At 44.8% G+C, this 144,179-nt stretch overlaps 1 protein-coding gene across 1 annotated transcript; it reads right to left on the reverse strand.

Moving 5' to 3' along the window:
* Positions 1-7,472: 7,472 nt before the first annotated feature.
* MTMR3 (myotubularin related protein 3) lies at positions 7,473-78,059 on the reverse strand (the record flags this gene model as incomplete). Its single annotated transcript, XM_080717790.1, has 25 exons — positions 7,473-7,644; positions 9,764-9,790; positions 10,703-10,791; positions 11,230-11,340; positions 12,377-13,754; positions 15,251-15,396; positions 16,489-16,659; positions 19,570-19,755; positions 20,673-20,868; positions 24,105-24,216; positions 25,386-25,517; positions 26,267-26,475; positions 32,413-32,526; positions 35,567-35,663; positions 44,360-44,526; positions 48,730-48,812; positions 53,137-53,169; positions 57,341-57,457; positions 58,279-58,368; positions 67,777-67,858; positions 68,588-68,803; positions 68,926-69,071; positions 70,678-70,734; positions 73,665-73,807; positions 78,053-78,059. The coding sequence occupies 25 exons, from the start codon at positions 78,057-78,059 to the stop codon at positions 7,473-7,475; spliced, it is 4,281 nt and encodes a 1,426-aa protein (XP_080573916.1).
* Between the last annotated feature and the right edge of the window lie 66,120 nt (positions 78,060-144,179).

The following is a 144,179-nucleotide window of genomic DNA, read 5'->3' on the forward strand; positions in this document are numbered from 1 at the left end:
GTGGGAGCGAGGCATTCCTGAAATGCCCACCTGCAGCTGTGTGTGGCGGCACATACCTGTAATCCTAGTACTTAGGAGGCGGAGACAGGAGGATCACAGGTTTGAAGCCAGCCTTGGCAACTCAGTAAGGCACTCTGTAACTTAGTAAGACTCTGTTTCCAAATAATAATTTAAAAAAGGGGGCTAGGGATATAGCCAAGAGGTAAAATTCCCCTAGGTTCAATCCCTAGTACCAAACAAACATAAAAAAATACTTTCTTTGCACCAGATACTCTGTTACACATGAGGCAGAGCTCCCGGGCAGCGCAGCCGTGACAGCTCCTGCAATTTGCAGCTCAGTCCAGTTCTAAACAGTGGTTCTCTCTCTTTGTGGTGCTGGAGCTTGAACCAGTATTTGCCAGGGATGGGTGCTTTACTACTGAACTACACGTCTCACGCCTAGCCCTTTTTAGTTTTTATTTCCAAAAAGGGTATTGCTAAATTAGAGCATACTGGCCCCAAACCTGTGATCCTCCTGTCTCAACCACCCTAGGATAATACGTGTGGACCACTGTGGCCGGCCACAAACTAGTAATTTTCAAGCCTTTGTGGAACTACTTTGGGGGTTCTCTGCATACATTCATTTCAAACACTGTGTTAAATATTTAAACGATCTGTGATATACACACACAAATGTTCAAACACAGCTCAGCGTGGTGGTGCACGCCTGTTAATCCCTGTACCTGGGAGGCTGAGACAGGAGGATCACAGGTTCAAGTACAGTCTGAGCATTTTTTTGCAAGACACTGTTACAAACAAACAAACAAACAAACAAACAAAGTAAAACAGAGCTGGAAATGTAACTCAGAGGTAGAATGCCCCTGGGTTCAATCCCCGGTACCAAAAAAAAAAAGTTTAACTGCACACATACACACATTAGCCGAGACTGCCAAGACCCCAGAGTAAGGGCTCCGTTGCTGTGCGTCCTCAACAGGGGCCACTGACCGGAAGAGCGCTGTCCCGGGGTTGTGATCGGGAAGCCTGGTGGTAACTTAATGTTGGAGTCTGGCCCCAGTACTCAGTTTTTGGGTATTTCTTACTTCAAATACAATGTATAAGGCAAGTGGCAATTTTTTTTTCCCCAGTACTGGGGATGGAACTCAGGGGCATTCAACCTCTGAGCTACACCCCCTGCCCTATTTTTTTTATTCTTTATTTTGAAACAGGGTCTCACTGAGTTGCAGAGGTCCTCGCTAAGTAGCTGAGGCTGTCTGTGAACCACGATTCTCTGGCCTCAGCCTCCCAAATGCTGGGATGACAAGCGTGCGCCACCACGCCCAGCTTAGAAGTGACAAGTACTCTATTAAATTTTTTCAAATTTCAACTTTGGTTTTGTCAGTAGTCAGAGAATGCAGCCAAGCTGTGACATTTACTATTGACAACCACTTATCTATAGGAAATCGGGATTTTTCCTTTTATTCTGTACCAAAAGAAAATTCAGGAGTAAGTCAGATGCTAAGACATTTCATGATTAGTCCATTTGCATTAATCAAGGAGCCCTTTCCTGCTCCACTGATTTAAAGATGTTATGACTTGAATTTAGATGATTTATGCTAAATAGCATCATTTGTTTTTATGTATTTGGAAGAATAAGAAGAAACAAAAACATTGAAAAATATTGGCACAACCTTTTAATTTTAATTTGGCAATGTTAGGATGGAGAATAGGGCTCATAATTTAAGCTTTTGCTTGTTCTTTCTTTCTTTCTTTCTCTTTTTTTAAGTACTGGGAATGAAACCCAAGGGCATTTTTAAACAGGGTCTCACTGGGCTGCAAAGGGCCTCACTAGGTGGCTGGGCTGTCCTCCCACCAGGGCCAGGGTCTCAAGTTGTTGAGGCTGGTAACAATTACTAGGCCACCTCTCTGAGATGTCCGGCTTGGCTAATTCAGAGAACCAAGGCGAAGTAGCTGTTTACCTAAGGCTGTCTTCTGGAAGTATGGAAACATGAAGGGGGAGCCAGAAGTTTTTATTCAAATTTTGCTATTACAGCTGGGTGTGGTGGCATACACCTGTAATTCTAGTACTTGCTAAGACAGGAGGATCGCAGGTTGAAAGCCAGCCTCAGCAACTGAGACTGGCTGTGAGACCCTGTCTCTAAATAAAAAGTGCTGGAAGTATAGCTCAGAGGTAAAATAACCCTGGATTCAATCAAAAGAAGCAAAGCCTGGCGAGGTGGTGCACACTTGTAATCCCAGCATTCGGGAGACAAGAGGATCATGGTTCGAGGACAGCCACAGCTACCTAGTGAGGCCCTTTGCAACTCAGTGAGACCCCGACTCAAAATAAATCAAATAAAATAAAGTATAAAAAATAGGGCTGGGCCGGGCATGGTGGTGCACGCTTGTAATCCCCGCGCTTGGGAGGCGGAGACAGGAGGATCACGTAGGTTCGAGGCCAGCCGCGCTGGCTTATGAGACCCTGTTTCCAAATAAAAATATAAAATAGGTCTGGGAGTGTAGCCCAGAGGTAGAAGGGTTTCAAGGAACCCCAGTCCTACCAAAAAAAAAAAAAAAAAATAGGGTTGGGGCTGTTGCTCAGAGGTAGAATGCCCCTGGGCTCAATGCTCAGTACCACAAAATCAAAATCAAAAGGTAACTGCTTTTCCCTCATTGGGCAATCTGGATAACACTCTGCTCCTCCTGAGTCTTTTTTTCTCAATGAACAAGGAGACTGGATTAAGTGAATAAATGAGTTTCCGTCTTTTAAAAGCCAAAGCTTTTCTTTTTATCAGATTTTTATGAAATTTAATAGAGCTCTGAATGGGACTGGGGCTCCCTCCCCACAAGGAGCACAGAAGCAGGTGCCCAAAGGCCGCTCTGCTGCCGCAGGAAGACGATGCTTGTCTCCTCGCAGAGCCTCCTAGCCCAAGGGGCTGGGCTAACCCTGCACCCGAGCCTCATGGCACTGCTGAGCCACAGAGGGCCGCTCAAACCAGGGGCTCAAGCAGCTGTTCGTGGGTGACGATGACATATTTATTCAATGGAATAATTTATTCCATTTATTTCCATTTATAATTTATTTTTTATATATATTCCATTTATAATTTATTTCCATTTATTCATGGAAATGGCTACGGGAGGGCTGCTGCTGTTACAATACTCTGTCAGCAGCAGCACACCAGGACATTTCTCAACAGCATCCGAGCCTCATGGGTTACATTCTCCCTTTTTTGTGATACTGGGGGTGGAACCCAGAGGCTTTCTACCTCCGGGCTATACTCCCAGACCCATTTTTTTTAAATATATTTTTTTGGAAACAGGGTCTCACTAAGTTGCTGAGTGCCTCACTAAGTAGCTGAGGCTGGCTTCAAACCTGCGCGACCCTCCTGTCTCAGCCTCCCAAGCGCGGGGATTACAAGCGTGTGCCACCACGCCCGGCACATTCTCATTTCTTAAAAAAAATCTTAGAAACCAGTTAAAGGCCAATTTTAAATACCAATGTAAAACAAACGTCACTGGGAATACAACTCAAATGTAAATCCTATGATCAATGTAAGAAAAATTGACTAAGAATTCAGATATAATAGAAAAGGTTGCAAATGGTAAATAAAATACAAGAGCCGCATTGAAAAACTCTACTTCCTGGTCCAGAGGATGCCTGGCCCTGGAGGCCGAGGGCGTGCACAGGAACACAGGTGCGACCTTCCCCAGCCCGGGGAGCAGGGCTTCGTGCGGCCGTGCGCTAGGGCAGTGGGAATCGTGTTTAAGTGTCAAGGCTCAGAAGGGTCACCTCCTACTCCAACAGGAAGCCCTTGAGAGATCTTGCCTGCTAACCACAACAGTAACCACAACACAACTGCTAACCACAACTTACAGTAACCTCCTGGGAAATGCAACTAGAAATTAAACAGCTGGGCCTCCAAAAGTGTTTCCAACTCTTTTTCTCCAGCCCCGGGCCCATTTTAATTTCTGCTGTTAGCTCTTCTCAGCTACTGTGATCTGTAAGGTCCAGCTACAGCCCTGAGGATGGATCACTTAACAGGCCCCAGCTAAATGAAATCCTGCCATGGTACCTTTGAATCAGCCCTCATCCTTAAAAGATCAAGAGAGGTCTGGGCTGGAGTTAACAGCCGCGGGCACAGGAACGCTGGGCTTCACGGGCAGCCAATGGTATTAGCGATCTCAAGGACCAGAGTTTATCCCCTTACTCAATTCCCATTTTGGTACTGATAGCTAGAGAGTAAACAGATTCTATGGTGCCATTTTTAAATTTCATTCCCCTTTAGACCTCCACAGTACTTTCTTTTAGGATAGTCTTTGCTAACCTGGAAAGTTAATAGACCACTTGTAAAAAAAATAAATAAATAAATAACTAGAGAAAGGCAAGCTCTGTACATCCTTCACAGAGAAATCCCAGTGGGTTAAGGCAGCCGTATCTTTTTTTGGACTGGGTTTAAGAAGGTCAGAGTATACAAGAAAAAGGGTATTGCTAAAGTGCCTGGGTAGGGAAGTCTGGAGAAGAGGCCATGCTGGCAGCTCGAGCTCACTGTTCCGCCCTGTTGCTTTAGGTCCAACTCCTCAGATGTTCCCAGAGCAGGGGCTTCACCACCTTGTTTAAAAGGCAGGTTTCCAGCAGGGTACCAAGTAATTTTTTTTTTTTCTGGACTGGGAGCCTCTGCTCTCCGTAGTGGCGGGAGAAAGCTGGCCTTGCCTAGAGAGAACTGCTTCTCTCCAAGCAGAGCCGCCTTCCCGAGGGCCATTCCCACCTTCAGGCCACACTGCGCAGGCGCCATCCTGCCTGTCTACCTTGGCAGTCCTCTGCGCCCCCAGGGCTTGCTGAGCTGCGCAAGTGTTTGACCTCAGTGAGGATGAAGCCATCGGACCTCAGGAGCCACAGTGCTGTGCACACACAAGTCACCATGCACTTGGGTTAAATGCAGACTCGGTGAACCAACAGAGTTGTTTTTTACCTCCTTTAGGGAAGGCACACCCGGAAAGGCCCCCGGAGGGGCCCTGGGCAGGCCGCTCTTCAAAGCCCAGCCAACTCACCAGACACTGGGCTAGGGACCCAGAGCTGGGTGCCTCTCAACGAGCTTCCCAAGGGGGGAGCCGCAGAACACAGCTGGCCCACAGACCCATGGGATAGGCAGCACCTCTTAGGTCCAGAAGGCTGGTGCCATGGCTTGCTCAGCCAGGGCGGGAGTGAAGAGCTAAGGGGTGGAGCCTCCGTGTGGAGGGAAGAGCCCTCTAGTTGGCACATAACCCAACCACATCAGATTCTGTTTCTGACACCTGTGTCCACTCATCCGAGAATGACGGGCCGCAGCCTGCCTGACCCCCTCCCACTGCTTGCAGGAGCCGATCCTCCCTGGGGGCCCTGGGGCTGCCCTGGAATCAGAGCTGCGGCAGAGAGGAGCCAGAGGCAGCTGCGGCGACTCAGCGGCTGAGTGCTCCGGTGCCCTTCTTCAGCTGGGGAGACCTCAGGGGCAGTCACCACGGAGTGGTTTCCAGGGCTTGGGCACCTGGTGAGGCTCCTTCCCAAGGTCGAGAGCCAGAAGGAAATCTGTTATTGTCCTTGGCCAAGGTCAGCTTTCCAGCAGCACCCCGACCCCTTCTGTGTAAGCGGGAAGTGGGCCAGGAGGGGATAAGCCACAGGGCAAAGAATCAGTGTGTTACAGCAAAGGCCAGCACATGAAACACTCAACTTTATTCACTTTATTTATATATTTAACAATTCTAAAGTATTTACTTTTGCTTTGACAAAAAAATGAAAAATATAGGAGCACTGGCTGACTCCTCTTTAGGAGAAAAGGTTATATGTACAGCTACAGAGAGTTATGGTTCCTCCTTTACATACAAAGAAAATATTAATAAAAAAGTGCTTCATTGATCAAAAAAGGGCTAAGAGCTGCAAGCATTTATTCACACTGTACATCAGACCCAAGAAACCCGTATCATAACCTCTTGGCACCTGTCACTAGTTACTGCACAATCTTCAGTTATGGCCCCCACCTGCGTGGCAGAGCACGCCCAGTGCGGAGAAAACGACACCCTGTTTCACGGGACTCGGCTGAGCGCCAGCTGCGGGAGGCAGAGCCCACTTGACACTGGGGGCTTTGCGTGGACGGCGGTGCCGGGGAGGCTTCAGGCCCACGTAGCCACGCTCCGGCACGATGGAGCCGCCTTCCTAGGCCGCAGCAGCTTGTCCTTTGCCAGGAACTAGTTATGGGGAGGGACTGCCGGGCAGGCCCAGGACTGCAGTGGCCCTCGCCTCGCCCTTCACCATCTGCCCTGGCACGCCGGCAGCGTTCAGCAGAGCCACGCATGGCCCTCCCCAAGAGGGGAGGCAGGCACGAAACACGGATGCCGGCGTTACAAAGCACAGGCCCAAACTCCTCTCCACCCTCCCCACTCCCACCTCCACCACACACACTCTCGACTGAAGGCTTTTTGGACAACATCAGAGCTGAGGAGGGGAGCCCGGCCTCCTCCGGCCAGGCCACTGCTGGCCAGTAGCCAGACCTGTGTCCACTTGGGCCCCGGGAGCGGGGCGGGGGACTGCGGGGCCCTCCTGCTGCCCCAGACGGGAGGATGAGGAGGGCTGATTGTGTGGGACCTTTGTAGCTCTAAAGGCCGATTCTACCCCGTAGGAGGCAGATCCATGATTCGTTTGAATTGGGAATGGGGAATTTTGGGAACCCTGAGTCTGGATTTCCTTGTGCTAGCCGAGGAAGAGAGACTGTTTGGGAGACCAGGTTGCGGAAGGGGCTCCCAGGTGTGGGCCACAGCCACAGATACGGGGCCCAGAGAGACAGCCCCCGAAGGCATAAATAAGGAGCCTCAGACAAGCTGGGTCAAGTTAAAAACAGAACCCTGCAGGGCACCTGCTGACCACCCAAGCCCAGCCCCTCTAACTTGCCTCAAAGGAGCATGTAACGTCCTGCCCCAAACGGAGCCCCGGAGGTCTCCACTCACTGTGAGCCTCTCACTCCAAGTGCCGGTCCCTCTGTCTGCGAGCTGGGATGGCCCGGCACCTCTCGGAGGGAAAGGGCATTTGGGGCAGTGCTCCTAGGGAAGGTGTTTCCCAGCAGCTTTGATGCGGCGGCGGCATGAGGAATGATCACAAGTGCTAGGGCTGCCATTCCTGGCTCTGAACAGCCTCCTGCCACCAGGAGGCATCAAGCCATCCGTCCCACAGCGCCCCCGACAGTGGGCAGCTCGGCAGTTACAAGGGGCCTGGCAACCTCTGGTCTTCTATTAAAATTAAGAAAAAAAATTAAGACAACCAGGGGACTTTTTTCTTTTTTGAAGGCAGAGGGAGGGGGAAGGGGAAAAATCAACCTATAATCCAGTGGTACATCCCAATTTCTGTCACTCTGTACAGGTGGCTCCACGCTCCCATTCCAAAGTGCACGGGCTCTCGGTCTGCCCAGGCGATGTGGGCCTGTCAGAGGAAACGCAGCTGGGCCTCTGCCCACCCGGGTCACCGAGCTTCAGTTTGAAGTGGCAGCAATGGTTTTATCCAGTTCAAGGTCAATGCTGGAGCTTGCGGGATGCAGGCTGCTGTAGCAAGACTTGCACACTCGACTAGGTTCAAAGAGCTGCTGGCTGGGAACTGGAACCTTCTGGTTACAACAGCTGGAGCAGAATACGTTCCCACAGTTCCTTGGGGTAAGAAATAAGACGGTGTTAGTTTAGGTCAGCAGTATAGTCTGTGGAAACCAATTTCGGAAGAAAGATTTCGTTAAGCACGCAATTTGGGTGTGCCGGAGACTCCCTTGCGATCACGTTCTTTCCCTAGCACAGGACGGGCTGGGCACGGAGGACATCCCTACCTCACTCAATCATATGCCGTGCTTGCTTTAGGGCCAAGGACACTCGGCTGCCTTACCCCTATGGCTCAAGGTTATCGGGTATAGAGGAAGATGCTGTCAGAGAGAGGAGAGAGGGAGAGGAGAAGGGGAGGAAAAGGCGTAGAGAGGGGCAGAGAGAGGGAAAGAGAGGGAGAGAGACAGAGATATCAGTAAGGACTAAGGGGTCCAGGGCAGAAGCAGCTCCTAGCTCAATGGGTAAGTTCCTGACCCAGGAACTTATCCGGTGGCTACACCTACCTGGACAATGGCCAGAGCCAAATGGACCTGCCTCTGGGCCCTCAGAGGACAGAAATGACTCCCCAGTGCAGCCGGGGATGGGGAGCCTTGCCTGAGGGCAGACTGCTGCCATCCAGGACTGCTGCTGGCAGCATGCAAGCCAGGAGTCGCGCGGCCCACATGCATGCTCAGCAAGTGAGAGCAGGGTGGGAAGATGAGCACGGGCGAGCACGTGCGCACACCACCCCTCATCACACAGCTGTCAGTCGGTTAGGTCTGCACACCCTGCCCATGCATCTGCAGGGGAGCTCTGCTCTCACACAGGCCCTCTCCACCTCCAGCAGCCCTGCCGCACGCGCCTGTACAGCGCGCAGGTCAGCACATCTAGACCAGTGCCCGCCATGGCTAGCAGGAAAGGGAACCGGCAGAGCGTGAGTTTCCGCCCGCCTTACAACCTACTTTTGCTGAGCTCTTAAGTACAAACTGGTCCTAATAAGCCCAGTACAGGAAACTCCAAAGCGCCTGACAGCCCACCGAAGACTAGAGCAAGGCAGCTCCAGGGAAAGCCTCCGCTCAGCAGGGCCGCTCCGACCTCTGCACACGGCCTCCGCAGGCCGACCCACGCTCCACTCAGGCCAGCAGCCGAGGAGGGAAGATTGAAGGCCGCAGGGAGCACAGAGCACTAGAGGAGTAGCGGGCACAGGGCAGCGGAGGGCAGAGAACTAGAAGGAGCACACAAAACTTCACACTCCAGAGTATAGCAAGCACATCGTCATTCTTGCTTCTAAAAACCAGGATCCAGCAAGAACCTGTGAGCACGCAGGAAAGTGTCTGCTTGCCTCCATTTCCTTAATAAACCTGTTGGAGTGCGGTTCCAAAGCCTGACGTGAATTTGACCAGTTAGGCTTTTCTACCCGACTCCTTTCTGAGGCCCTTGAAGCCCCAAGTGGAGTCTTCCTGCTAAAACAATTCTCTGGAAAGATGCTGTCTGTTCAGTGTCTCCCCGCCCCCTCTCTCTCTGCAGTACTGGGGATGGAACCCAGGGGCGTTCTACCTCTGAGCTCCACTCCAGCCCTGTTTTTTAAAATTTTTTATTGGTGCATTATATTCACACATCATATTGGGGTAAAAAACTTGTGTGTACAGACATGTACACATCACTGACTTAACCCCTAACCCCCAGCCCTATTTTTTATTCTTTATCTTGAACCAGGGTCTCTCTGAGTTGTAGAGGGCCTAAGTAGCTGAGGCTGGCTGTGAACCATGATCCTCCTGTCTCAGTCTCCCAAATGCTGGGATTACAAGCGTGCGCCACCACGCCCGGCCAGTTTCTCTCTTTTAAAAAACAAAACAAGAAGGCACCACGATGCAGTCTAGTACATTAACGAATGACTGACTCAAAAAAGGAAACAGCTCTGAAAACCCAAGCAACTCCTGCACAAGACCGGCCCCACAGAAGCACTGCTTCTTGCACCAGGGGACGCTGGCTGACCTGCGCGGTCAGGAGAGCAATGCCGTGGCCAGGCGTGCCTCGATGGTCTCCTCCGTCAGTTGCTGTGGATCCCCCAAGCCCACATGCCTGTCTATGCTCCCAGCCCCAGGGTCGCCCCCAGAATGCAGGGGGGAGATGGCAGCATTAGTGTGGAGAAGTTACTGTAATGTGCAGACATCACAGACACATCGCAAATGCTCACCACGTTTGATCAACGCGGTCAGTGTCCCTGCAAGGAGGGGAGAAAGAGCTCAGAGGAGAAGCCAACAAAGACATCTGGACTTGAAGTGCACAGTGGGGAGAGGCAGTCCTAGGGCCATCATTAGCACACAGAGAGGTGGTTCCTCCTTCAGTGCAGGCTCACTCACACGGCGAGCCGTAGCATGATGCTGATAAGCGGCCGGCTCCAGGACAGTGAACACTGGCCACTGGGCGCGAGCACCCCGAGGACCTCACCACCCCAACCCGGAAGGGGAAAGAAGTCAGGGGCCATAGGACTGAAGACTATTCTCAGCTGTCTGCTATTCCCCCCAGTATGGCTGCTCACTAATTGCATAAGAGAAAGTATGGGGTCAGGAAAGGAATAGGAAAACGAGGTTCCCTGCCCATAGCCAGAAAACGTACGTGTGTGTGTGTGTGTGTGTGTGTGTGTGTGTAATACTGGGGGTAGAACCTCTGGGCTATACTCCCAGACCCATTTTATACTTCATTTGGAAACAGGGTCTCACTAAGTTGCTGAGAGCCTCACTAAGCAGCTGAGGCTGCTTTGAACCTGTGCGATCCTCCTCTCTCAGCCTCCCAAGCTCTGGGATTACAAGCGTGTGCCACCATGCCCATAGTCGTGTTGAATTTTACACTGGAAATAAGAAAAATTGGTTTGAGTGGTGGCCGTCACCCTACGATTCTGGGAAACAAAACAAAAAGGCTATAATTTGCACACTTCAACATTTAATAGTGATCACTCCAAACTGGAACAAGGGCACCAACACAGTCTTGTAAACACCAGGTTCAGAGGCACAGAAGACTCCAAGGTCTGTCCTGACAGAACACTGCTGGCCAGAGACCCGCCGCCCTCCCTGCACGCTCCGTGGGCCGAAGCTTGGCTCCATGCCCAGCCCACCAGCCCCGCTCCCAGTGGCACCTGCAGTGGTGCTTCCTGCTGGCGAGCCAGAAGGCACTGTCACACGCGTAGCAGTGGGCAGCGAGGTGGTCAGGGAGCCAACGGGTCATCTGCAAGACAGACGAGGCCAGGTTAGTGTCAGAGAGGGGCTGCCCAGCCGGAGCCCAAGAGCCACCTGGGGGCAGCACGAGTCTCGAGGACACATCGGCTGCAGCGGCACCTGGCCAGCAGGCCAGGGGCCAACAGTACAAGAAAGGCGTCCACGTCGTTGCCCTGGAGGGGACTCCAATCTCCCCTGAGGCACAGTGGCAGGCAGCAGCAGCCTAGGTTGCTCTGAGCGCTGGCAAGGCTCCAGCTCACAGAGGGCCAGCTCGCCGAGTCCCCCTGGCTCTGAGGTGACGGGCCTAACGTGGACAGGAGCGGAGATGCCAGAGGCTCAAGACTGCTGTGAGGCTCCTCCTTGGCCAAGGACAGGGGCAGGGGTGGGGTGGAGAAGCACCAAGAGACAGCTGCATGGAGGGTGCTCGGAGCAGGGGCTGAGCCTGTACCTCCGAGTCCTGTTTATCCACCTGCTCCCAGCTGGCTTCAGAGAGAACCTCTGTGCTGCAGTGAGACAAACAGTTCTGTTCCAGATTGCTTTCCGAGCCAGGGATTGAAGTCTGTTGGCAAACAAACACAGCTGAACAAGATGGCCTAATCTCCTCCCAAAGAAGAAAGGGCTTGGTGAAGAGGGAGCCCAGGGGACAGGGTGGGCCGCGGGCTAGAGCTGCAGATCTGCCGGTGCAGCAGCCTCTGAGCCCCGGGTCAAACAGGCAGAGTCAGGACGGGCTCGGCTAGGAGAGACACAGGCTGCAGGCAGAGATCCTGGAGCAGAAAGACGGCTTCTGCGTTCCAGGAAGCAGGCGAGGGAGAGGCGAGACCTCCCTCCCCGTGTCAGCTGCTCTGGTGGGCCTGTCCATCCAGCCCTGCCCTTTAGTTAAAACAGTGCTTTGGGTGTGCCCTCCTTTCTATGAAGGACTCTTTGGAACAATGAGAAACCATTATTAGTAGGAAGAAAAGGCCAGAAAGTTACTTGGATTGAAAGTCACTGGATGTGCCCACCTTTAAAGTACATGGACTGCTTCAGAGCCTGGCTTGTTACCTGACAGATTCACCCACAAAAAAGAGCCCCTCCTGGGAAACCTCACCTCTGGTACCCCCACTTCCAGTAACCAAGCCTTATCAGTACTAATTCCTCAACAGTGCTAGAAACCAATCCACCCTCTCCATTTCTGCTGCCGACATCTTACACCTTCGAAGCCACAGCCCGTGCCTTGGAAGGCGAACGGCTCATTAGTTACCAAGGTAGGAAAGCATTGCAGTTTGGCAGGAATACTTGGCGTCACCCTATCAATGCCAATCTGTCAAGAGCTCACGCCCCTCTGAAGGCAGGATCCTCCCTGGAGGGCTGGAGACCCTGTAGTGCGCCAACGCTCTCCCGTTCGCTAACTGCTTAAAAGGACACGGACAGTAAGCACAACGGAAAAGAGGCCGTCTCATTTATGTGACCAAGCCCGATCTCCAGCCCTCTCAGCAGACTTGGGCCCTTTCTAGTGTCCGGCTAGAAGTCCTCACTGGTCGCCGTGTACGGGTGCAAGGACCCAGCCTCGGGACGCCCTGTCTCCTGTGGAGCCGGAGGAACCACGACCCACTCACCACTTCTTCTCCGAAGTCCCCGTTGAGGCGCAGCGGGCTGGCCAGGTACTGACTCTCCAGGCGGCTCTTCAGCTCCTGGACTTGTTTCTTCAAGGTCTCCACTTCCTGCTGGTGGCCTGACTCGATCTGACGCAGGCGCTGCTGGATTGTATCCGTGTACACGGGCATGCCATCATCATCCAGGTGGCTGCGGGAAGGCTGGTCCGGGCTGCTGGTGGCAGACAGCCTTCCCGAGTGGCTGTGCAGCAAGCTTCTCGAGTGTAAGTGGACAGAGCTGCAGCTGATGGCAGACAGCTGGTGGCTCAGGGAGTCCTTGCATCCGCCAGCCTCCCCATTGGCGCAGTGCCCGTTGGGCATGGAGTACTTCTGGAAGGCACCAAGCCCAGGAGGCTGCAACGAGGCCTTGTTCTTAGTCTCGGGGACACCGTTGCACACAAGCCCCTCTTTACATTCGGCTGAAGGCAAGGCACAAGGGGCCTGCACGGGGCTGAGAGTGCTGCCAGGGGAAGTCCTGTGCACCAGGGCCCCACCTTGGGGCCTCTCAACCAGGCTCCTCTCAGAAGGCCTGGGTGCCAGTGCTGGGGGAAGCACATCCTTCCCACCGAGCCTGCTGCTGATGCCCAGGCAAGGCTGGCGATGGACCTGGGGCCCACTTTCCGAGTTCACTTTATCTTCCATCACCATGTCCATGGAACTGTCCATGTTTGGTCCTCTGTTCTCAAATGGGACTTGGGAAGGTAGCAGGGAACTAGACAGTGAGGTACCATAAGCAACTTTTACATCTCCTGGGATGGGAGAAGCTGCACCATCTGCAATCTCCCCTATGGGAGGCTGCTCCACAGGGAGCTCCCGGGAGTCCTCACCCCCGGGGGGCACCTGGAGTGAACTGGGGAGATCGCTGGGCCCACCCGGCTGTCCAGAAATACCCCGTGAAAAGAGAGAGAGGCTGCTGTCTGGATGGCTGCGAGCGGCATCACAGGGCTCTGGCTCTTGGTACAGTACAATGGCCGAGGCCTCGGCTGTGGTCCTCCTACTCTCCTCTTTGACATTGGGTCCTTCCACTGTGCCCCTGTGGGCAGCCTCCTCAGCCCCACCCTCCTCTTTGGTGGCCTCTTGCAAGATGTTCTCCATCTGCCCCTCGGCCACTCCAGCTGCCACAGACAGCTCGGCGCCTGCCGGCAGCCGGCTGACGCGGCCCAGGACCTCGGAGGCGGCAGGCGGCTCCTCTCCGGGGCCTGCTAGGTTGCTCAGCTCCAGCGAACGGCGGCGCTCCTGCCACTTCTCGTTCAGGCTGGGATCGCTGCTGCGCCGGCTGGCCAGAGGCGCCATGTTGTCACAGGCTGTGGTCAGATTGTCAAATGATCTGGTCTTTGGTAGGCTAAAAGAAAGGAGTTTGGAGAAAATGAAAATCCTGGAGGCTCATAAGAGGGGATGGGGAGACAAGAAGTTTTATTTTGGTGGTACTGAGGTTCCTAGAAACCCTTCTACCTCCGGGCTACACTCCCAGACCTATTTTTATATATTTTTATTTGGAAACAGGGTCTCTTAAGCCAGCGCGGCTGGCTTCAAACCTGCGTGATCCTCCTGTCTCCGCCTCCCAAGCGTGGGGATTACAAGCGTGCGTCACCACGCCTGGCTTAAGACAATGAAGTTTTAACAAGCCGCATTCTACAACTGGCTCACTATAGCTACCTGGGCGCCTGGCATCGCTGAGGTGAGGCTCAGCTGCTGCTGCACTGTGAGTCCTCCTCCTGGCTGCACCAACCCTCCCATGTCTCAACTGTGCATACAAGCTAACACAAAAATACTTTTTTTGTTGTTGCTGCAGTACTGGGGATGGAACCCAGGAGCATTCTATCTTCGAGCTACACCCCAAGCCCTATTTTTTATTCTTTATTTTGAAACAGGGTTTCACTGAGTTGGGAAGGGCCTAAGTAGCCGAGGCTGTCCTTGAACCACGATCTTCCTGTCTCAGCCTCCCGAATGCTGGGATTATAAGCGTGTGCCACCACACCCAGCTAGGAAAATGCTACTTTAGAAAGATGTTCTTTGAGCCAGTATTGGTGGCACATGCCTGTAATAGGAGTACTTAAGAGGCTGAGACAGGAGAATAGCAGGTTTTGAGGATAGCCCCAGCAAGTAGTGAGACTCTCATCAACTGAGTTTCCAAACCCCGTTTCCAAATAAAAACAAGAGGGCTGGGGTGTGGCTTGGAGGTAGAATGCTCCTGGGCTCAATCCCTGGTATCTCAAAAACAAAACAAAAACCTAAAGCCAGGCATGAAAGCGCACATGCCTGTAAACCCAACATTTGGGGAGGCTGAGACAGGAGGATTGTGGTTCACGGACAGCCTCAGCTACTTAGTGAGGCCCTTACCAACTCAGTGAGACCCTGTTTCAAAAATAAAAAGACTAAAAAATAGGGCTGGGGTGTAGCCTGGAGGTACAATACCCCTAAATTTCATCCCCAGTACCGCAAAAAAAAAAAAAAAGATCTAAATTAATTTATTACCTATCATTCTGAACTTAATAAAGATAATTCATGAGTGGCAAAGACAAAATTCCTATCATCTCAGAATATTTACCCGAGAAGACCAATCAGGGAAGGAGGCAAGAGCAGAAAGCAGCAGGTAGAAGCCAGGGGGCCGGAAAGAAAGAGCCCGGAGGGTGTGCGCCCTCACAGAGAACAGCTCCACGCCTGCCTGCGGGACAACAACGCGGCACCAGGGCCGGCTCACTACTGGAAAGCACCTATTACCGCTCAGGAATGTTTAGAGACGAGAGATGCCGTGGAGCCAGACAACGCCATGGTCCTGACCACCTGGACACGACCCCGGACGGGAACACACACACAGGGCTTGTGGCCTGGGCTCACCGGCTCAGGAGAGGGTCTTCAGGGCTTGTGCCTGGGGCTGGGTATGGCGCGCAGCTGTCGTCCACGGGCGTAGACGGGGACGGGCAGGGCAGGTACGCCGCACTCCACAGCATCAGGTTGCGCACGTGGCACACAGGGTACAGTACCTGAGGACAGGCGGAGGGCACGGGTTGAGGACTGTCTTGGTAAGTGTTTAGGAGTGACTGTAAAGGTGAAAAGCAAGCACCTGGCCGGCACACCGACAGGGCTGGGACCAGAGGCGCAGGGTGCAGCTCTCACTACTGGGAAGGCAACAACGACCAGACGTTCTGTCTGGCAACATCTTCACCTACGCGCCTCTCATGGGGATGAAAATCTAAAGGATCTTTTAAAGATCCATTTCTCATTAATTATTTCTCAGGTCACCTTCAGTGAATGACTGCTTTCATTAGCTTGGTTTGCTGCTTTTACTGCCTAAGAAAGTGAGTCATTCTGCGAGACAGTGATTGTCTGTTCCCTTGGCATAAAAACCTGGCTTCAGCAGGAACTGTCAAATCTGTTGTATAGGATCATTTAAATTAATCGTGTGAACAGGAGGGAATTTTCTTCCTATATTGTCACTTCCCAGCAGGCATAGTGAAGGAGGGAGAGCAGTTAGCTTAAATCTTTTCTTTGATTACTTAATGTAACGAGAAGCATATTAGAGCCCAACAAAGCAATAAAGCCTCTGCCTGGCCTGCTTTTCACTTCTTAGAGGCTTAAGATGCCTCTGACAAAGGAACTTTACCACACACGGACACACAGACGTACGTGCCTCCTGTTCTCTGCTCAGCAGAAGGCGCGCCTCTGGGAAAGTCTTACGGGGCCTGTCAGCTCTCCATGTGAGTAGAGAGAATCGCAGACACCTACCCCTGCCAGGCCCGGTTCTGTGCTTAGTATCACTTGGTACACGGGGAGGGCGCTGGGGCCCAGGGGCTATTCCTTCAGAAGCATCTAGGAAGCAACTTAAGTGCCTCTTCCACCAGTGAGACAGAACATGCTAGGAATATATTAAGCTCTGGAGGAAGTGCCAGAAAAGATGCGTGTTCGGGGTAGAAAGGTGCCTGAGTAGCAGCAGAGCAGAGCACCACCAGGAAGCGGCCATCTCAGACGGTGGAGAAAATGGGAGCAGCCCCCAGAGCGGAGGTGACTTCACAAGAGGCGCCCCAGAGCCCCACCCCGGTGCCTCCAGAGTGCACACGGAGGCTGAGGGTACATACAGCTTCCGACTGAGAGCAGTACAGGAGATTTCTGAAAGCCTTGTTGCCTGCCCGCAGCAGCGACCACACAGAGCACGTGCGCTCCTGAGTGTGCTTCTCCCCTCTCTCCTTGGCGTCGTTGCACAGGAACGTCCCAAAGAGGCAGGAGTAGGTGTGCTGCACCAGTTTCACCTGTGGAGTCCAAGGAGGCAGAGTCACACGGCCGGTGTGCATGCTCAAAGGGGACAGGCCGGCAGAGCCAGCCTGCCCTGACACCCCTCAGAGCACCTGTGTTCCCTCTGCTGGAGGGGGGCCCAGCTGACCATGCGGCAGCATCGTGGATCCCAGGGCCTGATCCAAACACCAGCACTCCTGAGCGAGCCCAGATCAGCGCATGCCCATTCCTCTTGGCTTGAGTCGACAGCCACCCTCACAAGCAACAGGGCATTGAGTATATATATATATAAATACATATATGAATGGGCACAGGAACAGGTTAGAGGACAATTCATGCCTCAGCTGAAGGGACACTTATAAAACTTGGAGGGGGGAAGAAGGAAAATCTCTAAAACACGCAATGTACTTAAACATATCGAAGTCAACCACTAAGCCGAGCAAGGGAAGGAGGACGGGGAGGGAATGGGGTGGGAATTGTGTAGGGGTTAAATCGGTGATGTGTGCATGTATGTACACACAAGTTTTTTACCCCAATATGATGTATGAATATAATGCTCCAATAAAAAATTTAAAAAAGAATAAAAAATAGGGCTGGGGTATAGCTCAGAGGTAGAACGCACCTGGGCTCGATCTCATACATATATATATGGAACCTTACAGATTGCACGGGGAATATGAGAGAGAGAAGACAGCCAAGGATGACTACGTTGTACCTAAATGAATGGGAAGACGGAACTGCCATACAGTGAGATGCAAGAGTCCCAGAAGATTAGGCTTTGGATGGGAAGATGCAGAAATCAAGAATTAAGCTTTACGCGTATTAAGTTTGAAATGTCATTAAGACTTACTCAAATGGAGATACTGAGTATTCACAGTTAAAGGAGGGCGGGCGGGGGTGAGTGGAGAGGTCTGCGCCCCCGAGACGCACACATATTAGACTCTCACTGTAGGGACAGTAGTCAAAGCCAGTAGCTTAGCTGAGACCTTGAAAGCAGGGGTAAGATAGAGAAGCAGCCTGGAAGCTCTGCCTTGGGGCTCCCCAACATTCAGAACTGAGGCGCCCAAGAGGAATCAGCAAAGGAGACAGAAAGAACCAAACAGGGAGGAAAGAGGAAAACTAAGAACGATGTATGTGAGAAGTCAACCATGAGAGCGTTTCAAGAAAGGAGCTACCCTGTGCTGCTGGTAGTGATGGGTTAAAGACACAAAGACCGAGCACCGATCGCTGGGTTAGCCACGTGCAGATCACTGGCTGCCGCAACAAGAGCAGTTCTGGCAAAGCCATACGACACAAGCCTGGCGAAGGTGGGTTTGAAAGAGAATGAGAAGAATTCAAGAGAGCCAGAGAAATGGGCTGGTAGCTAGAGCAGAATGCAAGCCCGTAAGACTGGAGACAAGTGCACCGCGTCTGTGTGCTGGCGGCTGTGAGGGCGTGGGGGATGGCGGACAGGGGAAGGAGGGGCCTGGAGCTTGGGAGAGGGCTTGGCAGATGGACTGGAGGGAACATGGGATGTTCTGATTGCTTCTATTTCCAGCTACTATTTAGGATTTTTTCTTTTTTGGGGGGAGGCAGTACTGGGGATTGAACCCAGGGGCATTCTACCTCCAAGCTACACCCCCAGCCCTATTTTTTATTCTTTATTTTGAAACGGTCTCACTAACCTGCAGAGGGCCTAAGTATCTGAGGCTGGCAGAGAACCTGTGGTCTTCCTGTCTCAGCCTCTCAAGTAAGCACTGGGATTACAAGGGTGAGCCACCACGTCTGGCTATTTAGGGTTTCTATTATTCCTTTTTTTTTTTTTTTTTTTTTGGTGGTACTGGAGATGGAACCCTTCTATCTCCAGGCTATACTCCAAGACCTATTGTGTGTGTATGTGTGTATACATACATACATACATATATATATATATATTTTTTTTTAAATTTGGAAACAGAGTCTCTTAAGCCAGCAAGGCTGGCTTCGAACCTGTGCCATCCTCCTGTCTCCGCCTCCCAAGCTTGGGGGACTACAGGCGTGCCACCACGGCCACCATTCTATCATTCCTTTTAAAAGCAAGGTTTAAAACAACTCAAGGTTGCGGGACATGGTAGCACAGGCTTGTAATCCCCGTGCTTGGGAGGCAGAGACAGAAGGAACGAGCTGGCTTAAGAGACCCTGTTTGCAAAAATAAAAAAGTATAAAATAGGTCTGGGAGTGTAGCCTGGAGGTAGAAGGGCTTCCAGGAACCCCAGTACCGCAAAAAAAAACAAAACAAAAAACAAACAAACAAACAAAAAAAAACCCACAAAACAACAACTCAAGGTCTGCAAGGCAAACCTGGTACACCTGGATTCACCAAGTAAAGAAATGCCTATTTACTACTGTTCTTTTTTTTTTTTTGGTGGTACTGGGGTTCCTGTAAACCCTTCTACCTCCAGGCTACACTCCCAGACGCCTATTTTTTATATTTTTATTTGGAAACAGGGTCTCTTAAGCCAGCGAGGCTGGCTTTGAACCTGTGCGATCCTCCTGTCTTGCCTCCCAAGTGCGGGGATGACAAGCGTGCCCACCGCGCCCAGCGTCCATTTACTACTGTTCTTAAATAAAAACAGAAGAAAACAATGGTCCTTCTGTTTAAATTCTAGCTGGGCACGGTGGCCCATGCCTATAATCCTGGTGCCTGGGAGGCTGAGACAGGAGGATCACAGGTTTGAGGCCAGCCTCAGCAAATTAACAAGACCTTGTTTTGGAATAAAAAGGCCTGGGGATATAGTTTGGTGGTAGAATGTCTCTGGGTCCCACCCCCAGTATCCCTACTCCCAAAGTTAAATAAATTCTAAAAAGGCTACATAGATTCATGTGGAAATTGGCCCACTAATGCTTGTACTGACATCACCTCAAATTTAGAGGGTTCCCCAAAGGTAGAATCAAAAGCCCAAACTCACAAGGAATGCTTCGTTGAACTCAAAAGAGCAAGGAAATTGCCTCTGAAGCTGATGAACGCAGTCGAGCCACTGCAGAAACACCGGGCAGCGCTCGTTTAGGTCATCCGAGTTCTCCCCATGCCCGCACCGGTCAGCAAACTTATGGCCAAAGTCCAGCCACTCCATCTCCACAAGGACCTGGAAACCCTGCAGGGAAGAGACCGTTGGCGCTGGACTATCCGACAGTGACCCTGACACTGGTGCCACAAACAACAACCTTCAGTGGCCCCACTAGCCCAAGCTGAGAAGCAAAGGCTCCGCTGGGTGGGACAACTCTACCCATAACCCAAAGGGCACCGCAGCGGCCCAAGTCCTTCCTCAGCCTGCTTTTATTTTTGGCCACTTAAGGACATAAAATCATACATAAAGGCCATTCCTTTCCCCCCTAGATTTCTTTATTTTGGAATTTTTGCCTTTGGTACTATATTGACAGTCATGTTTGTAAACTCTTGTCTAATCCCAGATTTTACAAATGTTCATATATATATTTTAGAGCATGTCATGATTTGTTTTGTGTGTGTGGTACTGGGGATGGAACCCAGGGGCCTTGTACCTCCGGGCTACACTCCCAGACCTATTTTATATTTTATTTGGAAACAGGGTCTCTTAAGCCAGCTGAGGCTGGCTTTGAACCTGCGCGATCCTTCTGTCTCCACCTCCCAAGCGCGGGGATGACAAGCGTGCGCCACCACGCACGGCATGATTTTTTTTAACCCAAGAGATGATCATTTCAGAGTCGGCTTCAACAGAATATTCCATTGTAATACTTAGACCTATTATTGAAAACACAGCCAAATCTTTTTACAAAAGCCCTACTTTCCTAGGGTAGCCAAACTTTCCCAAGTGGAAAGGCTGCAAAGAAAAGGGTTGGTATTTTCAGTATTTTGTTACCTACAACCTGCTCCATTGTCAGAGGTACAAAAACCGCGCCTCTTAAATGTAGCTCAAGTATAGGAGAAATAATAAAAAAGAAAAGTTCACAGCCTTTACACCTAACCACCACCCCAAACTCAAGACAGAACCCTTGGAGGCTCCCGCTCTTACCACCCCGGGGAGCTGCTCACCTCTATGGTTCGGTAGTAAGGGTCCAGCAAGAGCTTAGCCAAGGCCACAATCTGGGGGGTGCGGTCCCAGCCGTCCGAGCAGTGTACCAGCACAGGACGCTGGTCACGGTCCACAGTATGCACCACCAGAAGGGCCGACTTCAGAAGCACGGACAGGTGATGGAGCCATTTTGTGCTTTCAAGAGCTGAAAGCCAACTGTAAATACAGGAGGGGATGAAGAGGTTTTCATGACTTACTGCGTTATATCCAATGCTTGTCAAGTTAAAAAGCAATTCCAAGCCAGCGTGGTGGTGCACGCTTGTAATCCCAGCACTTGGGAGGCTGACACAGGAGGATCGTGCAGGTTTGAAGCCAGCCTCAGCTACTGAGTGAGGCTCTCAGCAATCTCGTAAGACCATTTCCAAATAAAATAGAAAATAGGTCTGGAAATGTAGCCTGGAGGTAGAAAGCCCCTGGGTTCCATCCCCAGTATCAAGGGGGGGGGGATTCCAAGAGTTTCTCTTGAAATGTATGACTACAAAAACAGACAAAATCTCTTTACAGAACAGCATGTCCAAGGGCGAGCCCTGGGCCCTAATGAGCAATAGAGGAGAGCGCTAGAAACAGGCTGTAATGAACAGGGACACATTCCGCTGTAGCATCTTGATGGATCACAACTTTGCTCAAGTCCTCAAAAAAGCAAAGAACTCTATAAACATGTCTCTAATGTAAGCTGGATGCCTCACACAAGAAGAGTATAAACATCACCTGTTACGTACACCCTAACACCTGCCACTGTTCACGTCCTGAGTGTTTACTGAGTAAAACTGATGGGCCCAACAGGACGCCTTAGGCTCGTGCAGATGAGTTCAGTACACCAATGGCCACATGGTACTGCTGAGCTTAACCCGCCCTGGATTCAACAGCGATCTAGAAGACTCGTTTTCAAGAGGCCTTTAGGAATATCAAATAGCACAAACTATCCCTAGGGAGTAATCGTGCTGCACGCTGTTTTTTTCAACCATGTCAACGTTTGACTTCTTGTGCTTCTCTCTGGTCAATTCCCAAAAGTAAGTTTTGATTTTTTCCAAATGTGGTTAGATTTGTGGTCAAGACCAAAAGTGCACCCTTTAAACACTGAGTCAGAGGAAGGAATGAATACTTCGGTCAGGGTGGGGGCTCTGTCATGAAGGCTTTGCTAAGACTAGGCCTGTGGGACAAGGCTACGAAGGTCTACTGAACCTTGGGGAATTAATGTAAGTTTTTGGAAGAGTACAAGGAAGAAGTTCCCAGCCAGGGAAGCATAAATCCCGGTTTCATAATCTGGTCTGCCAACCAAAGTGAGTCCCCAAAGCCGGTCCCTGTCATGGCCGTCTCCCCAGCTCAGTGCCCCGGATGCAGGAAGTCCTATAGTTTAATGAGATGTAAGTCTGTCATCGATAAAAATCTCATGTCACGATTTTCTATCTCCTCGTAGGCACCTAAGAGACGCTGTTCCTATGGATCAACTGTTCATTCTCATTCCTCACACAGTCTTGAGAGAAATAAAGAAAATAAGGCTTGAGAGCAAAAATGAAATTATTACCCTATCCTTAAAGAACCAGTAACAAGAGCAGTGAACCGCGGTGGAATGTGGACTGGCGCTGCCGCTCAGGGTCGGTGTCACTCCAAGGCCTGCAGGCCAGGGGCAGGGAGACAGCACCTTCCCTGGCTACTCTAGCAGAGCAGAGCTGCAGCCTCCCCCAGCCTCCCCCACAGCCCCAGACGCCCACGGGGGCGTGCTCAGAGCCATCCCAGCACTGCTCTTGCTTCTTTCCCCCACAAGAGAGGCTCCAATAGTGCGTTATGGTTTGCTGCCAGATACAAAACATTACTTTCTTTAACAAAATCCCCAGACATTCATTCGGACCAAGTAAGGGCTAATTACAATATTTTTTTACTTTGAGTTCAAAAAACAGCTTTTAAAGAAAAATTGTTGTATGTGGAAGATATCAGAGATCATGCAGTGTTGATCTATCTTTTTCATTTTATAGACAGGAGAACTGGAACTCGCAGTAATCACGCTACTGGGTCAACGATCTGTGTTCTCTGGGTCCTCAGCCAGGCTCCTTCTGTGCCCACCTGAGGGGAGGTGCTGCTAGCTGGGGCTCTGAGCTGCAAGAGATGCAAACGGCTAATTCCAGAGGAAAGCAGAAAGCTCATTCCTACAGTTGCCTCCTGGCCCCTCTAGAAGGACACTGCTTTACCCTGAGAACCGATTCCACCAACTGTGGTGAATTTAATCACGTGCTGCCCAGTCAGTGTAAGTGGTTTAGGGAGCACCTAACTTAATAAATCCAGTACAAAATGCAACAAGACCTGATGGGATCATAAGATCTACTGAATAGGATCCAGGGAAATAAATATGGGGCTCAGCACAAACATCAGAAAAAAGAATTCTGCCTTCCTTAGCACCATTTCTGGTTTCCTGAAATAGCAAAACAGGGCTTTTAAATATTCACCTGTCCATATTTGCCTTAGAGGTTCTGCTCTGCATACTGGGCACTGAGCTGGGGACACAGCTGTGACAGGGACCGACGTTGAGGAGTCAGTCTGGTTGGCAGACCAGATTATGAAACCAGAACTTAGGCACATTCTCTTGTCTGCTTTCCTGGCTGGGAAGACTTCTTCCTTGTGCTCTTCCAAATACAACTTACCCTGTATTCAAACAGCCCCTGTGCAGGGCTATTACGTCACCTTCCTCACCAAAAACACCAGCCACCCATTCTTAATAAGCAACAAGAGCACGATAATGTTAGTAAATAAGAGTAGTTCAGAAATCAGAAGATGTAAAAGGAAGTGACGTCATGACACATTTAACCCCTTTTAGAACATGATGAGTAAACTGACTTTTCATGCCAAACACTCCAGTTCATGGCGAGTAACTGTCTCTACAGAACTTCAGAAGCCAAAGAATGAGTTGCTTTGGGCTGAAAACAATATGAAAGAGGAGGGGGGCAGTCCCAGGAAAAAGAAGGCGATGCTTCCATTTTGAAAAGGGCTGATGAGACCGGAGGATCGAGGTTTGCGGACAGCCTCAGCGACTTAGTGAGACCCTCCACAACTAGTGAGACCCTGTTTCAAATTAAAGAATAAAAAACAGGGCAGGGGTGTAGCTCAAAGGTCGAATGCCCCTCGTTCCACCCCCAAACCCGCCCCCCCCAATAAAAGGGCTGAAATTTGTTTTGTGCCATCCATTTAAAAACGTCTCAGAGGGTGAGGTTTTTCTCAGTTCCTGCACTGTGCTGCCTTGCTCCCACTCCAGGAAAAAGTAATCCAGAGAGTAAAAGCATAACTGAAGTTTACCAATAGAAGGAAAGAAACTTCCAACACACACACACACACACACACACACACACACACACACACACACACACGGCAGTGCAAAATCAGAGCCAAAGCCATGGCCTTACTTTCCCGGATCTGGCATCTGTGTGCACAGCAACCGCAGAGACTGAAAACTTCTCCGGATAGAATGAATGTTTGCCATCCCCATAAAGACGACTTCACAGTTCGGGTAATACTCTGGAGAAAATAACAATAAAGAGAACACAAGCATGTTGAATTTAAAGCCCACACGGCCAAATTTCAAAGAAGCAAACTAGCTATAAAACAAACCCACTGCAGCTGCTGACTAATGAAACTGCAATGTTGTGACGCCTGACTATCAGCCCAGGACTTTATTCTAAGAGAAAAACAGTGCTCGAATTTTAGCTGTCTTTGCAGAAGGTGAAACAGGAAGGTTAGATCCATTAAAAAAAAAAAAAAAAGACAAAATAAAAGCTATTGATTTTATTTTTGTGGTACTGAGGAAACTTGAGGCATTCTACCTTCAAGCTGCACCCCCAGCCCAGTCTTATTTCTTATTTGGAAACAGTCTTGCTAGATTAATGAGAGTCTCACTGTCTGCTGAGGTTGTCCCCAAACCTGTGACCCTCCTGTCTCAGATTCCCAAGTACCTGGATTACAGGTGTGTGCCATCATGCCTGACAAAGCTATTATTTTTTAAAAGGCCTACAAACTGCCATCTTACTCCGCGTTTACTTCCTGGGCCTCATTTAACTTGTGGCTCTGTATCTCTTTGAAAAGAACCTGGCAGAACAATGCCTTTGTGTGCTCAACTTTCATCTAGGCTGTTTCCGATGATCAGCTTAGATGCTACCTGGGTAAGGAGTCTGGGCCTCTGCCTGGCCGCCTGTGCCCCCTGGCCCTGGGGGTCCTTCCTGGGGACGGCCAGCATTCAAACGGCAGGGATGTCACGGGCCAGGACAGAGGCCTCGCTGGAGTTCTGTGCTCCCCGCTTCAGTGTTCACCCCAGATTTTCTAAGGAGAAGTCCTGTGGGAAGTCTGCCAGGAGGCCAGAGACAGCACACCAGGGTCAGGGGCAACAACAGGCTTGCAGGAACCGGAAACAGCCCTACCGCAGCATCCAAAGATGCACAAGCCGTAAGGAAGATCTGCTTTCCTTATCACCCAAAGGCTGGCACCGAGAAGAAAGACTACTGGGCTTCACTGCACCTCCTCCCCGGTTTCTGCTTAGGAAAGAACATTACAGTCTTAAGAATCTGAAGAGAAGCTTGGCTCTCTCCAGACGGTGTGAGAAATATGGCTGGTCGCTCATTTCCAACTGAAAAGGTCGGGCACGGGCTGGCTCAGAAGGACAGAGCATTGGGGACGGAGCGCCGCCGCCTCACCTGGGCACTCGCAGCCGCCTCCTTTGGCTCGGTTTGCCACCGCTGCGGCATAGGAGCGGGCATCCAGGATCAAAAGCTTCTGTGGCTGGATGGCTAAACTCTCGGCTCCTGAAGCATTTGACAGGGAGGAATCTAGGGGCAGAAGAATGGAGTAAAAACTACGTGAACCTGTCTCTTTTAGAACTGAAAATTAGAACCCCGGCCTCATATTATAGTATACACCAAAAAAAAAAAAATCAAATGAACCCTCCTAACCAGATGCTTGTTATCTAGCTTATTTTCTATGCCTTATTAAAAGTTGATGAAGATTTATTTTTCAAAACCAATTCTTGCAGCACACGTGGAGATCCAGTCTCCTATAACTCATTTCTACACCTGCAGTCCTTTTGTGAGGCCCGGCACTTCTCTCCACGGGCTGCAGACAGTGCAAGTCCCATCACATATATACTCCGCTCTTGTCACGATGGCCAGGAAGACAACGCTCTAGGCTTTTTTTCCCTTTGGTGTATGTGTGTGGGGTACTTGGGGTCAAACCCAGGGGCATTCTACCTCTGAGCTGCACCCTCCAGCACTATTTTTTATTTTGGAACAGTGCCTAAGTTATAGAGGGCCTAGTTGCTGAGATTGGCTGAAAACCTGAGCTCCTCCTGTCTCAGTCTCCCAAATACTGAGATTACAGGTGTGCACCATCACATCTAGCTCACTTTAGGCTCTTAAACCAAATCTGAAAGGATCTTCTAGTTCTTTGCCAAGACCAAATATTCCTAAACAATTCCCTCAAATTCTTTCTCATATAAAACTGTTTTCTAGAAAAGACTTGTTCAAGGAAAGGTTCTCAGATGCTATAGGAACTGTTGCCGTATGTCCAGGGAGCACCTTACCAAAATCCACATCAGACAGGTCTCCCCCGTTGGGAAAGTCTCGGGAACTGTTCTTAGCCGACAGCTTGCTGCCGCTGCTCGATCGAGAGTCGGAAGCGCAAGCTCTGGCCACCGACTGCACCAGGTGCTCGTCGTCTGCGTTCCGCCAGCCCCACCAGCTGACCTCTGGCTGTCCACAGCGGGCGATGACAGCGCCGTTGTTCTGGTGCCTGTGTGGAGAAGAAGAGACAACATTGGTGCCGCCTCAGGGCCCATTCCGGTGTTCTGTACTCAAAGAAAATAAGGCAGATGGCTTTAAGCACATTAACGAGCGGCCTGGGTTGGCTAAAGTCCTCTCAGTGTCCAAGAGGGAAAAATCTTATACACCAACCCTAATAACAAAGTCTATATGAATACGTAACCCCTAATTATCACACCAACAAAATGAAAATAGTCTCAAAGAGTAACAATTTAAATTCTGAATCTTTTATTTCTGGCAAATAAAGTAAAAAAAAAAAATAACCCACAAACACTATACTAATTCTGCTACCCAATAATGAAGAACCAATTCCTATGCCCTGACAAGAACCTAATACCCTCGAACAGCGAGTGCCGAGAGAGCGAGTCACAGAGCCTCGCCGCTTCCCAGGCTGCGCTGCAGGGGCGCACTCCAGGCTGGTGTAGGAGCCTTTCAAACAGATTCCACCACTGGGCCTGAAACCCTCACCTGGCCAGAGTGGACTGCTTTACGAAATCTCCTGAGAAGCCATGAATTACAAACTGTTCTTACGGGCCTGTCGCGCAGTGAGCCAGCTACGCCTCCTCGGGTTCTTAGAAGGGAACAACCAGCGCGGTAAGCCATACACTGATAGGTCTGTTTTCAAAGTCACAGTCGACTTTAAGATGCTCCTAAAATCCCAAGTGAGCCGGGTGTGGTGTGCATGCTTGGAACCCCAGTGCTTGCTTGGAAGGCTGAGGAAGGACTGCAGGTTTATGGCCAGCCCCAGCAACTCGGTGAGGCCCTCCACAACTTGGTGAGACCCTGTTTCAATAAACATTAGGGCTGGGGGTATAGCTCAGAGGTAGAATGCCTCTGGGTTCAATCCTCAGTAACACACACACACACACGCACGCACGCACGCACGCACACACACACTTTCCTAATAAGGCAATTAAGCAACTGAAAAGTTATTTAGCAGTAAAAAGGAATAAAGTTCTAATACATACTACAATACTGATGAACCTTAAATATAGTTATGCTAAGTGAAATAAGCCATGTATTTTAATGATTCTACTTATAATAGGTACCAGAACAGGAAAATGTACAGACACAGAAAGTAGATACTGGCTGCTCAGGGCTAGGAAAATTGGAGAGGGAATGAGGAACGACTGCTAATGGGTATATTTTTTTAATGATGAAAATGTATTAAGATTTGTTGTGGCGATAGCTGCACAACTCAGTATAGTATACTAAAAGTCTACACTTAAAAATTCTACACTCATTCGGAGGCCGAGAAAGGAGGATCACAGGTTTGCAGCTAGCCTTAGCAACTCAGCGAGACTCTCCAGAACTTAGTGAAACCCTGTTTCAAAATAAAGAATAAAAAATAGGGCTGGGAGCCAGGCGTGGTGGCACCTGCTTGTCATCTCAGCATTTGGGAGGCTGAGACTGGAGGATCATGGTTTACAGACAGCCTCAGCTACTTAGTGAGGCCCTCTGCAACTCAGTGAGACCCAGTTTCAAAATAAAGAATAAAAAATAGGACAGGGGGTATAGCTCGGAGGTCAAATGCCCCTGGGTTCCATCCTCAGACCCCCACACACAAAAAAATAGGGCTGGGAGTGTAACACGGAGGTAGAATACCCCTCAGTTTAATCTCTATTATCACTCACACACACAAAAACCCCAAAACTCTACCCTTTAAACGGGCAAATTTGAGCTTGGCATGATAGCACATGCCTGTAATCCTAGTACTTGATAGGCTGAGACAAGAGGATCACAAGTTAGAAACCACTCTTGGCAATTTAGTAAGACTCTCAGCAACTTAGTGAGACCCTGTTTCAAAACTTAAACTGGGCATGGCAGCACACACTTGTAACCCCAGTACTGGGGAGGCTGAAATAGGAGGATCTCAAGTTCGTAGCCTGCCTTAGTAATTTAGTGAGGACACACACACACACACACACACACACACACACACACACACACACACGGCTAAGGTGTACTTTGGAGCAGCATGTCCTCTGGATTCAACACCCAGTATCACACATATGCAACCCCCACAAAAAAACAAAAACAAAAACAAAAAAACAGGGTTCAGTCGGGAGTGGTAGTACATGCTTGTAATCCCAGTATGTAAGAGTCTGAGACAGGAGAATTACAGGCTGACAGCCAACCTCAGCAATTTGTGAGGCCCTCCACAACTCAGTAAGATCCTATTTCATAATAAAAAATAAAATAGGGCTACAGGGTATAGCTCAGAGGCAGAATGCCCCTGGGTTCCATCCCTAGTACTATACCAAAACAAAACACGGTGATTTTTTTTCTTGGTGGTACTGGGGGTGGAACCCAGAGGCTCTTCTACCTCCAGGCTATACTCCCAGACCTATTTTATATTTTATTTGGAAACAGGGTCTCACTAAGTTGCTGAGAGCCTCACTAAGTAGCTGAGGCTGGCTTCGAACCTGTGCGATCCTCCTGTCTCAGCCTCCCAAGCGCTGGGATTAAAAGCGTGCGCCACCATGCCCGGCTAAAAAAAAGGTGAATTTTATGTGGCATATCTCAATAAATTTTTTTAAAGTTATAAAGATAATCAGTTTACTGTAAAAGTCCGGCGTGGTGCCGTACTTGTAATCACAGTACTTGGCAGGCTAAGACAGGAGGATCATAGGTTCAAGACCAGCCTCAGCTACTTAGTGAGGCCCTGTTTCAAAATAAAGAATAAAAAATAAAGCTGGGGGTGTAGCTGTGGAGGTAGAATACCCCTGGATTCAATCCCCAGCACTGGGAAGAAAAAAAACCCTGGTAAGTAAAAAATTTAAATGCCTCCATTTTTTTTCCTTGGGGGTGGGGTGGGGATTGAACCTAGAGGCATTCTACTTCCAAAATAGGCCCCTAACCCAATTTTATTTATTTGGAAACAGGGTCTTACTAGATTTCTGAGAGTCTCACTACATTGCTGAGGCTGGCTTTGAACTGTAATCCTCCTTTCTCAGCTTCCCAAATACTGGGATTACAAATATGTGCCCACACCCGGCAGTAAATGTCTCCAATTCTATATCCCGGAGGAAATTGTTAAAATTGTTTTTAAAAACACAACATACACAAATACGTACATATGACATAGATGGAAGAGAAGAAAGGTTTGTTTTTAATCCTAAAGCTCATAAGTAATACATTAAATTTGGCAATAGTCAAATTCCACTGGAACTACCCGTTTGCTTACGGTTTTAAATTCTCCCTCACTGGGAGAGACGTAACTGAAAGTACCTGTGTATTGCCAACACGTTAGGCTCATAAGCTGAATGAAGCCAAACTAGAAATGAAACCTCACCGATTCTTAACATGCCTCCTTGCAAACAGGCCCTGGGCAACCACAGAGCCTCTGCAATGCTCGCCAGCACTGGGCGCGAGGCTCAGCAGATGGCACTCTTGAGCCTGGGTCCTGGGCTTTAAGGGCCACAGGTCTTGTAATAGCTAATGTAGACTGGGTTAATTTAGACTACATGAAAGGTGACTCAAAACACTACAGTTAAAATTCACTAAATAAAAGCAGTTCTACCACTTTAACAAGCAAACCAAGAAAAGTACAAAAGTTAGGATGTCCAAAGTAAGAGCCTCGCCTACTCTAGCACTGAACGCTTCATTTTACATAGTACCAGCTCTTCTAGCCATCGCTAACTCAGTTCAGCGGGATTCCTACAGGCCTCGAGGTTTCTAATGATCGCCACAGCAACGCACTACACATGTGTGCTCCTCTTTCGCACCATCTTGCTAAGTTAGAGCAACCACCTTCAGTTGTAAATCCAACTAAGCGTTCTCTCACCACAGTAGGAGAAAGCCCTCATCAGCCTCTGCTTCAGCGTGGTGCTGTCAAGTAACTGCTGCTAGCAACCTCAGGAACCACGGCGCAGGTCTACAGGCACCAAACTCCGTTAACGCGAGTCAGACTGCAGAGGTGTCCTGGTGCTTAGGCTGGCGGAGCAGGGCGATGGAGCGTCCCAGGTACTCTTCCAGCATGCCCCTTCCAAACGCCCACATATACAGCAACCCCGCCTGGCACTCAGACACAGTGTTCTGAGACAAAGACCAGTTTCAGAAAGCCTATCAGATTTTACGTACACTACACCATGAACTTTCATTTGTAATCTTTTTTTTTTTTTTTTTTGTGGGTCTGGGGATGGAACCCAGGGGCATTCGACCTCCGAGCTCCACCCCCCGCCCTATTTTTTTATTCTTTATTTTGAAACCAGGTGTCACTGAGTTGCAGAGGCCTCACTAAGTAGCTGGGGCTGTCTGTAAACTGCGATCCTCCGGTCTCAGCCTCCTGAATGCTGGGCTTACAAGCGTGTGCCACCACGCCTGGCTTATTTATAATCTTTTAAAAGATTTTCCCTGAAAAAAATTGCAAATAAAACTTTCCACTTATGTATATACTCCAGGGTGGGGTGGGGGGTGTTGGAACTCGTGCCTCTAAAGAAGCCTTCTCATTTTACTACGTTTTTCTTCGACCAGCGTTCACAGGCTTCCCTGGCAAAAGGGCAAATCCAGAGAGCCTCTTGGAAAACGACAGTGAGTCTCCCTCTGCTCACCCGGCCCGCCCTGCAAATGTCAGGCTGCTGATCTGACACAGCTGTCAGCCAGAGCAGCAGCAGCTGCTTCCCCATCCCTGTGGGGCTTCACCGAAAAGAATCACAGATCCCTTCCACTTCCACTGCTCGCCCAGCCCCGGGCCGACCTTACTACTTGAGTGATAGGTAAATTTGGTGACCTAGTTTCTGGGAGTGTCTGAAAACAAGAGTGATGAAAATAATGAAAATAGAGACTGAAAATTAATGGGTTCCACTGGACCAAAGCAAGTATCTTTCCTTCATCTCTCTCTATTCTAGGCAGGCCTTAGAATTTGCCTTTGGTAGGCTAAACAAACAAGTCGATACCTCTGTGGAATTTCACAAGAAAAGAAATCCCTTCCTGCAATCTCAATATTTCAGTGGAACGCCTCTTGCCATCAAAGAGTTTCTGATTAGACCAACCCAGGAAGAACCCAGAACACTTTGCAAAGTGGAAAAAATAAAATGAAAAATGCTAATATTACAAGGAGATAATAATTATAATGCCTCCTCAAAATTTTAATGTGCTCTGTAAGAACCGATAGTCACTGAGTTATAAAGCCAGTGCTCAGGGATACAATGTCCTTCACTACTGCTCGAAGCAGCAGCCCTGTGTTTATAGGCACCTGCTCAAAGGTCAACAGCACATCTGCAAAAGAAGTACTATTTTTCCTAGTCTACGCACTAGGAATAGGTTGGGGTCAGTGAAGGATCTTGAAATCGCAAGTCTAGCCATTTTTCTCTTTTTGGTGTGTGTGTGGTACTGAGGATTGAATCCGGGGGCATCCTACCTCCAAGCCACACCCCCAGCTCCTCCCTTTTTTTGGTACTGGGGATGGAACCCAGGGGCATTCTACCTCCAAGCTATACCCCCAGCCCAATTTTTTTAGTCTTTATTTTGAAACAGGGTCTCACTGAGTTGCAAAGGGCCTGAGTAGAGGCCGAGGCTGTCTGTGAACCTAGATCCTCCTGTCTCAGCTTCCCAAATGCTGGGATTGCAAGCATGCACCACCACACCGAGGTCCTTCTTATTTTATTTTGAAAACAGGGTCTCCCTCAGCTGCTGAGAGCCTTGCTAAGCTGCAGCGGCTGGCATGGAAGCTGTGATCCTACTGTCTCTTCCTGAATACTGGGATTATAGGCATGTGCTGTTACGCCCAGCTCTGGCCACTCTCCTATTAAGTTCTCCTCATCAAGCTAACTGGATGCAGCTAGCACCAGCTTATTACTGCAGAAACACTGTAGCAATACGGAAAGTTCTCCAAGCCCTTCCAGGTGAGCAGCAACAGAGATGGACCACACTCCCAGCTTGAGCTGGGGCCATCCAACTTACTTACCTGTAGACGACAGCTGGGATGCGCTTCCAGGACCTGAAGCTTGCTACACTTTCGAGTTCTTTGTCAGTGATCCAGGCAGGCACTATGAGCTCTTGTGGATAGCTCCCACATAACCTAGGATGAAGGAGAAGGGGTGGGAGGGAGGAGGGAGACACTAGGTGAGCCAGCAGAGGGACACTTGCCCTGCTATCACACGGCCAGGTAAAGGCAATGGGGGTGTCATCACTGGGTGTGCGTTTCCTTAGCTGACGTGAGTGCGGCCGTGGGGATCTGGCAGCCTAACTACCCATGTACAGAGGGAGGGTGAGGCGCAGGCTCCTTTTTCTCATGGTAATTCTCCGTTGTAATAAATGCACAGGTCACTTCTAGCCACGTGGGCATCCAGCCCTATTACAGAAAAGAGTCTGTCGCTTCCAACAGACCCTTAACTTAATCACCCAGACTTTTGTGTGTGTGTGTGTGGTACTGGAGGTGGAACCCAGGGACTTTTCTACCTCTGGGCTACACTCCCAGTCCTATTTTATATTTTATTTGGAAACAGGGTCTCACTCAGTTGCTGAGAGCTTCAGCTTCCCAAGCGCGGGGATTACAAGCGTGTGCTACCACGCCCAGCTCAATCATCCAGACTTTTGTTGAAGAAAATAAGGACAAAAGCTCCAATTTCAAGTTTCCAGAGACCTCTTAGGATTAATTTATACTTTGATATGAACCATTCCTGTTGTCCTAATTACAGGTAACAGGAGCAGCCATGAGTTAGAAACAATACCACGTCAGCCTATGTGTACACACAGGTCCTGAGCCAACTTAGGAACGTGAAGAAGCTATTAATCATAATTTCTACAAGAGAGACTTCAGAAGATACTTTCCTTGGGAGGAAAAACTTCCTCCATGAGGGAAGGTGCAGGCTGCATGCTAGTCAAGCTGGTGACCTGGGAAGCTATGCTTCCGATTTTCATATCAAGACAAATCTTTATCTTTGTGGGTTACCCAATATTCCCTCTAACAGTGAGGCTTGCCAACACACACACTCCATCATGAACACCCCTCTGCTCTAGCCCACTGCGTCAGAGAAAGAAGCAGAAAAAAACACACTGGCTTAGGAGCTGGGGTCTTAGCCACTGCGCCTTATCGTTCCTGATCCAAGTAACATACAAAACAGGTCTGGGAGTGCAGCCTTGTACGCAGAGGGTCCGGGGTCCATCCCCAGGACCGCAAGGATAAGCAAGGAAACCTGACCCGATTTCTCTCTCATTCTTCTTTTGTAGTAAAAATAATTTTTCAGTGCCCTGAAGACTGATTTTGAAGTGGAACTAGTAGACTCAAAGAAAAGTTAAATTTTAAAACCCATATTAAGCCGGGCGTGGTGGCGCAGCCTGTAATCCCTGCGCTTGGGAGGCGGAGACAGGAGGATCGCGCTGGCTGGCTCGGAGCCAGCCGCGCTGGCTCCGGAGACCCTGTTTCCAAATTAAAAAATGTAAAAATAGGTCTGGGAGTGTAGCCCGGAGGTAGAAGGGCTTCCAGGAACCCCAGTACCACCAAAATAAAATAAATAAATAAATTCCATATTAATTAGAAATTTAAAAAAAAGTTCAGCTTCAGTTTTTTGGTGGTACTAAGGATTGAACCCAGATGTGTTCTATGTCTGGGCTACATCACCAGCCAGCCTGTCCCTCCCCACCCCCACACTTTTATTTTAAAATAGTGTCTCACTAAGTTGCTGAGAGCCTTGCTAAATCGCTAAGGCTGGCCTTGAACCTGTGACCCTCTGGTCTAAACCTTCCAAGCACTGAGATTGCAGGCATGTGCCACCATGCCTGGCTTAACCCAAAGTTCTTTGACTCTCCAACTTCCTGAACATAACCCATTGCCTTATAGGCACAGGATGCCCCAGCAGCCAGCCCTCCGCGAGCACTAGCTGCTTACTTGTAGGAAGTGGCTATGGGCTCAGGAAGAGGAGGGACAGAGCCTATGTCAGGCTCACAGTCTGAGGCCCTCCCTTCCTCTGTCTTTACCCTATCTCTGCTGTGACTTGCCAGTGAGAACAGAGATGGCAGCCTGCAGATCCTGACTCTTCCCCAACACCCAGGCTCTTAACTCCTCAGCTGGGACCTGCGTTAAGAGCTATTGTACAGTAAGCAGCTGCATAGCTTTTCCAAGGGGGGGCGGATGAAAACACTCTGATGGCCAGATACAAGGAGACCAGGAAAATAGCTATCATATTTTGAGGCAGCTCAAGGGATTACACAATGATTAGGGCTGCAAGGAAATTTAAGAGGAGAAAAATATATTAATTTAAATCTCCTAGACAACTTTCTTTTGCTTTAGAGAAGCTAGGATCACCAAAATGACAGTAGTTAACTGCCTTCCCCCACCAAAAACACTTACATGCTTTAAGAAAATAAGTAATGACTACATTACTTAATAATGGTTACATTAATATTTGATGGGCAAGTGATCATAACTGTAGTTTTAGATCTACATATTAAAGAACAGAATATTACTTGTGTCTATCTCATTAGATTTGGAGTAAAATTAATAGTCATAAAAGTAGCTTCTAAATGTTTTCTCACTGCTTATGAGGTCACCGATCCCAGTCTTAATGTGATGCCAAGTGGTGGTGAGCAGTGGGAACTGCCTGCCTACAGGTAAACACAAATTATCTAGACATGCCCTCCAGGAAGGTTCCAGGCTGGGTGTGGTGGCGCACGCTTGTAAACCCAGTACTTGGGAGGCTGACACAAGAGGATCGTGGCTCGCAGGCAGCCTCAGCTACTTAATGAGGCCCTCTGCAACTTAGTGAGACACCATTTCAAAATAAAGACTAAAAAGTAGGGCTAGGGGTGCAGTTCAAAGGCAGACTGACCCTGGGTTCAATCCCCAGTACCACAAAAAAAAAAAAAAAAGGGAAGGTAGGTCGGTTCCAGGATCTTCAGGAGCTTATCAAGTAAGGATCACATTCCACGTGGCAGCAATGGGAACAAAAGGCCAAAAAAAAAAAAAAAAAAAAAACTTTGAAGATCATACATTTAGATTTTTAGATTGAATAAATAAAACTATTTTAAAGAAGTCTAGGTTCAAATGTTCTGCCATGAGAACTGGGGTTTTTGCAGAGGCGCTGGCTGTGAAACAGTCTAGAAGGACCTGCAGGACTTACTTGTATTTCTCATTGATGTTAGAAATCCTCCAAGCGTTGTTCATATCAAAACCCATTCGCTCCACTTCGTTCTTAAACCTTGACGTTACATGCTCCCCTAGGGGCAGAGACAGACAGCAGAAAGGGAGAAATGAATACCGTTTTGCAAAACGGGCGGGATAAAAGCATGCTTACCTTTGCTTCATTATATTGAAAAAAATTTAAAGTCAGAATTGTATAAACATACGTAGTTTGGGTTTAAAAAATATCCCTAGCAGGTTTAGACTATAAAGAAGAAATTAACTGTGATCAAGGGTTATGCTACCTCATCTAATCTCCATCATCAACTCTGAGGGCAACAAGCCGAGCTCACTTTACAAAGGACAGACAGGTTACCGTGGCGGTTCCTTCACAATTCCTCTTCCAAACCCACATTCGCTGTCACTACACCGGCCACTTTCCTACTTCTGCATGCAGACCATATACATCATAAATAAAATCAGTAAGATCACCAGGAGTAATGTAGATCTACAATTCCTCTTTGAAACCCATTGGATCAGATTTCAGAATCTGAGAGTTTCCTGGACTTTAGAAAGGTAAGACTGGGCTGGGCGTGGTGCGCACGCTTGTCATCCTCGCGCTTGGGAGGCGGAGACAGGAGGATCGCGCTGGTTTGGAGCCAGCCGGGCTGGCTTAAGAGACCCTGTTTCCACATAAAAGGGTAAAAAAATAGGTCTGTGAGTGTAGCCTGTGGGAGTGTATCCCGGAGGTAGAAGGGATACACTTCTACCTCCAGGAACCCCAGTACCACCCCCCCCCCAAAAAAAAGGTAAGACTGGCATATATTCTATTAGGCTTACAATCTCAACAGGGATTACTTAATCATTTATTTTTCTTTAGTGAAATATATGGATAGTTCACACCAACTGGGATACAGATAAATAAAGCAATAAAAAGCCTCGTGTCAGCTCCAATCAGAGGAGGTCAAGCTACCAAACAGGGTAAAAAAAAAAAAAAAAATCCGTTTGGTTGGTTTCAGGGCCCTGGTGGTCATGGAATCCTAAGTGCCAGAACAGGCACCCGGCAGACACCAGGCTACTGGCTGGAGTGTGGCGCAGCTGGATGCACATCCACGCCCACAGGCCTGGCACAAGCAAGTCTAAAATACTTCCTTCCTTGAAAACAGTCCTGTGGCAATACTTTTATTAAAACAAAAGTAAAAACATTAAGCAGACCTTTAACATATACGACATGGTGTTACAGGTTGTAAAAAAAATGCTGGTGGGGACTGGAAGAATCCCAACAAATGAAAGCACAAAACAGACTGCTATGGCGACCAGAAGGGAGCATTCTTCTCTCTGGGAGAAGAGCTACGGAACGGGAAATAGCAATTACTTGAGTGAAAGCACAATTCTGTAAAACCACTTCCCACTTAAACTGCTTTTCTTGAGCTGAAGCTAGGTATTATATGTTTCCTGAAGGAGAACTATAAAAAGATGAGGTTCAGAGATGCAGAAAGAAATAACAGTTGAGTCTTTCCCATTTGGAAACCCTTTAGAAGCAATGTAGGAGGCTTCGCCGAGTGGGGAGGGGCATCTGAACGGAGGTGCCATCTGTCTACAAGTGGTAAGGAATAGTGACCATCGAGAACACTAAACGGAGCCAAGCATGGCGGCACTCTCCTGTAATCCCAGTATTTGGAAGGCAGAGACAGGAAGACTGCAGGTTCGAGGACAGCCTCGCTTTAGGAAGATCCTGGTTCAAAATAAAGAACAAAAGGACTGAGGGTATAGCTTGGGGGTTGGATGCCCTGGGTTCCATCCCCAGTAACAGAACAAAACACCCCCCCCAAAAAAAACGAAACAGTTCTTTTAATAAGTGAAATAAAAAATCGAAGGCGATAAAGCTGTGGTAACTTCCAAGTTCATTAATAAAAGTAAAGGCATTTCTCCCTGCTCCCAATGCAGTAACATGGTTTTGCTTTTACTAACGGTCTCCTATCTTAATATTTTTATCTTAGGATAAACAGATATTCTAAAGGATTTATTTAAAAATAATCACTGGCAAAGTAACAATTACAACCACCACCAGAAGCAATCTGCTACAAATACCTAATATTGAAAGAAGGGGTTAGAACCACCATCCAGAGTATAAAATTCTGAGCCATGCAAAGAGGAATACATATTGAAGTAACAGCCAGAGAATCTGTTAGTTTACACTCCTTGAGAACAGGGAGTTGAGTCTGATTATTTTTGTGTCCTCTAAAACAATGACTTCAAAAACTTTAAAACTGACCATTATAACCCACAATATGAATTATATTTTCTATCGCAATACAATATATTGTTTTATTTTCTACTTTTGGTACTAGGGATTGAATTTAGGGGCATGATACCTCCAAGCCACACATACCCAGCCCTTTATTTTGAAAGTGTCTCAATAAGTTTCTGAGGTTGTCCTCAAACCTGCAACTCTCCTGTCTCAGTTTTCCAAGTACTGAAATTATAGGCATGTACCACCATGCTTGGCATGTATATATATCTTTTTTTTTTTTTGGGGGGGGGTGGTACTGGGATTCCTAGAAACTCTTCTACTTCTGGGCTACAATCCCAGACCTATTTTTATACTTTTTAAAATTTGGAAACAGGGTCTCCTAAGCCAGCACTGCTGGCTTCGAACCTGCACGGTCCTCCTGTCTCCGCCTCCCAAGCGCGGGGATTACAAGCGTGCGCCACCACGCCCGGCATATTTTTTTTTTCCAGTACTGGTGATTGAACCCAGGGGCATTCTACCTCCAAGGTCCACCCCCAGCCCTATATTTTATTCTTTATCTTGAAACGTCTCCCTGAGTTGCAGAAGACCTAAGTAGCTGAGGCTGGCCACGAACCACAATCCTCTTGTCTCAGCCTCCTAAATGCTGTGATTATAAGCGTGCACCACCATACCTGGCCTCCTGGCTTATATTTTTAACAGCATTTCACAAGAAAATACTCACTCTGAGTGTGTATTGTAATGAATAAGAATAGGAAATATCAAAATGCATTTCTTTATTTTGTGCTGTGGGAGGAGGGGCTGGACCCAGGTGAGACTATCTCCGGCTATACCCCCAGTCCTATTTCTTTTCTTTCTTTTTTTTTTTTTTTTAAAGGCCTAAAGCCTGGTGAGGTGGCACATGCTTGTAATCCCAGTACTTGGGAGTCCGAAGCAGAATGATCTGGGTTCGCAGCCAACCTCAGATACTTAAGTGAGGCTCTCCGCAACTAGTGAGACCCTATTTCAAAATAAAGAATAAGAAATAGGACTGAAGTACAGCTTGGAGGTAAAATGCCCCTGGTTTCAATCCTTAGCAACACACACACACAATAAATAAATAATAAATAAATAAATAAATAAATAAATAAATAAATAAAGTAAGTAAGTACCAGGGCCTAAGTAGCTGAAGCTGGCTGCAAACCTGTGATCTTCCAGTCTCAGCCTCCCAAGTACTGGGATTATAAGCATGCACCACCATACCCAGCTTCCTAATTCATTTCTTTAAAATTTGATTTCAGAATAGGCCTTGAGTTTTAAAATCATATTTGCCTTTAAAAAAAAACTCCTAAAATCAGTAAGAAGGTGAGGTGCTGAGTACTGAATTGTATTTGTATAAATTATGTATGTATGTATGTATGTATGTATGTATGTATGTATGTATATTGGTGGTACTGGGGCGGAACCCAAGGGCTTTTCTACATCTGGGCTACATTTCCCAGACCTATTTTATAATTTATTTGGAAACAGGGTCTCACTAAGTTGCTGAGAGCCTCACTAAGTAGCTGAGGCTGGCTTCGAACCTGTGCGATCCTCTTGTCTCAGCCTCCCAAGTGCTGAGATTATAAGTGTGTGCTTGTAATCCCAGCATTTGGGAGGCCCGAGACAGGAGAATCACAGTTCATGGACAGTCTCAGCTACTTAATGAGGGCCTTTGCAATGCAATGAAACCCTGGTTTTTTTTTTTTTTTTTTTTTTTTTTTTTTTTTTGTGGTACTGGGGTTCCTGGAAGCCCTTCTATCTCCGGGCTACACTCCCAGACCTATTTTTATATATATATTTTTTATTTGGAAACAGGGTCTCTTAAGCCAGCGCGGCTGGCTTCAAACCAGCGCGATCCTCCTATCTCCGCCTCCCAAGTGCAGGGATTACAAGCATGCGCCACCACGCCCGGCTCTGAGACCCTGTTTTAAATAAAGAATAAAGAAGTGGGGGTGGGGGTGTAGCTCGGAGGTAAAATACCCCTGGGTTCCATACCCAGTACCTCAACAACAAAACAAAACAAAACACAGTACTTTAAAAATATCTAGCAGCAAGCCAGGCGTGGTGGTGCACGCTTGTAATCCCTATGCTTGGGAGGCGGAGACAGGAGGATTGCGCTGGTTTAAGAGACCCTGTTTCCACATAAAAGGGTAAAAAAAAAAAAAAAGGTCTGAGAGTGTAGCCCGTGGGAGTGTACCCCGAGGTAGAAGGGCTTCCAGGAACCCCAGTGCCACAAAAAAAAAAAAAAAGGTCTGGGAGTGTAGCCCGTGGGAGTGTACCCCAAGGTAGAAGGGCTTCCAGGAACCCCAGTGCCACAAAAAAAAAAAAAAAAAAAAATCTAGCAGCATTATATTAGCCATAAGGATTTTCTTTGGCTTTGTTTTTCCATTTCAATTTTTCCTGTGTGCCTCCTCTACCCCCAAATGGAATCTTTTTTCAATGCTTAGTATTTCTTGTACTATGATTATAAGCAGCAGGAAACTTAAAAAAAAAAAAAAAAGAGATCCTTCTATCATAACCACAAGGTCAATCTATAATCCTTTAAAAAAAATTCCCCCCAAAATGTCTACTTCCTTGACTCTATTTATGCTCACACTGTACTAAGAGCCCAAAGGCCTGGCAAGGAAAAGAGACCCTGTCCAGCAGGCGAGGAAGCAGTTCAGTACCAGAGTGAGGAGTGAGAACTCAGCCCCGCACAACTTTTCAAACAGGGAGAGCAGATGCATTCTTTTCCCTGTAAAAAGGTCCCGATGAGTCCTCTACGCATACGCTTCCTGTACTTCATACGTTCAAGCCCAGGTGAGACCCAGAGTCATCTGCTATTTGTGGACAAACGAGATGCACTTATGGGCATTTCCTGAAGAAGTCAGAGAGGCAGGCCTGATGCCAACCCCCGAGCCGCCCGCGAGACCTCCACGGACTCATGCTCTAGAACAAGCATCACCATGCTTGGAGCAATGAGGAACAGGAAGCTGAGGACACAGGAGAGACAAGATGTGTGCCGTGCGTCCATTTTGGTTTAGCGCGTGAGACAGGGCAAAGGGCAGAGTCAAGAGTCGAGCCAGAGCGGGCGTGGTGGCGCAGCCTTGCAATCCCAGTGCTCGGGAGGCTGAGACAGGAGGATCACAGGTTGGTGAGGCCTCTGCAACTTAGTGAGACCCTGTTCAAAATGAAGAATAACAAAAAAGGGCTGGGGATGTAGCTTAGAGGTAGAATGCTCCTGGGTTCAATACCCAGTACCACAAAAGAAAAAAGAAAAAAAAAAGGTTGAGCCAAGGCTTTTGCATCTCACCAGTGAACTCCAGCAGAACTGTCGAGACCGCAGGATGATTAAAACCTGGAGCCATGGCCACAGGAGAGCTGGCCTAACTAGAGTTTATACTGATTCCAGTCATGTGTAGTGTTTCCTTTTCCTGCTCTCTTCTCCATTCTACTCCTTAAGGATAGGTGGAAAGACCCCAGAAGAGGCACTATTAACTGGGGATATCGACTCCCTCCCCTCAGAGTCCATGCCTGCGATTTCACATTGGAGCAGATTCTACAAAGCCATTACTCTGAAAAATCTCAAGCGTTGTCTCGCCCTTCAGATGACTCACAAGAATGTGGTCGTGTGGTATGCTCCTATTTGGTGAGTAATGAAGGCTGCAGCCACCACCAACACTCAAGATACTGGGTAGAGGCAGAAGAACAAGGCTCAATGCCTTTAAAAATACTACCGTGGTGCTTTTGTGTGTGTGTGTGTGTGTGTGTGGTACTGGGGGTTGGAACCCAGGGGCTTTCTACCTCTGGGCCACACTCCCAGACCTATTTTATACTTTATTTGGAAGCAGGGTCTCACTAAGTTGCCGGGAGCCTCACTCAGTAGCTGAGGCTGGCTTCGAACCCGTGCGATCCTCCTGTCTCAGCCTCCCAAGCGCGGGGATTACAAGCGTGCGCCACCACGTCTGGCTTACCTTGGTGCTTTAAAAAAAATTTTAAAGTGAGTTTTCCTTCTGTATTCCACAGTAAAAATATGAGGAAAAGTCCACATATTTACATACACTGAAGTCACTAAACTATAGAAGATTCCATGGGGTGGGGTTAACTTCTGTGTATCTTGAAGAAACCAAATGCAACTTTTACTCAGAGAATTCCAACCACTTCGGCTATGATGGCATTGCCTTGTAGTTGCATACTTTTCAAAGGGTTTTCATAAGCAAGGCAGATAGAAAGCCTCAAGTATTTACTGCATTGAACTCGGCAGCACTGCTAAGATTTGATCTTCAGGATACCCAGTCACGTTAATTTGGGCAGGAGGAACATGAATGTCTGGGAATAAACAATCTGAAGAACAAAGGAGACCAAAGCGCACCGAGGGGAAATGGCTGGCCTGGTATTTTTTTTTGAACCTCTATTCCTTTGGCTCCTAAAACAGACACAAACCAATTTTGCCTGTTTGATGAGGTCATAAAAATCAAACAAAAGTATGTATCGAAAAAGAAAAGTGTGTTTTAAAATAAGCTAATGCAGCAGGGGGTGGTGGCACATGCTTTTAATCCCAGCACTTGGGAGGCTGAGATTCACAGGTTCATAGCCAGCCTCAGAACTTCGTGAAGAAGCCTCCACAATTTAGTGAGACTTTGTTTCAAAATAATGAATAACTGGAGAACATTATGCTAAGTGAGATCAGTCACAAAAAATAAGAAATGGGATGCTCTCCCTCTTATGTAGAAGCTAGGGAGAACACGGGTCATAGGAGGAGCTCCACACGAAGGACACACTACGGATGAGGGGACCTGAGTGGAATGGAACGGGGGAGGGGGATTTGCTAATGTACATGATGCGCAGTAACGAACACATCAAAGTTCATCACTAGGCCAAACACGGGGAGGAGAGAAGGGGAGGAAACGGGGTGGAACTGGACAAGGGCTAACTGGGTGATGCATGCCTATACTATCTTGTACTCCACTAACATGTATGACTACAATAAACCAATAAGAACTTTAAAAAATAAAAATAATAATGAATAAAAAATAGGGCTGGAGGTATAGCTTGGAGGTAGAATGCCCCTGGGTTCCATCCCCAGTATCATAGAAGAAAGAAAGAAAGAAAGAAAGAAAGAAAGAAAGAAAGAAAGAAAGAAAGAAACTTAAGATAATGTTTATGTTTTGTGTAAGTATTTATTTTATTTTATTTTATTATTATTATTTTTTTGTGTGTGTGTGGTACTGGGGGTGGAACCCAGAGGCTTTCTACCTCCGGGCTATACTCCCAGACCCATTTTATTTTTTATTTTGAACAGGGTCTCACTAAGTTGCTGAGAGCCTCACTAAGTAGCTGAGGCTGGCTTTGAACCTGTGCGATCCTCCTGTCTCAGCCTCCCAAGTGCTGGGATTACAAGCGTGCACCACCACGCCCGCTCTGTGTAAATATTTTAATTAAATAGAACAAGAATCTGAATCCCAAGCATCAACTGGTGATGGGCCAGGGAACCAAGTGACAGAAGCTAGACGAGCCTCAGATGCTTAAGACGACCCAGGTCTTAGAAGATTAGGGTTCAGGATTAAAATTTCAGGTTTAAGGAAAGAAGTCCCCAAAGTAAACTTTACTTAGGCGGCTTACACACTTCACTGCTTATAAGTTCAAGACTTTGTCTGAAACCCTGAAGAGGCAGTGTTGGGCCAGCACAGTGCTTAGCATAGTTTGCAGAACATGCAGAGAAATACCACGACCTGGGCAGAGCCAACTCAGAAGGAGAAAGACACTGACTACGTGCGGAGCCAAGGAACCTGGCAGATTTCTTGTACAGGCTCAGCACCTCTGCACTTGTTCTTGAGGAAAACACCTGAACTCTGGATCTGCCTCGTCATGTGCAGGCAGAAAGGTGACAACAGCTAATCTGCGCCTTGACGTCCTGTAATAACAAGAGGCCACTTTGTATTTTACACATTTCCTTGCTCCCTATTCTCACACCCCTGGTCCATGCTACTTGCCGTCTAATGTTCTTTTCCCCATTCATCAACAAGGTGCCTCTTCAGCCTTCAAAGCTCACTCAAAAGCCACTTTTTCTGGGTGCCATGGCACACACCGTAATCCCAGTGGGAGGGTTTACTTGGGAGGCTGAAACAGGGGGATCCCAGGTGCTAGGCCACCTTAGCAACCTAGCAAGACCCTGTTTAAAAACAAAACAAAACAAAACAATGTAAAAAGGGCTAAGAGTATACCTTGGAGGTAGAGTTCAATCCCCAGTGTCCCCCCCAATTCTGATGTAAAGTCTACCCAAACTCGTACACAAAACTCATATCTCTTTTCCAATAAAGTCCCATGATATCCACAAACATTGTTACGTTGGTTTTTTAGGCCTACTATGCGATGCCAAATCTAGTGTCCTTCCCTTCCCCTAGAAGGCAGGAAACACGTTCTATTAAGCTTAGAAGACTAACGGGTATGAGCTAAGCACTCCATAAAGGATACAGTAGCTGAGTGCCTGAGCGCACAGGCACCCCAGAGCCCTGGCCACTCGCACATCCCAGAACAGCCTACCCGGTCTGCACAGGTCCCCGTGCTGCTCTTTCTCACTGGCGTAGACCTCCATGCACCAAGCGTGGTATGCGAAGGAGAAGAGATCTTCTATTTTAGTAGGTGGTCGGATTGCATTGTTCAGTCGCTTAAGCCACTCTTGACACTGTTCAAAGGTTGAAAACTGACACCTTCGAAAAGCCAAAAAGGTATGAATGTAATCAAAGGACAGCTGCCTATCAAATGTAAGAAAAGCCACCATTTCAAGAGAATCTACAGAGAAGTCGGAACTCAACAGAGAAAGCATCGGAGGTGGCCATTCACATATCTACTACCGTTTATAATAAAAGCAGGTCCAACCATTTTTATCCAGGAATGCAAAATGTCAAAAAAGAGAAAAACTGGACACAGAGAAAATCTACTCTTTAATGTAATGACTTACCTCCTGGGATTGATGGCAAGTATCAATTATCAAAGTCAATGGCAGTTACTCTAATATATGAGGTTTCCTTCTACTTCTTGAATCAGTATTATGGTTTTCGCTCTCAAAATACATATTTTGAAAAAGTCTTTTTTGTTTTTTTATGACATAAAACAAACCACAACACTACTTTTAGCTAGTTAGGCAGTAATTCCAAAATTTGTTTAGCAGTAAAAACAAATCAGTACATTCAGATACAAAATAAAAGATTGCACTGAAGCCTTCAGCTGTGACCATGCGGCACACAAATGGCAACTAGCTGTTATGTACAATTAAGAGATCAAAACAATTAGTGTAAACTGATTTTGGGTGGGTTTGTTTAAGCCATTTGACTTTTTTTTTTTTTTTTTTTGGTGGTACTGGAGGTGGAACCCAGAGGCTTTCTACCTCCGAGCTATGCTCCCAGACCTTTTTTATATATATATTTTTTATGTGGAAACAGGGTCTCACTAAGTTGCTGAGAGCCTCACTAAGTAGCTGAGGCTGGCTTCGAACCCGTGCGATCCTCCTGTCTCAGCCTCCCAAGCGTGGGGGTTACAAGCGTGCGCCACCACGCCCGACTTGCCATTTGACTTTTTTAATACAATTTTTAAAACTGAGTAAATCAGTTTTTTACACGCTGAGTAATCACTAGTATCTATCAAAAGTAAGCCAACAAGTGCTGTGTGTATTTATGTCACCGTCAATATGACTTACATTATGATGTTATACTATCCTGCATCAATAAAAGCATATAAAAATAAAGCAAGCCAACCCTCACTAGCTAGGAAGAAACTTAAATACCTACCATAAAACTAAGGAGGGCACTTAAACCTCTCCCTTGTCCCACTTTTCCCCTGGGTGTGGTGGTGCACGCTTGTAATCCCAGCACTTGAGAGGCTGAGATAGGAGGATCCGGGGTTTGAAGCCAACCTCAGAAACTTAGTGAGGTTCTCAGCAACTTAGATCCTGTTTCTTAATAAAAAAACAAAATGGGACTGGGGATGTAGCTCAGAGGTAGAGGCCCCTGGATTCCATCCCCAGTACCAAAAAAAATGTAGCTCGTCAATATGCCAATACACTATGTTTATTGAACAAATCAAAGGAATAAAGTCAGAGTGTGCAGAATTAAAAATGTTCTAGAGCTTTTTTTTGGGGGGGGGATACTGGAGATTGAACTCAGGGGCATTCTACTTCTGAGCTCCCAGCCCTTTATTATTATTATTATTATTATTAGTAGTAGTAGTAGTAGTAGTAGTAGTTGTTGTTGTTGTTGTTGTTGTTGTTTTTAAATGGTCTAAGGTTGCCAAGAGTCTTGTTATGGTGCTGAGAGACCAGCTAGAGCTACTAAATTTTAAAACATATTTCAAAGCCAGGCATGGTAGCACACACTTGTAATCCCAGTACTTGGGAGGCTGAGACAGGAAGATCACAGGTTCACGGCCAGTGTCAGCTACTTAGTGAGGCCCTGTTCCAAAACAAATAATTAATAATAATAATAATTAATAATAATAATAATAATAATAATGATAATAGGGCTGGGGGTATAACTTGGAGCTAGAATGGCCCTAAATTCAATCCTAGCACCGAAAAAAAGGGGAATAAGTATCACATATATAGTATTCTAGCTGAGAATAAATAATCTCAATTTAATCTTGAGGAAACAGTGGTAAGCATAAAATGAGAAACATTCCCCCCCCCTTTTTTGGGGGGGGGGACTGGGAATTGAACCCAGAGGCATTCTACCTCCAAGTTACACTCCCAGCCTGCTTTTAGTTCTTATTTGGAAACAGGGTCTCACTAGGTAGCTCAGAGCCTTGCTAAATCTCTAAGGCTGGCTTTGAACCTGCGATCCTCCTGTCTCAGCCTCCCGAGTGTGTGCCACCAAGCCCAGCTCAAAATGAGAACCATTCTATAAGACAAAAGATAGTATTCTTCAAATGTGAGTGTCATAAAAGACCAAGAAAGGTTGTAGAAAAACATTTTAAAGAAGGCTATTAAGTCATAGCAGCTCAATGTATTAGGTGACCTATGTTGGACCCTGAACTGAATGAATGTTACAAAGGGCTCATTAGGTCCCCCATCAGAACTGGAAGATGGATAAAAGGATTACCAATATAAAATTGTGAAGCTGACAATGACGTTACAATCCCTTTGTGTGTGTGTGTGGTACTGGGGATTGGACCCAGGGACATTGTACCTCTGAGCTATACCCCCAGCCCTTTTATTATATTATTATTTGTGTGTGTGGGGGGGGGGGTACTGGGGATGGAACCCAGAGGCTTTTCGACTCTGGGCTATACTCCCAGACCTATTTTATATTTTATTTGGAAACAGGGTCTCACTAAGTTGCTGAGAGCCTCACTAAGTAGCTGAGGCTGGCTTAGAATTTATACAATCCTCCTGTCTCAGTCTCACAAGTACTGAGATTACAAGCATCCACCACTATGCCCAGCTTCTTTTATCAGTTTTATTTTTTTTCGGGTCTGGGGATGGAACTCATGGGCATTCGACCTCCGAACTATACCCCCTGCCCATTTTTTATTCTTTATTTTGAAACAGGGTCTCACTAAGTTGTGGAGGGGCTAAGTAGCTGAGGCTGTCCGTGAACCGCGATCCTCCGGTCTCAGACTCCCAAATGCTGGGATTACAAGTGTGTGTACCACGCCAGTTTATTATTTTTATTTTGAAACAGGGTCTCACTAAGTTGCTGGTGCTGGCTGTGAACTTCTGATCCTCCTAGCTCAGCCTCCTAAGAACTGGGATACAGGCCTGTGCCTTTACACTGGGCAAGAACACATCCCATTCTTAGGAAAGCACATTAAAGTATTTTGGTGTTTATTTTTTATTTACTTACAGTACTGGGGATGGAACCCAGGTGCATTCTTCCTCTGAGCTACACCCCCAGCCCTATTTTTATTCTTTATTTAGAAACGGGGTCTCAGTTGTGGAGGGCCTCACTAAGTAGCTGAGGCTGAACACGAACTTGCAATTCTCCTGTCTCAGCCTCCCAAGTACTGGGATTACAAGCTTGCACCACCACACTTGGCCTAGTTTGGTGTTCGGAGGCATGCTTAATGTCACTCACTATCAAACTAGTCAGGAAAGGAATCAATCACCTCCCCCACAACACTCTACCCCAACACCCACCACACAGAAAGGCTCTACAAATAAAGCAAATCGGGGTAAAGTGTTAACAATGGGTGAATCTTGGCAAACGGGATGGCAATGTACTATTCTGTATTGTTTTTACTTTTACACTTTAAGATTTAAAATTATTTCCAAAATAAAGAATAAAAGCATATATTGCATATACCAACATACTAAAGTATCCAAGAAAAAACATTTCAGGCACTACTTGGAAAATATCCTCAGCAAGGTTAACTTCCAAAAGTTTTTTGCTGAGTTACTAAGCCATGTATCCTTTTTTTTAGGGGGGCAGGTATTGAATTTGCTAGGTGCTAGGGACTGAATTTGCTATACCCCCTAGCCCAATTTTATTTTTTATTTTGAAATAAGAATCTCACTAAGCTGTTGAGAACCTTGCTACTTGCTGAGATTGAGACAAGGATCGCAGGTTTGAGGACAGGGATTACAGGCATGTGCCGTATCTATTTTTTTTAAGTCAACTTTTTAAATTAAAATTATTTTTCAATATTATATCTGTATCTATTCTTTAAAAAACATTTTCCAGCCGGGTGTGGTGGTGCACGCTTGTAATCCTCGTGATTGGGAGGCTGAGACAGAAGGATCGCACAGGTTCAAAGCCAGCCTCAGCTGCTTAGTGAGGCTCTCAGCAACTTAGTGAGACCCTGTTTCCAAATAAAATATAAAAAAATATGTATAGGTCTAGGAGTATAGAAAGCCCCTGGGTTCCACTTCTAGTACCACAAAAAAAAAAAAAAATCCACACAAAACAGCCACACAAACATACCTGATAACTTTGCAGTCTTTGCAAGTCAAATGAAGCTGGAATATATCTCGGCATTCAACACTTTCTATAAGTTGTAATGGAACCTGCAATTTAAAAAGATGAAATTCCCTTAGATATCAACCTTGCAGTTATTCAGTGTGCCCAACAAGACTGATTAGAAAGATCTAAAAGGGAAAGAAGCAACTAGAACTGCGAAGGTGGCTGGATCAACTGCACTCAGTAACTTAGGTAAAGTGAATTCAGGCCTCCCTTCCTCCACTTCGGAGGCCTCAAGTCACCACAGCAGGGGAATATGTCTCCAAACAAACCCACGAGCTCACGCTCAGCACCACGTTAGCCACCATTGCTGGCTGTGATTTGCAGCTGCACAAGGCTGAAGGGCACCAGAACAGTAATCCTGTTGCTTATAGAAAACAAGTCCAGGTCAGAGTGCAAGTGGGCTTCTCCTTTTGCCTACCCCCAAAGACAGAGTGGCTTATGCTCAGTTAGTGTTGGCAAAGGAGGCTCTTGAAAAGGGCTGGAATAAAGGCTGCAAAGAAAAGATGACTGGACAGTAGCTGCTGGTCTGGCTCCCTGCTCGGTGAACAGACCCACAGGAATGAAGGGCAGGGAGAAGGCCACACAGTGGTCGAAGAACCTGAACTAAGGAGATCCACCGTGCATCCGAACAGGTGAAGAGCCTCGTTTGCCACAGTGGTCTCTCCTCGCCAATCTGGCCAGCAGTCTCTACTGAACGCAGGATTATGTAAACGGGAGAGAGGTATGGAAGAAACAGGATGACCTGAGGATCTTCTGCCTCAGAAACCCTCCTGACTCAACTTCTGCCTTCATACAACAATATCCAAACCTTCACACGAGATGCTGATAAATTCATCAGCGGATATACTTATCTCTTGGAAAAGGGATGGATTACTTTTCTCTTACAGTGTATCAAGCCCAGCCAAAACATAGTTCTGTTCATATTTAGCACAAGAGGGAGACAATCCCCCCTAAGCAGCTGAAACAAGAGTGCTGCCCCACAGGGGGCCTCGTGTCAGCTAAGCCAGTCTCAGAACAGGCTTTCTGCAGACCCTGCCTCACCACGCAGCCGCCAGAGTCAGCAGAGGACCCGAGAACAAGGATGCAGGGATCAGAAAGAAGCCCAGCACCGAAAAAAGTCTAAAAGAATCAGAAAGCAAAACAATACTGCTCAGATAAGTGGCTGGGAGTTTTTACCTCAGGGCTAAAGCCTTCTTGCTTCTAAATCTAAAATCTAGGAAAATTCCCTTGCAATTGTAATAGAACTGGGAATAAAAGAAAGACTAAGAAATCTTGCCTGTGTTCTGAGAAAAAAGGAGCTTTTGCCTTTCTGTTTTTGTTTAAATCCTTAACCCCAAGGTGCTGTGAGAAACTGCAGGTGATGCGGCTAAGAATTCTTTCAAGACCTGTACATCTAAGAAGGAAAGAAAACAAATGTCAGAGATCGATAATAAAGGAGAAACATGGAGATTAAGAAGATGGAAATTAGAAAATGACACTGATTTGTTCTGGAGCCACTCCTGAGTGCCCTATAACAGAACTTCATTGGCTTTATTTTTATTTTTAAATGTATTGCTAATACCTTGTCCCTTTATGCCTTTGAAAAAGTGGCTGCTACTCTGACAACTGAGAAATCTGAGTTCTCACTCGTTTTTCTAGAATTCTACCAAATTATTGTTATTTATTTATTTTTTTTTTGGTGGTACTGAAACCTAGGGGCATTCTACCTCGAGTGACACCCTGCCCTAATTTTTATTCTTTATTTTGAAGCAGGGTCTCACTGAGTTGCAAAGAGCCTAAGTAGCTGAGGCTGTCTACAAACCACGATCCTCCTGTCTCAGCTTCTCAAATGCTGGAATTATAAGCGTGTGCCACCATGCCCGACTCCAAATTAAATTTGTGCCTGCTTCCTGGACCGGCTCTAATCTTCCATGTGCCACCGTCCTCTGCATTCTAACTCAGGTGGCCATGGTTTACGAGTTTCGTGTACAGGACATGAAGTAACAGCGAGTTTACAAATCCGCACCGTGCCTTGCCTCTCCAGCAGTCAGCATCCCGGGTCTCCTGCAACCGTCTCTCCTGGTAGCTAGCTCTGCTCGCACATAGGGCCTGGATCAGCATGTGCTCCTTTGCTACTGAGAATAAATCTTACAGCCCTACAACTGGACCCGAGCGTAAGGGCCTGCGCTCACGCTTCCAGAATAAGAATAAAAGAACACGTGGAATATCTGCCAGTGAATGTGCTTGAATGTTCAATATGCAAATTTGCATGGATTTTAACAACCTTCAGAAAAATGTTGGTTCTATTCATCCAAATCAGATTGGAGATACTAGCAAGTCACTAAAACACCAGGAGCACCCAAGCAGGGAGCAGACACAGACTGTCACATGCAAGAAGTTTAGTATGTAGCAAGAATAAGGACACCCAAGAGAGAAACACCCTATTTTGTATCAAGCCAGCGCTCCCTCTACTCAGGTTCCTGTTCCATGTGCTTCCACAGATTTCCCTCCTCTTCCTTGTAAAAGGCAACACATCCAACCAGAATATACTTTCTCTCCTCGAAGGCTTAGGAGATGACTCTAGTTTTCTCCATGTCCCTCACTTACAGAAAGAATTGCTGACTATTTCTACGATCAGACATACCCAGGAGTCAACCTCCTAAGCAAAGCATTACAGGCTAAAGCCAGTCCACCCCCAGCCCAGGGGGCTGCTCTAAGCCAGCAACAGAGTCTGGGCTGGACTCTTCTGCCTCCAGCCCAGGCACATCCCTGCGTGCAGCCTGCATTCTCTCTTGCTCTAGGGTGACCCTCCCTTCCACAGGAGTTCATTAGTTCCTTTCACAAGTAAGTGTCCTCTCCAACAGTGATCAGCAAGAGAAAAACAGAACTTAAACGAAGATTCCTTAGAGGCAATTCCATCTATAGAAGAAATATAAAACCACTTTCAAATGCTCTCAAGGCCAGTGATTCAATGCTTCCTAACAACTTGTCTTCTTTCTGCTTTTCTCCTCCATCTTTTACCTGCCAGGGAGTCCTCTCTTTACAAGTGCTTTTCCTACTATAAATCCTACCAACCACAACCATGCTCAAACAACGCATCAAACATATTCAGTGCTGTTAATCAAGTTCTCAGAAGGCAAAGGTTACATCACAGGCACTAAAACCTGTAAGAATAGCAAATCAAAAGCAGCAATTTAAAAGCTCAATAGACATGCGCAGGTATTAGTGATCCGCGGTACTGCCACATACCAGAGGGCCCGATTCTCTATTTACCTCTCAATTCAGAATGTGTGTGTGTGTGTGTGTGTGTGTGTGTGTGTGTGTGTGTACACATGCAAGTGTGTGTATTACTTTTAAGCACCAGAATTTTGATGTGGGATAATTTCTATCTTTTAAAAACCAACCACTCTAGCTGGGCGTGGTGGTGTACGCTTGTAATCCCCGCGCTTGAGAGGCCAAGACAGGAGGATCATACGGGTTCGAAGCCAGCCTCAGCTACTTAGTGAGGCTCTCAGCAACTTAGTGAGACCCTGTTTCCAAATAAAATATATCTTTAAAAAAAAAAGGTCTGGGAGTATAGCCCGGAGGTAGAAAGCCCCTGGGTTCCACCCCCAGTACCACCAAAAAAAAAAAAAAAAACACCACTCTTTTTATAACCTAGATGGGAAATATTAATCTAAAGTAAAGATGCAACACTGTGAAAACAAAATAGTCATGTGAAAATGTAGTAATAAATCTAAACTGAAATCTGTAAGAAAATGCGATGCTGGGAATTAAAGACACACGCAGGTGAGCTTCCTCTAGCACAGACAGAGGCCTCTGTTGAGTGAATGCCAGGTCAAGATACATGAGGTACTAACAATAGGCTCTTTCTGATGCACAGGGAATGAAGCTGTTAGATGAAAATGTGAAGAAATGCTAAGAAAAGGTGTTTCCAGCTGTATTTCTACACTTTTTCCTAATGAGCAGCAACAGATTGGCCTGGAAACAGGTTTTTTGGTGCTATGGATTGAATTCAGGGGCATTTTACCTCCAAGCCGAGTCCCCATGTTCATGTTTTATTTTGAAACAGGGTCTTGCTTGGTTGCTGAGGCTTGGCCTTGAACCCGCAGTCCTCCCATCTCAGCCTCCCAAGTCCTGGGACTCCAGGCGTGCGCCGCCAGCCCCAGCGCGCTGCCCTTTTGGAGGGCCACCATTGGACAGCTGTATATACTGTGGGCTTCAGCTTCACCCCACGGCTGTTCTCATCACAGCAAGTCGCTAGACCAGGGCAGCGACCCATGCAGCAAGGACACGCTTTGCTGATTCGCCAAGTGAACATCTGACACTCAAACCCAATCTGTTCCAAGCACGGGTGCAGCAGCCACCCAGAAGCCTGGTGCTACTTACTGGGGTTTCTGAGGCAGCAGACTGAGAAGCAGTCTATTGAGTTACATACAAAAAAAAAATTGTTTTAAACTTCCGACAAATTCCACTGGGAACACTTGTTTACAAATTATCTAAGTTTCAAAGAAATATACAAGCAATTCATACCTTAAATGTTACAAATGAACTCTACACAGACATCCTTTAACCCTAAGAATTGGAAACCTGGTATTCCGTTGCTGTGTGCAAATTCAAGTATGCTGCTTTTGCATCTAAATCTACAGACACCTTTCACCCCGTGTGCTGTGAGACTGAGAGAGCGTGTGCCATCGGTCAGCTACTTAACACCTGGTGGCACGTCATTTTCCAAAGTGCTAAGAATGCAAAGCGGAGTCTGCCACAACCCGGACGGCACATTGGGATTCTGAGGGCTGAAATGGGTTTGACTTAGATGTAATAATCTTTAGGAGGGGCCTCTTGATCCCATATTTTACTGGGAAACTGATCTGCTGAGGAAAGGGCAGAGGGAAGAAGAAAGGGAGCGGCACCATCACCAACTCTGGTCTCCAGCCAGAGATAGATGCAGAGATAGATGCCAGAGATAGATTCCTGGAGGAGCCTCAAGCTTCAGGGACCTTAGCACTAACTGATGAGATGCACGTTGGTATGAAGAAGTGCCAGCATACCTCAATGGTGTCAAAATACTCTTGCGTAATCATCTTTTGTGTAACGCCATTATCCTGGGCTTTTTTTTCTTTTCTTTTTTTCCCTTGTAGTGCCGGTGATTAAACTTAGAGGCATTCTACCTCCAATCTGTACCCCTAAACCCCCTTTTTTATTTTTCTGTTATTGAAACAAGATCTCTCTAGGTTGCTGAGATTCTAAGTTGCTGAGGCTGGCCTTGAACACGTGGTCCTCCCGTCTCAGACTCCCAACTACTGGGATTACATGCGTGCACCAGTAGTTTATCAAACAGCCCGGTTTATCTTGGGCTTTTTAAATGGCAGGATCTATGCCTTCAAGGATTATAACACTAGAGAGAACACTTATATGAGGAATTGCAAGCTGGGGGAAGTAGCACACACTTTTAATCCCAGTACTTAGGAGGCTGAGACAGGAGGATCCAGGTTCATAGACAGCCTCAGCTACTTAGTGAGGCCCTCTGCAACTTAGAGCCTGTTTCAAAATAAAGAATAAAGCCGGGCGTGGTGGCACACGCTTGTAATCCCCGCACTTGGGAGGAGGAGACAGGAGGATCGCGCAGGTTCGAAGCCAGCCGCGCAAGCTGGCTTAGGAGACCCTGTTTCCAAATAAAAATGTAAAAATAGGTCTGGGAGTGTAGCCCGGAGTTAGAAGGACTTCCAGGAACCCCAGTACCACAAAAAAAAAAAAAAAATAGGGCTGGGATATAGCTCGCAGGTATAATTCCTCTGGGTTCAATCCCCAGCATCAGGAAGGAAGGAAGGAAGGAAGGAAGGAAGGAAGGAAGGAAGGAAGGAAGGAAAAAGAAATGCAGCAAATATAAAAGTAACAAATTTCCTTAAGCATTATATCTCAAATCATAATAAGGAATCAACAATTCCAATAAAGAACATATTCATATGGCTATTGTTAGACAAGTGACGACACAGGCCTATTCAATAGAAACACACAGTTTTAAAATAAACTTTAAAGCTGGGTGTGGTGGTACACGCTTTAATCCCAGCATTCAGGAGGCTGAGACCAGAGGATCGCGGTTCATGGACAGCCTCAGCTACTTAGTGAGGCCCTCTGCAACTCAGTGAGACCCTGTTTCAAAATAAAGAATAAAAAATAGGACAGGAGGTGTAGCTTGGAGGTAGAATGCCCCTGGGTTCCAGCCCCAGACCTGTAATAAATAAATAAATAAATAAATAAATAAATAAATAAATTTATTTTGATTTCAAAAGGGGAAATGATCCAATATCCATTTCAAATTCATAATAACTTCAATTGACTTAATATTTACTGGGCAGCATAGCATCAGGAGACAGGCTGGATCCTGAAGATACAAAGATGAATAAATTAAAATTACAACATGCCTAGTAAATGTTGTAAAAGTATGTTGAAGAAACTGAAGACATTGTGTGAGTGTAATTAACTGTCAGGGAGGGCCCGGGGCCCTGCAATGCTTCTTACAGGACATTATCATCACCTAAGCTGAGTTCTGAGAGATGAAAAGTTGCCTAGGCAGGAGAATGCAGAAGTGTGCGGCATGGCTGAATGACCCAGGGATGCTGGTTTGACTAGTATAAAGGGGGGGGAGAAGAAACGTGTGCAGAAAAGCTGGTGAGGACCATTCTAAGTAATATGATCTTCAGCTTAGAAGCAGTCAAGGAACGATGAAGAGCTTTAAGATGGTGAACGATGTGATTCTTTCCAACAAACCTAGTTCTCAAACAGATCTAAACAGATCAAACATCTAAAAATAGTCTCTGAAATACTTAGCCAAAACCAGTATCTACTAAATAAAAGATGACAAGGGAAAATAATGTAAAACTGTATTATTTTCACATGCAATTATAATTTGAGTCCAAACACTTAAATAGAGAATGAACACGAAATTAAATTGGGTGGTCTACTACGCATTACCTCTTTGGTAGTGGGGAGTTTCTAACTGCTGAGACTTTAGTTCTCACCCTTCTTCCTCCATTATAACCACTCAAATCCAAACGGACCCCTTGGATTACAGTGCTCCACGGCAGAAGGAGCAGCAGCATCTCTTTCCTTGATGAATTTGGTACCAGCTAATGGACAGAAACTTGACCTCACAGCTATGATCATAGCCCAAATCTACAAGACACCCAAATGGCTCTTGGACATAGAAGTGCTTCACCACCACCACCGCTACTGCTACTAGTGATAATAATATTATATTATTGCATAATTTAAAATAATAAATGCCAACCACTAAGAAAATGGCAGCCACCTGCTCTTGTCATAAGTAACAGAATGTAACTGGGCTTGGTATCACACACCTATAATTCCAGTACTTTGGAGGTTGAGAGAGGAGGATCGCAGGTTCAAGGACAGCCTCACCAAGTAGTGAGATTCTCAATCCAGTGAGACCCTGCTTCAAAATAAAAATACAACAGAGCTGGGGGTGTAGCTCAGAGGTAGAATGCTCCTGAGTTCAAGCTCCAGTACCACAAAACAAATAAATTAACAAAAAAAGAAAAAGAAGGAAGGAAAGATGTGTCTTGGGCTGGGTAACTTTTAGACCGGTTGGTAAAATGAAGAAAGGGACAGACTTCAAAGAATGCCCAAGTGAACCCTCAAACACACAATCTGCATGGAGGTTTGGTCCTGAGCTCTAACACACTTCTCTGCGCTAAACTGAAGTGCGACAAGTCACAATACCGACCAAGTACAGTGAGAAGAAATAAATTCGCTTGGTGCAAACAAGTGGACTCTGGATCTTTGTAGGTTTAAGACAACGAGTGACAGCGGTATACTCAGTAACTGGAAGATTCAGCTCACCGAGAGGACCTTCCGCTGAAAGAGTATGAAGGCTTCTTTTATGTAATACTGGGTTGAACCCAGGGGTATTCTACCACTGAGCCACACTCTAGCCCTTTTTACTTTTTGTTTTGAAATCATAAGGGACTAACAATAACAATAAAGAACAGGTTGCTGAGGGCCATGCATGTTGCTGGGCCTGGTCTCTACCTATGACCTCCCATCTCAGCCTTCCATGTACTGGATACAGGCACGTGCCACCACACAGGCTGTAAATGCACTCTTGAGAATTGAGAACTTCCCTTCTCTTCAGTAATATCTAGCCCATTATGCACATAAACATTGTACTTAACATCTATTATCGCACTTAGGAGCTACTAGAGTAACTTCATCCTGTAATGAGAGTCTGCAATGAGCTCAAAATACATCTCACCATTTGACTTTTAGGAGTGCCCGCCTATTCAGTCTCTGGACCTTTACAAAGCTTAACGACACAGCAGCACCCACTGTAAATTGTTCGGTGTTGACTGAACAAGGACACCTCAGCTGACAACTAAAAGCGTCATTTTTAAGTAAAGCCCAAGAGTTGCTTTACCCACTTAAAGTCCTTTAAGTGCAAAGTAAAAAGCAGAGCACACGATGCTTCACACGTGCCCGATTCTATGTGACTCCTCTCCTGGAGTACATTACCAAGCTTTTCGACTTCCTTTCTCTGTCTACCTTAGAGAAAGAACAGCTGGTAATCACTTACATTAACGAGAGATTCCTTGAACTTGATGTGGAGTCTATAATTTGAAAGGGCAATGATGGCATCCTCAGCACGGCCCACATACTCTGTGCTCTCTCCGTGAAGTTCAAGGAAAGGAACCTTCAAAATGGAAGAAGAAGCCCTCAGAGTTCTGAAGTGATAAAGCAAGTCTCCACACACAGATGGGGGATGAATGGCTGGCACATCATCTGCCATCCACAGTCAGAGCACAGGACATAAAGGAGTTAAGGAACCTAGACAGGATTAGTGTATACTCACCTAATTCAAATACACCTAGTTACTCAAATTCAGGACTACCAAAATCAAAACAAAACAAACAAAAACCAACAACAACAAAAAAAAAAAACTGAGAAGATAGTCTCCAACAATGACTTTTCAGAAAATAAGTCTTGCTAAATGACAGATGTTTTCCAGCTTGCACGTATGGTCTGGGGAAATACACACATGTACACACACTAGCCAGGAGTGGTGGCACATGTCTGTAATCCCAGTACTTGGGGGAGGATCCAGGTTCGCGACCAGCCAAAACTACTTATGAGGCCCTTTGCAACTCACTGAGACCTTGTTTCGAAAATAAAAATAAGGCTGGGGTGTTGTTCAGAGTCGAATGCCCTTGGATTCAATCCCCAGTACTGCGAAAAATAAATAAATAAATAAGTAAATAAAATAAAAAAATAAAATAGGGCTGAGGTGTAGCTAGGAGACAGAATGTCCCTGAATTCCACCTCCAGTAATACACACACACACACACACACACACACACACACACACACACACACAATTTGCATATTTGCGTGCGTGTATATATGTGTGCACATATATAAATATATATTTGTCTAACGTCATTTCAATCCATCAGCTTTGCTACATCATTGCTATGCTAAGTACACATTACATCATCAAAAGTGGCCTGAAATTACCTGAAGATTCTCATCCTCCCGAATCAGCTGCTTCCTGGGAAAGATTTGGTTGGCCTGGATGCACTCAAGGCTGTGCCGAGTCTCTTCATCCTAGAAAAACCAACACCTTTAAATACTTTCACAATTTCTAGAGGCCTGTTTCTTTTCTACCATACCTATTCACATCATCACAGTAAGACTGTCATAACCAAGGCAAACCAAGAAAAACTAAGGAAGAGACACTCGTCCCCTGAGACTGGGTGTGACGGAGCTCAGTGTAGAGTACTCGCCTGGCATGTGTGGAAGCTCTGCCTTCGCTCACCAGCACCACCAAAAAAGCAAAATGAAAAACCCCAGCCCCAAACTGTCCCAGCCAATAGGTCAGGTGCTGTTATGGTTCGGGTATGTGTCCCTCAAGGCCCAGGTGTCAAAAGCTGGGTGGCCAGTGCTACTGGGAGGTGGCAAGGCCTTTAAGCTGGGGCTAGTGCGAGAAAGCGAGCTCACTGTGAGCTGCCAGGGAAGGGGACAGTAAACGCCAACCCATGGTGCTGCCTTTGGTTACGTGTGAAAATGTCCATATATAAATTACGCTGCTCTATATTACAAAATAAACCCGTTTCTGTTAAGGCAATTTTAAGACAGCAAAACAAAAACAATTCTCCCCTAAATGACACCTGAATATAAAAATAATTTTATACATTATGAATTTTTATGGCAAAGACCCAGGAGACATGCAATCTATTAGAAAGCCCTGCTGTAAATTGTGGCAGATAATGTTTATACACAGCATTTGGGGGAAGCTGTGCTGGGGACTAAACCCAGGCCTTCACTCAGCTAGCCAAGGGCTACAAGGCTTTTTTTTTTTTTTTTTTTTTTGGTGGTACTGGGGTTCCTGGAAGCCCTTCTACCTCCGGGCTCCACTCCCAGACCTATTTTATATTTTTTATTTTGGAAACAGGGTCTCTTAAACCTGCGCGGCTGGCTTTGAACCTGTGCGATCCTCCTGTCTCCGCCTCCCAAGCGCGGGGATTACAAGCGTGCGCCACCACGCCCAGCCACAAGGCAATTTTTAAAATTATCTTTATTAAATTTTTCTTGTGGTACTGGGGATTCAACTCAAGGGCATTCTACTTGTGAGCTACACCCCCAGCCCTTTTTAATTTATTATTTGGAAACAGGGTCTTACTAAATTGTAGAGGCCTCACTAAATTGCTAGGGCTGGCTTCGAACCTGCGATCCTTGTCTCAGCCTCCCAAGTACTGGGAAGCACCACCAGCTGGGCAATTTTTAAAAGAGCAAAGACACAGATAGCCCATAGTTATGGAACATTCTACACGTGCTTTCATTACAATTTTGTAACTCTCCTCAAAGAGGAAAAAAAAGTATGAACACCACTTAAAGTTTTATCCAATGGCAATCACAATCATAAATAAGGCCACTTCGTAGTGTAGCTCTCCAAGTAAAGTCTGAAGAATCTGAGACCTGGACAAGGGTTTAGTGAGGTCAGAACCACCTTCACAATAATATTCAACCCTCATTTGTCTTTTTTTCTACTATGTTGACATTTGTTCTAACAGTGAAAAAAGAACTAGTGGGTAAAACTGCAGGCACTTAAGACAATCAAGGTAGTGCCATCGATTTCACTGCAAATGAAATGATATTTGCAAAACCAATTTCACTGATTAACAAGAAGAAAATATATTGAAGAATTATGGTTGTCTCAAGAAAAAGCACTTGTACAACTGTTTCAGTTACACACCAAAGATTTTTTTTTTCATAAGGACCATTTTTTAGGTGAAAGAACCACTGATGGACCAACTATGGAAATTAAGATGTGGGCACTTGGCAGATCTTTTCTGCAAATGACACTATCTGTTTTGACAATGCTAAAACTTTTGTGGAAATATTAGAACTTTGGAAATCCTGTCATCCACCCCATGAATTTGACAGCTTTCCAATCTACTGTTAAAAAAAAAAAAAAAAAACCATTGTTTTCAAAAATACTTGTGTCAACATTTAGAAGATATACATTGTTTAATATATTTTCCTAGTAAATAATGCATGATGTTTCAAAATCACTCACACATAAGAAATCCATTTGAACTAGAAGACAAGCTAGGGATATAAGTCAGTGGTAGAAGATGCTTGCCCACCATGCAAAAGGCCCCGGGTTTGCTTCCCGATCCCAAAACCACAAAAAAGGTGCAAGATAGATCAGTACTTACAATTTATCAGAACACAAAAAGTCCACTGATACAATTTCAGATTCCACCTGGCAACTAACATGTAAGGTTTTATCATCTGTCAAGTCTTGCTGGTGTATTAAAGAAATATACATAATAATTTGGAAAAGTCACTAAAATACTCTTCCCTTAACTGGATGTGGGAGTGCACAGCTGGAATCCCAGTACTTGGGCAGCTGAGACAAGAGGATCCCAGGTTCAAGGCCAGCTTCAGCAGCTTAGCAAGACTGTTTCAAAAAAAAAAAATTTAAAAATTTAAAAAGCTGGAGTATAGCTCAGAGAGGGAATGCCCTCATTCTCAACCCTAGTACCAAGACGAAGCCCTTAAAAAAGCCTCTTTCCTATCTAATTATCTCTGCAAGGCTGGATTTTCTTCATTATTTGAAATAAAGCAAAGTGTAATTATCCATGTTGTGCAAAGGTCTGAAATGGCCCCACTCCAGAGCTGGGTGTGGAGGCTGAGACCGGAGGATCACGGTTAGTGACAGCCTCAAATACTTAGTGAGGCCCTCTGCAACTCAGTGAGACCCTGTTTCAAAATAAAGAATAAAATATAGGGCTGGGGTACAGCTTGGAGGTAGAATGCCCCTGGGCTCCATCCCCAGACCTGCAAAAAAAAAAAAAAAAAAAAAAAAAAAAAAAAAAAAGAAATATCTCTCCTCCTATAATCACAAAGAACAAAGATAACTAGTTAGATGAAGAGTTATGTAGCTGAACATGGTGGTACACACCTGTAATCCTAGTAATTGGGCTAGTTACTGGGCGTGAACCAGTACTGATACTTGGGTGCATTCTACTTCTGAGCTACACCCCAGCCCTATTTTTCACTCTATTTTGAAACAAGGTCTCAGTCAATTGTGGAGGGCCTCATTAAGTAGCTGAAGCTGTCCATGAACCTGGGGTCCTCCTGCTCACCCTCAAGTACTTGGCATTCCAAGTGTGACCACCACGCCCAGCTAGTGCTGTTTTTAAAGAAGAAATCCTATTTTCCTTTTTCAAAGGCAGTTCTTGACTCAAAGAATGTCGAGTGTTTATACTTAAAGAGAACTAAAATGAAAAGATATGGAGAATCTTGCATTTAAAAAAAAATTCTCATGAACCAACAGAATTGTTCGGAAGTGGTATAAAACATGGAAGGAAGGAGATTGTTTTTAAAAACTCTTACTTGAAAGTACACTTTAAACACACCTTCTCAGCATCACATTAGCTAGCGTTTTAAACTCACATAAATGTCATGGCCTAAACTTTTACTATCTCTTACAGAGGTGCTCATTATTTCTCTAAGCCACTCCTGACCCAGTTTCTGCTGAGCCTTAAACAGCTCAGAATGGAAATAAAGCAGCAGGCTTTTAAGAAGAGAGGAAGCCAGTTGCAGTGGCACACACCTATAATCTCAGTGCTTAGGGGGCTGAGACGGGAGGACTGCAGTTTGGAGGCTGGCCTCCACAATGTAGCTGCCTCAGCATTTTATTGAGACCCTGCTTCAAGATACAGAAAGCTGGGCACAGTGGCACAAGCTTATAATCCCAGCATTTGGGAGGCTGAGAAACGAGGATCACAGTTCGAGGACAGGCTTAGCTACTTAGGCCCTTTGCAAATCAGCGAGACTGTTTTGAAATAAAGAATAAAAAATAGGGCTGGGTGTGTAGCTTGGAGGTAAAATGCCCCTGGGTTCCATCCACAGTACTGCAAAAAATAAATAAATAAATTGTGTGTGTGTGTGTGTGTGTGTGTGTGTGAAGGGCTAGGGGAGTAGTTCTCAGGTAGAAGAGGGAAGACAGGAAAAGAGAGGAAGGGGAGGGAGGGAGGACGAAAGGGAAGGGAAGGAAGGAGAGAAAGCAGGAGCGAGAGCGAGCGCCATTCTTGCAGCAGTCGGCTGGGTGCTAGCCACCATCAGTGCATGTAATGATCAAGGCAGCGACTGAAAACCGAAAATGGAATGAATGGTGTTCAATGCAAGAGAACTGAGAAGAGGTTCAGCAAAGCAAGAACATCCAGTATTTACCTTCAGCCAAATCAAATAGCTGCTCTTTTTAAAAGCTATCGTCTCGGCTCATGTTACCTCTGAGGCTTCAGGAAAAAAATCCCTTATACACAAAAATGCATTTAATCCCAAAAGTTTAATTAACAAGAGGAACAAATCCACAGACTTTTAAAAGGCTGATTCAAAAACTACTTCACTGAATAGTTAGAATTTTCCACTTTAAGGGTGGGCATGGTGGCGCAGCTTGTAATCCCGGCACTGGGGAGGCAGAGACTAGAGGATCGCAGTTTTCGGACAGCCTCAGCTACTTAGTGAGGTCCCTCGCAATTCAGTGACACCTGTTTCAAAAAATATAAAAACTAAAAAATAGGACGGAGGATGTAGCTTGGAGGTAGGATGCCCCTGGGTTCCATCCCTAGTACTGCAAAATAAACAAGTAAATAAATAATCCAGTTGAATTAACTGTTTAAATCTATTCCAGTTTCTGTTAAGTTTTATATGTTAAAAAAGGAAGCCAAGCCGGGCGTGGTGGCGCACACTTGTCATCCCAGCATTTGGGAGGTTGAGACTGGAGGATCGTGGTTCGCGGACAGCCTCAGCTACTTAGTGAGGCCCTCTGCAATTCTGTGAGACCCAGTTTCAAAATAAAGAATAAAAAATAGGGGAGGGGATGTAGCTCGGAGGTCGAATGCCCCTGGGTTCCAATCCCCAGACTCACACACCAAAAAAAAAAAAAAGAATTAAAAAGTAAAAAATAAATAAAAAAGGAAGCCAAAGCTGGACGTGGTGGCACAGATTTGAAATCCCAGTACTTGGGAGGCTGAGACAGGAGGATCACAGGTTCAAGGCCAGCCTCAGCTAGTTAGTGAGGCCCTCCACAGTGTAGTGAGGTTCTGTTTCAAAATAAGGAATTAAAAAAAAAAATAGGGCTGGGAGTATGGCTTGGAGGTAGAATGACCCTGGATTATATCCCCGGTACTGCAAAAAGTAAATAAATAAAATAAAATAATAAAAAGGAAGCCCAACTTGACACAGTTGATAGGATGGGGAACTGGGAGGAGACAGAACAAATTAAAAAGTGGTGATCTAATAAGAGGTTGGGAACAATTTCTTGAGGACTCTAAGCAGTGATCTCTAGTACTAGAGAATGTGCTCCACACCGTGGATTTCCTGTTACTAAAGCATTAGGCAGGAGGACTCTGGAGATTTTAGTCTCTACCCAGCTCTGAAAGGATGCATCAGCCACAGTTCCAGGCTACGTTATTGGCTAAACTAGGCAGATAAGAGTATCTTGCCAGGCTTGGGAGGCGGAGACAGGAGGATTGCGCAGGTTCGAAGCCAGCCGCGCTGGCTTAAGAGACCCTGTTTCCAAATTAAGAATATAAAAAAAATAGGTCTGGGAGTGTAGCCCACTAGCCCAGAGGTAGAAGGGCTTCCAAGAACCCCAGTACCACCAGGGGAAAAAAATAAATAAATAAATAAAAAATAGGGCTGGAGGTGCAGCTCAGAGGTAGAATGCCCCTGGGTTCCATCTCCAGGACAAGGGGTGGGGGGCAAGGGAGTTAAGTATATTGCTTGCAGGGAATTTTTTTTTTTTTTTTTTTTTTTTTGTGGTACTGGGGTTCCTGGAAGCCCTTCTACCTCCGGGCTACACTCCCAGACCTCTTTTTACATTTTATTTGGAAACAGGGTCTCCTAAGCCAGTGCACATGGCTGGCTTCGAACCTGCGCGATCCTCCTGTCTCTGCCTCCCAAGTGCGGGGATTACAGGCATGCGCCACACCTGGCTCTTGCAGGGAAATTAAGATTGGAAGTAACTAAAGTACACAGAGAGAAGAGACTGCTGTCCTATAAATTTATATCGAGTGTTCATGTTCAGAAAAAATGTAAATATGAAAGTAACTGCCAATCTTGTCAGTTCCATTTACTATTAAATATTGGGGGGCAGGGACTAGGAATTGACCTAGGAAATTCTACCTCTAAGCTACTCCCCAGCCCTTTTATTATTATTATTATTATTATTATTATTATTATTATTATTATTATTATTATGTGGGTCTGGAGATGGAACCCAGGGGCATTCAATCTCCGAGTTACACCCCCCGTCCTATTTTTTATTCTTTATTTTGAAATAGAGTCTCACTAAGCTGTGGAGGGCCTCACTAAGTAGCTAAGGCTGTCAGCAAAGTGCGATCTTCTGGTCTCAGTCTCCCAAATGCTGGGATTACAAGCATGTGCCACCACGCCTGGCTTATTTTTTATTTTAAAACAGGTTTTAAGTTGCTGAGCGTCTCAGCCTGGGATTACAGATGTGCACCACCACACCCAGCTTCATTCAAGACGGGTCATCAAAAATGCACTTCTGTTAGCTGGGCGTGGTGGCGCACACTTGTAATCCCAGCGCTTGGAAGGCGGAGACAGGAGGATGGCGCTGGTTTGGAGCCAGCCTCGCTGGTTTAAGAGACCCTGTTTCCAAATAAAAGATATAAAATAGATCTGGGAGTGTAGCCCGGAGGTAGAAGGGCTTCCAGAAACCCCAGTACCACCCAAAAAAAACAAAACAAACAAACAAAAAAAACACTTCTGTTAAACCAGGTATCGTGGTACATGCCTGTAATCCTAGCACTTAGGAGGCTGTGACAGAAGGATCACAGGTTCACAGCCAGCCTCAGTAACTTAGCAAAACTTGTTTCCAAATAAAAACTTAAAAAGGTTGAGGGTGTAGCTCAGAAGCAGAATGCCCCTGGTTTCAATCCCCAGCTCCAAAACAAAATTAAAAAATTCCCTTGATAGGACGCTTGGAATTTCTCTCAAAATAATCTACACAGGTAAGAAGTAGGGAGTGGGGTCAGATGGAACAGTAACTGATGGCTACTGCAGCTGAACGATAAGTGGATGAGCGCTCACTACAGTCTTCCTCCTTGCAGGCCTGAGGTCTTCCACAGTAATATGAAAACATTCTCCTAATGCCTAACCTCTTGAAGATAGGCTTTACTATCATTTAAGAGTAGAAAAGGGCCAGGCATGGTGGTGCACACTTGTAATCCCAATACTTGGGAGGCTGAGACAGGAGGATCACAGCTTCGAGGACAGCCTCAGCTATATAGCAAGGCCCTGTTTCAAAATAAAGAATAAAAAATAGGACTGGGGGTAGCTCAGAGGTAGAATGACCCGGGTTTCATCCCAGTACCTCCCCCCAAAAAAGTGGAAGAGGGAGGAGAGGATGATACTCTCAAATTAGTACAGACATTGCATTAAAAACAGAAAAACCATTTAAGTCATTTAGTGAGATAAAACAAACTTCATTTTGTTATTCTATTTAAAACATACACATGACACAAGTTAGCTAGAAAGGAATACATGCAACCGTAAGTGCCAGTGGTAGAAATGCAAATGAGAATTTTTATAAAGTTGTTGTAATGCTGCTTAATGAGGGCAAAAAATACAAGATATGTGGCTATATTGTCCCCAGCTTCTACACGGAGGGTCTCCAGATCATGTCTGCAGCACAAGGCCTGGGAACTCACGAAGGAGGCACCAGAGCGCCTCGCAGCACGAAGAGGGCCGTGCCTTGTTGCTAACTATGGGCATCTGATAAGGGACAAGCCCTCAGTGCAGAACAAAGCCACGCTCGAAGCCCGCCGGTCACTACCACCAGCATGGCACACGCACCCTCTAGACACTAGGCCAGCACTTTCTCAATTCAGCAGAAGACTCTGGGGAAACCAAAATAGAGTTTGGAGATATAATAGTAAAAAGTTCATCAATTTTTGGTTACAGAATAAATCAGTTTTTGATGCCCACAAAGAAAAAACTGACCTGCCTCTAAAAGAAAGCAGTTGCCTTTCTCTTTTTCATATGACATTTCTGCACAACTAGCTTTTTAGTTGTTTTACTTTGCTTTTAATTTTGAAGAGCATTTTTGATACATGTCCCTAATGAAGCTTGAAATTAACATGGTCTTTTCAATTCTCCCTTTGTGCACCAGCATGAAACAGCTTGGATCTAGGAAACATCCCAAGCTAGAAACAGGACAATATTACAGAGAATCATTTTTCTTTTAAGCCTTAAGAATCAACTCTCTTATCCCCACGTTTGGGAGGCTGAGACGGGAGGACTGCGCAGGTTCGAAGCCAGCCTCAGCTACCCAGTGAGACTCTCAGCAACTTAGCGAGACCCTGTTTCCAAATAAAATAGAAAATAGGTCTGGGAGTGTAGCCTGGAGGTAGAAGGCCCCTGGGTTCCACCCCCAGTACCACATACACACACACACCAAAAACAAACAAACAAACAAAAAAACCAACAACAACAACAAAGTCAACTCTCTTTTAAGTACTGTTTACATGTCCTCAGCTGAGAATGTAGTTGGCTTGCTGTCCATTTTCTCTGTCTATAAGGGGCCCTAAATGGACTAGAAGTCACCAACAAATCCACTATATGTTCTTTTTTGTCAAAGATTCAAGCAGGGGGATCAAAATGCTATTCTAAACACATAACAGGAAAGGCAGTTAATTATTCTATCCAAAAAGGTAAATTCATTTTTAAAAATGTGTGCTAATGTGAAATCATGCATATGTTAACTAGCTTAATTTGGCCATTCTACAATATATACACATCTCAAAACATGCTGTACACAATAACTATACACAATTTGGTCAAATAAAAAATAAATAGGCCAGTTGTGGTGGTGCACGCTTGTAATCCCCGCGCTTGGGAGGCAGAGACAGGAGGATCGCGCAGGTTCAAAGCCAGCCGCGTGCACTGGCTTAGGAGACTCTGTTTCCAAATAAAAATGTAAAAATAGGTCTGGGAGTGTAGCCTGGAGGTAGAAGGGCTTCCAGGAACCCCAGTTCCTAAATAAATAAATAAATAAATGGATGAAAATCATTTTCACTACATCCTACTTCTTAGAACAATTTTTTTCCCTGTGATGCTAGAGACTGAACTTGGGCCCAGTGAGCTACACATTCTACCCAATTACTAGAAAAGGAATGAAAAATCTGGAGTCCAGTCGGGCGTGGTGGCGTACACTTGTAATCCCCGCGCTTGGGAGGCTGAGACAGGAGGATCGCACGGGTTCGAAGCCAGCCTCAGCTACTGAGTGAGGCTCTCAGCAACTTAGTGAGACCCTGTTTCCAAATAAAATATAAAAAAGTTCTGGGAGCATAGCCCGGAGGTAGAAAGCCTCTGGGTTCCACCCCCAGTACCACCAAAAAAAAAAAAAAAAAGAAGAAAAAGAAAAAGAAAAATCTGGAGTCCAAGAACCGCATGTTTAGTCCTGGTTCCATTTACGAGACGACTTAAAATCCATGCCCAGCTCACAGGATTCAAGTTGACAAACGAAACTTCTCTGTACACAGGAACACTATCACTGCTAAGCAAATAAGGAAAGAAAGAGCTCTAAGGAAAACTAACATGACCTCTTACAACAGAAACGAGTAACTATAGGTTTATTAATATTTACTTGAGTTGTGAGGATCGAGTTCAACTCCAATTTTCTTATTTCCCTGTACTTACCATGACAGGAGGCCCAGATCAGGAGGAGAAATCCCCGTCCCTTCTTCAGTGTGCGACAAGGCTCTTCTTTCTCTTATGCTGATATCTTTTAGAGAAATAGAGAAAAGGGAAAAGTTGGCAATAGATTTCCAACCTAATTGGCACAGCAAAATTAAAGGAACTGCATATAAACAGACCTAAAAACTGAATAGTATTAGCTGGAAAAATGCTAAATATCGCCCAGCCAATTCTCAACTAATCAATTCCAAACTAGATAGTGCCTCTGAAAAGTTCTCTTGATTTTAACTGAGTTCTTCCAGAAAAAAAGAAAAGAAAAAGAAAACCAGAGTGAATACTAATATTCCTATGTTGACAGTAATAAAAGAAGTTAAAACCCTGGATGAAAATAAGAGAATTAAAGGCAACCTGCAAATGCAAAAAGAGTATTCTTGGCATTTTGAAATGTTTATGTGGTTGCCTTACATAATGAGTTACCTGTCTTTAGGAAGCAAACTGACTCAAGGAAGCAAAATATGAACATACTGTCTTATTACCCCCAATATTCTATACTCCCCTGAAAACTTAAAAACTGTGCTGATACCTTTACCTGACGTTAAGGACATAAAAAGAGGAAAGGGAAGACTGTGCAACTAGAAATGCAAAGACAGGCTGAGTAGACGAGTCTCGTGCAGCCCCAGCATTATGGCCTGCTGGAGCGCAGTGAGAGCGCTTCCAGGAACCCTGGGCTTCACTCTTGAGCCTGAGCTCTGATGAGAGCAGCGCCGAGGAAAGCCGCAGCCCAGATCCCGAGGGCCGCCGGGGGCTGCCAGCACAAGGGAAGCATCAGAGGACCAACGTTAAGGCCCACTCTGGCTGCCGGGTGGAAAGCAGTCTAGAATGTTGCAGGTAAACAAAAAAGCAGCCGGGAGACCAGCTCGTAGCTACTGCGAACCTCCTGCCAAAGAGTGCTGACGAGGTAGTAAATGGTGGGACTGAACTGGTGGGATGCTGCCAGACTCAGGAGAGACTCGCAAAGTATAATCTATAAAATTTAAGTGGATGAATTCAATATCAGAGAATTCAATATTACCCTAGCAACAGGAAGCAACAATTTTCTATTTACTGATGAGGAACATCCATAAAGAAACCCGTAATCCCAGGACTTGAGAGGCTGAGGCAGGAAGACCTCAGGCTGGAGGCCAGCCTCACCAACTCAGACCCTCAGCAATTTATCAAGGTTCTCTTTCAAAATATAAAGGGCTGGGAGTGTAGCTGAGAGGTAGAATGCCCCTGGATTCCATCCCCAGTACAGGACAAGACAGGACAGGAAGGGAAATGAATTTCTCACCCCAAGCAGAGATAGGAGAGAAGGAAACAGGGAATCAGAAACCCTGTTTTAGACCCACTGCATTAGCTATCGAGCTGAATATGCCAAGTGGAAGACTGATAAAAGACGAGAAGCATTAGTGTGTGGGTGGCACTAAAGGCACAACTCAGGCAAGTGTGAAGAGGGGCTGAGAAAACCAAGGACAGGGACTGGGGACAGTGCATTGTCCAGAGGCTGGCTTGTTCAGGAGGTTCTGCAGTGGACCAAGTCACAGTCATCATGCTTACCACTCCTTCAAAGCCAAACCAAATCTTTGCAATCTCATTTCGCTTGTTCATTCACTCCGGCAAATATTTACTCGACACCGACTCGATTTCAGGCACTCTGTGGACTCTGAAAAGACAGTTGTGAGTGAAAAGTCACGGAACTGTCTTCCTCAAGAGAAACACAGGTATCTAATGCCACCTAGTTGGTGTTGTAAGTAAAATAAAGCAGGGCTAACAAGTAACAGGAAGTAAGAGTGTAATAGGAAGGCACCGGTTGGAATTTATTAAGATGAAGAGGAGCCAAGTGCTACGGCTCAAACCTCTAAGCCCGGGACCTACAAAGCAGAGACAAGAGATCACAGGTCAGAGGCCAGTGCATAGCTTGGTGAGACCATTTCAAAATAAAAAGTAAAACAGGACCAAGGGTGGAGCTCAGAGGTAGAATGCCCCTGGGTCCAATCCCCCGTGCAACAAAACACACACACATGCAGGCATGGGGAACAAAGAAAGCCAAAGAAGTCACTTCTAAAGGCATGGACGGAAGCCGGGCGCGGTGGCGCACACTGGTAATCCCTGCACTCGGGAGGCTGAGACAGGAGGATCGCACAGGGTGTGTGTGTGTGTGTGTGTGTGTGTGTGTGTGTGTGTGTGTATTATATATATATATATAATAGGTCTGGGAGTGTAGCCTGGAGGTAGAAAGCCCCTGGGTTCCACCCCTAGTACCACACAAAAAATATATATATAAAGGCATGAACATACTAGAAGTCTTGTTAAAGAGAAACGCCTACTAAATTGTTTTTATTTTCCCCTAAAAATTGTGCTCATGTTATGCAAAAGGTATTTGTTTTAGAGTGACATTTCTAGCGACAGCACCACACACGCATTCGAACTGCAGGGTTTGTTTTCTGGTTCTGCAGTTCTGGAACTGACCCCAGGCCGTCGCAAACAGCAGCCGAGTGCTCTACCAAGAAACTACATCCAATCCCAACCGCTGCCACTTAAACAGTTTAAGAGAAATTTGATCTATTTTGCAAAACTTATCTAACTCAAAATGTAACTCCAATAACAAAGACACACCAAAACCTTAACTGAAACCCTCACCACACTGCTGATGGGAACGTAAAATAGTGCAACCTCCACGGAGACAGCAGGCACTTCCTGAGAAAGTTACACAGAGGTGAAAGTGGACGTACAAGTCTGTAATCCAGTACTTGGGAGAGACATAGCTCAGAGGCAGAATGCACCTGAGTTCACTCCCCAGCACCACCAAAACTAAAAAATAAATTAAAAAAAGTTAAGAGTCACACACATTCCATCCATTCCACTCCTGGGCGCGTAGCCAGCAGCAAGGGAAATGCACGTCTGAGCACACCTGTGTGCGCTAGTATTCCTACAGCGCTAGTCACAGTAGCCAGAGCAAAAACAGCCCAATGTGCATCAAGTGATGAGTGGCTAAGAAAAAGGTTTGTACAGAAGAGAAAAGAATATTATTCAGCAATAAAAGGAAGGAAAAGCTGGGCGTAGGGGTCCATTCCTGCAATCCCAGTACTTGGGAGGCAGAGACATGAGGATCGAAGGTTCAAGACCAGTAGCTTGCCAGTCCTTTGCAAGAGACCATTAAAAAAAGGGGGGGGGGCGGGAAGGTTAGCTAAGAGGTACAATGCTCCACGTTCAATTCCACAAAAACAAAACTCCCCCCACAAAGAAGAATACCTATAAAATAAGATTGACTGTGAGTGGATAAAATTTCACATAAGGTTTTTCTTCCTGCTACTGCAATTCTTCTACTTCAAGATCCCCTAATACAATCTAGTAATCCACTCTGGGACATATGTCTACAGGAAATGAAATTATGCTGAAGACTCACCCACACTCACCTGTCTACTGCATTCCTATTCACAATACCCGTATATGTGATCAACCTATGGATTGACCGATGAATAAAGAAAATGGTTCATATACACATGAGGATATTATTCAGCCATAAAAAATAATGAAAATTTTTATTTGTATACTCCTGATGGAACCGGAGTACATAATGTTAAGTGCAGTAAGTCATAAATAATACATATTCTCATTTTTGTGGATGCTATCAAGTAGATATCCAAGAAGTGGAGAATAAAATAGTAGTTACCAGAGCACAGAAGGGTGCACGAATGGAGGGAAAGTAGAGAGGACGACTAACAGGTGTAGAGAGGCAGCTGGATAAGAGAAATAACTCCCAATGCTCTACAGCACAATACAGTAATTATGACTAACAATTCATCTCAAGTTAGCTAATAGAGGATTCTGAATATTCCCAACACAAAAAATGATTAATGTACGAAGTGACAGATGCCAATTACTCTGATCTGATCATTACACATTGTATTGCAGTATCACAGGTAGGCATCGTGGCATGATCTGTAATCCCAGGACTTGGGCGGCTGAGACAGGAGGGTCACAGGTTGGCAGCCAGCCTTAGCAACTTGTGAGGCCCTCTGCAACTTAGTGAATCCCTCTTTCAAAATAAGAAATAAAAAATAGGGCTGGGAGTGTAGCTTGAAGGTAGAATGCCCCCAAGTTCAATCTCCAGTACCAACACACACACTAACATATACACACGCGCGCGCCTGTGATGTATCAATCACACTGTATACCATAAATATGTACAATTATGTGTCAATTTTAAATATATATTTAAGACCACTTATGGGAGAACTAATTGTGTGTGTGTGTGTGTGTGTGTGTGTGTGTGTGTGTGTGTGTTACTGAGGGTAGAACCCAGGGGCTTTCTACCTCTGAGCTACATTCCCAGACCTATTTTATACTTTATTTGGAAACAGGGTCTCACTAAGTTGCTGAGAGCCTAAGTAGCTGAGGCTGGTTTCGAACCTGTGCGATCCTCCTGTCTCAGCCTCCCAAGTGCTGGGATTACACGTGTGTGCCACCACGCCCGGCTCGGGAGAACTAATTTAGAGCATCAAAGATTTTAACCACTATAAAACCAGAGTTCATACAATAAACATATTGCTATGCATTCAGTGTCTTTCTGAGTCTGTGGGGCACTAGGATTCAATCCAGGGGGCGCGCGCACTGAGCGCTTTGCCACTGAGCTAGAAACACTGCCAGCCCTTTCTTTGTTTGAGACAAGGTCTAAGTTGCCCAGGCTGGTTTCAAAATTGCAATCCTACTATGAGTCTCTTGAGTAGCTTGGATTACAAGCATGCACCATTCTGCCAGGTGAATTTAGTGTTTCTTAAAAGTTTTTTTTTTTTCCTTCAGAGAAAACACAGGCTCAGAATTAGATGTCCCAATTGAAATGTATTCATCTGCAGTGACAATCAATCACAAATCAAATTCCAATCACAAAGTTAACTCTTCATCAGCAGTCATATTATATATACATAGGCTATCTTCCCAAGTTTATTTTTTTTTATTTTTATTTTTTGGTGGTACTGGGGTTCCTGGGAGCCCTTCTACCTCTGGGCTATACTCCCAGACCTATTTTTACATTTTTATTTGGAAACAGGGTCTCCTAAGCCAGCTTGCGCGGCTGGCTTCAAACCTGTTCGATCCTCCTGTCTCTGCCTCCCAAGCGCGGGGATTACAAGCATGCGCCACCACGCCCGGCCCAAGTTTAATTTTTTTAATGAGTACAGAAATACCACAAAGATTTACCACTTGAGATTAAAAGTTTATATTTATTTAAACTGTCACCACCCAGAAATGATGCCTTCTACATCTATACTCAATACACTAAAAACAGTGTACTGGCCAGGCATGGTGGCACACTCTTATAATCCCAGCATTCAGAAGGCTGAGAGAGGAGGACTGCAGTTCGCGGACAGCCTCAGTTACTTAGCAAGGCCCTTTCCAACTCAGTGAGACCCTGTTTCAAAATAAAGAATTAAAAAAAAAATTAGGGCTGGGGATGTAGCTCAGAGGTAGAATGCTCCTGGGTTTCATCCCCAGACACGCAAAAAACAAAAAGTGTACTGCATTTCAGCCAGCCAAAATGTCCTCGGGACTACGACGCCAGGGTGATACTGTACTGTTTAGGGTTCACATTCCAGTGTGCAAGACAGGAAAAGACGGCAATTACAAACTGTGCTAAATGTGATGAAGGAAACAAGTCGGATGCTGAGGAAGAGGCTGGGCCAGAGGATGCGACAGGCCTGCTTCACACAGGTGGTCAGAAAAGGCCTCTCTGACACAACGACTGTCTCAGATGCAGAAAACCTGCACAAATCTGAAGAATGAAGAGGAGGAAATTATCATAGTTTAAAATGGACTGAATTAGAGAGAAAAGCAGCAAAGTTGAAACTGGAGAAATGTGTAAGGAAAGACCACATAAAAAGTAAAAGGTAAAGATTATATTCCAAGCACCACAGGGCACTATTGACAGGTTTTAAACCGCAGTGATAATCTGATCTGATGAAGCTCTGTTGCTGTGTGGTGAATGGATTAGAGGAGAGAGAGTATGAAGATGACAATTTGGAGACAATTATAGGGAAAGGATGGAGCTTTGATTTAAACAGAAGAAGGAGAGGCAGAAGCAGAACACTGGAGCTGACAGGTATTTTGGAATAAAATAACAAGATGAGGTAAAAACATGGATGTGAAGGTTAAGGGAGATTAGAGGAACATATAGGAAGGAAAGTAAGAAAATATAAAATAATTCAAAATATGAGGTGCTGCTTAAGCAATTCAAGGAAAAACATGAAGCTGCCACAGGAAATCCCAATTTATTTAAAAAAAAAAAACTCCATTATTTTGGATAACTCTGCAACCAATCTGAGCAGCTACTAAAGGTTCCTTTAAAAAAAATACAAGCCGGCCGGGCGTGGTGGCACACGCTTGTAATCCCCGCGCTTGGGAGGTGGAGACAGGAGGATCGCGCAGGTTCGAAGCCAGCCGCATGGCTTAACAGACCCTGTTTCCCAATAAAAAAGTATAAAAATAGGTCTGGGAGTGTAGTATCCTGGAGGTAGAAGGGTTCCTTTCCCAGTACCACAAAAAAAAAAAAAAAAAAAAAAAACCAAGCCAAGCATGGTGGTGCTCACTTGTAATCCCAGCATTTGGGAGGGTGAGACAAGAGGACTGCACAGGTTCAAAGCCAGCCTTAGCTGGCTTAAGAGACCTTGTTTCCAAATAAAATATAAAATAGGTCTGGGAGTGTAACCCAGAGGTAGAAGGCCCCTGGGTTCCATCCCTAGTACCACCAAAAAAAAAAAAAAAAAAATCGGGTAGGGGTGTAACTCAGAGGTAGAATGCCCCTGGGTTCAATCTCCAGCAAAACACATACACACAGACACACACACAGTCTCAGTCTCAGTCTCAGTCTCTCTCTCACTCTCACTCTCTCTTAACCCCTTTCTCTCTCTCTCCCTCCCTCCCTCTCTCTCTCTGCAGGTTTCTCTGGGCTCCATCAACAGTACCCACTCCCAAAGATTTGACTTCTCATAAATCTTTACGAAAGTAAAGCATGGAGGTTGGGGGTGTGGCTCAGTAATAAAGGACTTTGCCTGGCACATGTGTAGCCCTGAGTTCAATCCCCAGGACCACAAAAATAAATATGTAAACTATCCTTTAAATTATCCTACTGGGAAGATGGCGACCAAGAAAAGCAGCGTTTACGAGTCCTGCTAACACTCGACCTCTGTTGCCACAAAATCAGCACTTTGCATAGCCAGAAAACACCATCAGCAGAGAAATAAAAAATGTAAACACAAGGAACAGAGAAAAAAAAGACCAGAAGAACAACCAGAGACCATAAATCAAGCCCGCAATGCAGCAGTGGGGCCACACAGGCACCATCTTCCCTCATAGCACCAGGCCTCAGAGAGGAAATGTAAACAAGGAGCTGAAGTGAGCAGCTGCGGATCAGTCGGGTGTAATTCAGCAGTTCTTTCAGCGGAAAGAACGTCTAAACCTCCCAGTGGTCAAGCTCATCACGCCTTCCAGGGACTCAGAACAGAGCTCAAAACCAGAAAAGAAATACGCCAGTCTCACAGCCGAGGGTATGGCAGCGGCGCCATATTGCCAGCAGCGCCAGCCTCAAGGCCGAGGGCGTGACAGCGGCGCCATATTGCCAGTAGCGGCAGCGAGTTCACCACACCCTCGACAGCTCCTGATCAACACACACAATAACCGTGAGTGAAATTGTGGGCCCTAAAGGAGAAATCCCTGTACTGCATGCCCAGGGACTTTGATAATCTCCCTGGATCTGAGATTTTGCAGTCCAACCCAGTGAAGAAGTAGAGGTGACAGAGATACCACACCTTAGTCACAGCTCCCCATGGGAACACGCCCAGCCCGGCACCCCCACAGTCTTGCGCAGCCTTGATTAACTTCCTGGGTCTGAGACATTGCGATACAACCCAGTAAAGGAGTAGTGGCAGCTGAGATTACCACAGACTCGAGATACAGAACACCCTAAGTGAAGTTGTAGTGATACAGGGAAGGCACAAACTTCTGAAATCATGGGAAAGAGGAACAACACTAGAGCAATGAATGCCCACAACCCCATATTATCAGAACCTGGTAACACAGAAATTCAGAGATCTCCAGAAGATCAAATCAGGAATATAACTGTAGAAATAATACAGGACCTTCAAAAAGAATTTAGAGAAAGTCTAAAAGAAATAAAGGAAGCATTCATTGAGGTAAAGGCCTCAATTTAAAGTATAAACAATCGATTAGACCACATGGAGAATAGAATCTTGCTCCTAGAAGATGATCACTCCAAAAACAAACACATAATTTATAACTTAGAAAAAAAAATCCAACAGCAGGAATCTGACATTGAAGAAATATGGGCCCATTTTAAAGGAGCTAACCTAAGAATAATCGGAATAGAGGAGGGGAAAGAAGGTGAAACCAAAGGGATCAATAATCTCTTCAAAGAAGTAATAGCAGAAAATTTTCCAAACACAGAGCAAGAGATCGATACACAGGTCCAGGAAACTTATAGAACTCCCTTTAGACAGGATCAGAGAAGAGGTTCCCCACGCCACATAATTGTCTAAATGACCAATGTGGAAGCCAAGCAGAGAATCTTAAAGCAACAAAAACGAAAGGCCAAGTGACATTCAGAGGCAAACCAATTAGAATCACTCCAGATTCCCAAACCAAATCATGAGAGCCAGAAGGGCTTGGAGTAACATATTCCAAACTCTGAAAGAAAACAACTTCCAACCAAAAATTTCCTACCCAGCACAACTATCTATCAAATTAGATGGGGAAATAAGAAGCTTCCATGACAAACAGAAACTGAAAGAATTTATGTCTTCAAAAGCAGCGCTAGAGAAAATACTCAAAGAGATTAACTACAAAGAAGAAATAGGTAACACACACCAGACCCAGAGAAACAAGGTTTTCCATCCAGCAGACAAGTAAGCAAAGAAGAATATATTCATGTGTTTATTGGTTAAAATCCTTGGAGATTCATTATTTATTTTAGTTTTTTACCTATTTCTAAATTGTATTTTTTGCTTTTATTATTGCTAATTTTTAGGATTTCTATTTGGATTATTAATATACCTTCAGATATAGCATTTGGAAATATTTTACACCATTCTATCACTAACTTTTAACTCTGTTTACACTGTCTTTAGATGTACATTTTTAATTTTTATGAAGTTTGTTTATTCTTTTGTTGCCTGTGGTTTTGGAATCATATCCAAGAAATCACTGCCAATTTCAATGTTGTGAAGTTTTATGACCCAGGTTCTCTTCTAAAAGTTTATAGTCTTAAGATTTACATTTAGGTCTTTTATCTATTTTGAGTTAATATTTGTATATGGTGTTAGGTAAGGGTCCAATTTTATTCTTTTTCATGTAATTATTATTTTTCAACAATATTTGGTGAAAGGATCATTATTTCCTTCACCAAATGTTCTTGGAGACCTTGTCAAAAATAACTTGACCATATACGGAAGAATTTACTTCTAGGCTTTTTATTTTACTCCACTGGTTTATGTATCTGTGTTTATAGCAGTACTACACTGTTTCAATTACTGTAGCTTTTATAAGGTTTGAAATCATAAAATGTACATCTTCTAGCTTTGTTCTTTTTCGAGACTGTTTTGGGTATTCAGAGTTCATATTTCATGTTAGGAGAGATTTTTCCTGAAATATAAATAAATAAATGTATGATAGTTTCACCTTAAAAAAAAAGAAGAAAATATCCTCTGGTAAGAAAGAAAGCAAAAAGAAAGGTTGAAATGTTATCTCTAAGTGATCAAAAGTTTGATATCAGACAAATGAATCTGTTATATGAGATTATCATTGTTAATTTTGGATAAATTGTTATAATATTAGATGTCAACCACTAAGCCAAGAATGGGAAGAAGGGAGGAGGAGGGAATGGGGTGGGGATTGGGTAGGGGCTAAGTGGGCGATGTGTGCACGTATGTCTACACAAGATTTTTATCCCATTATGATGTATGAATACAACAAAAAAAATATATAAAATTTAAAAAAATCATCCTACTGAACATGGTATCTCAGCTTTCAAGTACCTGTTAAAAAGAAATTACTCAATTTCTTACTTAAAAATAAACACACTAGCCGGACATGGTGGCGCACGCTTGTCATCCCAGCATTTGGGAGGCTGAGACCAGAGGATAGCTGTTTGAGGATAGCCTCAGCTACTTAGTGAGGCCCTCTGCAACTCAGTGAGACCTGGTTTCAAAATAAAGAATAAAAAAAAAAAATAGGGCAGGGGTTGTAGCTCAGAAATCAAATGCCCCTGGGTTCCATCTCCAGACCGGAAAAAAATAAAAATAAATAAATAAACATTTGCGAACAAGAATAATGCAACAAAGTAAGATATTGAGCAATGTGGATATGAAGATTACATTAGATACTATACAATCCCGGGAGGGAGTGAGAGGGAGGGAAGAGGGTGAGGGAGGGATGATTACAGTCCCAGCAAGATTATGCTGACCAATCTCTACTCAAACCACCTATTCTCCTGGCTCGTTCTTACCAAGCAAAAGCAAATAGCCTAATTCAGAGTAAGAAGGAATTCAGAGTGAGACGGCACAGAATGATCTCTCAAATATAAGGCCAGTCATGGCCCTGAGGAAGCGACAAACAGGACATAACAACGAGGTGAGTACGAGGAGAGACGTAGACATCGACTTCTGTGGCGGTGCAAGTGAGGGCAACTGGGTTCTGCTGGCGTTGAGGAAGGCTTTGCGGAAGGTTTGGACGGCTGGACCAGCAAGGTTTACAGCTGAGACAATGAGGGATAGGAACAGTACATGCAGAGGAACAAGAAGGCACAACGGGGAGTACCTGAAAGACAGGAAACAGGTCACTGTGGCTGAAAAGAGTTATACTAGGAGGGCGACTGGCTACAGGGACGCGTTCAGCCCGTCAACAGCCCTTCGTGCCAGGCTACAAGATCCTGTTCTAGAGGCAATGGCAAGCCAAGGAAATGACGCAGATTTAGAAACTTAAATGAGAGCAACAGATTTCTTCTCTGTAAAACTAGATTATAATTTCCTAAATTAAACATATTAAGGAAGATTCCAGATTAATAACACAGAAGACCTAGCAAAGTTTTCAGAATCTTTTTTTCTAATTAAATCCCATTTGTATTAAAACTAGTAATAAGAGTCTTTAATTTTCACATAAATACCAATTTAAGATAACTCAAAATAAGAATCAAGTTTTCAATATTTAAAAATTCCAGCCAGAAGTTGGGCGTGGTAGCGTATGCTTGTAATCCCAGCATTCGAGAGGCAGAGACTAGAGGATCGCAGAGTCCCTTCACAACTCAGTGAGACTCTGTTTAAAAAAAAAAAAAAGACTAAAGAAAACTAGGGCTGGGGTGTAGCTCAGAGGTAGAATGCCCCTGGGTTCCATCCCCAGTACTGAAAAAAAAAAAAAAGAAATGAAAAGAAAAAGAATTATTCATCTAAGCAATTATAAACAGGGACAAGCAAGCCCCCACAATCAATCTGTACATTAATTTCCCCTGCCTCTTATCAGGGTCAAGAGACAACACACACACACACACACACACACACACACACACACACGCATGCGCACGCACACACACACACGCACACACACACACATACACACACGGAGGAGAGGAAGAGGGAGTGTACGGGAATGGGCATGGAAGAAGAATAAACTTACCAAATGAAGTTTGTCCTGAAAACTCTTTCTACTAGGTTTCACAAGAAAATCTGCAAAAGAAAAAAAGAAAAACCAGTTTTTTATGGTTGTCATTTTGTTTTTGTGGTTAGGGCTTGAACCAGGGCGTATTCAATCTCCAAGCTACCGCCCCAGCTCTTATTTTTTATTTAGAAGCAGGGTTTCCCTAAGTTGTTAAGAGCTTCATGAAGTTTCTGAGGCTGGCTTCAAATCCGTAACCCTCCTGTCTCGGCCTCTCAAGTACTGTGATCACAGGTGTGCGCCTCTATACCTCACTATCAGACTTCTGTCTACAGGTTAAAATGCCATGACAATCTGGGTGTGGCGTCACACACCTGTAATCCCAGTACTTAGGAGGCGGAGACAGGAGGCTACACAGGACTGAAGCAGCTTCAGCGAGCAGGGAGACTCTGAGTCACTTAGCCAGACTGTTTCAAAAAAAAATAAAATTGGGCTGGAGGTGTAGTTTAGAGGAAGAATGACCCTTGGGCTCAGTCTCCAGTGTCAAAAATAATAAAATAGGAGCTAGGCATGGTGATACATGCTTGTAATCTTAGTACTTGGAGGCCGAGACAGGAGGCCTGCAGGTTTAAAGCCAGCTTTGGCAACTCAGCAAGGGCCTCTGAAGCTTAGTGAGACCATTTCCAAGTAAGAAACAAAATCAGGCTAGAGGTATAACTTGGAGGTCGAATGCCTCTGGGTTCAATCCCCAGGACCAAATAAGTAAACACAAAATAAAACGCCATGACAATCGGGCTTTCTTGTTGCAATGTGAAGTGCTTAGCCAACCAGACTGCAGAACATTTAAGGGCACAGAGGAGTTCCCGCCAGGCCTCAGCATGCCTTCCAAAACCGCCCCAATGTTCAGAGCTTTCCATGAACCTAGAGATGCTCCTATTCAGTGACAATTCTGACAGCACTATTTCTGATGGCTCGTCAGGAAAATCTATGTCATACAGAAACAGGTACTTGAGAAAACTACGAGAACGGCTCCCGTAGGTGGAGACTTCCTAGTTTATAGTCTTGTGTACATATAATTAGCTTCTACCAAAGGATCTTTTTGTTTAAGAAAAAGTGAGGAGCAAGCAAGGTACCCTGGCATGTACCTAGAATCTCAGTAGCTGGTGTTTGAGACAGGAGGATACAGGTCTGAGGCCAGCCTCAGCAACTTAGCAAGACCTGTTTCAAAATAAAATTAAGGGCTGTAGGTGTAGCCTCGGGGGTAGAATGCTCCTGGGTTCAATATCCAGGGAAGGCATGTAAGTTTTATGACACAACAGGCAACTATCTGGCCTTTATAGAAATAAAAACCCCAGTTTGATTTCTTTGTGATGATTTCTCTCAATACTCAGTAAGATTCATCCTGCCTGGTGTGGTGGCGCACACTTGTAATCCCCGAGCTTGGGAGGTGGAGACAAGAGGATCGCACAGGTTCGAAGTCAGCCGCACTGGCTTAAGAGACCCTGTTTCCAAATAAAAGATAGAAAATAGGTCTGGGAGTGTAGCCCGGAAGTAGAAGGGCTTCCAGGAACCCCAGTACCACCAAAAAAAAAAAAAAAAAAAAAAAAGATAAGATTCATCCTTAAAATTACGTTGCATATATGAACAAGACTGTATAGAATATCAAATCTCTACAATTAAAGAATCAGGGAAAGGATTGTATCATTAAGAAATGAAAGGCAGAGTCTAAGAAAGCTGGCCAACTATGATATGCTGGTGACCTTCTAGGTAGATGTATAAGCAACAAGTAATTAGGGGGAGAAATGGGACTGAATCCAAGACAGGCCAAGACTATGGGCAAGAATAAACTTGGGGGCTAGATGTAATTCAAGGAAGTCATGACATCTATTGTGACAATAATCTGATATGCTTTAGAAATTACTTTATTCTAAGTCACCAGGCGTGGTGGCGCACGCTTATAATCCCAGCATTTAGTAGGCTGAGACAGGAGGATCATGGTTTGTGGCCAGCCTCAGCTACTTAGTGAGGCCCTCTGCAACTCAGCAAAACCACATTTCAAAGAATAAAAAATAACCTTATTCTGCCAAACATGAGACGTGCATAGATGCTTCCACAGGTGCCTATCGAGTTCCAAGAAATGGGCCGAATAACAAAGACAGACCGGCCTCAACTGGCAGCAGTGACTGCTCTGCCCATAACTATACTACAAGAAATGGCCCCATCCCAGCACTGGTGGTAGAACCCAGGGGCATTCTACCTTCGAGCTACACCCCCAGCCCTAGTTTTATTCTTTATTTTGAAACAGTCTCACTGAGTTACAAAGGGCTTCACTAAGTAGTAACTGGGGCTGGCCACAAACCACGATCCTCCTGTCTCAGACACACCCAGCTCATTTATTTCTGAAACAGCGTCTCACTAAGTTATGGAGGGCCTCACTAAGTAGCTGAGGCTGGCCACGAACCTGTGGTCCTCCTGTCTCCAGTTCCCCAGTACTGGGATTAGAGGCTTACTCTGTCTTGTGGGGAACAGCATGCCATCCTGAAACACGACTATCAAAGTTCAGCGTCTCTAAGGACTGTTTCCTAGATAAGGGCCTTGTAAAGGTGAGTCTCCAAAGAAGCTCTCTACCACAGTACAGCACCCGTGTGTGTGTGTGGTGACCTTGAATGTTCGCACATTCAGAGCGGTATAATTTAATGTGGTTATGTGAAATCTAAGCAATCAACTAAAAGGTCTAATTACAAGGGATGTTTACACACATCAGGCACTAAACGAATACACAGCCAGAGCAGGAGTGCAGCCCTTGAATTAAGGTTATCTCTAAGTTCTATCACCAAGGGGGATTAAAAATTAAATATTTCTGAAGATGTAAAGTTCTTACCATATGGATATGATTTAATCTATTCTGAGAGCTAACCCCAAAGAGTAAAACAATCAATATACTTCAATATTAAATACTACACTACTGCCACGCAGCTTGACTGAAGAAGGGAACCTAACAATATATTCAAAGTCCTTTTCTGGGAGAAAATGCGGCAATGAGCAGGAGGAAGACACAGAGGCCCAGAAGGCCACGGAGTGGACAAATGCACTACCTACTGGGAAGAGCTTATGGGTCACTTTTGTGCCTTTTCCCACGCTGCCTCGACAAAGGCAAAGAGTAAGTCCTAACCATAAGAACTAATCAGTTTAAACCAAATACATAAAGAAAAACTTAAAATACTCAAGCAAAATCTTTATGCATCATTGATAAGAAAACAGATTGGTTTTGCCAGGTGTGGTGGCGCACGCTTGTAATCCCCGCACTTGGGAGGCTGAGACAGGAGGATAGTGCAGGTTTGAAGCCAGCCTCAGCTGGCTTAAGAGACCCTGTTTCCAAATAAAAAATATAAAATAGGTCTGGAGAAGGCCCCTGGGTTCCATCCCCAGTACCACCAAAAAAAAAAAGGGGGGGCGAGGTTTCTTACACATGCCAGAAACAGGTTTGCGGTGTATCTGGCAGCCCACGCTTCCAGGGAGGCCGAGATGGGATCGCTGAGCTCACGCGTTCACGATCAATCTGAGCAACGGAATGAGACTCTGCCCCCAAAAATTAAAAAAGAAAATGCCGTGGATTTACAACTGTTCCTTCAACAGGCGCTTCTCCCTGGTTCTTAATGTTCCCTAACGTAATGTATATTCATTTTTCAAATATTTAAAACTACAATACTATAGCACGTTGGGTAGGATCATCCCGTGGTGTGAAGACGACTTAGTCACCAGCATCAGCCCACACCCAAACATTTCCCAGCTTAGTAAAATGATTATAGCTTAAGTTTTCTCCCCTAAAGCCCAAGTTTCCTAAAACTCTTTCCTGCTGAAGTATAAATGAAAATAAAAATAAGGAGAAAATCCAAAGACACGGCAGCATTTACCGCTGATGAAAAGTAACGGAGACTCAGCATTCAACCTATCTGAATTGTGGGTCCTGATCTAGGCATGGCGCCGCAGCCCGTGCCGCTGCCGGCCTAGTAGCCACTGTGTTTTTCTCACGGGCCTGAGTGCTCATGGTATGATTTTTTCCCAACTTACGATCACGACTTGAAAAAGATAAAACAAATACTATATAGAAAAAAGTGTTCTGGCTCAGTAAAACCTCCAAGCAATATGATTAAAAACAAAAACAGAAACGATGTGTAAGTTTCTTCTAGCTTCATGGAAATACTATGGCCTGGAAGTATGCAGCGTACCAGATGCAACTTTATGATCAATGTGCTGTTTCTCTGGCAGCTGTAGAACACAGATAAGCAACTAAAACACTATCATTCTCTAAACAAAAATAACCAGCCCTCTGGGGGGGGGGGGGGTCCAGGAGGTTGTCAGAAACAGCTGGCCTCCACGTTATAATCACACCTCTGGATCAGGAAACCTATACCAGTAATACGGCTCTTGAGCCAATAACACTTAAAATGTCGCTATCATAAGCAAGAGCTTGCTGGCGCGGTGGTACATGCACATCCCAGTTGCATGGGAGGCTGCGGCAGGAGGATCCCAAGTTGAAGGAAGCCTGACAACTTGGCAAAACAACGATTCAAAGTGAAATAAAGTCTGGGGGGTGTAATTAAGTGATAAGAATGCCTGTGTCTAGCATGCACAAGGCACTACATTTAAATTCCAACACCAAAATATTTAAAAGAAAGAGGTCATTTTCAGCATGTAATGACCAAAAGACCAATCCTGTCTAATTCTGTACTATGATCATGGGGCAAAGTGTGGTTCATTCTCCATTCACATAAACTGATTTGATTTTATTTTAGCTGGGCGTGGTGGTGCACGCTTGTAATCCCCGCGCTTGGGAGGCTGAGACAGGAGGATCGCACAGGTTCGAAGCCAGCCTCAGCTACTTAGTGAGGCTCTCAGCAACTTAGTGAGACCCTGTTTCCAAATAAAATATAAAAAAGGTCTGGGAGTGTAGCCTGGAGGTAGAAAGCCTCTGGGTTCCACCCCCAGTACCACCAAAAAAAAAAAATTATTTAATTTTATTTTTATTTGTGTGTGTGTGTGTGCCGGGATGGAACCCAGAGGCATTCGACCTCCAAGCAACACCACCTGCCCAATGTTTTTTATTCTTTATTTTGAAACAGGGTCTCACTGAGTTGCAAAGGGCCTCACTAAGTAGCTGAGGCTGTCCGCGAACCGTGATCCTCCAGTCTCAGCCTCCCAAATGCTGGGATTACAAGCGTGTGCCACCACGCCTGGCACATAAACTGATTTTATTTATTTATTTCTTAATGCAAGAAGTTCTACATATCTTGCTCAAAGGAGTTTTTTGTTGTTGTTGTCGTTTTTTGTTTTTTATGGTACTGGGGGGATGGAAACCAGGGGCATTCTACCTCCAAGCTACACCCCTAGTCCTATTTTTTATTCTTTATTTTAAAACAGGATCTCGCCGGGCGTGGTGGCGCACGCTTGTAATCCCCGCGCTTGGGAGGCAGAGACAGGAGGATAGCGCAGGTTCAAAGCCAGCCGTGCGCGCTGGCTTAGGAGACCCTGTTTCCAAAATGAAAATGTAAAAATAGGTCTGGGAGTGTAGCCCGGAGGTAGAAGGGCTTCCAGGAACCCCAGTACCACCAAAAAAAAAAAAAAAAAAAAAAAAAAAAAAACCAGGATCTCACTAGGTTGCAGAGGGCCTAAGTCACTAAGGCTGGCCACAAACCTGTGATCCTCCTTTCTCAGCCTCCCAAGTTACAGGGATTCCAAGCGTGTACCACACCAACTCCTGGGTTCCATCTCCAGTACCAAAAAAAAAAAAGTGTGTAAGTTAGCTGGTGATCAATATTAAGGTCATTTGTCTTCATTTAGCATGTGAAATGTTGATAACTGTTTTTCTAAAATGTGGTAAGTCAACACAAAGTAATTGTGTTCTAGTATTTTAAGGCATTAGGGTTTGATTTCAGCGGAGGTAGTGGTGCACACCTATAATCCCAGTGCTGCTTAGAGGCTGAAACAGGAAGGTCACAGGTTTGAGGCCAACCTCAGCAAGTTAGCACGGTCCCTCAGTAACTTAGACACTGTTCAAGGGCTGAGAGAGGAGTTCAGAGGTAGAATGCCCCTGGGTTCATTCCCCAGTACTCTCCAAAAAAGGGACACTTACTTTACCACTATTTTTCTTTTAAACTTAATCTTTATAGGGGAGGGCAGCAACCATACATATGTCTTGATCACCAGAGGATATTAAAACCAAAGTTCACATACAATGTGCTACTTTACTTTTTATTTTATAATAAAGAATGTGTGTGAGGGGGTGCTGGGGATTGACCCCAGGGGCATTCTACCTCCAAGCTACACCCCCAGCCCATATATTATGGGACAGGGTCTCCCTAGGTTGATGAGTCTTACTACTTGCTGAGAATATCCTCAAACCTGCGGTCCTCCTGCCTGCATCTCCCAAGTCCTGGAATTACAAACGTATGCAACACAATGCCCAGATAATGATCTGCTATTTTTAAAGGGGTAACTTTTTAAATTTTAACAATATAGTATGTTCTGACTTGCTCTTTACAATTCCTTCTGTGTGTGTGCATGAGGAGAGGAATACTGGGAACTGAACCCTACCTCTGAGCCCCAAACCTTTTAATTTTTGTATTTTGAAATTGGGCTCACTACGTTGCTAAGAAAGTCGCTAAGTTGCTGTGGCTGGCCTCGAACCTTCAATCCTCTTGTCTCAGCCTCCCAAGGACTGAGGTTACAGGTGTGTACTACTGTGCCTGACTTTATAATCACTTCCATACAGAACATGTTCATATCATATTTTAGCTCAGACTAAACCATTAAGAGGATTATAAGTGAGCTGCATAAGTAACCTGTAATATTAATTTCTGATACTATTGTTTCAATGAAGGATTCTAGCTTAAACATCATTGTACTACTGAAATTGAGAAAAATCTAATTTTGAGCCGGGCATGGTGGCACACATCTGTAATCCCAGTACCTGGGAGGCTGAGACAGGAGAATCCCAGCCTCACGATCAGCCATAGCAACTCAGGCTGTCGGCAACTTAGCAAGACTCTTCTGGTACTAAGGATGGAACCCACCAGGGGCTTATCTCTGAGATACACCCTCAAACTCCCTTTTTTTTTTTTTTTTTCTTTTTTTTTTTTGCAATACCGGGGATAGAACTCAGGGGTATTGTAACTCCAAGATATACCCCAGCCCTATTTTTTTGTCTTTTTTTATTTTTTGAAACAGGGTCTCACCGAGTTGTAAAGGGCCTCGCTAAGTTGTGGAGGCTGTCCGTGAACTGCGATCCTCCTGTCTCAGCCTCCAAATGCTGGGATTAAAAGCGTGCGCCACCACACCCAGCTAGACCCCCTTTCAAAATAAAAAATAAAATAAGGCTGGGGGTAATGCCCCAGGCTCCATCCCCAGAGCCACACACAAAGACATCTGGTTCTGTAAGGCAGCTTTGAGGTTCACCAGCTGAAATGAAGAAATGTTCTCTATCTCCTGAGGAAGAAAAGACCCTTATAATTTAACAGAAAAGTATTTAAGTCTTATTATTAAAAAGGGTGAAGAGAAATTCAGCATTCAGTCACTAGTAATAAATTAAAAGCCAAGCAGGATCACTTTATCTAAATGGCAGAAGTAGTTTGATATTTTCCATTGCCGTGGCAAGCTCGGAAAGACTGGCGACGGCGTGGGGAAGGCTTCCTGCCGTCCCGACTCGGCCGGGTCCAGCTCGAGGGCAGCCGCACACTGCTCAGTGTCTGCTCGCTCTCACTTCAACCTCTGGCGACGAGGAATGGCGGAGCCATGGTTCCCCGGCCCTCCCTCTTTTCTCTCCTACTCTGTCCCAAAGCAGAGTCCTGATCAGCAATGCATATACCAAAGATTCTATTAAAAAAAAAATTCAAATTCTAGAAATTCATAGAAACTTAATTTTTCCTGATTAGAATCTTATAATGGCTTTTGCTCCCTCTTAACATATATAATTATATCTTAAACACTAAACCAAAAAAACCTGTCCCTCCTGCTATTCAAAAAATATTTTAATTGAATTTTCTTAGAGACCCAAAATGACCACTCCTTGTGAAGATGAGTCATTTTAAAACTACATTCTCAAAGAGTTTTCCTCAAAAGCTTAAATTAAGAGCTCCTACTTCTTATGTACTCAACAGAAAATCCCTGAGATAGGAAGAAGCACCAAAAATGGAGTGTTTTTAAAGGCAACTAAAACCCCAGGCAAAACGTATGCTAAGACGTACCAGTGCCATCCTGAAAGCTGCCCGCCTTGCGCTGTGCTGCTACCGCTCTGCCTCTGGATCCTGCCATAAAGTAGCAAAAGCGGAATCTCCCAACCCCACTCGGATCATCACCCTGCTCCTTGCTGCTAACAGGCTTCTTTTCTAGAAAAACATGATCTGAAAGTCACCTTGCCATAAAAACACAACAGTATGCTCACGGTGGGGTACAGTGGTGCGCGCCTATTATCCCGGGACTTGGAAAGCTGAGAGCGGAGGAGAGCAGGTTCGAGGACAGCCTCAGCAACCAGTGAGGCTCTCGGGGACCTGTGAGAGCCTGTTCTGAAACAAAAGTAAAAAGTACTAGGGTGTAGCCCAGGGGCAGGATGCCTGTGCAACCCTTCCCAATACCCCCCACACATTACTCCCATGGATAAATAAGCATGTATTTTCTATTTTGACTAGACAGGGGCAGATATCTAGTTTGTTGCAATATTAACACCAAACCAGGGAAAATTGTTAGTAAACTGTACTTAAGAAATAGCTGCCATTACTGCAAACCTAGTCCATCTGCATGGTGCTCATCAATTCGGAATTCTTTTGATTTTTCATGTGTGTGTTGTTTTGTGGTACTGGGGATGGAGCCCAGGGGCATCTAGCTCTGAGCTACACCCCCGTCCAATTTTATTTTATTCTAAAACCGGGCCTGGTTGACGAGTCTCGCTACTTGTTGAGGCTGCCCTTCAGCCTGTGGTCCTCCAGTCTGAGCCCCCAAGCGCTGGGGTTACAGGCTCTGCCACCACATGTAGCCTGAATAAGATTCAGTTGATGAACATTTTATTAGAAATGCTAATATTCCCCTCCTTACTGTAAACCAAGCAAGCTTTTGAAAGTCCTGGCTTCTACTGAGTTTTAGGCAGAGTAAGGTGGACAAGGGTCAAAAAGCAGAATGCAAATGCAGATCGATCCTTTCAACATATAATTTACCAATGAAAAAAGAAACACATTTGAATTTTTAACTATAGTCATCACAATTAAAAACTGTCACTCCAGCCACCCAGGAAGTACATTCAAAGAAGAGACAAAATCCGAAGCACAGAGGCAGTGTGGAATGAGAAGCGCCTGCTCTTCTGTGGGCCTAGTTAGGATTATATTCTGGCAGTTAGGTAGGGGGTACTCATATTTCTGAACACAAGCCAATAAAAACTCAAATAACCTCCAATAACCACACTCCACAATGTGGGCTCTGTGCGCAGGGTGAGCTCAAACACTCCTGTTTGAAGTGCTCGGGACTGAACCCAGCGCCTCGTGCGTGCTAGGCGAGACTCACCACCGAGCTGCTCTCAGCCCTGAACACACCTTCAATTCAACACATTCCCAGAAAGACCCGCCCTTTTCAACTGGCAATGTTTATCTCATGGACACAGAAGGACACATGTGCCTGCCGTCCAAATATGTGCAGGAAGAAATATGACTTTTTCAGCTAAAACCTAAAGTAGAATTCATCAACATGCTTTACTAAGAGCTACTAAGATGTTACCCAAAAGATTTCCCCTGTGTACTTTTAAATAACTGTACTTTAAAACTCAGGAGAGAAAAAAAACTCAGAAAGTTACAGAAAAGCCTGGGTTCATACTGAAGACAAAAAGCAAACCCTGACTTAAAAAAGTATTAGGCTCTCATACTGCTTAAACCATTAATCAGAAAATTGAAAGAGGGGCTTTCTATAGAAATTACTAGCTAAATTACTTATATTCATACTCAACATTTAAATATTAGTGAAATATTTTCTTATGAAAAAATTCTCAAATATATAGCCTAGAAAAACCTATTCTGCCTGTATTGGAGCAATCTAAGTACATTGTTCATACTAAAAAAAATACTAATTTTTAAAAATCCATACAAATAATTGAAATTTTCATTTCCAAAGCATGTGAACACAGCTATTAGTAATAGTATCACACTTCCAAGGTCAATCTTAGCCACTTATGTTTCTTGCGTTTTCCAATATGAAAACAGTTTGTCAAAGGAGCTTATGTCTGAAAGAGAAGGAATGAATAAAGCATTTATCTGAGCTCTCTGGTAAACATCAGGCCTGGCACTGGACACATTCCTCACTATTTCTGTTTTTAGTCAAGACACACATATATGCTAAAAAACAAGAAAACAGAAGACCCTTGAAAAGAACTTGCCCTTTTTCTTGTCTGATGATTTATGTCCTCAACCGTTTCCTTATATACATCTAACCTAAACTCCACGTTCTACAGCACAGTTATTTCCCAACAGTAGCACTCGATTACCGGTATTTCTATGGAGTGCTATACACTCCACTGGTGACATCCAAGATGAGTTAAGTGGCCTGAGGCTGAGACAGGAGGATGGCAGGTTCCCGGCCAGCCTCAGCAACTTGTGAGGCCCTCTGCTACTTAGCAAGGCCCTGTTTCAAAAGAAGAATAAAAAAATCATGCTGGCTGGGGGTGCAGTTCAGAAGTAGAATGCCCCTGGGTTCAAACCCCAATACCACCACGACCAAAAAAAAAAGCCATTAAAATTTGCAAACCACTAGCCAGGCGTGGTGGCGCACCCTGGTAATCCCTGGGCTTGGGAGGCTGAGACAGGAGGACTGCGCAGGTTCGAAGCCAGCCTCGGCTACTTAGTGAGGCTCTCAGCAACTTATGAGACCCTGTTTCCAAATAAAATATAAAATAGGTCTGGGAGTGTAGCCCGGAGGTAGAAAGCCCTGAGTTCCACCCCTAGTACCACACACACACACACACACACACACACACACACACACACACACACAATACTGCCCTATATGCTAATATAAACTTTCCAGTATACAGAAACTGCTGCATACCTGTAATTCCCTCAGGATGCTGGCCCCTCGTTTGTCTTCATGAGACTTAGTGTTCCAACTCATTCCCAGTCTTAAATCGGCCTGAGCGTGCCTGACCAGGGCCATGCAAGGGCATCGCCTGCCCTGCGCAGACGGGCTGGCCTTAAGGGTTCAGCTCCCTCCAGAGAGCGCCCATATTTCCCACAGCCCTGACTACTATTCTAGCACATGAGCACCCTGTTTCCAAATAAAAAGTATAAAATAGGTCTGGGAGTGTAGTCCGGAGGTAGAAGGGTTTCCAGGAACACCAGTACCATCCCCCCCCCAAAAAAAAGCCATTTTTAAGCAAGGCATAGTGGTGCACACTTGTAGTCCCAGCATTTGGGAAGCTTGAAACAGGATGCAGACAGCTTCAGCTACCTAGTGAGGCCCTTTGCAACTCAGTGAGACCCTGTTTCAAAATAAAGAAAAAGAAAAAGAAAAAAAAACACAGGGCTGGGATGTAGGCTCAGAGATAGAATGCCCCTGGATTCCATCCCCAGTATTGAAAAAAAAATTTTTTTTGTTTTTTTGGGCCGTGGTTTCTGTAAAGATAAAAATACTTTAAAAACAAAGATACGAGCCGGGCGTGGTGGCATACACTTGTAATCTCAGGGCTTTGGAGGCTGAGACAGGAGGATCGCACAGGTTCAAAGCCAGCCTCAGCTACTTAGTGAGACTCTCAGCAACTTAGTGAGACCCTGTTTCCAAATAAAATATAAAATAGGTCTGGGAGTATAGCCTGGAGGTAGAAAGCCTCTGTATTCCACACACACACACACACACACACACACACAAAAAGATACAGTAGCCAGGCGTGGTGGCACACACTTATAATCTCAGCATTCGGGAGGCTGAGACAGGAGGATTACAGGTTCAAGGTCAGCCTTAGCTATTTAGTGAGGCCCTTTGCAACTTAGTGAGACCCTGTTTCAAAATAAAGAATAAAAAATAGGGCCGGGGGTGTAGCTTGGAGGCCGAATGCCCCTGGGTTCCATCTCCAGACCCACAAAAAATAAATACAAAGATACATAACATGAAAATTCAGTAGACGGATATGTCGAGTGACAAGAGGAAGGTATCTTCCTCCTCTCTGAGCTCTAAGCCAGCATGTAATACTGAGCAGCCACACAATCGTGTTGATTGGACTATTTCCTTTTATGTTCTATCCTTTGTGTAACAATTTTGCTTCAAACCCAAAAAGTAGCTTCCATTTCTCAGTCTTTCTTGAACTGAAAAAGGAAGAACAGATAAGTTCATAAACAGGTAAGGCCAGAAAATTGTTTAACTTAAAAGTTAAGATCTTTTATTGGAGGGGAGAAGTACTAGGAAGTGAACGCATGGGCGTTCTACCTCTGAGCTACATCCCCAGCCCTATTTTTTATTCTTTATTCTGAAACAGGGCCTATGTTACAGAAGGCCTCACTAAGTAGCTGAGGCTGGCTTCGAACCCGCGCGATCCTCCTGTCTCAGCCTCCCAAGCACTGGGATTCCAAGCATGCGCTTGGGAGGCCGAGACAGGACAGCAACTTAGTGAGACCCTGTTTCCAAATAAAGTATAAAATAGATCTGGGAGTGTAGCCCAGAGTTGAAAAGCCCCTGGGTTCCGCCCCCAGTGCCGTAAGAAAAAAGATCATTTTGTCATATATGTTTATCTGATGTTTTCTAGTAATTGACAAAGAGTCTGAATAATACTGCATACACTAACGCAGGAGAAGGATGGTAGTACACAGGACGCAACCCACAGAGAGAAAGGCTTTCTATCTACCAGCCAAAAAAAATTTTTTTAACCAATTCTGCCTCCAACCTGTAATCCTCCTCTGTCAGCCTCCTAAAATACTGAAATTATAGGCGTGCACTACTGCATCCAACTTTTTGGGGGGAGGATATGTATCTGTGGTACTGGGGATTGAACCCAGGGGTATTGTACTTCCAAGCTACACCCCTAGACTATTTTCTTTTTATTCTGAAACAGGGTCTTACTAGGTTAATGAGAGCATCACTACTTGCTGAGGCTGACCTCAAACTGAGATCCTGCTGTCTGTCTCCTGAGTACTGAGATTAATAGGTAAGTGTCACCACACCTAGCTTTCTGCCCACTGGTTTTATTCTGTTGTTGTTAAATTGTAGTTTTTGTTGTTGTTTTGCAGGGCTGGGGATGGAACCCAGGGCGATTTGACCTCGAAGCTACACCCCCTGCCCTATTTTTTATTCTTTATTTTGAAAACAGGGGCTCACTAGGTTACTGCGTGCCTCACTAAGTAGCTGAGGCTGGCCCCGAATCACGACCCTCCTGTCTCAGCCTCCCAAATGCTGGGATGACAAGCGTGCGCCCCCACGCCCAGCTGCATTGTAGTTCTTAATGGAGTAGAGATATAAATAAATCCCTTATTAGATATAGAATGTGAGAATTTTCTCTTGGTTTGCCTTTTTACATTTTTAGTATTATCTAGTAAGACACAAAAGTCTCTCGTTTTAATGAAGTTTACTTTGCTGACTGCTTTTGGTGTCAGATCCAGTAAGTCACTGCTAAACGCAGTCCTAGTGATTTTTTCATTCTATCCTAAGACTTTTATAGTTTTATCTATTATGCTTAGGTCTTTGATTCCTATTTACTTAGATATCTTTAAAAGTCCAAATATGCCTTTAAATTTACAAACGTTGAGTTGAAGTGTTGAGACAGTCACAGACATATATGTATATATATATAAGATGTTAACTTTTGTCCTGTTTATAATTTTTAAACAACTGGAAGCTGGTAAACTTACTTATCCATACAATGAAATGTGACTCCTCTCCAAACACATGAGTGTGCAAGTGACCCAGGCTGCACAAATCACACTGACTCCCTTGATCACATGATCCACAGGGAATAAATCAAAAGCCCTTTCTACTAAAACTACAGTCCCTAGCTGTGCGCCAAGGCACACAGGGCACTAGAACAAATTCACAGGGCACTACAGGACTGTTTAAATTTTTTTAGGAATACAGCAATAATTGACCTTTAACAGACCACACAAACTATCATCTGATGTAATTCATAGTTTCAAAATTAGCTCAGAACATTCCTCCCAATGACATAATTTCTTTAAGAAGCTGAGTTTTTAGCAGCTGCTACAATAAAAACCAAGTACCATGTAAAATCAGTATAGAGCAAGAAATACAAATGGTAATGTCTGATCTGATTTCAAGGTTTGAGAATGTGTACAATATCCAAAAGCATATTTTGAAACTAAAACATTTTTCCAAATACATATATATATATATATATATAAAATCAATTTTTCAAATAGCTAAATTGTAGATGGGCGTGGTGATATATGCCTCTAATCCCAGTACTTGGGAGGCTGAGAGAGGAAGATCACAGATTCAATGCCAGCCTCAGTTACTTAGCAAGCCTCAATTTAGCAAGACCCTGTCACAAAATAACAAAAAGCAGATAGGGATGTAGCTTGGAGATAAAATGTTCCTGGGTTCAATCCCAGCATTAAACTGACTTTGGTTTTTTTGTTTTGTTTTGCTTTGGCAGTAGTAAAGATTGAGCCCAGGCTATGATTCCAGCCCCATTTTATTTTTATTTTTGAAACAGGATCTTGCTAGGTTGATGAGTTTCACTATTTGCTGAGGCCTTCCTTGAACCTGTATTCCTCCTGTCTGACCTCTTTACCATGTTGCCCATGCTCACATTTAGAATAATCATTTCTTCCTCTCTAATGCAAACTGTTGATTTCCTAATTTATCCAACATATGTCTGATTTTAATCTTTCTCATGCATTTAAATCAGTTACTAGCCAGGCGTGGTGGTGCACCCTGGTAATCCCAGCACTTGGGAGGCTGAGACAGGAGGATCGCACGGGTTCGAAGCCAGCCTCAGCTACTTAGTGAGGCTCTCAGCAACTTAGTGAGACCCTGTTTCCAAATAAAGTATAAAATAGGTCTGGGAGTGTAGCCCGGAGGTAGAAAGCCCTGGGTTCCACCCTCAGTACCACACCAAAATAAATAATGTATGTATGTATGTATGTATGTATGTATGTATGTATGTATGTGTATGTATAATCAGTTACTGAACTACTTTAGAAGATAGCTTGTAAAAAGCATTATGGTTGAAAAACTTATAAAGTACTCCTTTGTCACCAATGGGAAGATCCAAGAACCCTGAGTCTCTTTAGAACTCAAATTTCAGCTTGAGTTTTCACCCAACCCTGAACAAAATTAAGACTTGCCAAATATATCATTACAAACGATTTCAGATTAGCCCTGGGTAGGAGGCAGTGTGAAGTGGGCTCGGTCTGCTGTACCCATCCCATTTCATTCCAGCACTGCGTCTTGTCTTCCCTTCTTTCATTCTTTACCTAATGCTTTCCAGCCCGGTAACAGAATCAAGCTGCCTTTCCTTTTTCTAATTGGGAATGTATTATGTAAGTTAAAGCATCTTTCATTTCAGGATGGAGTCAAGTCACAAAAATACATCTGGTCGACAAATCTCACAGAACACCTTAACGCCACACTTTGGCCTCTAACGTCAATTCAGTGCCACCCTGACCCCAGCCTATCCTAACAACTAGGCAACTCCCTTAAGGTCTCCTTATGTAGCTAAAGCCCAACTTTTGGCTGGAAGTAAATCATACAAACAAATTTCATCACAGAATTCTAATAAGAAAGCCAAAATATTAGTTCAAACACTTCCAGCAAAACCAAAGTACAGTTTGGTACTGTACCCCTTGCCAAATGCCTATGACCAAAGGTGCTTTGGGTCTTAAGAGTTTTTGGAATTAGTAGTATTTGCATATAAAAAGAGGAAAGGGTTTTACTGGTTTGAGGAGGGAAATAGGCAAATTTGGCATTCAAGGCAACAAAGTAACTTCCGAAACCTAAAAATGCCACAGAACTAGGAAAGAAATAGTGCGTAATTTCCAAAAGTCATGCTGCCTCTGCATGCCAGAAGCTACAGATGTCTTAAGGTTAACAGAATTCCTTTGTAAAATCACAAATAGCTCCCTGTCCATTTCCTATCGTCTTGTGGGGAAGGCAGAAGAGAGCAAACTTAAAAGTCTGACTTATCTGATCAGAAACATGGATTCAATGAGAACACTTGATAGAGAATAAAACGTCACATGCCAGAGAAGGTGACACATGCCTGTGGTCCCAGTGCTTGGGAGGCTGAGACAAGAGAATCACAGAATTGAGTCTCAGCAATTCAGTAACTTATCAAGGCAGCATTTCAAAATAAAAAATAAGCCAGGCTTGGTGGCGCACGCTTGTAATCCCCACGCTCGGGAGGCTGAGACAGGAGGATCGCGCAGGTTCGAAGCCAGCCTCAGCTACTTACTGAGGCTCTCAGCAACTTAGTGAGACCCTGTTTTCAAATAAAATATGAAATAGGTCTGGGAGTGTAGCCCGGAGGCAGAAAGCCCCTGGGTTCCACCCCCAATACCACCAAAAAAATAAAATAAAATAAAAAATAAATTAATAATAAAATAGGGCTGGAGTCTCTGTTAGGGAAAAAGAAAGCCTACTGGAAATAATGTGAATGTACTTAATGCCACTGAGCTACACACTTAAAACTTAGGTCCTATTTCAAAAGTTAAAAGAAAAAACTTTTTAAGAACTTCTACTTATCAAAAGATTCCTTAAGAAAATAAAACCGGGCCATCAGGTAGGGGGAGAAACATTCATGGATCAGTCATCAAGGAAATGTAAATAAAGGAAATGTAAATAAAAGCCACACGAGAGGCCTTAAAACTCACTGGAATAGCTAAGGTAAAGATCACGGCAGGAGACACTGGTGAGGATGCTAAGGACCCGTGCACGGGGCGTGGTACAGATGGCCCTGTGGACAAGTTTAGCAGCGTTTTGTTGTCTTGCGGGTCTGGGGATGGAACCCAGGGGCATTCATCTCCAAGCTACACCCCCAGCCCTATTTTTTATTCTTCATTTTGAAACAGGGTCTCACTGAGTTGCAAAGGGCTCTCTAAGTAGCTGAGGCTGGCCAGGAACCGCAATCCTCCGGTCTCAGCCTCCCGAGTGCTGGGATGACAAGTGTGCGCCACCGCGCCCGGCTTAGTGGTTGTTTATGAAGCTTAACATACGTCTATAACACAGCAATTCTACTCCTAGGCATTAATCCAAGAGAAATGAAAATACACAATCACAAGAAAGCATGGACACAAATGCTTATGGTAAACTGAAAACCCCAAATGTCCAATTACGATGATCAGATAAACTGTGGTATATTTCTACAATGGACTACATACTCAGAAATAAAAATGAACATAGTACTACACCAGAAACATGAATGAAACGCAAAAGCATTGACGTTGACCTAATTTCACATGAGGTTCAAGAACTGTTAAAAAAAAAACACTCATCAGATATGCACTTTATTTTTCCAAAGTCCTGAGGGCATCCGCTTTATATCCCTATATCTAAGTCTATGCAGATATAAGCTCCTGGTCTCTCCTAAACCAAAAAGGTAGTAAGCATTTACAGGTGACCAGTTGTTTTGGCAAAGCCGAAGGTTCCTTAAAGGTAGCAAAACTTTCCCACGTCACCAGCCTCCCAGGAGAGCACAGCCATGACAGATCAGGGTGTACACTTATGAGGGTATGGAGCAGTGCACCCGGCACCCCCGCCAAAGAAAACTGCTGGACAACCACTCATTAGTCTGTTGGCACCAAGTAACTTAAAAAAAATAAAGGTTGTACCTTAGAGAATGTTCCATCAAAGTCCCTTCCTATGTTTCAAAAACAGTGTTTTGCATTTTTTTAATTTTATTTAAATATTTAATTTTATTTAAACAGTTTATCTTAAGTTAGAAAACAAAACCAACATTGGAAGATAATTTACAAGTATTTAAGTTCTAGTATGCACATTCTCTTCAGGTAAAAGCAGCAAAGTATACATCTATGCAACAAAACAAGAAGATGTATGGACATTTTATCAAATACAAACAGCAAAGTGTGCAATTATCAACAAAACTCCATTTCTATTAACTGCCCGTTCGAAACCTCAACACGTGAACCCGCACAAGACCGGCTTCGTGCCTGGCAACGGGAGCCTTGCACAGGGCTCTACTCTTGGTTTAATGCCCCGTTAGAACCATTCTGGAATTCTTAATTTTATTATAAGGAGTTCCTGGAAATTATGCACCCAGTTCTGAGCTGGTCCTGAGCATGTGGAGAAACAGGAATACAATTTACTCTAAGGACCTGTAAGGACCAAGAAAAACTCACCTTTGGGCTCAAAAAGTCAATAGAGATTTTTTTCCCCCTTAGCATGGCAAAAGCATATATAGGATTCCAAAACAGTGGATGAAAACCTATGCAAGTACCTTCTCCATAAAAAATGACACCAAATTAAAAGGTATCAACTCGCTTATTCCTTTTTTTTTTTTTTTTTTTTTTTTTGCGGTACTGGGGGTAGAAGCTAGGGGCCGTGTACCTCGGAGCTACACACCCAGCTCTATTTTTTAGTCTTTTTATTTTTTGAAACAGGGTCTCCCTGAGTTGTAAAGGGCCTCGCTAAGAAGCTGAGGCTGTCCATGAACCTCCATCCTCTGGCCTCAGCCTCCCAACGGCTGGGATTACAAGCGTGTCCCACCACGCCCGACTTTACTCCCTTTCAATGACTTTAAACCTTTTTATATACATTTACAAAATGCAGCTTGATGTCTACTTAACACCAAAGAAATATATGTAGTATATATGTACTATTCACCAAATTTTATGTTCTAAAAACTAGCTTTTTATAAAAAAATCTTCAAAGTTTTATGAAAGGAAAAGGTAGACAAGCACACACATACACACCAGCTTCTGCGTCTCCAAACTACTATGATCAAAGGTACACGATGCCTATTAAAAGCCTTAGAAGTGGATGTCTTGGTATTCAGAAGGCAGTCCGACAACTGATCTTCAGAGCCATGGAAAGTGTACAGTAAGCCAGGCGCGGAGGCGCGTGCCTACAGTCCCTACAGTAAGCCGGGCGTGGAGGCGCGTGCCTACAGTCCCACCAGCATTTGGGAGGCTGAGATATGAGAACCGTGGTTCACAGCCTCAGCTACTTAATGAATTAGGTAGACCCTTTGCAACTCAGTGAGACCCTGTTTCAAAATAAAGAATAAAAATAGGGCTGGGGGTGTAGCTTGGAAGTAGAATGCCCCTGGGTTCCATCCCCAGTACCGCAAAATAAAATAAAATAAAATAAAATAAAATAAAATAAAATAAAATAAAATATAAAAAAATAGGGCTGAGGGTGTAGCTTGAGGTACAATGCCTCTGGGTTCCATCCCCAGTATCATAAAAAAATAATAAAGTGTACAGTTAAGCCAGGTGTGGTGGTATATGTGCAGAATCTCAGTAGTAAGAGGCTGAGACAGGAGGATTGCAGGTTTATGTCCAGTCTTAGCTATTTAGTTGAGACACTATTTCAAAATAAAAAATAAAGTCAGTTCGGGTGACACACTTGTAATCCCAGTACTTGGGAAGATGAAAGGGAAGGACTGCAGTTTCAAGGCCAGCCTCTGTGAAGCCCTCTGCAACTTAGTGAGACCCTGTTTCAAATTAAAGAATAAAAAAATAGGGTTGGGAATGCAGTTTGGAGAGATGATGCCCCTGAGTTCCATCCCTAGTTCCACAAAAAATAGATAAAATGGAGCTAGGGTATAGCTCAGAAGTAGAATACCACTAGGTCCAATCCCTAGTACTGAAAAAAAAGTGTACAGTTCAAGTTACGCTATGCCCATATATATGAAAGTACCATCGCCAATACTGTTCAAGAAGAGTGGGTAGTAGGATGGGACCTGAAGAGAAACACACCAAGACCTGCGTGCCTATTTGTCTGTAGGATTTTGAACCTCACTATAATGTATAATTACAAGATTTTTTTTAAGTATCAGGTGCTGAGATGTAGCACTGACTTGCCAAGCACACACAGACTCTGGGTTCCACCCAGCACCGCCAAAAGAAAGTGGGGCGAAAAATTAGGTATCAGCATTCTCCAGAGAACTAAGATTCGGCCTGAGGATAAGAATCTTGAAATGACAAATACAAATAAAGTACAAGATAAAGCCAAAATACTAGTGGGAATGACTAGGAATCAAGAGGGTACGGAAATAACACAGGCAGAGCAAAGCCGATCCCAGTATCGAGTTTAAGTACCCTGTTTTTGTCAGCTACGGAGGCATTGCCCGACACGTTAGGGAAAAGGGGGTCAATATAAACCTTTAGACCTGAAACTCAAGATCAAGTTTTCAGAGGCAAGTTTTTTTCCAGTGCTGGAGATGGAAACCAAGGCCCTGCGCGTCCTAAGCAAAGGTCCCGCCACCGAACTACATCCCCAACCTCCACGATGCCTTTTACTTAACCAATTCCAAAACTAAGAATCATCTTAATGGAAAACATGAGGGGACATATTGTGAATATTCCAATTTTATATTCTTTTTGTACGTGTGGTACTGGGGATTGAGCCTAGGAACCTTCTACCTCAGAGCTACACCCCCAGCCCTATTTTATTTTTATTTTAAAACAGGGTCTTCCTAGGCTGGTGAGAATCTCGCTACCTGCTGAGGCTGGACTTAAACACTGTGATCCTCGTGCCTCCGCCTCCCGAATACTGGAATTAGAAGTGTGCACCACCATGCCCCGCGGAATATTTCAATTTTATATTCTACTGACACAAATTAATTCACTTAGAAAACTATGAGGAAAAGCAAGTCTCTGTGAATATGAAATACAGGGAACTCAGTGTCACTATAGATGACCACTATTAAACAGTGGTCCAAATCCACCCGGCATTCATCATAAAGCTGAACATTCATTACACATCCTGAAGGCAGGCGCTGCTTTCTACCCGTTCTTCTTTAAGTCTCTTAATTTCGACACTGAGACAACCTAATCTAATCTAATGGGAAGAGGTCAGGAAATCAAGTTTTCCATTAAACTCTTGGACTCGCCATCCTCAGAGCTGGCATCGAGTACAGGAAAAAGCTCCAGGGCAGGAAGGAAGTCTACGTGCCCGGCGTTGCTGGGCTCTAAGTGTACGTTGTTATGGGCACCGGCACAGTCGAGCAAATACAAGGGCAAGGAAGCCAAAGGCTGCCCAGAAGAGAACGCTTCCCTGTGATCAGTATGCTAATGAGCCTGCAACGGGCTAGAAGTTCCCACGCGTGGTCAAATAATCTAGTTCTCCCCAAAACTTACTACTGGGTTAAGGTCAGTACTATAAAAATATTAGACAAGAAGTGTGTGTGTGTGTGTGTGTGTGTGTGTGTGTGTGTGTGTGTGTGTGTGTGCTGGGAGTCAAACCCAGGGGCATTCTACTCTGAGCTACATCCCACAGCCCTATTTTTTATTATTTCTTAAACAGGGTCTCACTAAGTTGCAGAGGGTCTCCATTAAGTAGCTGAGGCTGGCCTCAAAGCTGCAATCCTCCCAAGTACTGAAATTATAACATGTACCACCACATCCAGATTAATTTTTATTTGAAATAAGGTCTCACTAAGTTGCTGAAGCTAGCCTTCCTCGAGCCTTTGCTCCTGCCTAACCACCCCAGTAATGGGATGTGCCGTGCATAACCACCCCACGGTGGCACGTGCCACCTCGCCCAGCTGGGAATCTTCCCCTTAAATCTAATCTTGGTCTACATTACAAATGTAGGCTACAGAGTACAAAGAGATGCTAGCACAGCTATCTAGGAGGTTTCAGAAGGCATAGCTGATTGTCTCTAAACTTTTCTTTTGAAGAGGGAAACACATTTAGGCAGACAGTACACCTCATCAGAAATGCAAATTCTGTTGCAGAAGTCAAGATTTAAGCAGATCTGCTGCTCTTCTTACTCTGCTCCCGCAATCTGTGGCAGCGTATCACCCGCATCCTTCGCCCCTTCGGCCTGCGGGAGGAGTAGGAATTCCTCTTTTGCTCTGCAGTATCACTTCAGGTTCCAGTTTTAAACAAAGCCTCTAAGAGGAATTCTAGTGTTTAAGGCAAGAAGTAAAAATAGATCCCAGCATTTTAAAGAATGTTAAGTTTTAGCTGGGCACTTAGTCTGAGGCACTTAGGTGGCTCAAACCTGCGAGTCCAGTCCTTGGGAGGCAGACCGGAGGACTGCTGGTTTTAGGCCAGCCTGGGCAATACAGTCACACTGTAAGACCTCAGCAAGACCGTTTCAAAAAAAATAATAGGAAGGGCTGGGGGTGTAGCTGAGAGTTAGATGTCCCTTGGGTGCAATCCTCAGCACCACAAAATCAAAAATCAAAATCAAGCCGGACGTGGTGGCGCACACTTGTAATCCCCGCGCTCGGGAGGCGGAGACAGGAGGATCGCGCAAGTTCAAAGCCAGTTGCGCTGGCTTAAGAAAGAGACCCTGTTTCCAAAATATAAAATAAGTAAAATAAAATATAAAAAATAAAAAAATAAGGTCGGGTGTGGTGGCGCAGGCTTGTAATCCCCACTTGGGAGGCAGAGACAAGAGGGCCACGCTGGCTTAAGAGACCCTATTTCCAAAAAATACATATAAAATAGGTCTGGGAGTGTAGCCCGGAGGTAGAAGGGCTTCCAGGAACTCCAGTACCACCAAAAAAAAAAAAAAATCAAAATCAAAATTTAAAACCAAGTTTATAAAATATTCTTACAATTTTAAAGTCAGCCTGACTTTGCCTCAAACCCATTTCTTAGTTCTGCAGTCTTGAGCAAATCACTTTTTCTTTCTTATGGTTCCAATGGCAATTGGTAGAATTAAGTGAGCTAACATAACGTTAATTATTACCACTAATGCCCTGTTGATCAATACTAAGTACTCTCTAGGCATCTCTTTTGAGCTTTCAGAAGAAATATATTATCTTCCCAACCTAACACTCATGGCATTATTGCAGAACCAACCCAATGGATATTTAAAAGAGCTCTTAAAAGTTTTTATTACAGAAATGTTGATTTCTCAATTCACAAGAGAATACAATTAAATACATATATAGCTCTATTTGAATACTATAACACAGCCGGGCGTGGTGGCGCACGCTTGTAATCCTCATGCTTGGGAGGCTGAGACAGGAGGATCGCACAGGTTCAAAGCCGGTCTCGGCTACTTAGTGAGGCTCTCAGCAACTTAATGAGACCCTGTTTCCAAATCAAATATAAAACAGGTCTGGGAGTATGGCCTGGAGGTAGAAAGACTCTGGGTTTCACCCCCAGTACCACCAAAAATAAAATAAAATCAAATACTATAACATAATATATGTTTAATAAAACTAGTTTAAATGGGCAAAGACTACTTTGTTAATGCAAAGCAAAATTCCAAATAAAACCATGAGGTTCAAATTTTAGAGCTAGCATTTGCCAGGCATGGCGATACATGCCTGTAATCCCACTACCTGGGAGGCTGAGACAGTAGGAACACGAGCAGAATGTCCCTGCACCTACTGAAACAGGCGCCAAGCACGGGCTACATACGTCCCTCACATGCATGACCTCACTTAATCCTCCTGAGGCTGAGGTGGGCGTTACTTACCCCATTTCACAGTGCGGTCTTCTCGTTTTCTAAGGAGTAATGTCACCAAGGTTCACAGAACTTGTATGTTTCTACATTCTAAGTGTCAGAGTAGAACAGAGACACCTCACCGCGATATAACAAGATGACCTGCATGCCCCAGTTTTACCCTAAAATGACAAATGGGTCCTTTCAAATTCTCGAAATATTAAAAATCTATAACAAAATACTGAAACTTTGAAAGATCTCTATTATCAATTTTATATTAAAATACAAATATGGCAAAGAAAGATACCAGAAGTCACATGAGAGAAAAAGTGAACTCTGGAATATCCAAAGAGGGCACCCCCTCCTTTAATACAGATATAGTTGCTTATCTGATTAGATGTGTGCTAAAACCTTTAGTGTTCTCGGTTTAATTTCCACAAGCAATTTTTGGGGGATGAAAGTGACACTGGAGATTGAACCCTTGGGCATTCTACCTCTGAGCTACACTCTAAGCCCTATTTTTTTTCTTTGAAACAGGGTCTCACTTAATTGCAGAGGGCCTCGTTAAACTGCTGAGGCTAATTTCAAATCCATAATCCTCCCATCTCAGGCTCCCAAGTACTGGAATTACAAGCATGCACCACCACACCCAGCTCTTCCACAAACAAATTTAATCACTTCCATAGATACTATACATAAACACATCTTGAAGCCAGGACTGGTGAAACACTTGTAATCCCAGTACTTGGGAGTCTGACACAGGAGGATGACAGGTTTGAAGCCAGCCTCAACAATTTAGTGAGGCCCTCTGCAACTCAGTGAGACACTGTTTCAAAATAAGACATAAAATTGGTCTGGAGGTTTAACTCAGAGCTAGTATACTTCTGGGTTCAAACCCTAGTGCCACAAAAATAAATATGTCTGTAACTATAAACTACCATTAAAATCTATACTCCTAGTGGGGCATGGTGGCACATGCTTAGAATCTTAGTACTTGGGAGTCTGAGACAGGAGGACTGCAGGTTCAAGGACAGCCTCAGCAAGTAGTGAGACATCAACCTAACAAGACCCCTTCCAAATAAAAATGAAATAGAGCTGGGGGTATAGCACAGAAGTAGAATGTCCTTGGGCTCAATCCCCAGGGATACAAAAAATATATACTATAGGAAGAACAGGGAGGAAAACAAATGTGGCTGGACAAGCACAAATATAACAAATATATCTACGAGAGACAATGATAAGAAACTAAAAATGGGCCGGGCGTGGTGGCGCATGCTTGTAATCCCAGTGCTTGGGAGGCGGAGACAGGAGGATCACGCGGGTTTAAAGCCAACTTTGCTGGCTTAAGAGACCCCCTTTCCAAAATAAAAATACAAAACAGGTCTGGGAGTGTAGCCCAGAGAAACTAAAAATGTCTGCCCTGCTGTCCTTTGTTTGTGGGGACCGAACCCGGGGCCTCACTTGTGCCAACAGGGTCTATCAGTGAGCTAACCTCCCTATTCCCTTCCATCTACTCTATCTTCCTGTTATTGTTGTGGTACGAGAGATTGAATCCAGGCGTATTCTACCTCTGAGCTATACCTCAGCCCTATTTTACCTTTTATTTTGAAGTAGGATCTGACTAAGTTGCAGAGGGCCTAAGTAGCTAAGGCTGGCCGCAAACCTATCTCAGCCTCCCAAGTACTGGGATTGTAAGTGTATACCACCATGCTCGGCTCCATGGACTTCAGCTTTTTTTTTTGGTGGTACTGGGGGGTGGAACCCAGAAGCTTCCTACCTCTGGGGAATACTCCCAGACCTTTTTAAAATATATTTTATTTGGAAACAGGGTCTAAGTTGCTGAGAGGCTCACTAAGTAGCTGAGGCTGGCTCCGAACCTGTGTGATCCTCCAGTCTCAGCTTCCCAAGCGCGGGGATGACAAGCATGCGCCACCATGCCCGGCTGGACTACACTCTATATGCAAAGAACAGTATTATTGTTGGTAAACTAAATTCTGATTAATAGCTCTGTTAAAAAATTCTGTGAAGATACTGGAAGATAATGTGAGTGAATGTCCTGGTTCGAAGCCAGCCTCAGCTACTTAATGAGGCCCTCCATAACTTAGTGACACCCTGTTTCAAAATAAAAAATAAAAAATTGGGCTGGAGGTATAGCTTGGAGGTAGAAAGTCTCTGGGTTCAATCCCCATTACAGAAACAAAAAGCCCTAATGAGCCAGGTATGAAGGCACACACACAAGAAGAGCAACGATGAATAACTCAGATTTCTTGATTTCAAAATGTATTGTGAGCCGGGCATGGTGGCGCACGCTTGTCATCCCCGCACTTGGGGGGCTGAGACAGGAGGATCACGCAGGTTCGAAAGCCAGCCTCAGCTACTTAGTGAGGCTCTCAGCAACTTAGTGAGACCCTGTTTCCAAATAAAATATAAAATAGGTCTGGGAGTGTAGCCCGGAGGTAGAAAGCCTCTGGGTTCCACCCCCAGTACCACCAAAAAAAAAAAAAGTATTGTAAGCCAGATGTGGTGGCACTCACCTACAATCCCAGTACTTAGGAGGCTAAGAAAGGAGGATCACACATTCGAGGACAGGCCTCAGCAAATAGATTATCTGCAACTTAAGAGTGAGACCATGTTTCAAAATAAAAATAAAATGGGGCTGGGGGTGTAGTTCATACTTCAGAGGTAGATGAACTACCCAGAGCTCACTTTATACTAGAGTTCCAATAAAATATACTCTGACCATGAAGAATGCTGTATATGACTACCTAAGAATGACGGCATTAATCATCTGAATAATTTGCCCTGCTCACTTCAATGCCTTCCTTTGATTATAACTTTACTAATAGGTTAGGTATGCAATCCAGTGCCCTGTTAAATTTATAACCAAAAAAAAGAACATTCTGAAAGAACTACTATGAAACCAAAGAACAAAAACAAAGGCACTATGGTAATAGAAGACAAAACAGTGATTATCTTTTAAGAGTACTGACTGAGAGAGGGTAGGAGGAAACGTAGGTAAATAAAGACTCTACCTTAATCTGGATGTAATTACATGAGTCTGTACATATGTAAAGTGTTATCAGAATTTCATTTAAGGATAGTACACTATCTGTATTACATCTCAAATTTTTAGAGAAAAAGTACTTAAAGAAAAGACAACTTCTTGGTTCAAATCTAAAACCTACAATCCAAAAACCTGAAATCGATTTTACGAGCACTCAATATTATAACCAGTCCTTGTAATCTTGGTCAACCTGAGTCTACCTGTGCGTTTGGGGTATTTTTTGTTTTGTTTTATGCAAGGCTGGGGGTGGAACCCAGGGGCTTTTCTACCTCCAGGCTATACTCCCAGACCTATTTTATACTTTATTTGGAAACAGGGTCTCACTAAGTTGCCGAGAGCCTCACTAAGTAGCTGAGGCTGGCTTCGAACCTGTGTGATCCTCCAGTCTCAGCCTCCCAAGCGCGGGGATTACAAGCATGGGCCACCACACCCAGCTAACCTTTATTTTGAAACAGGGTCTCGCTAAATTGCGGAGGGCCTCACTAAGTAGCTGAGGCTGTCCAGGAACCTTATTTGCTTTTTAATAATAATCATAACAATGCCAGGCGTGGTGGCGCAGGCTTGTAATCCCCACGCTTGGGAGGAGGAGACAGGAGGATCGCACGGGTTCGAAGCCAGCCTCTCTGGCTTAAGAGACCCTGTTTCCAAATAAAAAAATATAAAAGAGGTCTGGGAGTGTAGCCTAGAGGTAGTAGGTAGTTTCCAGGAACGCCAGTACCACACACAAAAAAAAGAATTATTACAGACTTTTGAGCAGAAGATATTCAGCAAGGAAGAATGAAGAGCTGACTGTCAAGAGTTCCTGCTAGAGCCAGGCTGGTGGTGCTCGCCTGTAATCCTAGTACTTGGGAGGCTGAGAAGAAAGGACTGTAGGTTTGTGGACAGCCTCAGCGATTTACACTGTTTTAAAAAAAAAAAAGGCTGGGGTGTATTTCAGAGGTAGAATACCTCTAGGTTCAATCCCCAGTACCACAAAAAAAAGAGAAACGTTTTTTAAAAACATAGCTTTATGCCAGGCGCAGTGGCACATACTCTTAATCCCAGTACCTGGGAGGTGAAACAAAAGGATCCTGGTGTATAGCCAGCCTCAGCTACTTAGCAAGGCCCTGTTTTCAAGATAAGAAGAATAAAATATAGGGCTGGAGTGTAGTTCAGAGGTAGAATGCCCTGGGTTCAATTCCCAGTACCAGAAAAAAAAGAAGAAAAGGAAAGGAAAGAAAAGGAAAAAGAAAAAAAGAAAGTAAAACATAGCTTTGACAAAAACTAAACACTATACCATTTTGGATACTGTCCCTCCCTTGTTCGAAGCATTATCTATGTACAGGAATTTATAAACAAAAATCAGTGTGTGTGAGGGTTAACAAGACCATGAAACTAACATTCAAGAGGCAGGCATGGTGCCAGGTGTGGTGGTGCAGGCTGATAATCCCAGTACTTGGGAGGCTGAGACAGGAGGACTGCAGGTTTGTGGCCAGCCTCAGTGACTTAGTGAGGGCCTCCGCAACTTAATTTCAAAATAAGAATAAAAATAGGGCTGGGGGTGTAAGTTCAGAGGAAGATGCCCCTGGGTTCAATCCCCAGTACTGAAAAAAAAAAAAAAAAACAGCACAGAAACAGGAGTAGGTCAGATACGGCTCCCTTCCTTCCACTGAGCGGGATCTCATTTCAGAGATTCAAGTTCTGTTAACCTTATTGTGTCCGTATTTCCACTGCAGAAACACACACACACACACACACACACACACACACACACACACACACACACACAAATTACATAGTGAGTTGCCAAGTCAGACACATTCAGAAACAACTCAACTGTAGGGAAATGGAAAATTGTAAAACAGCAATTCTTAAAGTTAATTGTTTTTGAGTTTGTGTTCAACAAACTAAATAAATAAAATCATAAACTCTGAAGTCCCCATAAAATGTCTGGGAATTAACGTGTATGTGTGTGTGTGTGTGTGTGTGTGTGTGTGTGTGTGTGTGTGTTGTGGTACTGGGGGTGGAACCCAGGGGCTTTTCTACCTCCAGGCTATGCTCCTAGACCTATTTTATACTTTATTTGGAAACAGGGTCTCACTAAGTTGCTGAGAGCCTCACTAAGTAGCTGAGGCTGGCTTCGAACCTGTGTGATTCTCCTGTCTCAGCCTCCCAAGCGCCGGGATTACAAGCATGTACCACCACACCCGGCTTGAACATTTTTATTAAATTCTATAAAAGACAAAACTAATCTATACTGTAGCGAGAGATCAGATGAAGGATTCACTGGAGCAGAAGAGCTAGATGGCTAGCGGCTACCTGGAACCGTCTTAGCAGTGATGGGACTATTACAGCTCTTGACTGGGAAGCTATTTCATTGTCAACATAAACTAGGTGAAGCTGGCAGTGGTGGTGCACGCTTCTAATCCCAGCATCTGGGAGGCTGAGAAAGAAAGATCCTGGTTTGCAGGCCTGGAGGTGTATCTCAAAGGCAGAATGCCCCTGGGTTCCATCCCCAGTACCACAAAAATAAACAAACGAGGTGAATTCTGTTTACACAAGTTTACCTTAATAAAGTTCACTTCAAAAAATATATACGCAGCCGGGCATGGTGGCACACGCTTGTAATCCCAGCATTCAGGAGGCTGAGACCGGAGGATCACGGTTCGTGGACAGCCTCAGCTACTTAGTGAGGCCCTCCATAACTTAGTGAGACCCTGCTTCAAAATAAAGAATAAAAAATAGGGCAGGGGTGTAATTCGGAGGTCGAATGTCCCTGGGTTCCATTCCCACACCCGCAAAAAAAAAAAAAAAGAAAAGAAAAAAAATATATATATATATATACTGAAAAGAGAAAAAAAAAAGTAAGCCAGATGGGGTGGCACTCACTTGTAATCCCAGTACTTGGGAGGCTGAGACAGGAGATCACAGGTTCAAAGACAGCCTCAGCAAGTAGCGAGACTCAACCTAGCAAGACCCTGTTTCAAAATAAAATAGGGTTGGGGTGTCACTCAGAGGTAGAATGTCCTTGAGTTCAATCCCTGGTGCCGAACACACACAAATGCACTGTGAAGCTGCAGTCATTCGGTAGTGTAGAGCCTGGGGTGTGCTGGGCAGAGGGTTGGTAGAGCACCTGTCTGGCTGTATAAGACCCTAGGTTCAACCCAATATCACAAAGAGGCAAAATAAAACAGTGTGAAAGCTGTTTTAAGCAGACATATAAACCAATGGAATAAAATAGCCCCAAAATAAACCTTTGCATATATAATAGTTCCCCTTGTCCAGTTTTACTCTCTATAGTTTCAGTTATCTAGGATCAACCACAATTTAAAAATACTAAATACTAATATTAAAATTCCAGAAACAATTCATACGTTTTAAATTGCATGCTATTCTGACGGTCACATGAAATCTCCTGTCCTAGAACGCGAGTCTCCCTTGTCTAGCACATCATACTGCCTTGTCCTTAGTTCTTATCAGCACCTTAGCTCTCAAGCCACTGCTGGGTTGGCAGTGTGTCCACGTGGCCCTAGTGACAGCTGAGGCCCCTCACAGCGCCTTGCTCGTCATCACACCACAGGGACAATGAGTACAGTCCACACTTTTATTACAACATATCGTAACTGTTCTACTTTACTGTTGGTGTTAACCACATAGTCTATATACAGGGCTCAAAATATCTGCAGTTTCAGGCATTCATGGGTGCATGTGGATAAGGGGCAAACTATTTTATAACAAAGATACTAAGACCATTCAGCAGAAAAAAGAAAATCTATTTCAACAAATGATGCTGAAGAAACTGTATACACACATACAGCAGACAAAAGCTGAAGCCAGGCGTGGTGAAACACATGTAATCCCAGTACTTGGGAGGCTGAAACAGGAGGATCAAGGGTTTGTAGACAGCCTCAGCTACTAGGTGAGGCGCTCTACAACTTAGTAGACCTTGTTTCAAAATAAAGAATAAAACCCAGTACTGGGGAGGCTGAGACAGAAGGATCACAGGTCATGATCAGCCTCAGCTACTTAGGCCCTCTGCAACTTAGTGACACCATGTTTCAAAATAAAGGATAAAGAATAGGGCTGGGAATGTAGCTCAGAGGTAGAATCCACTTTGGTTCTATCCCCAGTACCAATCAATCAATCAATCAATCAATCAATACATGCATGCTAGGGGTGTAGCTCAGAGGTAGCATGCCCCCTGGGTTCTACCCCCAGTACTGCCAAAAGAAAAAAGTGAGACTGCTACCTTAGAGCAAATATAGATGGATCAAAGACCTAAACATAAGAGCTAAAACTACCGAACTCTTAGAACAGAAAAGGCTTTCTGACATTTTTAACAATGAAACAAAAAAAATAATATATCAAAATGAAAACCTTTTGTGCATCAAAGCCAACTATTAACAAAGCACAAAGGCAACCCACTCCACGAAATGGGAATATTCAGAATGTGTTTTAGATTTCTACAACAAAAAAAAATTCAAAAGCTTTGCCAGGCGTGGTGGCACACGCCTGTCATCCCAGCACTTGGGAGGATGGCAGTTCAAGGAGAGCCTCAGCTCTTTAGTGAGGCCCTCTGCAACTCTGTGAGATTCGGTTTCAAAATAAAGAATAAAAAATAGGGCTGGGGTATAGCTCGGAGGTAGAATGCCCCTGGCTTCCATCCCCAGTACCGCAAAAAAATAAAAAATTAAACAATGAAAGTGGACAAAGGACTCTGTTATGCGTCAGGGTAGAAACAGCAGGGAACAGGCTTCATTTAGGAATAAATCCCTGAAGGACGCACCTGACCCGGGCAAGAGCCCACGGGACGCAAGCCAGCCTTCTCACAGGCTGGGGCTTTTGATGGGGCAAGGAAAGGGGGTACAACAATGCACCTGTACTTAAATGCCACAGAGAACTATACACTTGAGAAAATGCAGCAAAGTAAAATAAGAACTCTGGAAAATAAGAAATTGGTTAAAATTAATCAACCACACGTGGTGGTGAATGCCTATAATCCCTATACTTGAGAGGCTAAGACCAGAGGATCATGGTGTGAGGATAGCATCAGCTATTTAGTGGGGCCCTTTGCAACTTAGTGAGACCGTATCAAAATAAAGAATAAGCCAGGCGTGTGGCACACGCTTGTAATCCCAGTGCTTGGGAGGCTGAGACAGGATTGCACAGGTTCAAAGCCAGCCTCAGCTATACTTAGTGAGGCTCTCAGCAATTTAGTGAGACCCTGTTTCCAAATAAAGTACAAAATAGGTCTGGGAGTATAGCACGGGGGTAGAAAAGCCCCTTGGGTTCCACCCCCAGTACCACAAAAAAAAATTTTAATAATAAGAATAAAAAATAGGGGTAGGAGTATAGCTCGGAGGTAGAATGCCCCTGGGTTTCATCCCCAGTACAGGAAAAAAAAAAAAAAATCTTTAGAACAAGGTTTATAGGCTGAGGATCTAGTTTAGTGGTATAGAGTTTACCTACCATGCACTAGGACTGGGATTCCATTCCCAGCAAACAGTATGGGGGTGGGGGAGCAAATAAAATTTAGTTAAAACCTGAAGAAATTAATTAAGCATCAAGTGTTATCAAAGATGATTATCAAGAGGCATAAAAAAAATTAGAAGGATGTCAAGCATGATGGCACACACTTGTCATCCCAGCATTTGGGAGGCTGAAACAGGAAGATCAAGGTTTGAGGATAGCCTCGGCTACCTAGTGAGGCTTTGCAACTAAATGAGACCCTGTTTCAAAATAAAGAATAAAAAATAGGGCTGAGGATGTAGCTCAGAGGTAGAATGCCCCTGGGTTGCATCCCAGTACTGCAAAAAAAAAAAAAAAAGAAAAAGAAAAATCGTTAATGTTCTCAAATATTTTGCATTTGGTCATTTCAATCTTCAAGCCAAATGTGATTTATATCTGTGCTTTATACGCTTGTTTGAGAATTATTTATCAACAACAGGCCTACCCCACTGTTCTTCCCATGATTTCTCTTGCCTAAAGTTCTTTTCCTGTTACTCAGAAAGTTTAATACCATACCCATAATTTAGATAAAAACCCTAAGCACCCAACAAATATAACACAACATTCAAATATTCTAGAATCACCTAGATGCCAAAACTGAATACACAAACTTCGTAAGATGCTATTTACTAAAATCCCATAACCAGACTTGGCTTAAGCACCTTGTGTCTCTACACTCTATCTTAGCCATGAATTTCCTGTTGGGCCTTTTTACAGAGGATGTATGATCCAAGCAAAATGTTCTTTTTTCTAGCCTTCCAAACATGGCTTAATTAGCAGAAATGAATCTTTAATTAGCATGGTATGCAATGATCTAATAATTTCTTAGTAAGGAATAGAGTCATGAGTTACCTGATTAAATTTTTAAATCCAATTTCCTAGCTCTTAATAATAATAATAATAAAAACATGAGTAAAATGAAATGTCCATGTAAAGTCCTCAGTCAATATCCTAGTAAAGCTGGATATCTAAAATACACTCTATATAAGCCGGGCGTGGTGGCGCACGCTTGTAAGCCCAGCACTTGGGAGGCTAAGACAGGAGGATCACACAGGTTCGAAGCCAGCCTCAGCTACTTAGTGAGGCTCTCAGCAACTTAGTGAGACCCTGTTTCCAAATAAAGTATAAAATAGGTCTGGGAGTACCGGCCCAGAGGTAGAAAAACCCAGGGTTCCATCCCCAGTACCAGAAAAAAATAAAATAAAAATAAAATAAAAAATAAGGATAATTTTACAGGACTGAGTTTAATCTGAAAAAAAGTTTTTTTCTAAAGACTGAAATCAGTTCTGAAAACATGCCCAGTCCGGTGTGGAGGCGCACGCGTGGAACCCCAACTCGGGAGGCGGAGGCAGGAGGCCTGGGGTCGCGGACGGCCTCAGCTACTCAGTGATCTGGGATCGCAGCCAGCCTCAGCTACTCAGTGAGGCCTTGGAACTCAGTGAGGCCCTGTTTCAAAATAAGGAATAAAAAATAGGGCTGGAGGTATAGCTCAGAGGTAGAATGCCCCTGGGTTCCATCCCAGTACTGCAAAAAAAAAAAAAGCCCAAAAGTGAATACAAGTTGAGAATCCAGAAATATTTATTTAACTTCATGGGCCAAACACCTTATTAGCCATGTATCCCTTTTTTTATTTTATTTTATTTATTTTTTTTTTTGTGTGTGTGGTACTGGGGTTTCTGGAAGCCCTTCTACCTTGGGGCTACACTCCCAGATCTATTTTATATTCTTTTACTTGGAAACAGGGTCTCTTAAGCCAGCACGGCTGGCTTCAAACCTGCGTGATCCTCCTGTCTCTTCCCCAGGCACAGGGATCACAAGCGTGCGCCACCACGCCCGGCCATGTGTCCCTATTTTAAGGCCCCAATTTTATTAATCTCTTGGGAAAACTTCCCTTTGGCTAGATTTTTTTTTCTCTTTTTTTTTTGGTGGTACTAAAGATGGAACCCTTTTGCCTCCAGGCTACACTCCCATACCTATTTTATATTTTTATTTGGAAACAGGGTCTCTTAAGCCAGTGCGGCTGGCTTCGAACCTGCGCGATCCTCCTGTCTCCACCTCCCAAGCGCAGGGATTACAAGCGTGCCCACCACGCCCGGCTTCTTGGCTAGAATTTGCTTTCAATGTATATAAGATCGGACAGTTTCAACCACTTTATATATATTAGTGTGAAATCTATGGCAAGACGATGTCATTTACTTTTAAGTTCATATAGTTATGGTACTAAGAATAAAAATATACCAAGCTAATGAATTAAGAAAAAAATTTTTTTTCAGTCCCAGGGATTGAATCCAGGGGCATTCTACCTCCGAGCTACATTCCCAGCCCTATTTTTTTTTTCCTTCATTTTGAAACAGGGTCTCACTAAATACTGAGGCTGGCCGCAAACCTGCAATCCTCCTGTCTCAACCTCCCAAATACTGGGATTACAAGCGTGCGCCACCACGTCTGGCAAGAAGTAATTCTTAATTACTAGAGCGTGACTAGAAACCATATCCCCCTCTCAATTAAAAGGCTAGGGAGCATAAAACGAGCAAACTTAATTAATGACCCAGTCAACAGTAGCAAAACTATGTCATCAAATGATATTTGCTGTAGAAACAAGAACAGTAATTTTATAATTTTACCTTATACTAAAATGTCCCTTGTGGAGATGAAATAACTCAAATGAGTGTATGGACAGACAGTTCTTTGTCATCTTAAAAATATATTTGAACCTCTGTCTTTTAAACTCCCAAAGAGTAACAAGTTTTAATTAGAATTCCCTTTACTCTAAATTAACAGTTGACTGAGACAGATTTTGGCAAAAACTCCCATGCCAAGAGAAAGTAGAAGCCTATCATCCATTCAGAAAACCTAGCCACTTGAAACCAAAAAGAGAAAAGAAAAGAAAAAGTAACTTACACTGAGTAGTTTCCCGACTCCTAGCCTTTCCCCTCCAGAGGCTACAAACTGAATGAGGTCAGTAACTGTGTTGTTCAACACCACATTCACAGCCCACAGCATGACAACGGGCAGCACTGACGGCGCTGGGATTTACTGTAAAGCCCAAGTCAAGTCCTGAAAGGAAAAGGCAGTAATAAAGAGAAAGAGGAACTTCAAGGCAAGAGGAATGTTTCAAAGAATTGCTTCCTGCTAATCAATATGAAAAATTTAAATTCAAAATTAATTAGAATTCATGAAAGCTATTTGCATTAGATAATCAATTTAGAAATGCCTGCTTAACACCATAAACTTATTTTTTAGTATAAAAAAAATGTAGGATGAGCATGACAGTACACCCTTGTAATCCCAGTACTTGGGAGGCTGAGATAGGATCATCACAGGTCCAAGAACAGCCTCTGCTACTTAGTGAGGCCCTTAGCAACTTATCAAAACCCTGTTTCAGAGCCGGGCGTGGTGGTGCCTGCTTGTAATCCCAGCGCTTGGGAGGCTGAGACAGGAGGATCACACAGGTTCAAAGCCAGCCTCAGCTACTTAGTGAGGTTCTCAGCAACTTACCGAGATCCTGTTTTCAAATTTAAAAATTTAAAATAGGTCTGGGAGTATAGCCCAGAGGTAGAAGGCCTCTGGGTTCCACCCCCAGTAACACACACACACACACACACACACACACACACACACACAAAAAAAAACCTGTTTCACAATAAAGAATAAAAAGTAGGCCTGGGGTGTAGATCGGAGGAAGCATTCCCCTAGGTTCAATCCCCAGGACTTCAAAAAAAAAAAAAAAAAAGACTGATATTAAGAATTAACCGTACATCTCTAAAGAAAGTTCCAGCAAGCCAGGTGTGGTGGCATTGCCAGTAAACTCCATACTTGAGGGACTAAGACCGGAGGATCGCAGGTTCAAGGCCAGCCTTAGCAATGTAGCAAGGCCCTGTTTCAAAATGAAACATAGGGTGAGAATATACCTGAGAGAGAGAACCCTGTACCAAGAAGAACGTTCCCATGGAACAGGTACAAATCACGCTCCCCGCAAGCGCGGCTCGTCTCATCCAGTAACGCCAGCAGTGACTACCTTCCCGAAATTAGACTTCTCATCAGAAACACTTGATCATTTCAGAGGGAAATGTATTTTACAATTTCAAAAAACATAAGCAACTTCTATGCAAACCCCATTTAACAACAAATGCTAAGTACTTACTCATACGCTTTTAGGGGTAGAGGACACTGGAGGCTGAACCCAGAGGCTTCCTGCTTCTGAGCTCCCCCCAGCCCATTTCTACTTTGGAATTGGGTGTCACTAACTAGGTTCTGTGACCTAAGTTGCTGAAGCTGGCCTAGAACCTGCGATGCTCCTCTGAGCCTCACGAACACTGGGATTACAGTTCTCCTGCATCACCCAGATGCTCAGAAGATCTTGTGTGTGTGTGTGTGTGTGTGTGTGTGTGTGTGTGTGTGTGTGTGTGTGTGTTTTACTGGAGATGGAACCCAGGAAGGCTGAGGCAAGAAAATCATGGTTTCTGGACAGCCTCAGCTACTTAGGCCCTTTAAGACTCAGTGAGAGCCGGGCGTGGTGGCACACTTGTAATCCCCGCGCGTGGGAGGCTGAGACAGGAGGATCACGCAGGTTCGAAGCCAGCCTCAGCTACTTAGTGAGGCTCTCGGCAACTTAGTGAGACCCTGTTTCCAAATAAAATATAAAATAGGTCTGGGAGTGTAGTCCAGAGGTAGAAAGCCCCTGGGTTCCATCTCCAGTACCACAAAAAATAAATAATCTAAAAAAATAAAAATGAAAATAGGGATGGAGGTGTAGCTCAGAGGTAGAATGCCCTGGGGTTCCATCCCCAGTACAGAAAAATAAATTTAATAAAATAAAATAAAATAGGAGCCAGGTGTGGTGGTGCACACTTATAACACTTGTAATCCCAGTACTTGGGAGACTAAGACAAGAGGATCGTGGTTCGCAGCCAGCCTCAGCTACTTAGTGAGGCCCTCTGCAACTCAGTGAGACCCCGTTTCAAAATAAAGAAGAAAAAATAGGGCTGAGGGTATATCTCAGAGACAGAGCGACCCAGGTTCAATCCCCTGCACCACAAAATAAAATAAGGCTAGGGTGTAGCTCAGAGGTAGAATGCCCTTGGGTTCAATCCACAGTACCACAGAAAGAAAGAAAGAAAGAAAGAAAGAAAGAAAGAAAGAAAGAAAGAAAGAAAGAAAGAAAGAAAGAGAGAAAGATGTAAAGGAAAAAAAGATGTGTTCAAGATGAAAGCCGCACATGCTCACAAAGTTCCATGGTGCGTGTTGCGCCTCTTGCTGCAAATCCCCGTCTGTCTGTCTATCATACTGGGGACTGCACCAGGCCTGTTCCAACTCCAAGCTACATCCGCAGCCCTATTTTATTTTGTATCTGGAATCAAGGTCTCCTAAGTTGTTGAACGCCTCGCTACACTGCCAAAGCTGGCTTTGAATCTGCAATCCTCTTGTTTTAGCCTCCAAAGTATTAAGATTACAGGCACCACACACATACTTTTTCACAGTACTGGGTGGAACCCAGGGGCATTCTATTTCTGAGCTACACCCCAGCCCTATTTTTTTTTTCATACTGGGGATGGAACCCAGGGGCGTTCTACCTCCGAGTTACACTATTTTTTTTTTCAAACAGGGTCTCACTGAGTTGCAGAGGGTCTCTCCAAATAGCTGAGGCTGTCCACGAACCAAGATCCTCCGGTCTCAGCCTCCCAAATGCTGGCACTGCAAGCGTGCGCCACCAGCCCGGCTTATTCTTTGTTTTGAAACAAGGTCTCACTAAATTGCTGAAGTAGCTGAAGCTATCCTCAAAACTGCGATCCTCCTGTCTCCACCTCCTAAATACTGGGATTACAAGTGTGCACCACCACAATGGCTCCCAGTCTAATTTTTTAAACATATAAGAACCCGTTCTTGAGTGTTTAAGAGCAGAGAGGGGGTAATGCTAAGACAGCAAAAGCCAAGTTCTCAGTACTCAACAATGACCCAACTGCAAGAGACACTTTTGCCAAAACTTTTTTTTTCTTTTGCAGATCTGGGGATGGAGCCCGCGGCATTCCACCTCCGAGCCACGCCCCGCCCTATTTTTATTCTTTATTTTGAAACAGTCTCACTAAGTTACAAGGGCCTCACTAAGTAGCTGAGGCTGTCTGAGAAGTGGATCCTCCTGTCTCAGCCTCCTGAAAGCTGGGATGACGAGCGTGCCCACCGCGCCCGGCCACCAAACTATTTTTCTTTAAGTAACAAATATAGCTTAATGCTTCCTTTACGTCATTCCCACACACTTTCCCACCTCCCGTGTTACAGCAGGTTTGAGAACCTCGTCCTCCTGAGTCACTGCCACATTATAATGAAAGCCAGCTGGTACAACAGTAACACAATAGTCCACAACTGGAGAGATTTTATCTCCGACTTCTGCAGAGCCAGCGGCCAGCAAGACAGTTCAGGCTACTGACTGCAGGCCTTAGCTCCCGGTGAAGTAGCAGATCAGGGGACAGGTTGCAATTCTAATTATGAAAGCTAAACAACTCTTAATTTACAGAGACTCTACTAATGATCAGAACACAGATGCTGTAAAAGCTGCCAGCAAAATGCAATAATATATTAATTTATAAAATAGACCGTAAAGGCGCTTAGCACCCAGAATCTTGTATTTAAGAAGATTAAATTAGTCTGGCCATGATGTAGTAACTTGAGACTAGGCCTCCCACTATAAACATCTAAAAAGCTGGGCAAAAACACATAAACAACTATTCTTGGATGTTGGACAACAGCACAGAACTGCGATTCTTGAGAAAAGAGAAAACCAATTACCTGAGTCCTATGACTGACCAAGCCTGTGGCACTTCCCAGACCCCAGCCCGGCAGGGAAGCCACAGAAGTCCAGGCAGTGATGCAGGCGTGCGGGAGGCCGCAGCGGCTGCCATTTATGGGAGCCCCTTTTCCCTTTATTAGTCAAATTGCTGCACATGATTGGGTGAGCGTCCATGGGCAAGGAAACAATCATTAGGTAACAAGCAACTGCTTGGGAACTACAAACTTAAGTACCAGAGTTTATTCAGGTGTTCTGGTTCTGAGCAACTAGAGGAAAAGATCTCTTTAGCCAGGTGTGGTAGTGCACACCTGGATCTCAGTACTTAGGAGGCTGAAACAGGAGGATCACAAGTTCGAAGGCAGCCATAGCAGCTTAGCAAGACCCTGTTTCAAAATGAAAATTTTTAAAAAAGGGCTTAGAGATATAGCTCGGAGGTTGAATGGCACTAAGTTCAAACCACACAGGCTTATTTAACTTGGGGCATTCCGCCGAGACCTTGTATGTTGGGCTAAATGAACCTTACAGCGAAGGCCCCTCTCTAGACCCCTCTAACACAGCTGAGATAAAAACAAGCTTGAGAGCAGGGCGTGGTGGGCACGCTTGTAACCCCGCATCTGGGAGGCTGAGACAGGACTGTGGTCTGCAGGCAGCCTCGGCTACCACCAAGTGAGGCCCTTGGCGACTCAGTGAGATCCCTTTTCAAAATAAAGAATAAAAAATAGGGCTAGGGGTTCCATCCCCAATAACTAACACACACACACACACACACACACACGCCTGAGAGCTGGGCGTTGTGACACATGCTCACAATCCCAACAATTGTTGTTTGTTTGTTTGTTTTTGTGGGGGGGGGGGTCTGGGGATGGAACCCTGGGGCATTCTACCTCGGAGCTACACCCCCAGCCCTATTTTTCATTCTTTATTTTGAAACAGGGTCTCACTGAGTTGCAGAGGGCCTCGCTAAGTAGCTGAGGCTGGCCGTGAACCTCGAGCCTCCTGTCTCAGCCTCCCGAATGCTGGGATGACAAGCGTGTGCCACCACGTGCAGCTAATCCCAGCATTTGGGAAGCAGAGAAAGGAGGATCATAGTTCTTGGCGAGCTTCAGATAGTAAGGCCCTTTGCAACTCAGTGACACCCTGTCTCAAAATAGAGAATAAAAAATAGGGCTGGGAGAAGCTGGGCACGTTTTATAATGTATGTAACAGAAAATACAGAACAACAGCAAAAGGAACAGGAGGTAGAAGATGGAGATGTACTACCGCAGAGTCGTTGTATAATAGTACGATTTTATTTGAAAGTAAATCGTGCCTGCTATGATAGTAGTCAAGTGAAAATAATTAAAAAGCCTAGAAATATAGCTCAGTGGTAGAGTGCAAACTTAACATGCCCAGGGCCCTAGGTTAGACTCCCCAGCACCACTGAAAAAATAAATAAAAGCCAGGCATGGTGGCACACACTTATAATCCCAGCACTTGAAAGGCTGAAACAGGAGGATCAGGGTTTGAGGACAGCCTCAGCTATTTGGTGAGGCTGTCTACAACTTAGTGAGACCGTGTTTCAAAATAAAGAATAAAAAAATAGGACTGGTGGTATATCTCAGAGGTAGAATGCCCCTGGGTTCCATCCCCAGTACTGCAAAAAATAAATAAATAAATATAAATAAAACAACTAAATGTAGCTAATACACCAAGAGATGAGATAAAATGAAATATCTCAAAATACTTAATCCAAAAAGGCAGGAAAAACAAAAATAGATGAGGTAAAAGAAAACAACAAGACTGTAGACTCAAACCTAACCATATGGATAGATAAAACTAAGTAGATCTTTCAAAAACTACAATAAGCCGGGCGTGGTGGCGCACGCTTGTAATCCCCACACTTGGGAGACGGAGACAGAAGGATCGCACAGGTTCGAAGCCAGCCGCGCTGGCTTAAGAGACCTGTTTCCAAAAAATAAAATAAATAAAAAAGCATAAAATAGGTCTAGGAGTGTAGCCCGGAGGTAGAAGGGCTTCCAGGAACCCCAGTACCACCAAAAAAAAGAAAAGAAAAAAAGAAAGAAAAGAAAAGAAAAGAAAAGAATAGAGCTGGGCATGGTGCTGCATGCTTAATCCCTGTACTTGGGAGGCTGAGACAGGAGGATCACAGGTTCGAAATCAGCCTCAACAACTTAATGAGACCTTGTCTCTAAATGAAAAATAAAATAGCTGGAGGTTGAGAATGCCCCTGGGTTCAGTCCTTAACAGCACCAAAAAACAACAAACAAACAAACAAACATGGGTATAAAATGAAACAGTATTTCCTACTGTTTATACTTACACAGTGTATAAGTTTTCATTAGAACAGAACAACTAAGAAATGAAGTCAGTCACAATTTTACTGATTGGGCATAAATATCCCCTTCATTTATTTAAACAAAGTAGCTGTGGTAACTATGTAAAAGAGGCAGAAAGAGGGAGAAAACATATGGGTGAAAAGTAGGACAGATGAAGCCCTGCAGTGGCCCAGTACTGGAAGGCTGAAACAGGTTTGAGGCCAGCTAGAGTAATGTACGCCTTGTTTCAAATCAACTAATAAGTAAAATAGGGCTGAGGGTATAGCTTGGAGATAGAATGTTCCTGTGTTCAACCCCAGTATTCACACACACACACACACACACACACACACACACACATACACACACACACACACACACACACACACTGAGATGGGAGAAAAACTAAGTTGGACGTTAACATCAGTGGATATTTACTATACATAGGTACACTCCACTCATATCTGAATATTCAGAAAAAGGTAAGTTAGGTATGCTAAACAGTGAACAACTGCTTTAGGTTCCATGGATTGCCCAGTTCTGGATCAGATGCTAGACTCCTGCAAGACAAATCATCCTACTAAATGTCATAGCAGCAGCAGTAGTAATAAAACAATCTTAGCCCCGGCACTAAACCATTGACCTATAATTACCAAAAAAAAATCCTAGAACAGAGGAAAAAGAAGAGAAGCATGAACATTGCTTTGATGGGCTTACGTATGCTAGGTTAGCAAAAGACATGGCAATCTCATTTTTTAAGTTTTGGGGCTGGGGGTGATACAGCTGAGTGGGCGAGCACTTGCCTGACATGTGCCAGATACAATCCCCATCCCAGGGGGAAGAAGCGAGAAGAAAAGAACCGCTTAAAAATGTAACGGTGGATCCCGGCATTCGGGAGGCTGAGACCGGAGGATCGCGGTTCGCGGACAGCCTCAGCTACTTAGTGAGGCCCTCTGCAACTCAGTGAGAACCGGTTTCAAAATAAAGGATAAAAAATAGGGCAGGGGGTGTAGCTCGGAGGTCGAATGCCCCTGGGTTCCATCCCCAGACCCGCCAAAAAAAAAAAAAAAAAAAATGTAATGGTGTAATGACAAACACCTGTAATCCCAGGACTTGGGAAGCCAAAACAGGAGGATCACAAGTTTGAAGCCAGCCTTGGCAACTTAGTGAGACCGTTTCCAAACACAAAATAAAATAGGGCTGGGGTACAGATCAGAGGTAGAATGCCTCTGGGTTCCATCCCCAGAACCACAAAAGAAAAGAAAAAATAACTTACTCCTGGGCATAATGGCGTAGGCCTGTGATCCCAACTACTTGAGAGGCTGAGGCAGGAGGCTCTTAAATTCATGGAAGCATGTTTGCCTACACGCTCAAGGCCCTAGGTTAATCCCCTGTCCCCCAAAATAAAAAGAAATGTACTCGGCAGGGTGCAAATCTGAAGTACAGACTGAGGTTGCTACTTTAATGCTCAAAACAGCAAGGGCTAAAACTCCTGCAAGCACTTGGAGCTAAGCGTCTCGGCAGCAAAGCTTCCTCCTTCAAAGCAGGTTTTGATTTATGATTTATATATGTAATGTATGTATTTATTTATTCAGTACTGGGGACTGAAACCAGTGACGCTCTGCTACTGAGCTATATCCCCAGCCCTTTTCAATTTTTAGAAAGGGTCTCTCTAAACTGACCAGAGCTGACCTCAAAATCTTCAATCCGCCAGGCGTGGTGGCGCACGCTTGTCATCCCCGCGCTTGGGAGGCGGAGACGGGAGGATGGCGCAGGTTCGAAGCCAGCCTCAGCTACTTAGTGAGGCTCTCGGCAACTTAGTGAGACCCTGTTTCCAAAGGAAATATAAAATAGGTCTGGGGATATAGCCCGGAGATAGAAAGCCCCTGGGTTCCACCCCCAGTACCACCAAAAAGACAAAAAAAAAAAAAAAAAAAAAACCTTTCAGTCCTCCTGCCTCAGCCTGCTGAGTAGCTGGGATTACTTACAGGCATACACCACTGCACCTAGTTTAAAGAGGTTTTTGTTTTGGTTTTTGTGGTACTAGGGATGGAACCCAAGAACATCTACCTCTGAGCTCCACCCCCAGAGGATTTTTTATTCTTTATTTGGAAACAGGGTCTCACTAAATTGGGGAAGGCCTCACAAATTGCTGAGGCTGACCATGAGCCTGCATTCCTCCTGTTTCAGCCCTCCAAGTACTGGGGTTACAAGCATGTGCAACCACCCCCAGCTCAAAGAGGTACCCCCCCACCACGGTACTTGGGATGGAACCCAGGGGCATTCTACCTCGAGATCCATCCCCAGCCCTATTTTTTATTCATTTTCAAAACAGGGTCTCGTTGAGTTGCAAAGAGCCTCACTAAGTAGTAGCCTCAGCCTCCCAAATGCTGCGATTACAAGTGTGTGCCACCATGCCCGGCTTTCAAAGAGATTTTTTTGTTTTTGTTTTTGTTTGGGTGGTACTGGGGTTCCTGGAAGCCCTTCTACCTCCGGGCTACACTCCCAGACCTATTTTTACATTTTTATTTGGATACAGGGTCTCCTAAGCCAGCGCGCGAGGCTGGCTTTGAACCTGCGCGATCCTCCTGTCTCTGCCTCCCAGGCGCGGGGATGACAAGCGTGCGCCACCACGCCTGGCCAAAGAGGTTTTTTTAACTAAAAAGAAATCTGAAATTTTTTTAGCATATTTAGGTTTTAAATTACTTTGTTTCAGGGGAGATCATTTCAAAACAATTGAGTGCTAAATATAAAACACCACCACCAAATTCTTCACTTATCTACCTTTTCGTTTCCCTGATGCAGTTTACCACCAACTATGATTTTTCCCTTTCTAGTCCCATGCAAACCTCTAAGTTCTACACAACTGCACTCGATTCAGATGTGTACTCAGAATTCAATTCAAACAACAACTCACGTTCAAAAGTATGTAGATACCTGTAAGACAGAAAAGGACCACTTTTTTTTTTTTTTGGGGGGGTGTTGCTGGGGATGGAACCCAGAGGCATTCTACCTCTAAGCTACACCCTCAACCCTATTTAATGTTTTATTTGGAAACAGGGCCTCACTAAGTTGATGGGAACCTGAGTTCCTGAGGCTGGCTCTGGACCTGTGGCCCTCCTGTCTCGGCTTCCCAAGCACTGGGGTTACAGGCGCCAACACTACAGCAGCTTTTGAAAAGGACCACTTTCCAACAACTTCTTGTAAATTCAAACGGAGCCAATAAAGTGAAACTCCATCTTAACAAGTAGCAAATTCACGGTTATTTATGATAAATAATTAAGTATAAGGTGCCAGGAGCGGTGGCATATGCTTGTGATTCCAGTTACTCAGAATGGCGAAGTAAGAGGACGCCCAAGCCTGAGGCCAGCCTGGGCAACACAGTAAGACACTGTCTCAAAATAAAAAATACTGGGCCGGGTGCGGTGGCGCACGCTTGTAATCCCCATGCTTAGGAGGTGGAGACAGGAGGATCGCGCATAAAAATATAAAAAAATAGGTGTCTGGGAGTGTAGCTCAGAGGTCGAAGGGCCTCCAGGAACCCCAGTACCACCAAAAATAAATAAAATAAAAATAAAAAATACTGAATGCCTCCAGTACTTGGAAGCTGAGACAGAAGGACAGCAGGTTCATGGCCAGTCTCAGCTACTTAGTGAGGCCCTCCACAATTTAGTAAGAACTTGTTTCAAAATAAAGAATAAAAAATATGGGGCTAGGGTGTAGCTCAGAGGTAGAAAGCTCTGGGTTCATTTCTTTACCAAAGGCGCGGGGGGGGGGGGGGGTGGTAGAGCACCCTTGGCTTCGATCTCCAATGCTGAAGGGAAAAAAACTAAATACTAACACTTCTTTATTACTGCCATTTATTGTTCCTTAGTACAAAGTTCCACTCAGCTCCGAGAGTCATGCTGTTTACAAAAAAATACAAAAATGAAGGAGGATAAATCAGGCAGGGGAGAAGCCGGGTCCCTGTTTCCAGTAACTGTAAGACAGCACACATAACATGCTTTTACGTGCTCCAGTTATTGAGTCGCTCAGTCTTACAACAACAATACAAAGCAAGGCATATTATTACACTCGTTTTAGGAAGAGGGAAAGCAAGGCGCAGGGAGATAAGACAGCCCGTGCAAGTCATAATGCTAACTAATAAATAATTCAGACGCTAGTTTAAGCGATATAAGAAATAAAGGAGGAAGAGCACCTATGGGGCCAATTCAAAAGCGAAAGGCAAGGGGGGCGGACTGCTCAGCGGTGGTGCACTTGACTGGTGTGTGCAAGGCCCTGGGTCCAACCCCTAGCACCTCTGGGGGAAAAAAGAAAGGAGAAAGAAGGCCAGTGTCAAAGCATTCATCTCACAAAGGCGGAAAAACACAATCTAAAAACTAAGATGTTAAGCCGGGCGTGGTGGTGCACGCTTGTAATCCCCGCGCTTGGGAGGCTGAGACAGGAGGATTGCACGGGTTCGAAGCCAGCCTCGGCTACTTAGTTAGTGAGGCTCTCAGCAACTTAGTGAGACCCTGTTTCCAAATAAGGTATAAAATAGGACTGGGAGTATAGCCCGGAGGTAGAAAGCCTCTGGGTTCCACCCCGTACCACCAAAAAAATAAATAAAAAATAAAATAAAATAAAAACTAAGATTTTTTTTTCCCTCAGTGCAAGGAAACCAGGTTCAGATTACTGCAGGGAAAAAACAATCTCTATTCTCAAATTACACAAAAATATAAATAACATAGTTCTTTGTGTGTATGGTACTAAGGGCTTTCCTACCACTGAACTACACCCCAGACCTATTTGTTCCTTCATTCATTCGTTCGTTTGTTCAGTTTTAACTTTTGAAACAGGGTCTTTGCTAAATTACCATGCTCTGGTCTAGATTTGCCATCCACCTGGCTCAGCCTCCCCAGCACAATTACAAGCTTGCACTGTTGAGCCCGGTTGTGCCTTGCAAAAAGTAACATGTTTCTAAATTAAAATCACTTTTAACTCCCTTTTATTGAGGGGAGGGGTTACTGGGGATTTTATCCAGAGGCACTCCATCTCTGAGCTAAGCCTCCAGCCCTCTTTGTGTGTGTGTGTGTGTCTGGAGATAGAACCCAGGGGCATTCGGCCTCCAAACTATATCCCCTGCCCTATTTTTTTTTTTTTTAATCTTTATTTTGAAACAGGGTCTCACTAAGTTGCAGAGGGCCTCACTAAGTATCTGAGCTGTCCAAAAACTACAATCCTCTGGTCTCAGTCTCTTGAATGCTGGGATTACAAGCGTGCACCACCATGCCCAGCTAAGCCCTTTTTATTTTTTTATTTTGAAACAGGGTCTCGCTAAATATTTGAGAACCTTGCTAAACTGCTGAGGCTGTCCTCAAACCTGCAATCCTCTGACTCAGCCTAAGAAACGGGATTATATATACTTGTGCCACTACTCCCAGCTCCTACCCCTTTTTAATTTTAATTCCCAATATCCCCCCCAAAAAAGAGAACCAACTTTTTATTCCTAAATAAGCTTAAAAGAATACAGAAAACAGCTAAAAGCAATCTTTTATAATAGTCTGTAGTAAAGTACTATCATATTAACTTTTTGTGTGTGTGTGTGTGTGTGGTACTGGGGTGGAACCCAGAGGCTTTCTACCTCCGGGCTATACTCCCAGACCTATTTTATATTTTATTTGGAAACAGGATCTCACTAAGTTGCTGAGAGCCTCACTAAGTAGCTGAGGCTGGCTTCGAACCCGTGCGATCCTCCTGTCTCAGCCTCCCAAGCGCGGGGATTACAAGCGTGCGCCACCACGCCCTGCAATGTTAACATTTTTTATTGAGAAACAGAAAGTTCTACAATTGATCAAAATGAGTCAATCTATGTCACTGTGGCATATTCTAATACTTAACCTTACTCCACAAAATATTTTGAGGTAATTTAGATGTTTTCTTCTCTCCGGGACAACGCTGAACGTGAAAAGGGCATGCTATGCTGTCTCCACTACGGGCCAATAGTTAAGCAATCTTCAGTAGTGATTATAAGAGATGAGTTGGCCACCTAGGAAAACACGGATGAAACTAAGTTCAGAAATAGAGCTGCATCATTCTGGTTCAGAAAAACCATCCGTTAGTATGCATTTCACAGCTCTGGCAAAATCACTTTCATACCATTTTTACTCATGAAATGTGCAAAGCTACCAGACAAAGGGCCTCTTCCTCAAAACTGAGCTGACACTGGCCTTGCTTTGCTTTCTTTTGGTCTGTTCAAGTAGGAAACAGTAGCTGCAGTGTCTGAAGGGAACCTGATACTCCTGCTTACTACTGAGCTAAGTATATTCCCTGAGCTCTAGAAAACTGATACGCGTTGGGCTTCTTGAGTTAACCCTTAGTCATCGTAAGGCTAATCTCACCCAGGCCCAGAAAAGAAAAAGTCACTGCGGGCCCACAACAGTCACCCCCATTCTGAATGCTCAGTTTCTACCCCGCCCTCAAATTTTACAGGATTGTTAGCGAAAAATATTCCTTGTATCCTACTATATTAAGTCCTTCCTACCAATGCTCCATTCCTCCCAGGAGGCACAAGTAAGATCTCATCTTGATTTCTTGGCTGCCTTTACTGATGTAATCAGAGCACAAAGCTTTGAAATATGATCCTGGGATAGGCCATTCCCTTCCAAGTGTCCATCACTGCTCCTTGGTGAGTCAGCGTCTGGTCTGCTGCCAATGTGCTTTTTGCTGGGTTTATCATGAAACTGTATTTCTGTACAGTTGAAATGGTGGCCAAAACACGGCATTGCAAGACTCTCTCAGCATACTTATCAAAGAAATTAGATACACATTCAAGCAAGCCACTCACATGTTTTAGTAAGAGCATGGATGAATAAGACAAGGAAAGGGGGGATTATTTATCATCACATTAAGGATTCTCTTGCTGGCTATGGTGGCACACTCCTGTAATCCCAGTACTTGGAAGGCCGAGACAGGAGGATCGCAGGGCCAAGGCCAACTTCAGCACCCTAGTGAGCTCTTGCTTCAAAATAAAAAAATTTCAGCCTCAACAATTTAATAGGGCCCTAGGCAACTTAGGCAACTTAGTGAAACCCTATTTCAAAATAAAAACTAGGAGCCAGGCATGGTGGCACACGCTTGCAATCCCAGCATGAGATCTGGGAAGCTGAGACAGGACAATCATGGTTTGAGGACAGCCTCAGCTACTACTTGGTGAGGCCCCTGCAACTCAGTGAGACCCTGTTTCAAAATAAAGAATAAGCCAGGTGTGGTGGCGCACACTTATAATCCCAGCATTTGGGAGGCTGAGACCAGAGGATTGTGGTTCGCGGACAGCCTCAGCTACTTAGTGAGGCCCTCCACAACTTACTGAGACCCTGTTTCAAAATAAAAAATAGGGCAGGGGGTATAGCTCGGAGATCAAATACCTCTAGGTTCCATCCAGACCGCAAAAAAAGAAAGAAGAAAGAGAGAAAGGAAGAAAGGAAGGAAGGAAGGAAGGAAGGAAAGAAGGAAGGGCCAGGCGTGGTGGCACAGGCTTATAATCCCAGCATTTGAGAGGTTGAGACAGGAGGATGTCAGTTTGAGGCCAGCTTCAGCAACTACTTAGTGAGTCCCTTTGCAAATCAGTGAGACACTCTTTCAAAATAAAGAATTAAAAATTAGGGGTGGGAGTGGAGCTTGGAGGTAGAATGCCCCTGGGTTCCATCCCCCGTACTTCAATACATACATACATACTAGGGCTGGAGGTATAGTTTGAAGGTAGAATGTCCCTGGGTTCTATCTCCAGTACCAATAAATAAATAAATAAATAAATAAGTAAATAGCTAGGGCTAGGGATGTAGAAGTAGGACTTGGAAATAGAACACACCTAGGTTCAATCTCTAGTACCAAAAGAAAAAAAAAGTGCCTTATAAAATATCCTGATAATTTCCTCTGAGGCAAATCAATACATTTAAGGGATGTTTTTGTTTTGTCTTTTGGTACTGGGGAGCATTCTACCTCGAAGCTACACTCCAGCCCCCTTTTTATTTTGAAGCCGGGCCTCACTACGTGCTGAGGCTGGCCTTGATGGTATTTCTGTCTCAGCCTCCCACGTACCAGGGTTACAAGCAGGCATCACCATGCCTGGCCATTTACGTTTTTTATACCCTTGAGGAAGAGAAGGTATCACTGAAGGAGAAAAAAATCCACTCTATTGTACCTTTTCAGAAGGACGTACTAATAAAAAAAAAAAAACTGTAATTCCTAGTTTTAAGAAGGTTAAAAAATGCTAAGAATGAGAGTGAGATGGATATAAGACAACTAAAGTAGTTCCCCACAGCAAGACTAGGAAAGCTCCTTGATCTGACTAAAAATAATGGATACTTTCCGGATATGCAAGTGAGAATAAATATTCATGTATTTATTATTCGTGTCTCTTCAGAAGATACCCAGATTTTTCCTATACACTTTTAAAACTCCGTAGCAGCAACTGCTCGAGATGAATCTGAACTTGTAGATGACCAAAGCCAGTTTCAGTTTATCAGTAAATGGAGAGACAATTATTTTTTAAACTAACACATATAAATTAACAGGCTTTAAAAACAAGCCACAATTTAAAATACACTTCTGCAGGTTTTTACTACATAAATTTGAAATATGCACCAAAATCCCACAAAATTTGCTTTGCTATTCAAAAGGAATAAGCTGTATATATAATAATAAAGACACAAACTCAAAAAGAGGACATGTAAAATACATAATTCCAAACAGCAGTATTATACTAAAGGAAAGATATTCCCTAACAAGTAAACCCACACAATTTGCCCTTTTTTTTTTTTTTTTTTTTTTTTTGCGGTACTAGGCATGGAACCCAGGGCATTCTAACTCTGAGCTATACCTCCAGCCCTTTTTTTTATTCTTTATTTTGAAACAAGGTCTCAATGAGTGGCCTCACTAAGTAGTGGCTGAGGCTGTCCACGAACTTGGATCCTCCGGTCTCAGCCTCCCGAATGCTGGGATCACACACCCGCGCCACCACGCCTGGCAACCATCTGCCTTTTGCTTAGAATGTTTCAAAGAACACTGCCTAACATTATGCAAACAAAGACTAAAGCACCAAGGGGAAAACCCTCACCTTCTACTTCAAAATTCCTTAGCACTTAAGAACTACGGACATGAGCAGGCTGTGGTGGCGCACACCCGTAACCCCAGTGCTTGGGAGGCCATGACAGGAGAATCTGAGGTTTGAGGACACCACCCACTGAGATCTCGTTTCAGAATAAAATGGAGGGCGGGGTAGCGTGGAGGTAGAATGTCCTGGATCCAATCTCCAGTACCACTCATACACACACAAATCTATCATCTGTGAATATTCTTGCTTCTTGCATTGACCCTTCCTTTTCTTCTTACTTATTTTTCTCTCTTCTTTTTTCTTTCTACTGCAATTGAACCCAGGATTAGTCTACATTTCTACCTCCAAGCTCCAGTCCCTGCCCTTTCCTTCGTGTGTGTGGCCTGGGGGATGGAACCCAGGGGCACTCTACCTCCGTGCTATACCTCCAGCCCTATTTTATTCTTTAATTTTGAGGCAGGGTCTCACTATTGCAGAGGGCCTCGCTAAGTAGTTACGGCTGGCTGTGAACCTGCGATCCTCCCGTCTCAGACTTCCAAGAACTGGAATTGCACGCAGGTGCCACCATGCCTGGCTTCGTTTTTATTTTGTTGCCGAGGGTCTCGGCGAGCCGCTGGGCTGGACAGGAACCTGCAGTCCTCCTTTCTTAGCCTTCTAAGCACTGGGCTACCGGCGTGCCCGCACCGTGGGGCACGTTTACCTTTTCTCAGCCTTTAGTGCTCCTTAGTGGAAAGAGGGTATGTAATAAAGGTGCTGCCGTCACTTTAACAACGAGTAACAATCACAACTAGCAAACGTGCTTACTGTTGGCTACAAGAGGCACTGGCTAAATTCTCCCAAGAGCCCTCACAGGTTATTGTCCCACTTAAAACTGAGAGAACTACGGCACTGAGAGGCTAAGGAACCTGCCCAAGATCACAGGAAATTTTACTTACAGACTTTCCTAATCAACTGCACAATCATTCTTCCACTGGGAGGAACAAAAGAAAGACAGCAACTTACAACTTCAGAGCCGTTAAGCCTGGTGGTGCGCACACTTACAGTGCCCGCGCTTGGGAGGCTGACACAGGAGGATCGCCAGGTTCGAAGCCAGCCTCAGCTACTTAGCGAGGCTCTCAGCAACGTGGTGAGACCCTGTTTCCAAATAAAATAGAAAAATAGTTCTGGGAGCGTGGCCCGGAGACAGAAAGCCCCTGTGTTCCCAAAAATAAAAAGAGCTGTTAAAAATATAAAATGGGACATTATACACTAAGACGTTTTACATGTAAATTATTCATTAGATAAGTATATGTAACTTCCCTAATTTAAAAAAAAATTACAATGCTTTACATTTGACACAAGACTATTTATGTAAACAGATTACTCTCATTCAAGAGTGGGTATTGCCGGACGTGGTGGCGCACGCTTGTCATCCCCGCGCTTGGGAGGTGGAGACAGGAGGATCGCGCTAGGTCGAAGCCAGCCGCGCTGGAGTAAGAGACCCTGTTTCAAAATATAAAATAGGTCTGGGAGTGTAGCCCGGAGGTAGAAGGGCTTCCAGGAACCCCAGTAACAGCAAAAAAAAAAAAAAAAAAAAAAGAGTGGGTATTTTTAGGGATAAAGTTTACTACGCAATTGATAATCTTATAAGAAATTACCAGGGTTTTTTTTTTAGGTTTCGTAGTAAAGTTACAAAAGCTCTAGGTATCATTATTTTAAACAATAAAAAAAATATGTGAATCCAGACATGGTTCAAAAACATGGCTCTTTTTTTTTTTAACTTGGGAGGCTGAAATAGGATGATCACAGGTCCCTAAACCAGCCTCATCAACTTAGCAAGGCTCTTAGTAACTCTGTGAGACCCTGTTTCCAAATTAAAAAAATATAAAATAGAGCTGAGGAGGTAGCTCACAGGTACAACACCCCTGGCTTGTTTCCAGCTACACACACACACACACACACACACACACACACACACACTTGGGTACATACATGCATGTATGCATACGTATATGAACACTCGTATAGCAGCTTTACTTGAGATTCCCAAAATGAGAAAGTAACCCAAATGAGCGGAGGGATGCACAAAACTATGGTATATCCATATAAGAAAATGCTACTCAGCGATAAAGTCATTCCTGATGTCTAAACATGACCTGCGCTGTGCTGAGCGCTGCCGATCTCAAAGGGCTCTAGACTGGGTGATTTCATTTCTATGGAATTCTGAAAGATTTAAAAAAAAACAACAATAAGAGACCAAAGAGACTGTCAGAAGCTGGTGTGGTGGCTCACACCTGTCATTCTGGTACTTGGGAGGCTGATACAGGAGGATCGCAGGTTCAAGGACAGCCTCAGCAAGTAGTGAGACTCAACCGTGCAAGACTGTTTCCAAATAAAAATAAAGTAGGGCTGGAAGTAGAATGCCTCTGGGCCAATACCCAGTCCCACCAAAAAAAAAAAAAACAAACCTCACTGCCATCGCCAGAGACTGAAATGATTACACAGAGGCGCCAGGAAACTGAGGTAACGTAACTATTCTTTTCTTGATTTTAAGGGTTTCTGTACAACTATGTCTCTAAAACTCAGTACTGAACTCAAAATGGGTGAGTTTTACTGTATGTAATTTATACCTTAGGGAAAAAATTTTTTAATCCTGAAGTGACAGAATGAATCTTAATTATTGCTCTGATATCAGGACCAGATGTTGTTTAAACGACCAAAGCAAAAGCACTAAACTTTGTAAGTCTCCAAGTTTGAAACTTCCTTCCATTAATAGTTGGCATAGAAATCTAAACAATATTTGTAAATTAGTCACAAATTCTCTTAGGATTAAAAACTATTTTTAAAGGAAACTACCATCGGGCACTGTGGTGCCTGCCTGTGATTCCGTTCTTGGGAGGGTACGACATGGAGATCACAGGCTCCAGACCAGTAAGTGGTAACTTAGGAGACCCTGCTTGGGAGAAAAAAAAATTTTTTTTTAAAGGACTGGGGTATAGTTCAGAAGGAAAAGACCCCAGGTTCAATCCCCAGAGTACCACAAAAAAAAAAAAAAAAAAAAAAAAAGCCGTGGTGGTGGCACACGCTTGTAATCCCCGCACTTGGGAGGCTGAGACAGGAGGATTGCACAGGTTCAAAGCCAGTCTCAGCTACTTAGTGAGGCTCTCAGCAACTTAGCGAGACCCTGTTTCCAAGTAAAATAGAAAAAGGTCTGGGAGTATAGCCTGGAGGTAGAAAGCCTCTAAGTTCCACCCCTAGTACCACCAAAAAAAAAAAAAAGAAAACTACTAGTGTTTACATTTTAGTTGTTTTAGAAGAAAATTTCCTTAGTCAAGAAAAAAATAAACCCAAATAATAAACATTAACATTATTTTTTTCAAGAATCCTGATGGCCAAAACATATTAAGCTCCTCTCTCTCAATTTTTGTTCAAAAAACCAAAATCTAGCCAGGCGTGCTGGCGCACGCTTGTAATCCCAGGACCTGGGAGGCTGAGACAGGAAGATCACAGGTTCGCAGGCGGCCTCAGCTACTTAGTGAGGCCCTTTGCAACTCAGTGAGACCCTGTTTCAAAATAAAAAGAATAAAAAATAGGGCTGGGGGTGTAGCTCAGAGATAGAATCCCCCTGGGTTCCACCCCAAGTACTGTCAAAAAAAAAAAGTTAGTGAGACCCTGTTTCTAAATAAATATAAAATAGGTCTGGGAGTATAGCCCAGAAGTAGAAAAGCCCCTGAGTTCCACAACCAGTACCAAAAAAAAAAAAAATTTTTTTAAGATATGAACTTACTTAAAGGCACATACAGCTGGGTATTGTGGTGCATGTCTATAATCCCAGTACTTGGGAGGCTGAGACAAGAGGATCTCAGGTTTGAGGACAGCCTCAGCAAGTAGCAAGCCTCTTAGCAACCTAGGGAGACCCTGCCTCTTAGCAACCTAGGGAGACCCTGTTTCAAAATATAAATAAAATAGGACTAAGGGTGTAACTCAGCTGTCCCTCGGTTCAATCCATAGTACCACAAAAAAATAAGGCAAATACAGTTTAACTGGCAATTCTCTCTCCAATGAAATTTCTCAGAAAAAAATGTTAGCCTATACTCAGTAAAACTTTAATACCTTTAAAACAAAAAGGCAAGACAAAAAAGTCACAAAAGGATTTCAGACCACACTTCTCTTAGGTCATATTGTTATTTTATTTTATTTCTTATTCATTTAGTTTTTTTTTTTCATTTTTTTTTTCCCCAGTACTGGAGACTGAACCCTGGGGCATTCTACCCCTGAGCTATACCCCTTGCCATATTTTACTCTTTATTTTGAAGCAGGGTCTCACTCAATTGCAGAAGGCCTTTCCAAGTAGCTGAGGCTGGCCTGGAACTTGCAATCCACCTGTCTCAGCCTCCCAAGCACTAGGATGGCAAGCGCGTGCCACCATGCTGCCCAGCTTACTGTGTAGATTTCTAGTAGGAAGTTCTTGTTGTTGTTGTTGTTGTTGTTGTTGTTGTTGTTGTACTGGCTATTGAACCTAGGCGCATTCTTCCTCTGACCTACACTCTCGGTCCCTTTTATTTTCTATTCTGAAATGGGGTGTCACTAAATTGCTGAGGCTGGTCTTGAACCTACAACCCTCCTGTTTCAGCATCCCAAGTACTGAAATTTCAGGTATGTATCACCATGCCCACTGGATTTTTTTTTTTTTTTACAAATTTGTCTTTCTCTACTATAAAATACCTAACTAGCTTGGGGTATAGCTCAGTGGTAGAGCACTTGCCTAGCAGGCTTGAGGCCCGAGGTTCAAACCTCAGCACGCCAAAATAAAAACAAAAAGAATCATTATATATGCAAACACCAACTAATCAAAAGTCTCCTTACTATACAGCAGTCTGCTATAGAAATAACATAACTATATATGTTCAATATACAATCTTGCCAGCATGAAGGACATAGAAAATAAAAGGAATTACAGCCAGACACGGTGATGCATGTCTGTAATCCCAGTCCTTGGGAGGCTGAGATAGGAGGATCACAGGCTTGAGGTCAGCCTCTGCAATTTAGCAAGACCCTCAGCAGTTTAGACCCTGTTTCAAAATAAAAGGGCGGGGCGGGGAGCTCAGAGGTGAAGAGCCTTGAATTTAATTCCCAATATCAAAAAAAGAAATTGCATCAAGACTTAACTTTGTGCCTGTGCAAATATTTTAAGAAAAAGTAAAGGGACGTCGGAAAGACTGATCTCAAATTAACGGTCTCTCTCACAAAAATAATTTCTCTTCACATCACATGAAGAAACACTTGTAACTAGAGAAAATGTGTTGGTTTTATATACTACAACTTATTTACGTAACTAAGGAAATATATGGGTTTAAATAGCCCATAAATACTGATAAGCTGAGCCGGGCGTGGTGGCCCATGCTTGTCACCCCAGCATCCGGGAGGCTGAGACCGGAGGATCGTGGTTCGCGGACAGCCTCGGCTACTTAGTGAGGCCTCTGCAAGTCAGTGAGACCCGGTTTCAAAATAAAGAATAAAAAACAGGGCAGGGGGTGTAGCCCAGAGGTCAAATGCCATGGATCCATCCCCAGACTCACAAAAAAAAAAAATTCAAAATACCTCATAAATTGTGCTACAAGGCAAAAAAGGACACATGATATGGGGGTGGGGACTTGCTGGAGATAAACCCAGGACCTGCCAGTGTTCTACACTGAGGACATCCCCAGCCCTTTTTATTTTTTTATTTTGAGGCTCTGGCTGAGTTGCCCGGGCTGGCCTTGAACTTGCGATCCTCCGCCTCAGCCTCCTGAGAAACTTGAATGGTAGGTGTGTGTCACTACACCCAGCTCTCTCTTATCTTTTAAGTAGCAAAACAATTGCTTAATATATTCTCTTTTCACAATCTCTAATATTTTAAGAATATCTTTCTCTGACAATGACCCATAAAACCTAACTGAAAACAACTTCTCTGTAATCATAGGCAAGAAAAAGGCCTTTTCTGATACAAATGTACTGTCTTCTCATTTCATAACTTACGGGGGAAGGGCACACGTCAAGAGGGATTTACTCAAACTTCAGAAAAAAGTTACCTTTTCATCTAAGAGTCATCATGGAAAGTTTCAGCCCAAGAAAGCATTCTTAAGATGTTATAGGCTCCAGTCCTTCTAACTGGAGTTAGGACAGGTTAACTGGGGTCCTTTGCAAGCAAAGAAAAGTAATGGCAGTTATTCATCCCTTCATTCAGTCTCTAAGACTCGGAAAGCATGGGAATTACAGCCAAACCGCCTGCCGAAAAGCTAGGCATGTGGCCCACCCTTGACGTCCGGTACTCGGAGGTTGAGACAGGAGGAGAGCAGACTGGAGGACAGCCTCAGCTACTTAGACCCTCTGCAACTGAGTAAGACCTTGCTTCAAAATAAAGAATAAAGCGGTGTGGTGGCACAGGCTTTTAGTCCCAGCATTTGGGAGGCTGCGACAGGAGGATTACTGAGGCCCTTTGAAACTCAGTGAGACCATGTTTCAAGATAAAGAATAAAAATAGCGCTGGAGGTATAGCTTGGAGGTAGAATGTCTCTCCAGTACCAAGAAAGAAAGAAAGAAAGAAAGAAAGAAAGAAAGAAAGAAAGAAAGAAAGAAAGGGGAGGGGGGAGGGGAGAAATAGGGCTGGAGTGTAGCTGAGAGGTAGAATATATAGATATATAGGTATCTACACACACACACACACACACACACACACACACACACACACACACACACACAGGGCTTGGTGGTGCCATTTGTAATCCCAGCACTTGGGAGGCTGAGACAGGAGGATTGTGGTTCAAGGACAGCCTCAGCTACTTGGTGAGGCCTTTTGCAATTCAGTGAGACCCAGTTTCAAAAATAAAAAGACTAATGCCGGGCGTGGTGGCGCACGCTTGTAATCCCCGTGCTTGGGAGGCAGAAACAGGAGGATCGCGCAGGTTCGAAGCCAGCCCCGCGCGCTGGTTTAGGAGACCCTGTTTCCAAATAAAAATGTAAAAATAGGTCTGGGAGTGTAGCCCGGAGGTACAAGGGCTTCCAGGAACCCCAGTACCACCAAAAAAAAAAAAAAAAAAGAAGAAGAAAAATAAAAAGACTAAAAACTAGGGCTGGAAATATAGCTCAGAGGTAGAACGCCCCTGGGTTCCATTCCCAGATCCGCAGAAAAGGAAGAAAAAAGAAAAAAGGAAAAAAAAATATATATATATATATATATGAACAAGTTTCATAAATCAGTCTTGGGGGGAGGGGAGTAAGAGGGCATCCTGCCTCTAAACTACAACTGAGCCCTTTTTTTTTTTTCGGAAACTGTATCTCACTATGTTGGAGGATCCCAAGTACTAGGATTACAGGCATGCTCGCCCCAACCAGCTTGATACTTGTACTGTAAGCGCTGAACCCAGGGGCATCCCACCTCCAAGCTACAGCCCCTGTCCTGTTTTTGAGTCCTTATTTTGAAACAGTCTCACTAAGTAGCCGAGGGCGGCAGGTTTGGCAGTAAAGCTGCCATTCCTGCCGCAGCCTCCCAAGTACTGGGATTACAAATTATGCCACCACACTCAGCTTGTTCTCTTTCTTAATGCTATTTTTTTTTCTTTTTATTTATTTTTTTTTTTAAGATACTGAGGATGGAACGCAGGGGCATTCTACCTCCGAGATACACCCCCAGCTCTATTTTTTTTATTCTTATTTTGAAACAGGCTCTCACTGAGTTGCAAGGGCCTCGCTAAGTAGCTGAGGCTGTCTGTGAACCACAATCCCCCCATCTCAGCCTCCCCAATGCTGGGATGACGAGCGTGCCCACCACGCCCGGCTTCTTACTGCTTTGTAAATAACCACAGTGAGTGGCGGCACACATCAGTAATCCCGATGACTTGCGAACTGAGGAGCAGGATCACAAACCCAAGGCCAGCCTGGACAACACACAGTGAGACCTAGTCTCAAGATAAAATACAAAAAGGGATTGAGGATGTAGTAATAGGGCACCCCTGGATTCAATCCGCAGTGCCACAAAAACAAAATAAAATAATCGCGTTGATCTCATTACCACGTGACGGCGCCACCTGTCACAAAACACAGTTCTGAAACTTTACGCAGAAAGTGCCGCACTCCTTGCTCCTGCCACCTTCCACTAGCGCTCCAACTAAGAAAGTGGGTGAAATGTCCATTGCACGTGCACACTTTGGCGCAAACGAGACATCCCAGATCCCCCTGAGGCCCCTGCCACACTGTGACCATTCCTATCAGTAGACGCGATGCTGAAAGATGTCTCCAGGCCGAGCACAGGAGCAGCAGCTTGTTCTGCTGCCATCAGTGGCATTAGGAGAGCCCGCACTTGACGACGTGTACCAGGTCACTCCTGCTCCACAGCCAACTCCTCCAAGAAAATAAAAGCGGATTCGAATACAACAGGGTTCTAATGCCATGCGCACGGCTCTGGCCCGCTTCTCACGTGCACCATTCCACTTGCTCTTCCCTGACAGCCTGTGGAACAGCAGAGGGTCGCTTTCCTTCCATTAATGAGGGGACTAAACTCAGAAAGGTTATGCAGCTTCTCAGAAACAAAAGGGCTAAGAAGACGGACTGGTCTACCCACTGTCATACTAAAACAATTTTCATTTTGAACATCTGGTACAAATATGAACATAATAGGTGTATTAAGTATCTGGATAGAATACAAGTGAGGATGAAGGCATGATGCCAGTATTAGTATCACAAAATTAAAATTAAAAATAGCAATGACACGCTAATAACTTTAGGAGCCTCTAAAATTACTACGAGTGCCGGTTCAATCCAGTATAGATGTGCTCTCATACTTTATCTTAAATCAATGTCTTACTGATTATAAAATTACACATAAGCCAGGCGTGGTGGCGCGCGCTTGTCATCCCAGCATTCGGGAGGCTGAGACCGGAGGATCGTGGTTCGCGGACAGCCTCAGCTACTCAGTGAGGCCCTCTGCAACTCAGTGAGACCCTGTTTCAAAATGTTTCAAAATAAAGAATAAAAAAAAAATGGACAGGGGTATAGCTCGGAGGTCAAATGCCCCTGGGTTCCATCCCCAGACCCGCAAAAATAAATAAATAAAATAAAATTACACATAAATTCACCACAAAAAATTATAGAATTGGGTGGTCTGTAAGAAAAAACTAGCCACATAAGTTGCACAAACTTCTCCCAAACCATTCTTAGTCTGTGGCTTCACACCAAATTATGAAGTTCCTATGTGAAACCTGATTTGATTTCAACACTAGTGAATTACAACAGCACAGGCATGCCGTTTCTGCATAATACTTGCAACATGCACTCATTGCCAGAGCACTTTTGGACAGTGGGTAATATCCATAAGCTAAAAGCAAAACCCATGACAGATGTTTTTGTTGTTGTTTTTAAACAAAAAGAATTATGTACCTACATGAGATGAATACCAAGTAACATAATTATAAATTATTAAAGATGTACAGAATCAGGCTAAATAGTCACTAAGTTTTACGCCTTTAATTGTATAGATGAGAATAACTGAAGTTATTATTCTCATTCCCAACAACAATTAATAACACAAAAGGAGAACCGGGCGTGGTGGTACAAGCTTGTCATCCCAGCATTCGGGAGGCTGAGACAGGAGGATCACGGTTCGAGGACAGCCTCAGCTACTTAGTGAGGCCCTCTGCAATTCAGTGAGACCCTGTTTCAAATAAAGAATAAAAAAACAGGGCTGGGGGTGTAGCTCAGAGGTAGAGTGCCCTGGATTCCATCTCCAGTACCCCAAAATAAATAAATAAATAGCACAAATGGAATGTGAACCTAAGTTGGCCTGCCAATTTGGAGTTTTCCTGAGTCTACCTCTGCATTTAACAAAATGTGCTTTTAAAAAAAATCGTCAAAACCTAAAAAACTTAAAACACACCAAGACGCAAAAACTAGGAGACAGAATGGTATCACTGACAGTCTTTACAGAAAACAGAATCTCTTGAAGGAATACCAAAAGTTATAAACAAAAAGAACTGAAATTTTTCTCTATAATCAAAATATATAATAGCTTTTAAAAGCTAATGTTGCTTATAAACCACCATAACTACTCTTTTTCCCATATCAATGCTATGTATTTACTCAAAAAATATCTGAGAGCACAGGATATGCTGAGGGTCATTCTAAGCACTAGGGACACGAACAAAAACGGTATGGCCCCTGGCTCTCGTAGGCGCACCTCTAAAAATATAAAATTATATAAAATATAAAATTATAAAATATAAAAATGACAGGATAGTTACCAAGCTCCTTCACTGCCCTCGCAACAATAAGAACACTTTTTTAGGAAGATCATAGGTTCAAAGCCAGCACTCAATAACTTAGTGAGACCCTGTTTCAAAATAATAAAAATAAATAAATAAAAAGGTCTTGGGGAAGCTCGGAGGTACAACGCCCCTAGTTCAATCCCCAGGACCAAAAATAAACAAATACATAAACACTTTCTTCTACCTCTTCCAAACTTATTACAACCCTCACCACACCCCCTTTGAAACATGAATACTTCCTTTGGTAACTAAAGATTCCACTAGACCACAGAAGAGTTAACCAGGACTTAAAGCAGATTTTAAACTGACTTTAGCCTGGGGCAAATTTCAAGAACTTTTCAGCTGCATAGTAAACCTTCCTGGTTCACAAGCCTGGTCTCAAATGACTGCTAACACACCCATCTAGCCCTTCACTGGACTAGAAACCTGAGTCAGATGGCTCAGGACCCACAGATGTTGGGAAGCACCTTCGGTAGCCCTACCTCTGCGAGGGGGCAGCAGACTTAGCTGCCTCTGCTCCCCATTCTTCAGTGTACCTCTGGACATACCTCCGGGTGAGCAGCACCTAATTTTGTCAAATATATTCCTAACAATTTGGGCCCAAGTAACTCTTGGCAATAAACCTGCCTTCCCTACCTAAGTCTCTCGGGTTCTAAATGAAGATGTTCAACTCGCAGTTTGAAGTTCCTCAAGCTTCTCCTTCTGCACCTCTCAAATTCTTAAAGATTTCTATGCAATTACAAGCTCTCTCAGAAGTCATCTCTTTAATAGGAATTCTCTGAAGAACTTTACCTAAACCAGAAGTTCATATACCTGGCTGACCAGACTCATTCAGGGCACTTTGTAAACATGGGTTTCCCAGGCCTTTCTCAGCTTACTTCACCAGGTGCTGCAGGAGGCCCACGAATCGGCCTGTCAGGCAGTCCATGAAAGTTCTAATGACTGACCTTTAGGTAATCACTGAAGTCGGGCCCTGCTACAAGCTGAGAAACTTGAGTTTCCCGATGCCTCGCCACGACTCCAAGCGGGGCTGCCCCGTGTGCTGGTCATTGGAACTGCTGAGGGTCACCCGAAAATGAGGTAGAGCCAGCTTAAAGTTCTAGAAGCCTCCAATTTCAGTTTAATAACACACTGCACTGAATTTACTGAAAACAGTGTCATTCCGTAAGCTTTCTACCCAATTCCTACACCTTAGAAAGGAAGCCTTCCTTAGGCCAGCAACACACCTCACTAGGTCTCCGAGCAAAAACAACCGGGCTCACGTCTTGTGCTCTACTACAACAGCCCTGAAACTAAAAGGGGAAGGTCCTGTTATCTCTCCACAGACAAATCGATTTTAACATAAAAACTATTTCCTTGCCAGGCAAGGTGGTGCTCACCTATGCTCCCAGGTACCAGGGAGGCTGAGGGGGGAAGGCAAACGACCTGCCTCAAGAGAAAAAAATGAAAAAGGCTGGGGATACAATACAGCTCAGTGGTATAGTACCCCTGGGTTCGATCCCCAGTACCCATCGATAGACAGACAGACAGACAGACAGACAGACAGAAGAAAATAAGTCACCTCCTGGAACTCAACTACAGCCTCGGATGGAATCACTATTCACCTCACGCAGAATGCGAGCCTCAACTAGACGTCGGGCCTCACTTAGAAGAGGACGTGCGCTTTCTTATTTTCCCCTTGGAGATGAAAAAATCGGCCGTCAGAAAACAAAGTAGACGTCAAGAGACTCCGAAGTGCAAAGACGTAGCTCTGGGTCTGGACGAGAGCGCTGGGCCATCACTGCTTCCCACCGGCCGCCCGGGTGCGAAACTCAGACATTATCAGATCGGGGGCCGCAGCACCCGCCCCCCGAGCTGAGCTCAGGTCCCCGCCCCGCGCAGCGCCGGCCGGCCGCCCTCCGCCCCGCACCCCGCCGGCCCGCGCCCTCCCCGGCCGGCGCCGCCGCGCCCCCTCGGTGACAGCCAGGCCGCGGCCCCTCCTCCGGCCTCCGCGCCGCGGCCGCGGTGCTCACCGGGCGCCGGGGCATGGCGAGCCCGCCACGGCTCCTCCGCCACCCGCGGGGCTCCCGGCCAGCGCCGGCGGGGCAGCGCCCGGGCCGCTGGAGCGTCTCGTCCGCCTGCGCCGCCGCCGCGCCGCCGCCGCCTTCTCACAGCCACAACAACATGGCGGCAGTGGCCACACAGCGCGCGCTCCCGACGCCGAGCCGGCCGCGTCGGGAGCGCGCGCGCACGGCGCCGTCGGAGGCCGGGGTGGGCGGGGCGCCGCGCGGGGCGGGGCCTGTGCTGGTGGTCACGCCCCCGGTGGGCGGGGCTTTCGGCCCGCGGAAGGCGCCGGGCTCCGCGGCCGGCCCCGGAGGAAGCCCGCTGAAATGGGAAGAGAGCAAAGGAAGAGCGGTGACAAGTCAGGAAAGAAAAATCAAAGGTGGACCCACAGATACTTAGGACATACTTAGCCCTGGGCAGGACTTCCGGTCACTGGACTTACCAGTAAGATAGAATAGTGGCGTTGGGCGCGGTGGCGGACTCCTGTAATCCCAGTGCTTGGGAGGCCGAGACAGAAGGATCGCGGGTTCGAGGACATCTTCAGCCTGTAGTGAGGGTCTCATCAACCGAGTGGGACCCTGTTTCAAAGTAAAAATAAGGCTGGGGGTGTAGCTCAGATGTAAAATAGCTCTGGGTTTAATCCCCAGTAGCACACACATAAATAAATAAATAAATAAATAGCCGGGTTTGGAGGCACACGCTTGTAATCCCAGTACTTGGGAGGCTGAGACAGGAGGATTAGTCTCAACTACTTGGTGAAGACCCTCCGCAACCTAGGGAGACCCTGTTTCAAACAAAAAGAGCCAGGCGTGGTGGCGCACGCATGTAATCCCAGCGCTTGGGAGGCTGAGACAGGAGGAGCTCACGGGTTCGAAGCCAGCCTCAGCTACTTAGTAAGGCTCTAGGCAACTCAGTGAGACCCTGTTTCCAAATAAAATAGAAAATAGGTCTTGGAGTACATCCCGGAGATAGAAAGCCCCTGGGTTCCACCCCCAGTACCACAGAAGGGAGGAAGGAAGGAAGAAAGGTAGGTAGGTACTGGAGCGGGCGTGGTGGCACATGCTTGCAATCCCAGCACTTGAGAGGCTAAGACAGGAGGACTGAGGTTCCGGAACAACCTCAGCTACTTAGGCCCTGTTTCAAAATAAAGAATAAAAAAAACAGGACTGCGGTGCATGCAGCTCAGAAATAGAATGCCCCTGAGTTCCATCCCCAATACCACACACACACAAAAAAAAAAAAATAGGGCTGGGAGTGTAGCTCAGAGGTGGAATGCCCCTGGGTTCCATCCCCAGTGCCAATAAATAAATAAATAAATAAATAAGTAAATCTAGCGGTATCTTTCAACCTGGCAATAAACCCACTTTAATATAATGCATGTTAGTACAGTGTGTTCTGGGAGTTGTATTCAGAATACAATTTCAAACTGCCTCAACCTCAGCTCCTAGTCCAAACGGCAGCGCAGCAGCGCAGCAGCTCACAGCTGAGGACTGGAAGCCCTCCCTGGCCTGAGGGCGTCCATCTGGCCTCTCTGGGCGTGCAGTGCTGACAGTGTTGAGGGCGCGCCATCCTTGGGGCTCACTGAGCCAGAGGAGGCTGTGTTCTTCCGAGGCTGAGCCCTCACCCTGGCACTCCGGGCTTCAGAAGTCCTGCCAGATCTCAGCAGTCTTGCCTCAGCCCTCTGGGCCAGGATCAGCCGGCGGGCGCTGGCGTGGGGGTCGCAAGCCATCCTCCGTATCAGGGTCACAGCTGGGGAACATGGGGTGGAAGAGGACTCCCAGGATGAGGAAGGAAGGGGTCTCACCTGCTGCCCAGGGCCTTGGCTTTTAACTTGTAAAAAGGTTTTTGAAAGAAAAAACAA

This window comes from Muscardinus avellanarius (genome assembly GCF_963383645.1).
Source record: "Muscardinus avellanarius genome assembly, chromosome: 21".
NCBI lineage: Eukaryota > Metazoa > Chordata > Mammalia > Rodentia > Gliridae > Muscardinus > Muscardinus avellanarius.